The sequence below is a fragment of the Lissotriton vulgaris genome, chromosome 3_1 (assembly GCF_964263255.1).
Source record: "Lissotriton vulgaris chromosome 3_1, aLisVul1.2, whole genome shotgun sequence".
Lineage (NCBI taxonomy): Eukaryota > Metazoa > Chordata > Amphibia > Caudata > Salamandridae > Lissotriton > Lissotriton vulgaris.
Window position 1 is genome coordinate 92332393 of NC_141689.1, and position 144179 is coordinate 92476571.

Genomic DNA, 144179 nt, shown 5'->3' on the forward strand with positions numbered 1-144179 from the left:
GCCAACTCCCTGGGGCTTATACATTGAGTTGCAGGGGGCCATGTGACTCCCCTGCAGCCTCGGGGACCACCACCTCCCCAGCGCTATATAGTTAAAAAATGTGGGGGGCTCATGGCCCCCCTCCTGGAGCCGTAAATGGCCCTGGGGACCGTCACCACCCCAGGGCTGGCTCCAGCAATGTCCATGCCATTTGAGATGTCATCAGTGATGTCACTGACCATGTCATGAGTGATGTAATATTTGACATCATCAGCAGTGCATTGCGGGGGCGCGAGCTATAGGTAGCTTAGCTAACTATTATGGCTGAATTTGTCAGGTTTTGTATGAGTGAAATGTCAGCCTAACTATAACGCCTGTGTAACCTTAGTTTTTTCTGTGAATTTCTAAGGTTTTTTAAATGCAAATTTCTAACTATAATGTCCCTAAAACCTGTGTTTATTTCAGTGATTTTTTAAGATTTTTTAAATGTTAATTACTAACTGTGACGTCCCTGAAACCTGTGTTTTTTCAATAAATTTCTAAGGTTTTTTAAATGATAATTTCTAACTATAACGTCCCTGAAACCTGTAGTTTTTTCAGTGAATTTCTAAGGTTTTTAAATGCTAATTTCTAACTACAACCTCCCTGAAACCTGTGTTTTTTTCAGTATATACATATAAATATCTTCAGTAAAATGAAGAGTGCTTGGTTAACATCTAATGAAGAGAGGACAAATGTTCAAGTGCTGTCTCTTCTCTGGTACTTTTGGTTTGTACTTGGACAGAGGTGAAACTAGAGTCTGTTGGCCATTCAAATGAAGTGTGGACAGGAAGTGTCGATTTGAGTAAACATAGCATTGTCATTCCTTCCTCACAAGTCTACTGTCTCACCTCACTGATCTTTTTGAACTTATTTGAAAGGCTCAGAGTACCTGTTTGTGGGGAAGTTGAATACTGTCCTTCCCTGGTTTTAAAGAAGAGGTGGACAGGGCGAGCATGTGCACTGCCCCACAAGTTGGTTTACTCATGTCTTACAAAAAATAAGGAAGGGAGTGTCCTGGGTGATGAAGGGTTGACATCGGTGGGAATGTTTTCTTCTGCATGTGCTTGTGGTCCGACAGGTTTCAGTTGAGTCTTGCTGCTCCTTCCTCAAAGCTTAGTGCCCCGCTGTTAGAGACTTCTGACACTCCAATGGAGATCTGCCAGAGATGGGGATTTCACTTCCAGATTGCTGAAAAGTTGTTCTTTGTTTCCTACATACCCAAAGCACCAAATGTGGAACCTGCCTCTAGCATTGTCCAAACATTAGGAACAACCATTTGACCTACTAGAGACTCAGGGGCAGCCCCTTGCGTCATTTTTGCGCCGCCGCTGAGTCAATTTTTGTGACGCAGCGGCTGCGTAAAAATGCGGCCCATTTACAACGTGACGCATCTAGGGAGATGCGTCACATTGTAAAGCCCTGCGTCAGATCATACCTGTATCAGGTATAATGTATGCAGGGTGGGCGTTCCAACACAAAAAAAACTTGTAGAAGTGACACAGTGAGATCAACAAGATTTCACTGCGCCACCTCTAGGACGCCACTGCCTCAAATTGACGCAGCACAATGAGAATAGGCTCCATCATGCATTGCTGGAGTTGCATCGCGCTTGCGACACAACTCCAGCAATGCGTGACATTTGTGTCTGAATTTCTGACGCATCTGTTAATCCTTGCGCCATGGTGCGCCGTATCGTAAATACGGCGCATCAAAAGTGGCGCAAGTGTTTCTCAGGGTGGAGCAGGGAAAGTGACGCATCTTTACAGATGCGTCACTTTCTTGTAAATCTGCCCCTCAGTGTTTGATAAACTTTCTGATAACTGGAAAGAGGTAAGTGGTAAGGATGTAATGTGTTTATTCCATTACGTATCAATGACTGGATGAATGAGGCAGATTACAGGGGCACCCTCAAGGACAGATGGTGGACCACTGCCTGTGTAGATATTGGCCAATACACATCTCCTATTGGGGAAACATCCTTTACGGCGCAACTTTTACCACGCAGTACCTTTACAATGCAGGTTTTTCAACGCAAGTCATTACAACGACTTGCGCTGGGGGGCGCTCTAGGATAGGTAATAGTTTAATTTAATATCCAACACCTTTCCTACTCTCCACGGGGACTGGAGTTGGAATTCGAAATTAAACTATTCACTATCCAGCACCCCCCAACGCAAGACGTTGTAACGACTTGCGTTGGTTGAAAAACCTGCGTTGTAAAGGCATGCGTCGTAAAAGCATGCGTTGTAACAACGTACATCCCTCCTGTTGTGACTGAAAGAAGCATCCACCATGTTGAGGGTTTTCCATTCTACGGACGGAACCAGGGGGTGCCATTTTCCCTTACAGTTTAGAATCAACTATCGCTATAAAGTTCCAGTTTAGCCTACCAAGTGGTAGTCTGGCAGGCTAATGCCCCCTTACTAGTTATTTTGGCAAAGCTGAAGATAAGCAGTTACAAAATCTTCACAATATTTAAGAATTGCATGGAGGCCTCAAGGCAACAAGCCTAGATGCAAAATTGGTGTAATGAGACTAGGGGTACCTTTGTGAGGTTAGGGCTGAGTACCTCATGATGCCATCTGCCTCCAATCAAGGTGGGTAGTAAGATCCAGAGCATAACAAAGATTAACAACATTTTACCCCTCATTTTAACTGTGAAAAACTAGAAGGGACACAGCTGAGATTAGGCCTGGTCACACATTGTTTACCTCTGGGGTGTCCAATATTGGCTTATGATTCCTGGGGCCATATGAGATATTAAAGATACCCCAAACAAATAAAATAATGCACATCCAATTTAAACAACAAACTGTGTGTTTCTATCTGTAAAATCTGTCAGGGCTCTGGCCCTCAAGCCAATAGTGGACACCCCTCTCTGGTCTTCAAACAGACTGCAGCTAAAATCCTTTCGGTTGCAGTTGTTAGCCCATCTCACAACCTCCCTAAGAACTTGTGCTTGTCTCAATTTGGAGATTCTTGAAGACTGGGAATCTCTGTGACCCTAGCAGCCTCTGATGTTATCCACACAGTAGTGCTTAATATTTAAATAGCACTGACAGAGACCATACCAGTAGAAGGGTGGACCTCAAAGTAGGCTGCTGCAGCCCTTTTAGAGGTGTACCTGCACTAAATTACATAAAGAGCATCCTATCTTCTGTAAAAATGTGCCTACCGGACTTTAAACTATGGCTATGTCCTTCTCACCAGGAGTCCAAATAAAACAAGGGCTTAGACAAGGTGATTTGGGAAAGGGGCAACAGGACCAGGAAAGTAAATTACAGATACTGTTCATATTAAAAAAAACTACAACCACAGAACAAATGCCCTAGTTACCTCCACATGTTGATTACCTTTTGGACAGCATTATATTGTGCGCTTCCACTGAAAAAAAGTGCTTGTATTGCTCTTTTTTGCCTTTTGGGATTTTGTACGCTCAATACAGCAGGGCTGAGTTGGTTATGGTGACAACTCAATGACCAGGGCTGTAGGCCTAATCTGCTCATTGAGAAAGGTTAGAGCCAATAGGCATTCTATTCCATTCTATTCTGTTTAGGCATTTGTACATTGCAAGACTAACCATAAGGCTTCCAAGCGCTGAGACGACAGAGGCGCTCTATCACCTCAGTTTTATACAAACAACCAGGATTTCAACATCTAATTGAACGAACGTACATTCATTTTTGATCTTATGAATCTTTTTAGGTTAGGAATTCCAGAGATTTAGGGCCTGGTAAACAAAGGATCGATCCCTACTTCTGGACTTTTGGGATTACCACACTGATTGAAGTTGCGGATCTCAGCGCAGTCATGGAAACGTCAGACTGCACGAGAGGCTGCGGGGAATGAGATTTTGATACCTTTTCTGATCACTTAGATACTTATCTCATTCATCTATTTTGGATCGATTATTTTCTGTCATTGAGTAAAAGACAAACCCCACATAGGTTAAATCAACCCCATAGACTGACGCAACTCTGAAGAACCACTTACGACTGATGAAGTTTAAAAATTTAATATAAAATCAGAATAAGTTGCATATACAATCCTCTCAGGATAAGATTCAACAAGTATACAGGAACTAGAAGGAACATAAATTCCCTAAAGAACCTCAGTCTACAAAAGAATACAATCAAAATCAATTCCAATATCAGCAGATTAAAAAGCATAGACACAAAGTGGTTCCGTTGCGTCATCTACAAATAGAATAAACAAGTTAATTCTGTCCCTACTCTATACTAGGTGACATTCCTACTTCGTAAGTTCCTTACCTAAAAAAGGTGTCAGCAGTTTGACTTCTAAAGAAGTTCAAACTCTCTTAGCCTCTAATGGTAACTTATGTTGAGAAGCAGTACCCTCTCTGCCTACCCATCCGCTCTCTAAGGGTCCTCGGCCTACTGCTCTCTTGCGCTCTGTTCTTCTGCGCTCGCTCCTAACTTCGCTTGATCTTCTGTTCTGCGCTAACTTCTCCTCCCCAGGGTGCTGTCCCTAAATACACAATCACAGTATGGGTGGAACGCCCCTTGACGCCCACCACGTACACATTCACACATGAGGTCATTTCTAGCTCTTTCCATAGCTTCATCTCTTCGCGTCGTCCGTTAAGTTGACCTTTCTGCTTAGGCACCATCTTCGTCTTCTTGCTGGTGACTTCATTGACATTCCATTTGACACTTGCGGAGTAAAGTCTATCACCTCAACAGAATTTCATTCTTTACGACTGTATTCGTAACCTCGTTTGGTCCTGTGAACGATCATTTCAAAACAAGACCCAAATTCCAAGCGTCTCTTATCTCACTTAGGCCATAAACTTCGTCCAGCATTGTCACCTTAAATCTAGCAAGACCTTTGACTCTTGTCTCGCACGTACAGATCAAGGCTATCCACGACTCCTGTGAGCCCACTAAATTACATACAGCGGACTACACTCCTGCGAACTCTTGGTCAGTTAAGGTTAAAATCACACATGACCAAACCTTTCTAACATCCCTACAAACTCTTCTACACAGTATAACCTTTAACACGCATTTATATATAATTGAATCAGCAAATCTGTTGATTATAAGTGAATACATTTTACATAGAATACAACGTTTATATTCTCGTGCTTACATCGTTATATACATGCTCTGCACATTTCTTCGCTTTACGTTTCCGCCTTTTCTCCGTTTAATAATTACACACGTATTTTCAGTTTTGCACGTTCTGCTATTCTTAAGCATTACTACACATTTCTATATTAGCCCACTATGTATACGGGCCTTTCTAAAGCATATTCTAAAGTGAATACAAATACATTTTCTAGAGTAGATACAGATACATTTCCTATTACATTGGTTACATCGGCTAACTTTACACTACAAGTGTTAACTTCACGTTATAGATTCTACGTTTTCGTTATGTGCTTGTGAATATGGTACAGATATATTTTTTATTCAAATTGCGCTCTCTCAGTTCCCCCCTTTGATGACCTTTAGGGGTCATCACCAAATGCAATTTGAATGACACCTTACACAGAACTAGTTACAAGATTCCCTCTTTTTATCGTTTCGAGAGCTCTTAAACTTTTATACTGTTGATCTTGTAAAGCAGCTAATCTCCTTCCTTGCTCTCTCATGGATCTTTGTAACCGGTTCGACCTATACCATCTGTACAGTTTCACTAATCCCAACAATGTAATTATGCAAATCAATATTATTAAAACAGGTTTTAATATGTACCACACAACGCTTTTACCAAGATTGGCAAACCAACTTCCAACCTTTCCCACTCCATGACCTACTTTTTCCCAAACATTGATTTTTGATAAATCTTCGATTTCTTGGTGTATCTCTGTAATGTTTTGTATGACTTTCTCAAGTGGTTTTGAATTGTCTGGAATGTAAGTACAGCATTCCTGAACCTTCAAAGTCTTGCAAACTCCGCCCTCTTTTGCTAGCAGTACATCTAAAGCAAGACGGTTCTGAAGAACCATTGCCCTAATCGACTGCATCTCTCCTTCTACTAGCATCAATGACCTTGCAGTACTTGCAGATAATCTATCTACAACTGTAGCTAGTCTCCTGATCTTAACATCGTTAAGTATTAAACCTAACATAGGAAACATTGCTCCAAATATGTCTCCAACTACTTCAGCATCTCCTATTTCCCTTTTCGTTCTTGTCGAAGCCTTTCCTTCTATGATCGCTAAATCCTTTGCATGATATATTTTGGGGAAGACAATTGCCAAGTAACACGAACCATACCAATTGTCAGGCAGTTTTACATAGGCATTTCTTCCACATACAAAATATACATTAGAAATCGCTTGCATCCCTTTCATAAAATCTTTCGTATAGTACTCTAACCTAAAAGCATGTTCGCAATTTACTTCACCTACAAATACACTCTCATAATACGTCTTGCTTCGAGTTAAACATAACTTTCCTTTCTGCGTTCTATCCAAAGCTATTGGACCATTGCTACCCTTCTTCTTGTGTGCTTTTTCTTCTTCGGTCCAATCTGTTTTCCACTGTCCTGACATTTTTAGAATCTTCTGCCTTCTGTACCGGTCATCTACCTGTCCTATGAACTTTTTCTCTACCTCTGACACTTTGCAAGTCAGATTATTTCTGCGTGCATATGAAGTATCTAATGTATCCCAAGGAAGAAAGAACTTTGTTAATCTATCTTCCTTTTTATAATAGTCCCACTTATTCATTTGTTTATAATTCGGGACTTCAGGCAGTACCGAATCATAATTTGAAAAGTAGTACTCAAACCCTTCTCTACCATAAAATATACTGAGCAATAAACTACATGTTATCCCATAAGTCAGTGGGAGATGATGATATCTGATGCCTTCATCTACGGAAGCCGGCAATTGCATACAAACGTAACAATATTTGGCCTCCATGGCATCAATATACTCATACAATAGCTTGGCATATGCGTTTGACCTAAAATTTCCCTGTGACTCGTCTACGTGTAACCTACGAGCTTCATTTGCCAGTAACGCCTTTTCACGCATTACATTGCTCTCCTCCTTCTTCCCAACAAGAGCAGGTTTCAAAGTCGTTACAGGCTCTACATCTGTTGTGTCTTTTTCACTTGCATGTCCTACCATGTAAGATGTGGTAACTACTGTAATAATAAGAAAAATTACTACCGCTATTAGTGTACCTACTATGCATTTGGCTCTTCGGTTTGGGTTGCCATTCTCCATGTTATCAAACAGCGTAGCTCTTTCTTTTTCGAGGAAAAGTTTGTTTGATTTATTTGCTTTTTTCAGTCTGTAAAGTGCTCTTTATCAACAAAAGTCTCTTTTTCACAACAATGTCTTTTTCTCTTCAGCAATAGACAACCCTAACCCTTCTCCGTCCTCTAAATGTAATCCCTAATTTTATTCTTCTTTCCACTCGGCGCTAGGTTATCTTCTCCTTTATAGCTTAAACACAAAAGTCTTTAGGCATCTACAATGATTCTCGTACCTGCAGCTTTAATAACATGTTCCAATAATTCTAAACAAATGACTTTTTCTTCTTGTTCTGGTATTTGATGACCAAAAGTCGGAAACTCTAATCGATTTAGTACTAGATCTTTGATCCGACTCAGGTAAGGGGGTATGGGAAGTGTGAAAGTCAGTAACCCCTCAGTCTCGATTCCAGGCGTCAACATCCATATCTCCACTGCCACAAATGGATCGAGATTGATCACTTTCACGTCTTTCACTCTCCCAGATTTCTGTCCCCAAGACATCTGCTAAATAAGTCCACTCTGGGGTGGCGTACCTTCTGCAGGGCACACGTACCCTTCTTGATCTTCTTGGACTCTCAGAGCCTGAATCTGTAGTTTCTTCTTCTAGCTCTGAATCTTCAGAAATCGGGACAAGGGTTCTCTCTTGATTTGCTTTCAAGCTTGGCCTTCTCCTTCTCTCCGGCCAACTAGCTTCGTCACTCCTTGTCCTCCTGCTCCTTGTTCTTGGACTTGTCTCTTGATCACTCACAGCTTGTTCGTTATCTGATTCGAACTCCCAGGTACTCTCTTCTTCTGAGACGACTTCGGTCTCACTGGTGTCCTGATCGTCAGTAGCCTGCTCCGACACAGGCTCAGCCTCTTCGATCACCTCTACAGCTTGTCTTTCCCCCTCTGTGGCTTCTCCGCTTTCCGCTGGATTCTCATCCGAGAGAGGAGCTGTTTCTTCCAGAGGTGTTGGCACTCTTCGGGTGTGTGAGGCGTGTATCCAGTTGGGCAAGCCTCCACACTTTACTGCAGTGTTCGTAACTAGTATGACTTGGAATGGTCCTCGCCAGCGCACGTCTAGACAGTTCTTCCTGACATGCTTCTTCACCAGGACCCAGTCCCCCGGACACAGGTCATGGCACAAGTCTTGTGCTGATGGAACCTCTGCAGCCTGGACCTGGAGGGACACAGAATGAATGGCATCAGATAGTCCCTTGCAGTAGTCCAAGATCAAATCGTCTGTGATGTTCAATAACGCTGCAGTCGGAACCGATGGCAATCTCATAGCTCTTCCCATTAGCACCTCGTGTGGAGAGAGACCTGTTCTTCTATCTGGTGTGCTACGTATGCTCATAAGAACCAATGGAAGTGCATCAGGCCAACTCAGGGATGTCGATGAACAAACTTTGGCAAGTCTGGATTTAATTGTACTGTTGATTTGCTCTACGATCCCCGAAGCTTCTGGTCGATAACTACAGTGGAGCTTCTGGTCAATACTCAAGGCTGAACATAGCATCTTCACTATTTCGCTGTTGAAATGAGTTCCTCTGTCCGATTCCAAAGAGGATGGCACCCCGAACCTCGGTATCAACTCTCTAAGCAACAATTTTGCTACTGTAAGTGTGTCGCACCTACGTGTCGGGTAAGCTTCAACCCATCTAGAAAATATACAGACAATCACTAAAACGTATCTGAGTCGATTTCACTTGGGCATTTCAATAAAATCCAGCTGCATTCTATTGAAAGGCCCCCCAGACGTCCCTATGTGACTCAAAGTAACTGGTGTTCTCTTTCCTACGTTTAGTTGCTGACAGATCGCACAACGCTGACATACTGCTTCTGCCGCTACTCTAAACTTCGGATTAAACCACGTTTGTCTGAATACTCTCACCATAGCATCTCTACCTATAGGTGCTGATCCATGCAATTTCCTTGCCATTGGACTAATAAGTTCATTTGGTAAAACTGCTCTACCATCTGCAGAAATCCAAAAATTCATTTCACTTTTAGTACATCCAGCTGTTTGCCAGCCCTTTTTCTCATCATCTGGTGCATTTTCCTGAACACATTTCAGTTCGTCCCACGTATCTACAGTGTCTAACAACATTGTCAACTCAGTTCTTTCTTGTATTCCCCCCACTTCTACATTGGTGTGAGAATAACCTTGTTCTGCACAATAACGTGCTACTTCATCGGCATATCTGTTGCCTTGCGACACAAAGTCTACATTCTTCGTGTGCGCGGCACATTTGACAACCGCTATGGCTGTCGGACCTTGTAATGCCTCTAACAATAATCTCACGAATTCTCCATTCCTAATAGGAGAACCCGAGGAGGTCATGTAACCTCTTTGAGACCATAACTGCCCGTAATCGTGAACTACCCCGAAACCATACTGGCTATCGGTGTATATGGTGACTCGAATTTTGTTACCTGCTAAACAGGCACGGGTCAAAGCAATAATTTCAGCTACCTGAGCGGAATGTACTCCTTCCAGGCAGGCGGCTTCCACAACTCTGGTAATTGTACAAACTGCATATGCTGCTCTCAGCTGACCGATATCGTCTCTTACGCATGAACCATCAACAAAGAATATTTCATCGGGGTCAGTCAATGGCTCATCTACGATATCTGGTCTCGGTTTGGTGCATAGTTCAGTCACATCAAGGCAGTCATGATCTGTACAAATTTCATCATCAATATCATTTGGAAGTGGCATCAAAGTAGCAGGATTCAAGACAGAGCATCTCTTTAGGGTCACATTCTCAGCAGCCAATATGACTTGCTCGTAGCGTGTGAGCCTACTATTCGTCAAATGCTGAGTCTTAGTCCTGGTCATTAACAATTCCACAGAATGCGGGACGTACACCACTAACTGATGTCCCATCACCACATTTTCACATCTTTCAATGCTGACACCCGTTGCAGCTACGGATTTGAGACATCCGGGCAACGCTGCGGCTACTGGGTCTAATGTAGCCGAAAAATAAGCAACTGGCCTACGCGCGTTCCCGTGTATCTGGGCCAAAACTGCTAAAGCGCAACCTTCTCTTTCGCAGCAGTAAAGCAAGAATGGTTTTTTGTAATCAGGCATTCCCAAAGCCGGGGCACGACACAAGTCCTCCCTCAGCTGCAAAAATGCCATCAAACAATCTTTGTCCCATGGTACCGGATCACTTACTCCTTTGTGCGTCAGTTGTAGTAAAGGTTTTGCCTTCAGTGAAAAGTTGCTATCCACTGCCGACAATAACCGACCATGCCTAGAAACATCCTGACTTCTCTTTGTGTTTTAGGCGCGTTCATTTTCATGATCGCCTCTATTCTGTCTGGAGACACCTTCCGTTTTCCCTTTTCAATCCGGTGGCCCAAGTATTGCACTTCGGTGAGACAATACTGCAATTTACTTGGTGACACCTTGTGTCCGTTCTCGGCCAAGTGATTTAGTAAGGTAATGGTGTCTACCTTGCAAGCTTCCTCAGTTTCTGACGCCACTAGGAGGTCGTCTATGTACTGGACTAGAACCGAGTTCTTGGGCAGTACTAGACTTTCAAGATTTTTCTTCAGCAGCTGGTTAAAAATCGATGGGCTTTCTGTATACCCCTGGGGAATACGACACCATGTTAAAACGCGATTTTCCAGCTTAAAAGCGAACAAATACTGGCTCTCCTCATCTAAAGGAATCGAAAAGAACGCCTGGCACAAGTCTATCACTGTGAACCATTCAGCTTGGAACGGTATCTGAAACAATATCACTGATGGATTCGGTACCACTGGACAACATGAAACAACGATATTATTAATCTTTCGAAGATCCTGCACTATTCTGTATTTCCCACTAGGCTTCTGCAAACCCATAATCGGGGAGTTACATGGACTTCCCACTATCTCCTTCAGTATTCCCTGTTTAGTCATGGATTCGATCACAGGCTTTATTCCTGCAATTGTCTCCGGTGTCAACTTATATTGTGGTGTTCTTGGATACTCAGCATTGGGTTTTACCATGATCTTTACCGGTTCTACCCCTTTGATCAGTCCTATTTCTTCTCCAGTAAAATCCCACACCTCAGCTGACACGGTCTCCTTCAAGTCCTGTGGAAGCTCCTCCACCGTTAGGGTAGGATATAGTTCCACACATTCCTGCGAGTTTACAACTTTAAAATCGGCATCATCATCGTTAGTCTGCACTTCTACTCCTTCAGGTGTGCAATATATTGTGCAATTTAGTTTACACAACAGATCTCTTCCTAACAGACACACAGGGCTAGAATCACAGATCACAAACTGATGTTCATCACTGTAATTTCCTATCTTCACTGACACTGGTTCAGTCAGAGGATTCGTCATTCTCCTGTTTGCGACTCCTACCACCTGAATCGTCTCTCCCGACATTGGCAAACCTGGGACTACCGCCGATCTCAAAGTGGATCGAGTGGCCCCCGTGTCTACCAAAAAGGTCGTAGGACATCCAGCCACCTCAGCCTCTACGTATGGTCCTCTCTGGTCTACCTCCAGGGCTGCTCCTAGAGTACAGTCTTCTTCCCTATTTACTCGTTGCCCTGTAAGAGGATCAACGTAGTAGCATTCTTCTCCTCCTACGAACAGTGGCATCTGTCTATAGGTTTTCCCTCCATTTGCAATGCGAGGCGGTTGAGGGAACGGTGCTCGAGGAGTCTGAGTCCCCCCTTTGATAAACTTTCCCTCCGGGACTGCTGTTCCCTTTACCATGCTGGTTTGAACCTCATCCTCCTCCTGTTCTAATTCCCCCGTCTCGACATTATAAGGACACTCGCGTCTCCAATGTCCCACCTCGTTACACTGATGGCACCTCGTTGTCTTTTTCAGTGTCGCGATATCTACCCTCGGTCTCGGTCTTTCTTCCTCATCTCTGCTTTGATTATTCTGTTTCTTTCCTAGGGTTCCTGTTCCCTGTTGCCGCTGTCCACCCTTTCCAGCTGATTGCATCTGCACCAACATCAGCTTTTCCTTAAGTTTCTTTGCCTTCGAGTCTATTTCATCGCTACAGTACCTTGCATACCTCAGAATCTCATCTAAAGGTTTGTTCTGCCAACAAATCAAATGCTGTTGAATCATCAGGCTTATGTCTGACCTCAATCCTAGGACAAATTTCGACACAAACTGTCCTATGTCTTTGGGGTCCATTACATCCAATCCACTGTACTGTTTGAATGCTTTCAGCAATCTCTCATAGAACTCGTGAACGGTCTCTTTAGGCTCCTGAGTTGTTCGATCTATCTTAACCCAGTCTATGTCGTGCACCGGCACTTTCTCTTTTAACCATGCAATTACTCTTTCGTACTTTTCCATGACTCTCTGATGGACCATTCGTCCGAACATCCCTATCGGGTTCACAAGTGGGCCATTCGATACTAAGTTTGCATGCCGTCCACAAATCTCCGGGTACTACGATATCGAACAAAGTGTTCAAATCGATCCACAGTACCTTAGAGATCTTCACAAACCTCTCTACCTGCTTATACCACTCAACGGGGTTCTCTCTGAGCTTTGGAAAGGAATTGGTAAATGCCGCTAAATCCCCCCTACTCCAGGGCACATGCACGTAGCTTCCGTTCGCGATTTCTCGCAAAGGAAAAGCTTCCATTCGCATTAGCTCTCCATCCGGGGACCTCGTAAGTGTACTCCTTCTGACAGATCCCCTCTTAGACCATCTTTCCTCCCATTTATCCAAATCCCTCCATACTCTGATACTCAGGATCAGTTCCTTTATGTGTACTTTCAGCCCAATCGTCCTACGCTCATCTAGATCTTGATCCGTGCAGTGTAGCCTATGGTTACTCTGTAACGCTTTAGTTCGTGATAGGTCTATCATATACCTGTTTGCCAAATTAGACAAATTTTCATGAACTGACCTCGCTTTCCGAGTAACATCCTTAGACATATACAGTATTTCATCCGGTTCATACAGCTCTATCCTTTCCATTGGCAATGTGCCGTCTATTATGTCCTCCAAGTCTGATTTTAAACTCATTACATCGAGCCGTTTTGTTTTTATCTCAGCTCTCAGTACCTCACTCCTAGGTTGTTCGTTTACATCCCTCTCACCCCCACTACGAGCCCTACGTCTCGGTGCAGGTGAGTTATGAGGCGTCCTTCTTGTTTCTCTTTGTTCCCACCTCTCTAGATCCCAAGCTTTTCCATCCTCCCTTGGGGTATGGTGGAACAATGTTCTATTCCCCATCACTACGTTCTGTCTTTTCGGCTCGGTCTCTCTAGATGCGAGATAGGATCCTCCGTTCTGTTCTACATCACTGCTACTCCCTTGCTGTCTGGTGTCGCTCAATAAATGGAAGGGTCCCTCTCGATCCTCCATGTTCCCGCGATCCCGTCCGTGATCACTGGATGTATGGCGAGACCTTTCGCGACTCTCTATATTCCCGTGACTCCAATGTCGCACATTTTCGCCCGGGGCATGGTGAGTGCACCTGAAACTATCTCGGTACTCCTGCGTCTTTCGTTCTCCCTCACTAAGGATGACGCGAGGCACTCCCCCACACCCTGCACTCCTGTCTTCACACATTGGTCTACTGCCACTGGTGGTATGGCAAGTATCTCCCTTGCTTCCTTGACTCCCTCTCTCCCACTCTGGGCTGCTTTCGCCAGCTCCGCAGTGAGAGAGGATCCTGTTATCCTGATCTCTCCATTCTGCTTCTGTTTCTAACTTTTTATTCTGAGTCTCTTCGGCAGCATCCCATTCTTTCAAGTACTCCCTTAATTCCTTAAAGGATTTCGGTTTCGGTCCCCTCAGATCCATCTGTCCTCTCTGACCCCCCTGTTCTATCCAGGGACCCGTTGCTGAATCCAATGGGGTACTCCGACTCCTTGGTCCTAGCAACTGCCTTTGGGAATTGATCGTATTATTCCTACTTTCCATCTCTGCCCTTTCCCTGTCCCATCGTGCCTGTTCCTCCTGCTGGACTCCCTCTGGGTTGTAGATTGACACTATAGGACCTATGGTAACGGGTACTTGTAGAGCATCTGGCAATTGATACGACCTTGCATGCTCCGTTTCTGGCACCTTCTGGACCACGAATCTTCCTACTACTCTCTGTACGGGACTAGATTGAGGTACTTCCTCACCTTTCTTGGGATCCCACTCTGTTTTTGGGAGCGGTTTATATTCCCCCCATCTAGCTCCGTCCCCTTGCTGTAGTTCGGGACTTTCGGCTTCTCTGTTGTACGGAGGTGGTCTATCTAATAATAGCCTCTCTATCAGATCCTCATCTGGCTCGCTATCCTCATCTTCTTCTAGAGGTTTCTTCTCTCCCGTAGTCTCTAGCATTGTGAACAGTTTGTCTGCTTCTATTTTTTGCACCCTCCACTTTTTAGCTTCATCGTCCCATTTAGCATCCTGCACTGCTTTTACCGATCGTCTCACTCTTTCTTGGCGTCTATTCAAGCTCTTTTCGTGTGCCGTTCTAAACCATGCACTAAGGGCTTCAAATTGTGTTGGCCTCGGTAGAGGTCTTGTTGCAAGCATTACCGCTTTCAGTTGGTTCAATACTTCTAATTTAAACGTCCCGTATCTCGGGAACGTCAGTTCCTTATTTCCTTCTGTTAGCTTATTCCACTCAGAGATCCATAGTATTGAGTGTAAGCTTACATTCACAGCCATATAATAAGCTGGTGTGCCTTCTGGTGGAGCTTCTTCTCCTGCATACAAGTTTCCTCTATCTCTCTTAAAGATCGCCCTTAAACGCTTAAAACACTTCATTTTCGATAATCTACAATTTTCCTTAATTCTCTTCCTTGTTTACGTCCCGATGACAAACCAACCAATCCCTACACGACTCTCGCTGAGCAGCCTATCCCAGCGCGACTCTACGCTGACCGACCAATCTCAGCGCGGCTCTACGCTGACGTCACTCGTCCCCTCTGCAGCAGTTCCTCTCCTTTCTCAACTCGTCTCACGGTCTTGCATGCGTTTTCATTCATACGCCGAAAAATGACTACTTCCGTCCAAGCGCTCACTTTTCTTGACTGTACGTCCACAGTCTAACTGTAATTGTCACCTCAACTGACGAGACGTCTTCCTCTCACGGTCAGACGCTCGCCTTAACTGATAGGTTACTTACACACAGTAAATGTACGACCAGCGTCCGTTACTCATACACTCACTCTTACGCTCCCCCTATCATCGGTCCTTCGGGCGATCAATGGTACCTCATGACCCCCTTTCAATGGTAGACAATTACTCTGGGTGTTCGATACACCTGAACCACTTAAGCTCTCCTTGAACTTAAGATTTTATCCGGTTGCGCGCGCTCACAACCTTCCCTCAATCACACTACAGGCATTCAACTCCGCTTGACATTACAACACAGGTACAACACAAAACACCGCAATCTGGCAACGCATGACCCTTATACTCACTCTCGACCGACTCTGCTGCTTTTCTCTCGACGCACCGTCAGCACCTTCTTCGGCAGGGATTCTTCTTCTGGTCGTCGATGACTAGGGACCTTGGGGTAATCTAGACCTGACCTAGGTTGTCTTCCTCAAGAAGAAAACCATCCTCTGCTACCAACTGCGGGGAATGAGATTTTGATACCTTTTCTGATCACTTAGATACTTATCTCATTCATCTATTTTGGATCGATTATTTTCTGTCATTGAGTAAAAGACAAACCCCACATAGGTTAAATCAACCCCATAGACTGACGCAACTCTGAAGAACCACTTACGACTGATGAAGTTTAAAAATTTAATATAAAATCAGAATAAGTTGCATATACAATCCTCTCAGGATAAGATTCAACAAGTATACAGGAACTAGAAGGAACATAAATTCCCTAAAGAACCTCAGTCTACAAAAGAATACAATCAAAATCAATTCCAATATCAGCAGATTAAAAAGCATAGACACAAAGTGGTTCCGTTGCGTCATCTACAAATAGAATAAACAAGTTAATTCTGTCCCTACTCTATACTAGGTGACATTCCTACTTCGTAAGTTCCTTACCTAAAAAAGGTGTCAGCAGTTTGACTTCTAAAGAAGTTCAAACTCTCTTAGCCTCTAATGGTAACTTATGTCGAGAAGCAGTACCCTCTCTGCCTACCCATCCGCTCTCTAAGGGTCCTCGGCCTACTGCTCTCTTGCGCTCTGTTCTTCTGCGCTCGCTCCTAACTTCGCTTGATCTTCTGTTCTGCGCTAACTTCTCCTCCCCAGGGTGCTGTCCCTAAATACACAATCACAGTATGGGTGGAACGCCCCTTGACGCCCACCACGTACACATTCACACATGAGGTCATTTCTAGCTCTTTCCATAGCTTCATCTCTTCGCGTCGTCCGTTAAGTTGACCTTTCTGCTTAGGCACCATCTTCGTCTTCTTGCTGGTGACTTCATTGACATTCCATTTGACACTTGCGGAGTAAAGTCTATCACCTCAACAGAATTTCATTCTTTACGACTGTATTCGTAACCTCGTTTGGTCCTGTGAACGATCATTTCAAAACAAGACCCAAATTCCAAGCGTCTCTTATCTCACTTAGGCCATAAACTTCGTCCAGCATTGTCACCTTAAATCTAGCAAGACCTTTGACTCTTGTCTCGCACGTACAGATCAAGGCTATCCACGACTCCTGTGAGCCCACTAAATTACATACAGCGGACTACACTCCTGCGAACTCTTGGTCAGTTAAGGTTAAAATCACACATGACCAAACCTTTCTAACATCCCTACAAACTCTTCTACACAGTATAACCTTTAACACGCATTTATATATAATTGAATCAGCAAATCTGTTGATTATAAGTGAATACATTTTACATAGAATACAACGTTTATATTCTCGTGCTTACATCGTTATATACATGCTCTGCACATTTCTTCGCTTTACGTTTCCGCCTTTTCTCCGTTTAATAATTACACACGTATTTTCAGTTTTGCACGTTCTGCTATTCTTAAGCATTACTACACATTTCTATATTAGCCCACTATGTATACGGGCCTTTCTAAAGCATATTCTAAAGTGAATACAAATACATTTTCTAGAGTAGATACAGATACATTTCCTATTACATTGGTTACATCGGCTAACTTTACACTACAAGTGTTAACTTCACGTTATAGATTCTACGTTTTCGTTATGTGCTTGTGAATATGGTACAGATATATTTTTTATTCAAATTGCGCTCTCTCAGTTCCCCCCTTTGATGACCTTTAGGGGTCATCACCAAATGCAATTTGAATGACACCTTACACAGAACTAGTTACAAGATTCCCTCTTTTTATCGTTTCGAGAGCTCTTAAACTTTTATACTGTTGATCTTGTAAAGCAGCTAATCTCCTTCCTTGCTCTCTCATGGATCTTTGTAACCGGTTCGACCTATACCATCTGTACAGTTTCACTAATCCCAACAATGTAATTATGCAAATCAATATTATTAAAACAGGTTTTAATATGTACCACACAACGCTTTTACCAAGATTGGCAAACCAACTTCCAACCTTTCCCACTCCATGACCTACTTTTTCCCAAACATTGATTTTTGATAAATCTTCGATTTCTTGGTGTATCTCTGTAATGTTTTGTATGACTTTCTCAAGTGGTTTTGAATTGTCTGGAATGTAAGTACAGCATTCCTGAACCTTCAAAGTCTTGCAAACTCCGCCCTCTTTTGCTAGCAGTACATCTAAAGCAAGACGGTTCTGAAGAACCATTGCCCTAATCGACTGCATCTCTCCTTCTACTAGCATCAATGACCTTGCAGTACTTGCAGATAATCTATCTACAACTGTAGCTAGTCTCCTGATCTTAACATCGTTAAGTATTAAACCTAACATAGGAAACATTGCTCCAAATATGTCTCCAACTACTTCAGCATCTCCTATTTCCCTTTTCGTTCTTGTCGAAGCCTTTCCTTCTATGATCGCTAAATCCTTTGCATGATATATTTTGGGGAAGACAATTGCCAAGTAACACGAACCATACCAATTGTCAGGCAGTTTTACATAGGCATTTCTTCCACATACAAAATATACATTAGAAATCGCTTGCATCCCTTTCATAAAATCTTTCGTATAGTACTCTAACCTAAAAGCATGTTCGCAATTTACTTCACCTACAAATACACTCTCATAATACGTCTTGCTTCGAGTTAAACATAACTTTCCTTTCTGCGTTCTATCCAAAGCTATTGGACCATTGCTACCCTTCTTCTTGTGTGCTTTTTCTTCTTCGGTCCAATCTGTTTTCCACTGTCCTGACATTTTTAGAATCTTCTGCCTTCTGTACCGGTCATCTACCTGTCCTATGAACTTTTTCTCTACCTCTGACACTTTGCAAGTCAGATTATTTCTGCGTGCATATGAAGTATCTAATGTATCCCAAGGAAGAAAGAACTTTGTTAATCTATCTTCCTTTTTATAATAGTCCCACTTATTCATTTGTTTATAATTCGGGACTTCAGGCAGTACCGAATCATAATTTGAAAAGTAGTACTCAAACCCTTCTCTACCATAAAATATACTGAGCAATAAACTACATGTTATCCCATAAGTCAGTGGGAGATGATGATATCTGATGCCTTCATCTACGGAAGCCGGCAATTGCATACAAACGTAACAATATTTGGCCTCCATGGCATCAATATACTCATACAATAGCTTGGCATATGCGTTTGACCTAAAATTTCCCTGTGACTCGTCTACGTGTAACCTACGAGCTTCATTTGCCAGTAACGCCTTTTCACGCATTACATTGCTCTCCTCCTTCTTCCCAACAAGAGCAGGTTTCAAAGTCGTTACAGGCTCTACATCTGTTGTGTCTTTTTCACTTGCATGTCCTACCATGTAAGATGTGGTAACTACTGTAATAATAAGAAAAATTACTACCGCTATTAGTGTACCTACTATGCATTTGGCTCTTCGGTTTGGGTTGCCATTCTCCATGTTATCAAACAGCGTAGCTCTTTCTTTTTCGAGGAAAAGTTTGTTTGATTTATTTGCTTTTTTCAGTCTGTAAAGTGCTCTTTATCAACAAAAGTCTCTTTTTCACAACAATGTCTTTTTCTCTTCAGCAATAGACAACCCTAACCCTTCTCCGTCCTCTAAATGTAATCCCTAATTTTATTCTTCTTTCCACTCGGCGCTAGGTTATCTTCTCCTTTATAGCTTAAACACAAAAGTCTTTAGGCATCTACAATGATTCTCGTACCTGCAGCTTTAATAACATGTTCCAATAATTCTAAACAAATGACTTTTTCTTCTTGTTCTGGTATTTGATGACCAAAAGTCGGAAACTCTAATCGATTTAGTACTAGATCTTTGATCCGACTCAGGTAAGGGGGTATGGGAAGTGTGAAAGTCAGTAACCCCTCAGTCTCGATTCCAGGCGTCAACATCCATATCTCCACTGCCACAAATGGATCGAGATTGATCACTTTCACGTCTTTCACTCTCCCAGATTTCTGTCCCCAAGACATCTGCTAAATAAGTCCACTCTGGGGTGGCGTACCTTCTGCAGGGCACACGTACCCTTCTTGATCTTCTTGGACTCTCAGAGCCTGAATCTGTAGTTTCTTCTTCTAGCTCTGAATCTTCAGAAATCGGGACAAGGGTTCTCTCTTGATTTGCTTTCAAGCTTGGCCTTCTCCTTCTCTCCGGCCAACTAGCTTCGTCACTCCTTGTCCTCCTGCTCCTTGTTCTTGGACTTGTCTCTTGATCACTCACAGCTTGTTCGTTATCTGATTCGAACTCCCAGGTACTCTCTTCTTCTGAGACGACTTCGGTCTCACTGGTGTCCTGATCGTCAGTAGCCTGCTCCGACACAGGCTCAGCCTCTTCGATCACCTCTACAGCTTGTCTTTCCCCCTCTGTGGCTTCTCCGCTTTCCGCTGGATTCTCATCCGAGAGAGGAGCTGTTTCTTCCAGAGGTGTTGGCACTCTTCGGGTGTGTGAGGCGTGTATCCAGTTGGGCAAGCCTCCACACTTTACTGCAGTGTTCGTAACTAGTATGACTTGGAATGGTCCTCGCCAGCGCACGTCTAGACAGTTCTTCCTGACATGCTTCTTCACCAGGACCCAGTCCCCCGGACACAGGTCATGGCACAAGTCTTGTGCTGATGGAACCTCTGCAGCCTGGACCTGGAGGGACACAGAATGAATGGCATCAGATAGTCCCTTGCAGTAGTCCAAGATCAAATCGTCTGTGATGTTCAATAACGCTGCAGTCGGAACCGATGGCAATCTCATAGCTCTTCCCATTAGCACCTCGTGTGGAGAGAGACCTGTTCTTCTATCTGGTGTGCTACGTATGCTCATAAGAACCAATGGAAGTGCATCAGGCCAACTCAGGGATGTCGATGAACAAACTTTGGCAAGTCTGGATTTAATTGTACTGTTGATTTGCTCTACGATCCCCGAAGCTTCTGGTCGATAACTACAGTGGAGCTTCTGGTCAATACTCAAGGCTGAACATAGCATCTTCACTATTTCGCTGTTGAAATGAGTTCCTCTGTCCGATTCCAAAGAGGATGGCACCCCGAACCTCGGTATCAACTCTCTAAGCAACAATTTTGCTACTGTAAGTGTGTCGCACCTACGTGTCGGGTAAGCTTCAACCCATCTAGAAAATATACAGACAATCACTAAAACGTATCTGAGTCGATTTCACTTGGGCATTTCAATAAAATCCAGCTGCATTCTATTGAAAGGCCCCCCAGACGTCCCTATGTGACTCAAAGTAACTGGTGTTCTCTTTCCTACGTTTAGTTGCTGACAGATCGCACAACGCTGACATACTGCTTCTGCCGCTACTCTAAACTTCGGATTAAACCACGTTTGTCTGAATACTCTCACCATAGCATCTCTACCTATAGGTGCTGATCCATGCAATTTCCTTGCCATTGGACTAATAAGTTCATTTGGTAAAACTGCTCTACCATCTGCAGAAATCCAAAAATTCATTTCACTTTTAGTACATCCAGCTGTTTGCCAGCCCTTTTTCTCATCATCTGGTGCATTTTCCTGAACACATTTCAGTTCGTCCCACGTATCTACAGTGTCTAACAACATTGTCAACTCAGTTCTTTCTTGTATTCCCCCCACTTCTACATTGGTGTGAGAATAACCTTGTTCTGCACAATAACGTGCTACTTCATCGGCATATCTGTTGCCTTGCGACACAAAGTCTACATTCTTCGTGTGCGCGGCACATTTGACAACCGCTATGGCTGTCGGACCTTGTAATGCCTCTAACAATAATCTCACGAATTCTCCATTCCTAATAGGAGAACCCGAGGAGGTCATGTAACCTCTTTGAGACCATAACTGCCCGTAATCGTGAACTACCCCGAAACCATACTGGCTATCGGTGTATATGGTGACTCGAATTTTGTTACCTGCTAAACAGGCACGGGTCAAAGCAATAATTTCAGCTACCTGAGCGGAATGTACTCCTTCCAGGCAGGCGGCTTCCACAACTCTGGTAATTGTACAAACTGCATATGCTGCTCTCAGCTGACCGATATCGTCTCTTACGCATGAACCATCAACAAAGAATATTTCATCGGGGTCAGTCAATGGCTCATCTACGATATCTGGTCTCGGTTTGGTGCATAGTTCAGTCACATCAAGGCAGTCATGATCTGTACAAATTTCATCATCAATATCATTTGGAAGTGGCATCAAAGTAGCAGGATTCAAGACAGAGCATCTCTTTAGGGTCACATTCTCAGCAGCCAATATGACTTGCTCGTAGCGTGTGAGCCTACTATTCGTCAAATGCTGAGTCTTAGTCCTGGTCATTAACAATTCCACAGAATGCGGGACGTACACCACTAACTGATGTCCCATCACCACATTTTCACATCTTTCAATGCTGACACCCGTTGCAGCTACGGATTTGAGACATCCGGGCAACGCTGCGGCTACTGGGTCTAATGTAGCCGAAAAATAAGCAACTGGCCTACGCGCGTTCCCGTGTATCTGGGCCAAAACTGCTAAAGCGCAACCTTCTCTTTCGCAGCAGTAAAGCAAGAATGGTTTTTTGTAATCAGGCATTCCCAAAGCCGGGGCACGACACAAGTCCTCCCTCAGCTGCAAAAATGCCATCAAACAATCTTTGTCCCATGGTACCGGATCACTTACTCCTTTGTGCGTCAGTTGTAGTAAAGGTTTTGCCTTCAGTGAAAAGTTGCTATCCACTGCCGACAATAACCGACCATGCCTAGAAACATCCTGACTTCTCTTTGTGTTTTAGGCGCGTTCATTTTCATGATCGCCTCTATTCTGTCTGGAGACACCTTCCGTTTTCCCTTTTCAATCCGGTGGCCCAAGTATTGCACTTCGGTGAGACAATACTGCAATTTACTTGGTGACACCTTGTGTCCGTTCTCGGCCAAGTGATTTAGTAAGGTAATGGTGTCTACCTTGCAAGCTTCCTCAGTTTCTGACGCCACTAGGAGGTCGTCTATGTACTGGACTAGAACCGAGTTCTTGGGCAGTACTAGACTTTCAAGATTTTTCTTCAGCAGCTGGTTAAAAATCGATGGGCTTTCTGTATACCCCTGGGGAATACGACACCATGTTAAAACGCGATTTTCCAGCTTAAAAGCGAACAAATACTGGCTCTCCTCATCTAAAGGAATCGAAAAGAACGCCTGGCACAAGTCTATCACTGTGAACCATTCAGCTTGGAACGGTATCTGAAACAATATCACTGATGGATTCGGTACCACTGGACAACATGAAACAACGATATTATTAATCTTTCGAAGATCCTGCACTATTCTGTATTTCCCACTAGGCTTCTGCAAACCCATAATCGGGGAGTTACATGGACTTCCCACGATCTCCTTCAGTATTCCCTGTTTATTCATGGATTCGATCACAGGCTTTATTCCTGCAATTGTCTCCGGTGTCAACTTATATTGTGGTGTTCTTGGATACTCAGCATTGGGTTTTACCATGATCTTTACCGGTTCTACCCCTTTGATCAGTCCTATTTCTTCTCCAGTAAAATCCCACACCTCAGCTGACACTGTCTCCTTCAAGTCCTGTGGAAGCTCCTCCACCGTTAGGGTAGGATATAGTTCCACACATTCCTGCGAGTTTACAACTTTAAAATCGGCATCATCATCGTTAGTCTGCACTTCTACTCCTTCAGGTGTGCAATATATTGTGCAATTTAGTTTACACAACAGATCTCTTCCTAACAGACACACAGGGCTAGAATCACAGATCACAAACTGATGTTCATCACTGTAATTTCCTATCTTCACTGACACTGGTTCAGTCAGAGGATTCGTCATTCTCCTGTTTGCGACTCCTACCACCTGAATCGTCTCTCCCGACATTGGCAAACCTGGGACTACCGCCGATCTCAAAGTGGATCGAGTGGCCCCCGTGTCTACCAAAAAGGTCGTAGGACATCCAGCCACCTCAGCCTCTACGTATGGTCCTCTCTGGTCTACCTCCAGGGCTGCTCCTAGAGTACAGTCTTCTTCCCTATTTACTCGTTGCCCTGTAAGAGGATCAACGTAGTAGCATTCTTCTCCTCCTACGAACAGTGGCATCTGTCTATAGGTTTTCCCTCCATTTGCAATGCGAGGCGGTTGAGGGAACGGTGCTCGAGGAGTCTGAGTCCCCCCTTTGATAAACTTTCCCTCCGGGACTGCTGTTCCCTTTACCATGCTGGTTTGAACCTCATCCTCCTCCTGTTCTAATTCCCCCGTCTCGACATTATAAGGACACTCGCGTCTCCAATGTCCCACCTCGTTACACTGATGGCACCTCGTTGTCTTTTTCAGTGTCGCGATATCTACCCTCGGTCTCGGTCTTTCTTCCTCATCTCTGCTTTGATTATTCTGTTTCTTTCCTAGGGTTCCTGTTCCCTGTTGCCGCTGTCCACCCTTTCCAGCTGATTGCATCTGCACCAACATCAGCTTTTCCTTAAGTTTCTTTGCCTTCGAGTCTATTTCATCGCTACAGTACCTTGCATACCTCAGAATCTCATCTAAAGGTTTGTTCTGCCAACAAATCAAATGCTGTTGAATCATCAGGCTTATGTCTGACCTCAATCCTAGGACAAATTTCGACACAAACTGTCCTATGTCTTTGGGGTCCATTACATCCAATCCACTGTACTGTTTGAATGCTTTCAGCAATCTCTCATAGAACTCGTGAACGGTCTCTTTAGGCTCCTGAGTTGTTCGATCTATCTTAACCCAGTCTATGTCGTGCACCGGCACTTTCTCTTTTAACCATGCAATTACTCTTTCGTACTTTTCCATGACTCTCTGATGGACCATTCGTCCGAACATCCCTATCGGGTTCACAAGTGGGCCATTCGATACTAAGTTTGCATGCCGTCCACAAATCTCCGGGTACTACGATATCGAACAAAGTGTTCAAATCGATCCACAGTACCTTAGAGATCTTCACAAACCTCTCTACCTGCTTATACCACTCAACGGGGTTCTCTCTGAGCTTTGGAAAGGAATTGGTAAATGCCGCTAAATCCCCCCTACTCCAGGGCACATGCACGTAGCTTCCGTTCGCGATTTCTCGCAAAGGAAAAGCTTCCATTCGCATTAGCTCTCCATCCGGGGACCTCGTAAGTGTACTCCTTCTGACAGATCCCCTCTTAGACCATCTTTCCTCCCATTTATCCAAATCCCTCCATACTCTGATACTCAGGATCAGTTCCTTTATGTGTACTTTCAGCCCAATCGTCCTACGCTCATCTAGATCTTGATCCGTGCAGTGTAGCCTATGGTTACTCTGTAACGCTTTAGTTCGTGATAGGTCTATCATATACCTGTTTGCCAAATTAGACAAATTTTCATGAACTGACCTCGCTTTCCGAGTAACATCCTTAGACATATACAGTATTTCATCCGGTTCATACAGCTCTATCCTTTCCATTGGCAATGTGCCGTCTATTATGTCCTCCAAGTCTGATTTTAAACTCATTACATCGAGCCGTTTTGTTTTTATCTCAGCTCTCAGTACCTCACTCCTAGGTTGTTCGTTTACATCCCTCTCACCCCCACTACGAGCCCTACGTCTCGGTGCAGGTGAGTTATGAGGCGTCCTTCTTGTTTCTCTTTGTTCCCACCTCTCTAGATCCCAAGCTTTTCCATCCTCCCTTGGGGTATGGTGGAACAATGTTCTATTCCCCATCACTACGTTCTGTCTTTTCGGCTCGGTCTCTCTAGATGCGAGATAGGATCCTCCGTTCTGTTCTACATCACTGCTACTCCCTTGCTGTCTGGTGTCGCTCAATAAATGGAAGGGTCCCTCTCGATCCTCCATGTTCCCGCGATCCCGTCCGTGATCACTGGATGTATGGCGAGACCTTTCGCGACTCTCTATATTCCCGTGACTCCAATGTCGCACATTTTCGCCCGGGGCATGGTGAGTGCACCTGAAACTATCTCGGTACTCCTGCGTCTTTCGTTCTCCCTCACTAAGGATGACGCGAGGCACTCCCCCACACCCTGCACTCCTGTCTTCACACATTGGTCTACTGCCACTGGTGGTATGGCAAGTATCTCCCTTGCTTCCTTGACTCCCTCTCTCCCACTCTGGGCTGCTTTCGCCAGCTCCGCAGTGAGAGAGGATCCTGTTATCCTGATCTCTCCATTCTGCTTCTGTTTCTAACTTTTTATTCTGAGTCTCTTCGGCAGCATCCCATTCTTTCAAGTACTCCCTTAATTCCTTAAAGGATTTCGGTTTCGGTCCCCTCAGATCCATCTGTCCTCTCTGACCCCCCTGTTCTATCCAGGGACCCGTTGCTGAATCCAATGGGGTACTCCGACTCCTTGGTCCTAGCAACTGCCTTTGGGAATTGATCGTATTATTCCTACTTTCCATCTCTGCCCTTTCCCTGTCCCATCGTGCCTGTTCCTCCTGCTGGACTCCCTCTGGGTTGTAGATTGACACTATAGGACCTATGGTAACGGGTACTTGTAGAGCATCTGGCAATTGATACGACCTTGCATGCTCCGTTTCTGGCACCTTCTGGACCACGAATCTTCCTACTACTCTCTGTACGGGACTAGATTGAGGTACTTCCTCACCTTTCTTGGGATCCCACTCTGTTTTTGGGAGCGGTTTATATTCCCCCCATCTAGCTCCGTCCCCTTGCTGTAGTTCGGGACTTTCGGCTTCTCTGTTGTACGGAGGTGGTCTATCTAATAATAGCCTCTCTATCAGATCCTCATCTGGCTCGCTATCCTCATCTTCTTCTAGAGGTTTCTTCTCTCCCGTAGTCTCTAGCATTGTGAACAGTTTGTCTGCTTCTATTTTTTGCACCCTCCACTTTTTAGCTTCATCGTCCCATTTAGCATCCTGCACTGCTTTTACCGATCGTCTCACTCTTTCTTGGCGTCTATTCAAGCTCTTTTCGTGTGCCGTTCTAAACCATGCACTAAGGGCTTCGAATTGTGTTGGCCTCGGTAGAGGTCTTGTTGCAAGCATTACCGCTTTCAGTTGGTTCAATACTTCTAATTTAAACGTCCCGTATCTCGGGAACGTCAGTTCCTTATTTCCTTCTGTTAGCTTATTCCACTCAGAGATCCATAGTATTGAGTGTAAGCTTACATTCACAGCCATATAATAAGCTGGTGTGCCTTCTGGTGGAGCTTCTTCTCCTGCATACAAGTTTCCTCTATCTCTCTTAAAGATCGCCCTTAAACGCTTAAAACACTTCATTTTCGATAATCTACAATTTTCCTTAATTCTCTTCCTTGTTTACGTCCCGATGACAAACCAACCAATCCCTACACGACTCTCGCTGAGCAGCCTATCCCAGCGCGACTCTACGCTGACCGACCAATCTCAGCGCGGCTCTACGCTGACGTCACTCGTCCCCTCTGCAGCAGTTCCTCTCCTTTCTCAACTCGTCTCACGGTCTTGCATGCGTTTTCATTCATACGCCGAAAAATGACTACTTCCGTCCAAGCGCTCACTTTTCTTGACTGTACGTCCACAGTCTAACTGTAATTGTCACCTCAACTGACGAGACGTCTTCCTCTCACGGTCAGACGCTCGCCTTAACTGATAGGTTACTTACACACAGTAAATGTACGACCAGCGTCCGTTACTCATACACTCACTCTTACGCTCCCCCTATCATCGGTCCTTCGGGCGATCAATGGTACCTCATGACCCCCTTTCAATGGTAGACAATTACTCTGGGTGTTCGATACACCTGAACCACTTAAGCTCTCCTTGAACTTAAGATTTTATCCGGTTGCGCGCGCTCACAACCTTCCCTCAATCACACTACAGGCATTCAACTCCGCTTGACATTACAACACAGGTACAACACAAAACACCGCAATCTGGCAACGCATGACCCTTATACTCACTCTCGACCGACTCTGCTGCTTTTCTCTCGACGCACCGTCAGCACCTTCTTCGGCAGGGATTCTTCTTCTGGTCGTCGATGACTAGGGACCTTGGGGTAATCTAGACCTGACCTAGGTTGTCTTCCTCAAGAAGAAAACCATCCTCTGCTACCAACTGCGGGGAATGAGATTTTGATACCTTTTCTGATCACTTAGATACTTATCTCATTCATCTATTTTGGATCGATTATTTTCTGTCATTGAGTAAAAGACAAACCCCACATAGGTTAAATCAACCCCATAGACTGACGCAACTCTGAAGAACCACTTACGACTGATGAAGTTTAAAAATTTAATATAAAATCAGAATAAGTTGCATATACAATCCTCTCAGGATAAGATTCAACAAGTATACAGGAACTAGAAGGAACATAAATTCCCTAAAGAACCTCAGTCTACAAAAGAATACAATCAAAATCAATTCCAATATCAGCAGATTAAAAAGCATAGACACAAAGTGGTTCCGTTGCGTCATCTACAAAAAGAATAAACAAGTTAATTCTGTCCCTACTCTATACTAGGTGACATTCCTACTTCGTAAGTTCCTTACCTAAAAAAGGTGTCAGCAGTTTGACTTCTAAAGAAGTTCAAACTCTCTTAGCCTCTAATGGTAACTTATGTCGAGAAGCAGTACCCTCTCTGCCTACCCATCCGCTCTCTAAGGGTCCTCGGCCTACTGCTCTCTTGCGCTCTGTTCTTCTGCGCTCGCTCCTAACTTCGCTTGATCTTCTGTTCTGCGCTAACTTCTCCTCCCCAGGGTGCTGTCCCTAAATACACAATCACAGTATGGGTGGAACGCCCCTTGACGCCCACCACGTACACATTCACACATGAGGTCATTTCTAGCTCTTTCCATAGCTTCATCTCTTCGCGTCGTCCGTTAAGTTGACCTTTCTTCTTAGGCACCATCTTCGTCTTCTTGCTGGTGACTTCATTGACATTCCATTTGACACTTGCGGAGTAAAGTCTATCACCTCAACAGAATTTCATTCTTTACGACTGTATTCGTAACCTCGTTTGGTCCTGTGAACGATCATTTCAAAACAAGACCCAAATTCCAAGCGTCTCTTATCTCACTTAGGCCATAAACTTCGTCCAGCATTGTCACCTTAAATCTAGCAAGACATTTGACTCTTGTCTCGCACGTACAGATCAAGGCTATCCACGACTCCTGTGAGCCCACTAAATTACATACAGCGGACTACACTCCTGCGAACTCTTGGTCAGTTAAGGTTAAAATCACACATGACCAAACCTTTCTAACATCCCTACAAACTCTTCTACACAGTATAACCTTTAACACACATTTATATATAATTGAATCAGCAAATCTGTTGATTATAAGTGAATACATTTTACATAGAATACAACGTTTATATTCTCGTGCTTACATCGTTATATACATGCTCTGCACATTTCTTCGTTTTACGTTTCCGCCTTTTCTCCGTTTAATAATTACACACGTATTTTCAGTTTTGCACGTTCTGCTATTCTTAAGCATTACTACACATTTCTATATTAGCCCACTATGTATACGGGCCTTTCTAAAGCATATTCTAAAGTGAATACAAATACATTTTCTAGAGTAGATACAGATACATTTCCTATTACATTGGTTACATCGGCTAACTTTACACTACAAGTGTTAACTTCACGTTATAGATTCTACGTTTTCGTTATGTGCTTGTGAATATGGTACAGATATATTTTTTATTCAAATTGCGCTCTCTCAAGGCCATGTCAAGCATTGGGCCTGGTGGCTTAGTGGACTAATGCATCCATTGCAGCAGTCTGTGTTTGACCTCATGGTCACAGGTTCAAATCCACTCGGGTCCATTCAGCCTCTCATCCTTTCTGAGGTCGATAAAATAAGTACCATTGAGTTGGGCAACAATAAACACATGTTATTTAGTGCCAAGATGCCCCTTTGGGGGTGAATATGCGCTTTAAAAATACACATGTTATTTCAATTGGGGGCCTTTTTTATAGTTCACTCAATGGGTTATGCAAAGAGCCTTACATTGGGTCTTTTGTTTGACGGATAGCCAGTGCAGTGAGGGTAGTAGGCTAGAGCCTGAGTGAGGTTTAAGGTTGAATTGTTTTTGCACTGGATTTATAGTAGGAAGACAGGTGTTTGGTTTGTGAAATCTCACAGATTGCTATAGTAGGCAAGGGTTTGGTATAGGTTGACTCCAATGACAAATCCTGGGAGTAGAAGAGCTTCCCTCTTACATTCTTCTTTAGGCCCACTTAAGAGTGGTTTCATATTATGTTACCATCTGTAATTGTGGCCTTCTTTGCAGTTTTATAGCTGTGCGCTTGGTGGTTGCTTTGTGGAAAAGCTTCTGATGAACAGAGTAGGCCTGAGTTGGTGATGGCAACAAGACAAGGATACATTATAAAGGCTTGATTGGGTAACTGCGAAATATGTGAGATATCATAGATCTGATCTGTTTATTATGAAATGTTACAACAAAGGCAGTAAGCATGAATTGCTTATTATGAACCACATATGATAAAGACAATAGCCTTTAACAGTGGATTTGTATTACACTGTGTTAAAGCCTGTAGATGCAAACACTGGGGGTAGAAAGGTTTCACTTTTATAACCTGTATTAATGTTCTTATAAGTTGTATATTAGATTTCAACAGTCGTTTTTCCATGTATCTAATTTCATGACTCCATGCCTGATGGGTGCAATGTGGGAAAGCTTAGGTGTAAAACAACAGCCTGATTCATCAAGCTGAATTGCGCTCGCAAAGGGCCAGATTCTGAAAATCTGGCCCTTTGCGAGTGCGATTTATGCATTTGGGATTCATCATCCCAAATGCAAAAATCGGTAATAGTGATTTTGCTATTTTGTGAGGAATTACATTTAAGGAATCTCTATTTGAGATTCCTTAAATGCAATTCATCATCCATTTTTAAATAACGAATTCGCAATTTTGGCCTGCTATTTACAGCGAGGTCAAACCTTGTGGTAAATAGCGACATGTGTGTGCACAACACCTTTTTAAATTTGCAGTTAAGGGGTGCTACAGGGTGTCCTTTGGACACCCCTGGCACCCTTTAAATCGCTATCTTATTTGCGATTAGCAAATTGCTAATTGCAAATATGTAGGAATCGCATTTTATTTTGCGATTCCTACATGAATCCCGTTTTGCGAGTCTGTGATAGCGATTCCTTATGAATCGCTATTATAGACTCGCAAAACAGGTCTTTGATGAATCAGGATGTTAGTTTGCTCTTGCTGACAAGCCAAAAATAACGTTTTTGGGCTTGATTGGTTCATTGGGAAAAGTTATGTCAGATGACATAGGCTCAACCAGTTGCTTATGAAACGTTAGGTCAAAGACAGTAGGCCTTTGACCACCCCTAAAGGCCAACATGCCTTTAGGGTGGCTTGCTATTAATTACACTGTGTTAAAGCCTATAGGCAGCTATTTTGGCGCATGGAAACTCATTGAGGGTGTTGGTGCAGAGTTGGTCCATGTGACAAACCCTGGGATACAACATTTTAAATATGATAATCATGGCTGCTGGAGTTTACATGGCATTGGAGGCCAAGTTATGTGACAGTCTGCCAAAAGCAACAATAAAGGGAAAATGATGCAGCATAATGCAGTACACTCAGTGTCAGTATTATTTTGTTATACTGTCTTTTCAACACCTCCTAATACTGAGTGTATAAAAATACACCTCATTAACACCAGTTTAACACGTGAAATCAGTCAGTAGCAACTGAATACCTTTGCAACGAGCATGCCATTGTACAAATATTATTCTTTTATTGTAACTTTTGATCCGTTTGAGCTGGAAACATTTTATTGACAAAATATGAACATTAAGCAGCAGAGGGTGAAACGTGGCAAATGTGGCAAATCCAAAATTATGGAAAAAAGCAGTGGCCACAGAATTGTATAATTTCCGGCGTCCTGCTGATAATTCCTTATGCGCTCTTAGGAGGGATTTATATTGTTTTGTAAAGTGAACTTTTGCACACATTTCTCATGTTATAACTATATGCCTGATGCTTATACTACATGCAGTAGACCCTTGACAACAATGATGACAACAGTATCTGCTATACGTCTGACTGGTACTTGGGGAAGTGTTATGCCAGATGCCATAGGTCAGATATGGTCAATCTGAATCGTTAAGACAAAGGAAGTAGACCGAACTTATTTATTGTGAAAAGCTTATGTTAAAGCCAATAGGCATGTAAGGATGGATTGTTATTAACGAATGTAGACACCATAGAAGGCAAGAGGTTTGGGGGTGCTCATTCCTCAGCCAAACACTGGCTGTAGATTAGTACTCTGACAATACGTAACCTCTTAGCAGCTATGCAATGTCCAGCTCCAGTGCTGAACGTTCCATTGCGCAGGTGAGGTTCGAACGTCCAAAGGCCGACGGCAGCACTCCTGAGGTAGTGGTGCCGTCGGCCGTTGGAATAGGCGCAGCACCTAACAGGCTAATAGGCTCACCTAGGAGGGGCTGTTTAATGTAAGACTTGTTTACCTTCATTGTGCGGATTATAAAAGCAACATATTCAATTACAAATAATACATATATATATTAACATGATGGCCGGATATAACAGTATATTATAGCTTGCGCTACACACGCTTGCTGGATGCTGACACAATTAGAGACTGAACTACAGAATAAATAGGGTACATTCAGCAATGAGTTACCAAAATGAAAGCTTTCATAGCAAAGCATCCTGTAAATAAAATATGCGTGAAATACATAAAACTGACACAGTATTATTTTTAAAAAAATCTAGAAGCAAATATTCATCAATAATTTAAGAGCAAAATACTGTGTAAATGTATGGATCAAGTCAATAATACGGGCAAGTAAGTGTAGCGAAGTTATCCCATTTTTCCCATTCACAGTAGTTACGGTTTAGGATTATAGTTTTTAATTCCCAAGAATGCTGAGCAGCAGAGATCCATTCAGCGCCTTCATCCCAGAGAGCGCAATCTTCAAGAGATCCTTTGTTATGGTGGGGATCTTGACGTCAGTGGCGACCCGGAAGAGCCTTATTTCGATTTCTCTTCTGCTTCCTGGAGCCGCCTGGTCAGATCATCTATCCGGACGTTCTTCAAGTGGAGAAGCTGTTCCAGCCTGCGCACCTTCGCCTGCAAAATCTGCAATGGGAGCAGAAATCAGTATCATACAATTATATGTCACATGTTAAACAGTCTCTCTACTAATAAAATATAGACCCCCCCCTAAAAAACCTAAAACAAAATTCTTGCACATTATGTTAATCCATGAATTTTACACAAAAAGAGATGTAATTAATTGTAGTGACAGTCTAGTTGTTATACGGCGCTCGCCGTGAACCGGAAACGGAAGTGCGGCCATTTTGTGGGGCCGCGGTTCCGAGCGGAGCAAACGCGTCTCCCCGGCGCTCTGTAATAAATAAAGGGCTAAACTACACACAGCACTTCAAAGTGTAATCTGTGGGGGCCAAGGGCACTTCTACAATTGGCGACGAGGCCTGGATGACCTCACATCGGAGGACAACCCACGTGTGAGAAATTATCCCTATACAGGGCGTGCAGGGGGAGCCGGGGAGACAATTGATGAATATGTGGCAGCATTACAAAAATTGGCGTTGACGTGCAAGTTCGGAACATTACACGACGAACTGGTGAGAGACCAAATAATTATGCACACATCTAACACAGCCATACAAGAGAAACTGTGGGTAAATGGGGATGCGCCACTTAAAGAAGTTTGGGCGCTGGTGAAAAAGGCCAAGTTATCAAAAAAGTGCGCGGAAGCCGCCAGGAAAGACACCATCAGCAAGACCACAGTGTGCAAGGTCATGGAAGGGAACAGACCGGACAAGAGTAAACAAGCAGGACCTCCAAGGATCCAGTCCCAGAAGACGTACCCGCAGAAGGCAGGAGGAGCACAAAGGACCAAGTTGGAAAGAAAGGAAAATTGCTACAGATGCGGAAGCTTCTCACATGCCGGAAACAACAAGGTCTGCCCAGCCTTCAGGGCTAAATGCTCGTATTGCGGGATCTTGGGTCACTATGAAAAGGTATACCGGCGCAGACCCAGAAGAACTGAAGTCAAGTATGTAGACCAGGGAAGTGATGTGGAAGAGGAGGCACCGGCAGAAGAGGATGAAGGAGAGGAAGTATTATGCATAAATGACCAGGTCCTGGGGGTAGATTGCACCAGTTCTAAGAAACCGGTGCTGAAGATGAATATAGGCGGAATAGAGATCGACATTGTTGCAGACTCAAGGTCTCCCTACACAATAGTTCAAAGGAAGGTATGGGAGAAGGAGTTCAGAAATGAGTTAAAAGTGGACTTCATATTATAGTATCAAATGTGCTCTCCCTGTAGAGTTCTTGAGGAGTAGTTGTTCCTACTCTCACTAGAATGGATGACCTGGGGGTCTCTTCACTTCATAGTGGCAGAAGCATTAACGCCCTCTGAGTCAACTATGCTAGCTTCCCAATTGTTATAGGTTTTGGGACCTGTTTACTTGTAAAAGGAAGTCCAGATACTAAACATCCTATCTTCTAAGGATCCGTACATTTGCAAAGTACTGGAGGCAGAAGCTGTCTTTGCCTTCATGTACCTGCTGTGTATGGTTCAGGTGAAGAGTAGTGGTTACATGAATAGTTTTCTTGGCCATCAGGCCCTTTTTATAGTTAAAGACCCAGATTTCAGTTTTAACCATAAATACGTAAGAACTTTAATAAATAAAAATCTGGGCTTATTGTGGTAACTTAAAAAAAAATCCGATCTTTTTTGTGCTTTATTCCTCTCTTGAACAAAGGTGGTGCAACCAATCTTGCCTCTCACACCAACCAAGACAAAGAAGGAGTTATATCAGTGAAGGAACCCTGACAGAGGTAGAGCTGACACACTGTACAGGAAAATGCACAGTTTTTAGGTCGAGCCTAGAGCAGCGCATGCGCTGCTTGCTCGAATTTAGTAAGGGGCTTTTCAAACTGCTACCCGCCGGCCACCAGCTTGCAGTTACGTGCACAAGCAAGCGCACCTCGCTCCGCCTCTCCAATCGTTGCTGCGCGCGCATCCCTATGTGCTTAGCACATCATCGCGATCACTTTCGTTTTCACTGCGATCGCGATGGTGTGCTAAGCACGCGGGGGATGCGCACCCAGCAATGTCCCCTGAAAAGTACCGTCCCTCATAGCTTATTTCCAGTGTCATTGTTCTGTGACTGAGCCACATCCTACCCGTTGCTGCTGCTTTGGTCTTCTGCTCTGTTTGTGTCGTGTTTATGGTGTAAACAAATGAGCCTCAGCCTATCGTGACTGGTGGCTGCTTTCTCCACTGGCTTGGTGACATAATCTGTAATAGTCTGCCTCCGCTCGCACACGCCGCAGGCTCCTGTTAAGTCCAGGCACAGGGAGCATCATCATCGCAGAGAGAAAGGAGAGCAGATGGTAGCCTCAGAAAATAAATGCACCAGTGAGCCTCAGCAGTGCACGTGCACCCACCCTGTGTGCACCTTAATACGCAGACAGCTCTCGGTGTTTTGTACCCATCCGTTAAAGTGGGTTCAGATCCACTTCACAGAACCACCTACAATAGTACCTTTAAGGAAACAGCCTTTTAAATGTTGTCTCACCCTCGGCGGCTGACACCTTTCATTGACTGCGTCTGCATAGGCCACTTCCAATTGTTTGCCTCTGGCTGCTCTAACTCCCTTCCTGCCATCTTTCTGCCGCTCCATAGCCCTTTCCAGGTAGCACAGCCGGAAGTTCTCCCACTCTAACTGCTGATGCATGGTCAGGGCCCCTCGGCAGCTCTCCAGCTCGTGCTCCAAGTTTGGGCCAAGTGCAGATCCATTCATGGAGCAGAACATCTGAGGAACGGCTCCTCCCAGCAGCTACTTTTTCCTATCTTGTGTGGCCCTGCTGCCTCCTGACTGTCCGCTCTCTGTGCTATCTTGTTACAAGATGTCCCTGACCCCTCATGGGCCTAGCCTAACAATCTGTTGGGAACTTAAATGGCGTGTGCTGTTGTCATGGCATCTCTGTAAAGCGCTTTCTCGTCTTTCTAGACAACGTTTATAAAAAACAAAAATAAAAAATATAAAAATCTACCTTCAGAGGCTGATGTGCTTTCAGTAGCTCTCTTACCTGAGGTCAAGGAGGCGCTATACAAGCACACAAATCAGACAAGAGCAACAGGTTGTTTTACAGACAATCTCCTCACGGAAGGGGCAGTGAATCTTGGCGCTTTGCCTAGTACTGGAAGCAGAGCACATTGATATTAAATATAAGCAGATCGATATTGACTCCATATGATTGGCGGCTATAGAAATGTTAATTTAGTCGCCATCTTGAAATGGGGGCTTTCCCTAATATATAGTGCAAGAACAGCCAATACAAGTGAAGTGGAACATTCTTCTAATGAATTGTCAGTATATTTTCTAATTATTCATTATTATGGCCATATCCTAAGTTCTGTTTGCCATAACATGTATGTAAACAGCATAGTGTTACTGAGCTGAATATTGCAAACGTGTACACCTCTTGCACTATGCTGTGGCAGTTGTTGAGATGAAAATTTGAAGTATGCCTTTGTCTTGTAATTCCAGAGAGCAGGGCCAGCTCTTATTGGACACACGTCTCACACTCAGTCAGTTAAGTGAAACCATTAACCAGCCTGCCAACTTGTGAAACATTTTCACCATGTGAGGAGGGAGTGGGGCTCGAAGGGGGCGGGGCTTAGTGCCAAGAACAATCCGAGACACTTTTAATTACCTCTACGTCCCTCGTCTTCGACCCGGTCATAACTAATGAGGTATATTCCACTGACAAGAAACAAAACAGAAAATGCTTTTAGGCTCCACCCACCCTCCTGCCAGGTGCTATAACCACATAGCCAGCAGAAAGCACTTCCTATTTTGTTTCCTGTCGGTGGACATGATAGGGGACGCTGTGGTAATTGCTGGGCACTTACTTTGTTTCTGGATGTCTTTTAGTTGCCTCCCTTGCTGAGCTCTTGGGGTGCTGGAGTCAGGATGCGTGGCCTCCTGGACTCCGTAAGTGATGCCTGAGTTGCTGGGCCTGTCAGGCCTCTGTTGTCTTCTGGCTTCTTCTTCTCCCTTCTACGGTGCATGATCCTTGGCGGTTTTGCCTCTCCACAAATTCCTGGTGGTGTTGTCACTGCACCCGGAAGTGTGTCATACCGACCACACTTTTGCCACAGTACGCTTTTTCTTTTCTGCCGCTGTTTGCAGTGCGGGGAGTGGTTTTCCTGGCTGTTCCCCTTCCACTCCGCTATAGGTGGGAGTGGTGGGGATCGGGACCTGCTGCAATTGCCTCCGGTCACTTGACAGTTTTGGCTTCCGCTGCTCTGTGCTTCAGCAAGAGGCGCATTCAGTTCAGGGGAGGCGCGGAGTCAACGGCTTCCCTAGGAGCTGCGTGTGCTGTCCTGCGTCCCGCTCTGTTGGACCTGACTATGGGTAGGAGGCAGGGTGGCGCTACGGGGTAGCAGGCAGGTACTGAGCCGCCCGAGGGCCAGTGAGTCGGGTCAGTCAGCCTCACTGGATGCCGGCTGTTAGGAGGACCGCTACTCCTCTACAGAGTAAAGCAGGAACTCCTCTCCTTGCATTTTGGCCTACGGTGGACAGAAAATTCTGTTATTTCAGCCTATTGTAGGCCATGCCCCCTCTTCATACCTTTAGTTCCTCAGAGTCAGCTGACCTCTGGCTGATTTGCCTGTCAAAACGCTTGCTGTAGTTGGTGCAGGCTGCTTCTACATTTTCATTTGCATAACATGGGGGAAAACATTCATACTGTTGTTACTACTGACTCAGTTACTGTTTGTCGTTATGGGGAATCTTCACCAGAAGGTCAGGCATGTTTCTCCTGTGTCTTCTCTGTTTTCTCCAGGGAAAAGTGTGGATTCCGGCCCTCCTGTGAAGCAGGCCAGGTGTGATGATGACGTTCGTTTGAAAAGGCTGATTTTGGAGACCTTGTCTGATTTGAACTCCTCCAAGAAGTCTGCTGGTGTACGTTCTGGTGGGGGTCGTGACCTCTAATCCTATATTTCCAGCTCTGAGTCTTCCAATGGTTCCTCCTTTGGTGCAGTGGACAATAAGGGGAAATATATTTCCAAGGATATGTTGCCGGACATTCTTTCCCATATCAGTGAAAACATGGGTTTCCCTGATGCGGAGGTTGCCAGAAAATCCAGGGATGCGGTGTTGCTGCAGTTTCAGAAGCAGGCAACTAAGACTCTACCAAGTCATCGTTTTGTGATGGGAGTCCTCTTGGAGGAGTGGAAAGAACCGGATCACATTATGATGTCTAGCTTCATGTCAAAACTCTAACCCTTGCAGGAATTGGAGGATACCATTCCTGAGACTGGGGTGTATGGGGCTTATGTCGCTCAGTCCTTGTTGTTCGACTTTAAGACCTTATTTACCACCAAGCAGGAATGTGGCAGTTGTCGTGACTTGCTAGAATCCATGGAACGTCATGCTGAGTTCCTCTCAGATATTGCCTTTGTCTTTGTACATTCTTCAGCCATGCTGTGTGGTGCATCCATTTCTGCCAGGCGGAACTTATTGCTGAAGGTGTGGAACACTGATGCGGCTCAACTCTCCATGGCTCTGCGTTTGCCATTCTCTGGCCCTCGGCTTTTTGGGAAAGTCCTTGAAGAGAAACTACACTAGGTGTTCAAAGAACGGAAGCATTCATTGTCCTTCATACATCAGACATGTTGTAAGGAGTTGTTATATATTTTTTTTTTCCACAGTGTGGAGAGCGTTCACTGAAGTCACTCCACGCCTCTAATTATACAGTCACATAACTTAGCTATGATTTGACTCACTCTTTATTAACCAGTCAGTCAGTCAAAACCACTTTATTCGATTAGTTAAAATCATAATAGTATTCTAGACATTTATAAAACTGTTAAAAACATGTTTAAAAGTCAATTAATACAATTTTAGTCATAATAACAATTAAAAACCCATTATAAAAAGATAATTACACAATTTCATTTCCACTTGAGCCCAACAATCCATTAATCAAATACATGATGCAGAAATAGTTAGCTTCCAGCGTTAAAAATCCAATCTTAATCTCCTAAATCTTACAGATGCAGCCAAGAAACTGGCGATACAGTACATAATTACAGGAGCTTCCATCATTTGCAAAAATAGCAATGCGGGCTTATACTGCGTAAATCTCATCTCCTTCAGTATTGGTTTTAAAAATCGATTCCGGGGTTCACAATACAAGGGGCAGAAAAACAAAAAGTGCGCAGTGTCCTGGGCGGAATGGTCATCACATTTACATGGGGTCGAATCCTCAGGCCTACACCAACCTTTCTCATCCCAAAGAACCATATGGATTTAGTTGAAACGGAATTTAGTCAACTCAAGGGATGTAGTTATCATTACATGCGCCCTCACAGAGGGTTTACATAGCTCATCCGCTTCACGCTCGGCAACACAGAGCCTAGTGAAATTAGTCTTCACCCACACTAGATCTGCTTTACACAGGGATTCTGGACTAGCAAAAATCTCAGGGCGTCCTAGCTTCACAGCCAGAGCCTCTACATAGGACAGCCACTGGATATCCCTCATGTGATCTAGTTTAAGACAATCTTATATGATCTTATGATTAAGGCTAAGGTTCGAATTTAGCCAGAGCTTAATCCACATCAGGATCGGGGCTAGTTTTATCATGTCTATGATGTATCCAAGACCTAGCTCAAGGTGTAGGGAGTAAGTTGCTGTTGACTGAGGTAGGCCCAGCAATGACTCGCTCTTTATTAACCCTTTTCCCCTACCACTAGGTCGCCTAATTAGAGCAGGACCCTGTGGCCCTCTATGCACCCGACCCGAGAGGTTGTATTTGCTTTTTACTTTGTGCATGAGCACTGCATTGTTCAATTTGTTGTGTAGTACCTTGCTTTAGGTCCTGACGAATCGCCGGTTGGCGAGAAACATGTTGACCACACCAGGGGGTTGAGTTAGATGTCTGCACACCCCATCAGCCTCTAACTCCCCTCCAACCCCTTTTAATTAGGGAATCAGCCACGTCAATAAAATTTTATTGTGGACTGACTACCCTTTTTAACATTCACTCACATTGCACTGACTACACACTACTCCAGCCTCACTCACACTCACCATCGTCAAGGAACAAAAGAACCTCGCCAAAAGAGTACCCTCGGGTACTCCGTCGGACATTGCAGTGCCGGTCTGACGAGGGGCAGCGAGCCGATGATGATACTGGACATCCTTCAGTCAGGGTGTGTTTCACACCTAACGCTCTGGGTGTGTGAGGCTCTCTAGTTCCGACAAGGGAACCTTTCTAGTTCCTTGATTCTTCGGATCTGCTCTCTTCTCCACACTGTATCACGATCCCTGGGGAAGTTTGTACTCCTCTTTGTGCTAAGGAGTTGTTCTATGCCAATAATAAATCTTTCCGTCTGCCTTTTGCGTCTGCAAAAGACTACGTTCCTGAACCAAAAGAGCGCTGGGAAGGGGTTCCAACAGCAGTTTCAGAAGAAACACCCTCCTGATGCAAGACCTGGTAATCAGCACTCATTACTATGCCGACTCCTGGATCGTTCCATCTGGAGTACTGCCAAAGGTTGGTGGGAGGTTGCTACTTTTCCTGGGTGGCTTGGCGTCTCTCGACGTCTGAACACTGGGTTCTGGTTGTCCTGGAACGGCGTTATCAGATCAAGTTTACATCCCCCTCCACCTGAGTGGGGCAGAGTGCGGACATGGCAGGGCAGCTTCTTCGCCATGTCGTGCTGTAAAAAAGTTGGGGCTTAAACTGGACCAGGAACTGTCCATGAAGAACCACATTGTTATTACTTGGTGCACCTGCTTTGTTACTATGAGACTTGAGGAAGGTCCTTCCTTGGCTACCGTCCTCTGACAGGAAAACACATCGGAGTCACCTAGATTATAGTAATGGGCTGTCCATGGCAGTCAATGACACCTTACTGCCTAAGCCAGGCCTGGGCATAGTTTGCAGAGTTTTGCTACCCGGAACTCCGTGAAGTTACAAAAAACTCTGTGAAGTTCCGCCCAGGCTATGATACATGAGAGAAGGGGGAGGGGCTGTAGCCCTTTCAGCCCAATGGGTGTTGCATGCCTGAGTATCTGTAACATGAACTGAGTTTAATGAACTGTACATTTGCCATAAAGAAAGAACATTATGAAAACCGAAAATGAACTTTTTCTAATCAATGTTTGTTTGCACGTATATGTATTATACGTATAATGTATGCTGAACCTAACAATGTACAATTGTCAGAGCGATACTGGCTTGCCTGCCACTCTGTTATTTCCCCAGTAGGCTGCAGGATAGGGGCCTGCTTTCAGAGTGGAGTGGGGTGCCACGACTCAATCATGCCCTCATTGTCTAACTGTAGTTCTGTTGGGGGCTGGTTTGAACATTTTTTTAATTTCTTTATTGCATTTTCATTAAGTGCATCAGTATCTAACAACAGTCCCACTCAAAGACCCCCCCCTCACCCCGATCTGACCTTGCTGACTTTTTGACAAATACAGTTATATTGCATCCTCTTAAAAAGGGGTATACACAGCCATTTAGCCAACAACCCGTACCAGGGCAGGCGGCGCTTCACCACATCTGTAAATCGTACATTCACTGAGAGACGTTTGTTTCCAACTGGCTCTGACAAGCTGTTTCGTGTTTTCTCTATGTTGGCGGCAACGGGCCTGAACTTTAAAGTAGCCAGAGTGAGCCCCTCGCAGGTGGGTACAATGAGTGTCTGCACCCACCTGAAGTGGGATTTCTGTACCTTCCATCAGAATGGCTTTGCCTCCTTCAGCCGGCTGCTCTCATGGGGCGCACTAAGAGTATGCCACCTTTGAGTGCCTTCTAAGGGCACGGTTGCCTCTGCACCATGTCCGTAATATGGCATGGACACAGGGGCACAGCAAAGTGAAGCATAGTGAGGCAGTGCCTGTTGCCCCTTGTGGTGTACCAAAGTGCCCCGGCAGAGCACAAAGTTGGCGCACACACCCTTCGCCTCCGTAGGGCACTTTGTATAATACAAGCCCAGGAAAGAACCCATGCTCATTTAGAAAAACATAGTACAGCGTGCACATGTACTTTAGCAGACAAACATTGTAGAGATACATATTCGGACAGGACAACAATGTATTGTGCGCTACATAATTTCACTAAGTAATTTTTTTGCAGGTTTTTATAGTGTGAACCAGACCAAGGGATGTATCAGAGCGCTTTACAATAGTCACTGTCATTCAGGTAATACAACCTTTTTCAAAACATTCAAAACATGTAAAGAGAGTGATTGGTATAGAACGAAACACAAAATATGTTTAAAAGGTAATGAAATACATCAGTTGAAGTGATTTTTCATAAAACATGCAATACTGCACTGCACAAAACTAATATCTAATTCTGACTGACCACCAGCACACCACCACACAAGCCCTTTGAAAGGACGTTGTGCACCTGGACAGGACAGTGTTCTCAATACAGAACCAGGCAGACAGAGACAACTGAGATGACTGGGGGAGCCCAAACTATTGGCTCTGAGTCTGTTTAGGGCCTAAGGGTGGGACAAAGGGGTCAATACTGCTTGATTTATCCTCCGCCTTCGACACTGTTAATCATGACAAGCTACTATCACTAGTCGAAAGAAGGATGGGCCTCTCAGGCCCAGTGTTACATTGGTTCTCCTCCTTCCTCAATAACCGGTCTCAAAGAATCAAGATGAACAATGCTCTCTCTCAGCCATCTGGGGTCGACATAGGCGTTCCCCAGAGATCAGCCCTCTGACCTATTCTTTTCAACCTACTAATTTAACCACTGGCTAATGCATTGAAATCAGCTAATATCCTTTATCACTTGTAATCGGACGACACCCAACTGTATTTGAAAATCTCCACTCCCGAAGACTTCATCTCCCTCAACGCTATTCTTCTGAACACGCAAAGCTGGCTCAGAACAACCACCTCATGCTTAATACAAAAAAACTGAATTCATTCTCATCTCCCCCCCCCCCCCAATCACACACCAAAGATAGAGAAATGGTTGAAACACCTAACCGCCATGGACTATGCAGCAGTCATCATTGACTCAGTGAAATCCCTAGGAGTCACGATAGACAAACACCTGAATATGCAGTCGCACATCTCTAAGGCCACCAAGGGAGCCAATCACCAGATGAGCTTACTAAGAAAACTTAAACCCTTCCTCCCTCAGACCGACTTAAAAATGGCAGTGCAAGCAGTCTTAGTGCTACCAAGATTAGACTATGGAAGCAGCACTCTCTGTGGCCTCCCAAGATACAAGCTGGCTCCGCTGAGGGCTTCACTTAACGCTGCAGCAAGACTGGTATCAGGATCTAAAAGAAAAAGCCACCTTTCCCTGACTTTGAAAACACTGAATTGGCTGCCCTATGAGGCTAGAATACAACTAAAGGTTGCTTGCATGACCCATACGGCACTTTATAACAACACACCCAGTTATCTAGCCCTGAAGCTTGAACAATCCAGAGGTTGCAGACAACTGAGCAGCGCTAGTTCTTTACTTCTGAAACCACAAAAAGAGAACTGGTTGCAGAGCCTTCTTAGGCTCCTAAGATTTGGAACGCCTTACCCCCAGTGGTCCGGGGAATCTCCTCCTTTACCGCCTTCAAAAAGGAGGTAAAAACACTGCTAATGAACAAATGTACATCCTAAGATGTCATAATCCTCTTATATCTGGGTACTGCGTGTTATTATATGCTCGTTTATTTCCACAATATTGACCTAAGGCGTAATGACCGATTAAATTGTCATGTACCGTTGCCCTCTATGATCATCATGTGCTGTCCATCGGTCACCTATGCTATCTCATATCTCTTACCTCTTTTGTGAGTAATGTTGTTTATCAAATGCATGTAGACTACCTTATTTCCTATTTCTTTAACTAAATACTGTAAAGCGCTCTGATACCCTCGTGGGTCATGTTCGCGCTATATAAAACTTTGTAAATAAATAAATAAAGAAATAAATAAATGATTGGGGGTGTCAGAATGTGGGTGATGTCACTTCTGCTGCCCCTGGCATTTTCGTGAATTTGTGATCATGGAATCGACTAGGTAGGACATCCTATGTTATGTTACGTTGGTTTGTATTGTGCACTAATCACCCTGAAGGTTATCCAGGCGCTTCGGCAAGGTGTGTAGGTCGATGGTCCCAGAGGTGCTTATACGAAGAGCCGGGTCTTCAGGTTCTTGCGGAACTCAAGAAGTGTGGAGGAGGCTCGGATGTGTTGAGGGAGATCGTTCCAAGTCTTGGGTGTGATGTAGGAGAAGGAGTGACCTCCCATTTTGTTTTTGCAGGTGCAGGAGTGTGTGCGAGTGACAGTACGGCAGAGCGTAGGTGTCTGGTGGGTTGGTGAAAGAGTATAAGGCTGTTCAGGTATTCTGGTACAGTGCTGTGTGGGGTTTGTATGTGTGCGTGAGAAGTTTGAATTGGCTGCACTTATGAATGGGGAGACACTGAGGCTTCTGAGGTGCGGTGTAATGCGGGTGCAGCGTGGGAGGTGGATTCCGAGTCTTGCGCTTCACTGCCAACATGTTTAAACCAATGTAGTATCTGCGTTAGCATGAGGCGCCAGTGCAGTGGGTTCCTTTGCGTGCCTTTGCATTTTGGCAAAGTATCTGGGTGCATTTTAAGCACTGCATCTGCTGCAGACTGTTTATGTACAAGAGCATCCTGTATCAGCTCGGTGCTGGTCCCATGACACACAATAGCCTCCGTCCCACCAGTCCATCCCACAGCACTGGTTACCACCTGCAGGTCCCTGTGAGCGCCGACACAAATAGCTCTTTTATCCTCTCTAGACCAGTAAGAGCGCTGCACATAAATATGTTTTCACAAGGAGGAGCAAACTCCCTACAGAGGTGGTGGAGAGCAGGAGTAAAGGACATCAGAGTCGGGCGGCGTAAACAAGGATCCGTAGGACGGAGTAACAAAGGGTTAAATTGGGACCATGGAACAAAGTGGTATCCGGCCAACTTGTAACGAAGAACTATTGTGTGTAAACACTGCGAGCATTTTCCTGTTCCTCGTCGTCTCTTGATTATGTTACATTTATTTCAATTTCCTCATGCAACTAATACTCTTTATGTAGGAGTGCTCCATAAAAAGAGTTCAACTCAAAACAAGAATAACTGCAAAGCAATTACACGAAATTCAAGTATTAACATCGAATTTTCATAGTTTTGTAGCGCTTAAAGCGGCGCAGTTGGGCAGGTGAAACGAAGCACTAGACATCAGACATAATACGGGCCTGGGGAGAGGTTCCCTCCCTTTCCAAACCTCTTAACGTTCAGTGTGTTGCTTTATTTACTTTCCTCCTAGGCCTGTGATGTAAAGTGCAGTTCCTGACCCGTGTCTTCTGCGTGAGTAGGTAAGTGGAATGTAAACACACTTAAGCCAGGCTTGAAAACTTTCACAACTTTGTAGGATACTTGTTCACTTTCCACATTCTTAAGGAAAATATTTTCTTTTATGTCGAAATGACATACTTTGTTTGCACATTACCTCACTCAACTGCAAGGTTCACCTGCCTCAGGTGTAATTTGTACAGTAGATTCCAGAAACAAATCGTGTATTTTTTTGGTGATGTGAAAAGGAAGCAAGAGTAGTGCTGACCTGCACGGATTCCTGGGACGCCAGCAGCGCCTGCTCTTTCTCAGCGAGCTGAATGCGGAAGCTGGTCTCGCCGTTCATCGCCTGCGCGTACCCGTGCTGCGCTTTGGTCGTACTGTGGAGGCGGGAAAAAACAACCGTTTAGGACTCGGCTAAAGATGGCGTCCAAGCATGCGTGTTCTTCTAGAAGCAGATTCACAAAGAGTACGGTGGACGGCACACATCAAAATGTACACATACAGCTTTGGCTGGCATGCCTGTATTGCTCAAGAGATATGGGGCCTCGTTATGAGTTTGGGGGTGCGGGGCAGGACCGCCTCGTGCCCGCACCCCCACCCCCAAACCCATGTTTGAATCGTCCACCAGATTAGGAGTTTTCTTCTGTTTGGCGGGCTGTTCTTTGGCGTTCCCAGGGCGGTGCCTATGAAATAGGCACTGGAATGGGAACGTCATAAGACGTACCTGCAAGGCATAGATTGCTGCAGTCCATGCCATACAGGTATTGCTCTGCAGGCACACAGGGGGGGCACATGTTGTGCCTCCCTGTGTGCATCCACATGGTATGAGGCACAAGGCGCCCCTGTATGGCCCCCTTAGTTTCGTCACTGCCTCACTTGAAAAGAGTGGCGGTGAGGAAACTTGTAATATACTTGGTGAGGCTGCGGTGGCCCTGCCAAGCATATTGTGGCCTCAGGACCACAGTGCAACCACCAGGAAACGGCGGTTCTCTGGTGGTTGTGCCAGATGCGGTGGTCCAAGGGCTGCCCTAGTCGTAATTGGGTGTCAGGAGGTTGCCACCCTGCAGACCGCCAGATTCATAATAAGGCACATAGAATTCTAGATGGGCAAATGAATTACATATTTTTTAACTAAGGACTCCAGTGTGTTATCAAATAGACAAGAGTGAAGTGATGTCACTAAGAACCCCAAGTTGAAAAACACCCCCATAATTCACTTTTTACCCATCTATAATTTTATGTTAGGTATGGTCCTGCCCAATAATCTCTCCCCCTCCCCCCCCCCCCCACCCCGACATCAACTGTGCAGGAGTGGTGGAGTCCTGAATACATTCAGTGCATGGCTAACCTGCATCTGGCGCCTGCCCGTTATTAAATCTGGTGTTTTGCAACACCCCTCCAACCGATGACCTCCTTCTGGTCATTCGTTCTCTCTATGACACACATTTTAAAACAAGATACCTGGCGTCCCCCACAACCCTCAGAATTTGCATTATTCCCACTCATCTTAATACATCTTTAAATAAAATAATACTGCGCCTCTGGCAACTCACCTCACCAACCTCTACATTTATCTGCCCTGTTTTTGCCCAAATTGAATAAAAACATTTTATCCTGGCACCTAACCACACCACCCTCTCTTCAATTCTTCACAGACCGCCCCAAAAAAAACCATGGCTGGCTGCCACTCATCCCTACACCCTCCACGCCTTCCCTCCGTATGGGGGAAGGCATGGACCTAGGTCCTAAGCCATGCTCTCAGCACTCCCTGGAGCAGAGAGTAACGTGCTGCAGTGATTCCCCTGAACTCTCTCCCATTACCAATACCAAATACTGGCCAAGTACAGGCACCTCGATTAACTGGACACTAAGACTTTGTGAACTGGTCGACTAACACCCTAAGTGCTTACTCTGGGCATGTCTTAAGCCCCCTTTTCATGCTGGGTGGTCGGATTTTGGTAAATTTGGATTTGTGAATAATTTTACTATATTGTCAGCAAACTTGGCTCACACTTGCTGAACTGTCCAGCCTTGTGCCAGGGTCGCTGAAAAACCACGTCAGACGGTAAGCGAGGGCTGAGAGTTAATTGGTTCTGGCGTTCTGCCCCATCGACTGGCAGTAGTAAAGCAGAGCCCGCAGTGGATCCAAATGTCTTAGGTTCTGAACATTTCCATATAGGACAATCCCAGTCATTGGGCTCTGTTCTATTTGAGTAGTATGTCAGCGTGGCACTTGCTTTGGGTTTGTTTTGCAGCCACACAAAGGGTTAGGATCTTTCTCGTTCTTTTGTGTTCAAAACCAACTGTCCTACATTCCTATCTAGGAATAATGTACATATTATTTGCAACAAAAAAACAAGCATTTGCAATGCAAAGGTCTCGCATTAGGAAAGTTTGAGCTATTGGTATTGTAAATGACACATCTTTTATTTATGTTTTGTTTTTTGAAAATAGCGAAATTAATAGCTTTATCATTCACAATGCCAATAGTTATAACTTTCGCAAATGTGACGCTATAGGTGTCACTGACACTGTAATTTATGTAACTTGTATTGATATTACAAATAACAATGGCTTTTAATTTTTTTCCAATAATTAATACTTAAATAAAAGTTATTGTAATTTACAATGGCATTAGCTTAAAGTTTTGTAAATAACTTTTGTGAAGATTATGTTCAGTGTATTTTATTGTGACGAAAATCCAAGAACAGAAGTGAAATATTAACATCTTTTTGTTACATTTGTAATAAAGCTTGAAACATTGAGAGAACATATTTGAACCAGGTGTTGTTGAATGGCTGCACAGATTGATGCTGTGGTGGCGCGGAGTGATGTTGTGATAGCGAACGAGTGATGCTGTGGCGTTCAGTGATTCTGTGGTAGCATATAGTGATATTGTGGTGCCCCTGAGTGATGCTGTGGTGGTGCGGAGTGATGCTGTATTCTATGTTATGTTTTGTTTTGCTATCCTATGTTTTGTTTTGTTATGCTATGCTATGTTTTGCTATCCTATGCTTTGATTTGTTATGTTATGCTATGCTGTGTTTTGTTATGTTAATGCTATGTTTTGGTATGCTATGCTATGCTTTGTTATGCTATGTTTTGTTATGCTATGCTATGTTTTGTTGTGTTTTATTATGCTATGCTTTGTTTTACTATGCTATGTTTTGTTATGCTATTGCATGCTATGTTTTGTTGTGTTTGGTATGCTATGTTTTGCTATGCTATGTTTTGGTGTGTTTTGTTAAGCTATGCTATGTTTTGTTGTGTTTTGCTATGTTTTGTTATGCTATGTGTTATTCTGTTTTGTTATGCTACGTTTTGTTATGTTATGCTACGTTTTGTTATGCTATGCTATGTTTTGCTATCCTATGCTTTGTTTTTTTATGCTATGCTATGCTTAGTTTTGCTATCCTATTCTTTGTTTTGTTATGCTATGCTATGTTTTGTTGTGTTTTGCTATGCTATGCTTTGTTATGCTATGCTATGTTTTGTTATGCTTTGCTATGTTTTGTTGTGTTTTATTATGCTATGCTTTGTTTTGCTATGCTTTGCTATGCTATGTTTTGTTATGCTATGTTTTGTTATGCTATGCTTTGTTATGCTATATTTTGTTATGCTAAGCTTTGTTTTGCTATGCTATGCTATGTTGTGTTTTGTTATGCTATGCTATGTTATGCTATGCTTTGCAATACTATGTTTTGTTATGTATGCTATGTTTTGTTGTGTTTTGTTATGCTATGCTATGTTTTGTTGTGTTTTGTTATGTTTTGTTATGCTATGTTTTGTTATGCTATACTTTGTTTTATGTTATGTTATGCTAGGTTTTGCTCTGCTATGTTTTGTTGTGTTTTGTTACGCTATGCTATGTTTTGTTCTACTATGCAATGTTTTGTTTTGCTATGCTTTGTTATGTTATGCTATGCTTTGTTTTGTTATGCTATGTTTTGTTATGCTATGCTAGGTTTTGCTGTGTTTTGTTATGCTATACTTTGTTGTGTTTTGCTATGCTATGTTTTGTTTTGTTATGCTATGTTTTGTTTTACTATCCTATGCTTTGTTTTGTTATGGTATGCTATGCTATGTTTTGTTATGCTATGCTGGTGAGGGTGTATGAGTGTGTGTGAGGGCGAGTGAGGGTGAGTGCGTGTGAGGGTTAGGGTGTGTGAGGGTGAGGGGGTGTGAGTGAGGGTGTGTGAGGGTGAGGGGGTGTGAGGGTGCGGGTATGAGGGTGAGGGGGTGTGAGGGTGTGTGAGGGGGAGAGGGGGTGAGGGTGTATGAGAGTGAGGGGGTGAGGGTGTGTGAGGGTGAGAGGGGGTGAGGGTGAGGGGGTGTGAGAGTGAGTGAGGGTGTGTGAGGGTGAGAGGGTGAGAAGGTAAGGGTGTGTGAGGGTGAGTGAGGGTGTGTGATGGTGAGTGAGGGTGTGTGAAGGTGTGTGAGGGTGAGGGGGTGTGAGAGTGAGGGTCTGTGTGGGTGAGGGGGTGTGAGGATGAGAAGTGTGAAGGGGTATGAGGGTGTGTGAGGGTGAGGGGGGGTGAGGGTGTGGGGGACTGAGGGTGAGGGCGTGTAAGGGTGAGGGTGGGTGAGGGGGGTGTGAGGGTGTTTGGGGGTGAGAAGGTGAGAGGGTGAGGGGGTGTGAGGGTGAGTGAGGGTGTGTGAGTGAGGGTGTGTGAGGGTGTGCGAGGGTGAGGGTGAGTGAGGGTGAGGGGGTGTGAGGGTGAGGGGATGTGAGGGTGAGGGGGTGAAGGAGGGTGAGGGGATGTGAGGGGATGTGAGGGTGAGGGGATGTGAGGGTGAGGGGATGTGAGGGTGAGGGGATGTGAAGGGGTGTGAGGGGGTGAGAGGGTGTGTGAGGGTGTGCGAGGGTGAGAGTGTGTGAGGGTGAGCGGGTGTGAGGGTGTGAGGGTGTGTGAGGGTGAGGGGGTGTGAGTGTGAGGGGGAGTGAGGGGGAGGGGGTATGAGGGGGAGGGTGCATGAGGGTGAGGACGTGGGTGAGGGGTGTGAGGGTGTGGGGGTGTGAGAGTGAGGGGGTGTGAGGGTGAGGGGTGTGAGGGGATGTGAGGGGGAGGAGGTGGGGTTGTGAGGGTGTGAGGTTGTGAGGGTGTGGGGTTGCGAGGGTGTGTGGTTGCAAGAGTGTGAGGGTGAGGGTATGAGGGTGAGAGGGTGTGAGGGTGAGGGTGACAGGTGTGAGGATGAGGGGGTATGAGGGTGAGGGGGTGTGAGGGTGAGGGGGTGTGAGGGTGAGGGGGTGTGAGGGTGAGAGGGTGTGAGGGTGAGAGGGTGTGTGAGGGTGAGAGGGTGAGGGTGAGAGGGTGTGGGAGGGTGAGAGGGTGCGATAGTGAGAGGGTGTGTGAGGGTGAGGGTGTGGGGTGTGAGGGTGAGGGCGTGTGAGGGTGAGAGGGGGTGTGAGGGTGAGAGGGGGTGTGAGGGTGAGAGGGGGTGTGAGGGTGAGAGGGTGTGTTAGGGTGAGAGGGTGTGTGAGGGTGAGAGGGTGTGTGAGGGTGAGAGGGTGAGTGAGGGTGAGGGTGAGGGGGTGTGAGGGTCAGGATGAGGGGGTGTGAGGGTGAGTGGGTGTGAGAGTGAGGAGGTGTGAGGGGCGTGTGAGGGTCAGGGTGTTTGGGGTTGTGAGGGTGTGTGTGAGGGTGAAGGTGAGGGTGGGTGAGGGTGGGTGTGAGGGAGGGGAAAGGTGAGAGGGTGTGTGAGGGTGAAAGGGTGTGTGAGGGTGAGAGGGTGGGTGAGGGTGGGTGAGGGTGAGTGAGGGTGAGGGGGTGTGAGGGTGAGGGGATGTGAGGGTGAGGGGGTGAAGGAGGGTGAGGGGATGTGAGGGTGAGGGGATGTGAGGGTGAGGGGATGTGAGGGTGAGGGGATTTGAAGGGGTGTGAGGGGGTGAGAGGGTGTGTGAGGGGGTGTGAGGGTGAGAGGGTGTGTGAGGGTGAGAGGGTGAGTGAGGGTGTGTGAGGGTGTGAATGAGGGGGTGTGAGGGTGATGGGGTGTGAGAGTGAGGGGGTGTGAGGGTGATGGGGTGTGAGAGTGAGGGGTGTGAAGGTAAGGAGGTGTGTGAGGGTGAGGAGGTCTGTGAGGGTGAGGGTGTGTGAGGGTGTGTGGGGGTGAGGGTGAGTGAGGGTGAGAGGGTTGTGAGGGTGAGGGGGGTGAGAGTGAGGGTGTGAGGGTGAGTGAGGGTGGGTGAGGGTGTGAGGATGAGAGGGTGTGAGGGTGGGTGAGGGTGAGGAGGTGTGAGCGTCAGTTTCAGAATCAGGAGAGGCAGAGTCAGCACAGTCGGCGAGGGATCAACGTGTCTAGAGGCAAAGCACAGCGGATGTAGCATTGCAGCTAGCAAGTCGAGTGTTGTCAAACTGAGTCACTAGAGAGATGGCAACACAGCAACAGCATTTGAGGAGCAAGGCTACTGTAAACAAGCACAGTAGACTTTCATTTTCGTCCAGAAAAAAAAACAGGAAAGGTGCAGAGAACACCGAACAAAACACGGCTTTACCGGGAAATGGATGGAGAAAAAACAAGCTCTCGGCATTGCTGTGGTAGGGGGCGGGGGAGCGGGAGCGCATTCCTTTGAAGTCTGATGCCAAGGCTCAGACAAATCGTGGTGTGGGATGTGCACGCGGGGGCGGGGGAGTGGCAGCCTTTGAAGTCTGATGCCTGAGGCACAGACAAGTGGCTGGCTCTGTGCACGCGCATAGCTCACATGAACTGTGCGCGATCCGAGGCTAGGTACACTTTTCTTTTCCGCTTACTATAATCTCACCTATTTATCCCTGCAGGATATAATAGGCGAGACCTAAAACTTGGCGTTGAGTTTCTGGAGTTTGTTGGGACTGATGGAACATTGAGATTCTTATGTGGAGTTTAATAACTTACCTCTGTTGTCAATATTTCTTCTTAGGGGGACAATTTTTCCTGCTTCCCCACCACTCCAAACTAAATTTGAACTTCTTCATACCGTGGGGCACGGCCCTCTAACTTGTAAAAATAAGTTCCCCACCTGACACTATTTGGCGTACCTCTTTTCAGTTACACAGCTTGTATCTTAATGCACGCTCTATTCCGAAGCATGCTTCTTAGCTCTGGGATCCTCTAGACGCTTCCAAAAGAGATTTATGTTTTTATTACTGGCTCATGGCTTCACTCTACTGCCTCCCCATCTATTGCAGTAGTATTCCCTGATGACTATATTTTAACCAGACTTGACAGGCAGTTGAGAACTGGTGGGAGGGGACTGGGCGAGCGGGGGGAAAGGGGCTAATGCTGCATGAAGCCCATTAAAGATCACATGTCTTGTTCCACGGCCTGATAGGAGATGATTATTTTTTAACTGGAAACTACCTCAAATCTAACCCGGAAGGGGACTCTGGTCTATCGCCCTACTGGTGAAAAGAAAGATTCTAGTTCTAAGCTCATGGAATGGCTAGCTCCACATATCCTAGCAGCAGATAGTTTTTAGCTTTTAGGATATTTTAATTATCATGTGGACAAAAGTTCTGATCCTGATTCAATCCGTCTATTTGCAGATTTGAAATCCCTTAGCCTCCATCAAAAGGTGGTAGGTCCTGCCATATTGCCGGATACACTAGTGGGTTGCCCTCCCCCTCCCACGCCCCCCGCCGCCCGTTGCTCTATGTGGACTGACCACTTTTCTATAAATCTCCATCTGGTCATAAAGAAATCTAGAGCTGTTAATCCTGATATTTTAAAATATACTAGACCCTGGAGGAAGGTAGTTCCTGCTGTCTTCTCCCCTGTCTTTACCCCCCTCCTTTGAGATATGAATCTTCATCTAAATATATTCGAGGGCACGTTTATGCAGGAGTGAGATGTTATTGCACCTCTGGAATCGAGTAATATTAAAACAAAAATCCAAATGGTACAGTGAAACCCTAAAGAAGGAAAAAAACATATGTAAGAAATGTGAGTGTAAATGGAGAAAGTTCAAATCAGATGAGGATAAACTACTTTTTATATCTGTAGTAAGAAAATATTTAAAATACACCAATCCTGCAATAAGGACCTACATAGTGATAGAATAAACTCTGCAAGGAATTCTTCAAAAGAGCTTTATACAATTTTACATGAATTCACCGATCCGACGATGTGTTTCTCCATTATCCCAGGTGTTCTGAGATGATCTTGCAGTACACTTTGAACAAAAGATCAATAACATCTACCAATCTCTCTCAAATAATGTGGCGTTGACAAAACCTTTCTGGACATCTTAGCAAGTACTCAGCCTACCACCTTGAAGATTTTTAATTCTTCTACCCCTGAACAAGTATTGAATCTGCTTAATAGGATCACATTCAAATCTGCTGTGGATCCCTCCCTCTGACATTATAGTCACCTTGGCTGCAATACCTCTTGCTCCTATCACAGACCTATGCAACCTTTCATTTAATCTGGCAACCCTTTGTATTAAATGGAAAGCCGCTCGAGTCAGACCCTTTCTCAAAAAACCTATGGCTGACCCTACAGACTTGCAAAAGGACAGACCATATCATTGCTCGCTTTGCTCACCAAAGTTACGAAGTCCTTGGTAAATCAACAATTGGAATAATTTTTTGAATCAAACTCCCTGTTAGACTCCTCCCAGTCAGGCTTCCGTGCCTCTTATAGAACAGAGTCAGCGTTAGTGGAGGCCACTGACACAATCAGACTTGCCTTCGATCAGAGGAATTTGCCTATGCTGATTCTCCTTGATCTATCAACTGTGTTTGATATAATTTTCCACTCAGTCCTAATCCAGAGATTGGGTGGGATTGGTGTCAGCAGTAAAGCTCTCAAATGAGTGGAAAACCTATTATCGGAGCGCACCCATACAGTACACCTGGATCCTTACAACTCTAAAAGTATAGTCTTGGATAAAGGGGTGCCACAGGGATCGATTCTGAGCCCCACTCTCTTTAACATACATGTGGCTCTCCTGGCCAAGCTTATCAGGCCATGCGGCTTCAATACAATTTCATACGCTGATGATACAGGCCACTAAGGGACCCTACATAAGGTGGCATGTTGTTGGTTGTCTGGTGTTTGTTGACAAGTTTTTGGTATTGTTGACGCTCAACTATGGAATTCACTACCATTATTGTAGGGCACTTTGCTGCACCTCAGGAAGGATTGCAAGACCTGGCTCTTCTCCAATAACTTCTCATCACCTGTCTCCTCGCCCATTCTCTTGCCTCAAAACATCAAGAGGATACAGAAGGACACCTTTGTTATCGAGATCGCTCTATGACGTACCACAATACACGATCATGATGCAACACAGCATAACCACAATGCTCACTCCTTCATGTTTGTCCCAAAACAGGAGCCTTCTTAGGTTGTACCAAAAATGCATTTAACATATGTGCATCTATTTCTGTTGGTGTGAGAGCTTACCCGGCAGGTTCACTTTTCGCAGGAGGCTGTGCATTGCTGACTGGGGCATTGTTTTTTTGTTTTGGTGAATAACCTACATAAAATAAAAAACAAAAGAGCTGTATAAATATTTACAGATGCAGCAATGAAGATGACCCTACATTGAAGAGCTGCACTGGATAAGGTCCATAACAGACAACAGAGAGTGACTCATTTAGACTCCACGAAAACCCCATTGTCACCAACATGAGACCTCAAGGTGGAAATCCATCTGATGAAACCCACACAGGAAGCTACTGAGAGAAGGAAATCACAAACACTCAGATCTACAGAGCTAATTCACACCCACCAGCCCACCACAAGGATGAACCAGGGGGTCTTTCTCTCACATTGTCATCATCCATCTCAACACTAAGGCCCTAATTATGAGTCCAACGGTCCATGGACTACAAGACTTGCGGGGGCGCGGCAGTGTTTGATCAGCCTATTAGGACTTCAAAAGTCAGACGGCCATTGCACAGCCGCAGCCGCCAGGGAATCTCCGTTCTCTGGTGGTCCCGCAGCACCTTGAGGCCCGCAATATGCTTGGGGGTGCCCTGAGGCACCGCCATGCATATTACAATTTTCCTCATCGCCAGCGCTGTTATGAGGTTCTTCCTCCATGAAAAGGTTGGCGGTGAGGAAAGTAGTCCCTGTGCACAGGGGTGCATGCAGGGGGGCACATGTTGTGCCCCCCCTATATTTCTGCACCCCCACTTCCTGCACATGAAGAAATGCACAACTTGGTGCATTTCTTCCTGAGCAGAAACGTTCACTGGTGGTCCCACGGCGGCGCTGTTTCAGGCTCACCATGATTGGCGGTGCGGGGCAGTGGCGGTGGCGTGCCTCCTGCCCTCGCACCGCCAAAAGTCATAATCAGGCCCTACGTGCCTCGCTCCAAGACAAGGACAAGAGCACTTCTCAGGTCACTCGTGCGCGACACTAATATGCTTCTCAGTGACAATACTTTTAAAACCACACAGCCCCATACCGGATGTAATGAATGACCAGAGGCGTCATCTTGCCTTATGTTTGGGAGTGGAGCTTAGGGTGTGATGGGAAAACATGCAGGTTTGTCGCTTTAGTAGACTGGTGGCTCTGAATTAATTCTTCCAAATGCCATTCTTTGCTACCCTCCTCCACTCACCTATCACTCCCTCCCACCCCCTTCCCGCACAGGAGTAATTGCAGACATTTAGTAGCTGGTATGTATCTTATACCACCCGAAATTGGGAATACCATGTGGAATTCTGGTCACAGAGAATTCCTGACATCCAGTGCTGGACTTGGAAAATAATTTCGTACTTGAGGCGGGGGGGGGGGGGCAGGGGTGGGTGAGAAGATGTGACAGAGGAAACATGGGGGGACATCAGGAGTGACGCTTGAAAAGCAGATCTGACAGTCAGCTCATGCACTCATTATAAAAAAATCTGCTGCAAAGAAATTGTCAATAAGGACATATGTGACAGTAAATCTTTTTAGCTTGATTTATTTGCCACAAACAGGTGGCCTTTTAAAATATCTTACAGGGTTCTGACACCTGCTGCAGAGATCTCTGTGTGTCCAGCAATTTTAAGGGAGTTATAATAGCAGTAAAATAACTGTGGTGGTTAAGGCAGCTCTGGGAGAGTTATGTGTATTGTCCAGGCACAGTTTTGATGCATGAAGTAACAAAGGGTTAATGTGCCTGCTGCACAGCACATTGTAGAACATGCAGATCACAGATTGGAATTTTATATAGATGGTAAGTGGCAGTGCTTATATAGAAAGGCAGTGCTTTTGAGACCGAGAGTCTTTTGCTACTTCTGGTAAGTCACAATCCTTGTAATGTAGCACAGTGAACTATTTATCGGCATCAAGGAGCTACATGCGAAGTGTAAATCATGGGGTTACATGCTTATTGTTTCCGATGTTATTGTAAGTTTGCAAAAAAGGGTTCCTTTGGGTTGTAATGAAGTCTTGTTAGTACAGACAACCTCAATCACTGCATTACGTTTTATGTTCTGACTATGTGTTTTTTCTGACCATTCACATTTAACATATAAAAATCTACAAATATGGACACAATGTAATTCCTACACCTTATAATGCCCATTGTCGTATGTAACATTTCCTGTGCTTCGATTTTGACACTTTTTATTTGGTGTATTGTGCCTCTGAGTCTGATGTAAAGCGCTCTGACACCCTATGCTGGGACAAATTCGCTATAAAATAATAAAATATTAGTAGGTGCCCATGAAAACATAGTGCAATTGCTCTCACACACAGAAACATCCTGCATTTTACAGTGAATGCAAATCTCTTCCACAGGAGGTTGAGCAAAGTCAAAAACCTGCCTCCAAGTCATAGTTTCTTTGTGGAGTGATAAACTATGTCCCTTTGATTCCTTCCATTACATTGGCATATAGGTTAGACTCTAGGAGCCAGATGTACAGAGGTAATCGCAAACATGCATGTTCAAATGTGTGTATTACACATTTTGTGATTCCCAATGAGCTGCAAATAGTCCTGCCTCATGAATATTCGTGAGGTAGGTATCGGTTTGCGACCCATAGGGAATTGCAAAAAATACCAGACATGGTGGCCTGCAGGGGTCAGCAGAGCACCACGTCTATGATTACTTTTCGATAAAGCAATCTTTTTTTTTTTTAAAGGCAGCCCATTTTCCTTAAAGAAAAACAGGATGTGTTTCAAAAAGAAAAATGAAATTTCTTATCATTTTTGAAGAGTAGGCAGTGGTCCGTGGGACCACTGCCTGCTCTTAAAAAATGTTTTTACAAACATTCACAAAGCGGAAGGGGGTCCCTTGGGGACCTCTTCCCATTTGTGAATGGGTTATGACGTACTTGAAGTAGGTGGTAAAATGCAAATGTTTTGCGACCACATTTTGGTTACAAAACATTCTTACATACCACTGTGATTCGGTGGTAGGAAGGAACGACATAAACACACCCCTTCTTAATACCAAAACCCAAACCCAATTTGTGATTTGGCAATAGGTTACCAAATCATAAATAGGGATTTGTACATTTCAAAAAGCCCATTTGTGTTCGAAAACTGGCCTGTTTGCAAGCACAAAATTTCTTAGTACATCTGGACCTAGAAGGCTCCCAGCTAAGATCATAGTTGAATAAAAGAAGGGATGATGTCCCTTTAAATCAGGCCTTTGTTTTGGGCTTGGTTAGAAGTAAAAAAAAGGAAAGTCCCCTTGCTGCCTGCATGTTGCCGCTCCACTCGGAATGCAGGCAATGGGCAGGTTCTGCTCAATTATGTCCTGGTATCTGATAATGGCACCAGGACATCAAAGACAGCATGTTTTCCTGTATTGACAGGTCTCGGATCCGGCCAAGAAATAGCCATTAGATCCATGATCCGGCGGGATCCCCCTACTTTCCAGCACTACTGACAACTCATTAACAGGTGCCGGGTGGTTACAATTGCTTGGCCATCGACATACTACGGTGGAGATAATTCTGTCTCACCTGAATCTTCATGATTGTTCTCTTCTGCATTTTGGCCTGGCTCCTGCAAAAAATAAAACACATACAGTATTTAGTTGACCAAATTCTTTGACATTTTTGTTGCTGTGCTTCCTAGCACAGAGGATGTATGCAGTGACATATGATGCTGTGTTGGCCATCAGACTTTCTTTCTAAACACGGATTCAAGACCTACGCGGGTAGTTAACGGAGAAGTCTGGCCAGTGACTTTGCAGAGGAGGATCCAGGCCTTAAAATGGATCCCAAATACAGATGCAATGGATGCTAAGGCTACCTGTTTGTGAGAAGCCTTATTTAAAAATCCTGTACAGTAGAGATGGCGATGCCTCTGGATCTGGGTGGCCTGGGTGGTGGTACAGCTCAACGAACAATATGGTGGAATTCACTTTATCCCCCCAACGCTAGAACCTGTGTTTCTAGGCTCACTTAAGAGTATCAGGCTGGTACTCCTTATATCTGAGGGTTGTCAAAGACTGCTGGCTAAAATGTAGGTGGTACAGAATGCAGGGGTGTGACTGGTAATGGAGCTAAGCAAATTCAACCATTGGTCTGAACTCAGGAGAAAACTGGAAATGAGTATTCGATTTAAGACACAATGCTTCTTACACCGCTATATCCATCTAGATCAATTTATACTTCCCCAAAATTATAATATTCTTTTAAAAGAGATAATAAATATTATCCCAACACATTTTAAGCTGTATATAGACCTGGCAAAAGAATAATGTTGATCTGACATTCAAAAACACATGAATTGACCAGATGTAAAATATAAATCAAAACTAATTTGTTTATCATAAAATAGTCCTTAATTGAATAAATACCCAGTCATCACAATCACTAGTGAAAACAACATTGTAATTCAAACCGAAAATATAAATTCTTAAAACTTTTTGGGGAAACTAAATTCAAAATTCAATAGAATCACCTTCTCGCCTGATTGGTGTAAATAGGGCCAAGCGTGGCACAATGTCGATGCCGCCGCAGCGTCACAAAAAAGTAATGGAAATGCTTCGTAAGCCCTTCATAAATAAGGGCCCAAATCTTTTACATTAACAGCAAGACTCTAGCAAGTCAGAAACCTGTAAATATCTCTAAGCTCCACACAACATAGGTGCGCCCTATGTAAGCAGAGGTTTTACTCACCCGAGGAGTGTCTCCCGCCTCTTTGCTTTGCTTCTGTTTCTCATCAATTTTCTGTCTCAGGGTCTTCAGCACAAGCTCCACCACCCCAGGCGAGCCCTGGGCAACCTTCTGGAGCACGTCATATGGGATGGAGAAGTTCAGTCGGCTCAAAACTTTCCTGCAAATGGTCAACGTTACCACAGTGGCATTGGGTCGCAAAGCTTTGTTTTACCACTTAAAAAAGAATCACCAGGTAGCAACTGATTGTAAATATCACGTTTTAAGGTGGTTGTACCAGTTGTATCCCAGTACTGGCCACAACTGGTATCCAGCTATACATAGGACATTATCCTAAATGGATTGCGTTATTATCAGTGAGAGAGAGAGAAACTCTGTTAATTGAGACCGTGGTCATTAACCGCATGCGCACTAGCGGGTTTTCCCGCTGCGTGCTGAAAATTCAAAAAACCCGCGTTACGTGACAAAGCCAGCTCGTCATTTGCGCAGCGCAGGTAACGCCCATGACGAGCTGGCTTTGTCACCAGCATCGAAGGGGTTAAACAATGAGATCGAAATGCATCACATCAATATCAAAACCATACAAAATTTATAAAATCAGGCTGTTACTCTCCATGCCGCTTACTATATGTTATACAAAATTTAAAAAGAAAAGGCATTCTATGGGTAGCACAGACATAAAAACGTTAAGAAGAATTTTAAAATACATGCTATACATAATAAAACTGGAAGATATTACATTAAAAATAGGCAATTTCGATATGTTTCTCATTACAGTACTATCCGATATCTTATAGGCTTGCAATCCCTCGTAACTTAGCTTTTACTTGTATCTATCAATATAGGTTCCTCAATTTGATTTATTTTGTTGTTCCTGTGCTAAGCGATTCACCTTTTTCAGAAAGTTCCCAAGTGCAATTGCTATTTCCAGATTTCTATTCCTATCAATAAGTTCGTTGCTTGTACACGTTGTCTTATGCCATATTTTATAAATAAAGGTCGTAAGAACCGTTTTCTCACTTCTAGACATCTCAAGCAGTCAAGTAGTATGTGCAGCATTTCACACTTGGCCCCCAGGCCACATTTACATATACCATCTGGATATAACATTTCTGCCTTAACTCTCCCTTCCATTAGCCAAGGGATGGTGCCAATTCGGATTTTCCGTATCTCCCACCTAAATGCATAATTTGGCAGGGTTTCTAAGTATGGGTACCCAGTCTCATTTTCCCATGATTCTATCATATTTACCACAGATTTTTTGTTTCTTAGATATCCTATATCCTGGCTTCTGGAGCACTCCCTTCCTTGTACTCTAAGTGCACTCTTCGTGAACTCTACATCTAGAGAGTTTTGGTTTACTCCCACTTTTAGATTCCCGATTATTTCCTTTATTTTTCTTTTTGCGTCTAGTGCCCATCTTAGGTTACTGTGGCGGATTTCTTCACTACACCAATGTGAGACCTTTTTCCCTACCCCCTGGGATTGGCCTTTCCAGAATCTTACCATCGCCATTTTGGCCTGAGTATTCCTTCCAATCATATCTGTTTCCAGTCTAATTGCCTGTATCATAGATGACTTAGGTAGTGACAATAATGTTTTCAGGGCCTTGCCTTCCTCCCGATCCCAGCCTCCCTTTCCGCTTAGAAGGAGCACTTCTGTACCATACAGTACTTGGGGTGGTATCATGGCCTCATATGCTTTTAATATCGGTTTGTGTGACATATCCCCATAGTTTTTATTGAATTTTTTCAGGCCACAAATAGAGGAAGATGCTTTTGCGTTTTGGTGTGCCAAATGTATGTCCCATTTTAAGGAGGATTCAAACCAAAGACCAAGATATTTATATTCTTTTACCGTTTCTAATTTTATTTTATCTAGGTACCAGCTAAAATTCTTGGTCCCTTTACCAAAGCACATGATCTTTGTTTTTTCCATGTTCACTGTCAGCAATTTATCCTTACAGTAATCATGGAATACATTTAGTTTTCTTTGTAGCCGGAGCTCTGTCTGGTCAGTAATCACAAGATCGTCTGCATACAGCAAGCAAGAGACCTTTCTACTATCCATTCTCGGGCTCGCGCTTCTTTCCACCTCTAGTGCTGCTGGGAGATCCACTAGAAATATTGAAAAAAGGAGTGGAGCTAGGACACAGCCCTGTCTCAGTCCATTCCCTATTTCAATTTTCTTTGTCAGCGCCCCTTGTGTATCGTTAATGACTTGGGCCCAGTTCCCTCTGTGTAATTCTTTCAAGATTTCAAGTAAGCACACCGGGATTTCATATATAAACAGGCACTCCCATAGTTTCCCCCGGTCCACTGAATCAAAGGCTGCCCGGAAGTCGACGAAACAGCAAAAGTTTTATAAGCTTTATTATCAGTGGCGGCCCGTGCAGGTAAGCGCGGTGGGCGGCGCTGTGGGGAGGTGAAAGTGACAAACGACTGGATAGGGAATGGAATATAAATAAATAAATAAAAACACTTCTCTTGAGCTAGTAAGTGTTTTTATTTATTTATTTTATATTAGCTATCCCGTTGTTTGTCACTTTCAATTGTATTACATTTTTCATACACTTTTTACTAAATACTTAATTCTAGTCTTATTTATTTACAAAAATAGCTTTATTATAGATTAATATAATCCATATAAAATGATTCAGTTTTACAACATCAATTCCGTATATACACATTTAAAATTGATTAAGAATGATATAAATGTTCTACAAATTTCCAGATGTATTGGGTTTGTGAAGAAACATATTCTTGACTTGTGGAGAGTGGAGCAAGATGCCAAGCCAAGGGAAGTCTGAATGTGAGAATGCGCCAAGAAGCCACATGTGCCTTTACCGGGGAGCTTTAGGCCTGTTTTCTTTCAACCAGAAACCCTCTGACAATACTCAACAACATTAGGTGATGGTCAGAGATGGGTAAGAGCTGAAGGAGGTTAAAAAACCCAAGTGAAGCCACCTTAGGACAAAGGGAGGGTCTGATTAGGATATTGGCGGTCTGACCGCCAGCCCGCCGTTGTAGTGATCAGGAGAACGCTGCCTTGCCGGCAGCATCCTGACTGCCATATTAGGAGTACACCGCCGGGCTGGCGGGGTTGCGTTGGCGGTGCCACGGTGGCGGCATGCTGCAGCTCATAGAAAGAGCCCAAAGCATAGGCTGTTGCCATGGCAGCACTATGTCATGCATGGCACACAGTGAACGCACAACAGTGCAAGCTGAGGGGAGCACAACATGTGCCCCCATGCACAACCCCCATGGTCAAATTCGCCCTGGGGCCCTCTTTGGGACCCCTTCCCTGCCTTTCCACCGACTTTTTCATGGGAGGTCCCGCCATGAAATGGTCGGCGTGAAAAGGTTGTCGGAAAGGCAGGTCGTGATCAGTGCGGCGGTTCCGTCATCGGCACCACCGCCATTGATCACTGCTTTCCCCACCTTCTCCCTGTCGGGATCCAGGATCCTGGCGGTGGCAGCGGTCTTACGTCTGGCTTGTAATGGTCCGACCACCAACCTTGTAATCAGGAGGTCAGACCACCAAGGAGGCGGCGGCTCGGACTGCCACTGTGGGTACGGTGGTCTTGGGACCGCCGTACTCCTAATCAGATCTAAATGAAAAACAAGAGACGTTATGCAGGATGGGGGATGTCTCAATGTGTAGCCTGGACAAGCTGGAAGTGGGCTTGGTGATGAGCAGGTTGGGGTATGTCTAATGTCCCTATTTACATAGAAAGGCAAAATGTGTGGGGTCTGGGGGCAGATCTAGGGACAGCAATCACTCAAGCAGAATATTTGCTCAACACACCCTCAAGAAAATAAAGGCTTTTCAGTGATCAATATTGAGTCTTAGGTGCCCCAAATGTTACTTTCAAATAATCTTCAATATGTCCGCTGTGGTGCCTTCAACCAATCAACAATAACGTGTGCATTTTTAGAGGACATGTTGACCCGAAGGGTTACCTTGGTGCTGTTGACATATAACAGAAATACACAGTTAACACTAGTATTAATTTTGATCACAATCTGAATGGTTAAAGTGCGGGCAAGGTCAAGTGGAATTTGCACCAGTGACTACTGGGTCAAGCAAAGATCCCTTAAGTGGTTGCATTGATCCAGAGTTTTCCAAAGTTGGTCCTGGCGGGCGGATCCATGCCAGATTTTTAAGATAACTACATTTATCTAAATATGGATATGCTAAAAATCTGTCATGGATCTGGCCCTCCAGGACAGACTTTGGGGAACCCTGCATCAATCCATTGAGCCTCCAGTCGCAGCTGGTTCACTGGGCTAATAGTACTTGGCATGATGTTTGTAGCCCTATTCCTAATATAATAAAAGAAGATTTACACATCTCAGAATGCACAGAGCTGTTGCCTAAAAACCCAGAAAGCGCTGGCCTGGGGCCAAATGGCAGCAGCGAGAACTTTTAAACAGCAAGCCGTCTGTATTTCACAGGCCCAGCTTCTTACCACCATAGGGTCGTTTGAAGTATCAGACTTTACAAATGCCTGCAATCTCTTTTCTGATTAAAGTGACAAAATAAGCCTCTTCCTTGCCTTTACCTGTTGAGAATGGTCCAGTTGCTGAGCTTCTGTTGCATGGAGTTGGCTGGAACGTAATTGTGCATTTCCACAAGTTTTGGAAAGAAATGTTTTACAACCTCTGCAGCCAGCACTGGAATGAAAACAAAACGTTTTAGGATTATGGACAACTGGGGCTACATGCTGAACGGTCCCAGGGCCGGCGTTAGGCATTTGCAAGCTGTGCACCTGCACAGGGCCACCAAACCCCAGGGGCCACCGCACCAATATATATCCTTAATATAACAATCCTCTGAGGATGGATACATATTTGCGTGGCGACCCCAGTGGCAGGGATTTGCCGGCCTCCGGCTCTGTTCCACTTCCAAACACCCTGACCCTAAGCATGGGCGGAAAATCCGTTTCGCTCGCGGATTTTCGGGAAATTCGCAATCCGCGAGATTCGCGAATCTCCCGCAAAATCCGCAAATACGCGAGCAGCGGATTTTGCTCGCACTGCTCGCACTGTTCGCGTGAGTTCGCGGCTTCCCAGTACAACTTCGCGCCCCGCGAATAAGTGCTAAATTGCAGAAATACGATCTTAGCAAAACTGAAACTACTTACCAGGTTCAAAAGTTCAGGCTCATCATTAGTAGCCATTTCCTGTAGTGCTTCCTGAGGGGCCCCTCCAGAGTTCAGTTGCCAGTTGCAACTATTATGTGACCCTGCTCTGAACCTCAGAATAGTTACACATATGCCACAAAGGTCCTGAATTACAGCTAAGGGAGACAAGCAGGAGCCAGGCTGGAAGTTAAAATCCATTAATCAGCCCCTAATTCATTATTGTCAGTTGGGGCAGGGCAGGTATTGTAACTAATTTTGCAACAATGAAAGCACTTAGCAAGTGCAAAAGATCACTAATCAGGGCGCACTAAGGAAGCAGGTGCCAGCTAAAAAAATATTCTGTGACACATTAATCAGCCCCAAATTAATTCAGGTCACTTGAGGCAGGGAAGGTGTGCTTTGCTTTGCCGAAAATAATGTACACTGGACAACCAGAGGGTGTGGTGATGAAACAGAGGGTGGCATGGGTGGGCCAGAGGGTGGCATGAGTAGTCAGAGAGTGGCAGTGGTGACAGAGAGTGGCAGTGATGAAGAAGAGTGTCCCAAACAGGCTGGACACGTAGAAACAACAAGTTCGCAAAACTTGCGACCCGACAGGTAAGTTCGCAAATTGCGAAATTGTAAAAACCCTCGCGAACTGGCAGAAACACGGGCGAACACAAAAAAAAAAAAATCCGCAAATTCGCGGGAATTCGCGGATTTTGCGGATTGCGAGTTCGCAAATCCGCAAAATTCGCGAACGCGAGATTCGCAACATTCGCCCATGCTTACCTGACCCCCCTCTTCACTGGCCTCCGCGCCTCTTCATGGGCCTCCTCTTCCGGGAGCCCCTACCTACGCTCCCTGCCCAGGCCCTGCCATGAGCCTAGAGCCGCCCCTGATGGTCCTTTTGCTCTTTCTGTATGGATGACGGAACTAGAATCAAAGAACAGTGAGAAAAACATAAACGCAGGGGTTTATTTACTCGCAGTCTGTCTTCGTCATCGGTGGGATCACAAACGCATCTCTAACTTGAAATGTGTTTATTGTACGTCACATACATTCTCGGGCTAATTCACCGCATAGACATTACCAACCAAATGTTTAGTTGCTAGTTCATTTAAGAACAAGAGCTAAAATATTTTCAATTAACCCCTTCAGTGCTGATGACGAGCCCAGGCTCGTCATGCAGCACGGTGCCCGTGTGCTCATGACGAGCCTGGGCTCGTCATGAGCCGTGGAACGCTCACACGCGGGGCTAATTCCCCCGCTGTGCTGAGTGTTCCATTGCGCGGGCGGGTTCATGACGAGCCCAGGCTCGTCATGAGCACAGGAGCACCGTGCTGCATGACGAGCCTGGGCTCGTCATCAGCACAGCGGCGCTGTGCGCGGCCCCCCTCCCCCCATGCACTGCGGGGAAATTAGCCCCGCAGCGAAGGGGTTAATGAAAATGTATTATTAACAAAATTAGTGCAAGTAGGCATAAATAAGAGAAGTATGTTGAGTAGGAGACTAAGTAGAGATAGACATTTAAAAATTCTACAAAATAACTTGGTAACAGCATCAGTATAGTGAATGCCTCATACCAATAAAATAAACATGTTAGCAAGTGGGTGACTAGGCAGAGCTGGTCTGGGAATGGTCTCAGGGAATCCAGTATACGAAGAAGGGGATATTTTAGGGGTAAGCACAGTTTTTAAGATTTTATAGTCCGGCCCAGCGCTATCGATAGCACGTACCCTGTCCCTGGATTGATTCCACAGCTCGAACCAACTGCCTCCATTAGGGAATTCAAATTTTGGAACACAACCAACTCACAGCGGATCGGGGCTCCGACCCAGTTTCTTCGCCTAAGCCAGTTCCAATTTGTTTGGCCACACGGAACATCTAGGAATTCTGATTCTTACATTCACGAAGACGCTCCTCTCCGCTGCGCCTCATCCTTGGTTCACGTCATCCCCTCTGGAACATTATCCTGTCTCCGGGCAAGCCTGACTGCCCCCTAATACATGCTCCCATCCCCCTAATCAAGATACATCAAAGGGCCTTGACTCTACTCAGTAAGGCTGAGTCAATATAACAATAAATCAAAACAGATGCCAATACTGAGTGCTACTCCTTAGATTATTCAATATCTAGACCTAGGAAGCTAAACATACAGGTCCACACTCTTTAAAGTGCCATTAATCATTTTGTTTGGCAAGAAGCTTTTAAATTGCTTATTAACAACATAAGATAGCTATACAAAATTTATATTTACAAAAAGACAAACTTCATCCAAATCAAGACACATCACAGAGACACCAACAAACACTCAATGCATCCCTTCATTCATTCCTTCAAGCATACTCAACCAATCAGCACAACATCCATCCGCCACACCCGGTCGGGCTTAATGCAACCACACAAAACATTTTTGTGGCCACAGACCAGGAATGCAAATCTATCAACCGGGGTCAAACAACCATAGATTTCTACTCCAATCTCACTGCGGTGCACAACTAAATCAAGACTACCACAATCTACAAAATACAATAATTATTTACAGTGCACCAAAAATATAGATTTGATTGATCAAACAACACACAAAAAGGTCGACTAGTTTCGAACCCAGCAGTTTATAGGGTTCTCATCAGGACCACAGATTTCTTGTTCAATAGACAGACACAATCTGCTAAGTCTGAGCTGGAACAACAGAGTAAATCATAGTAAATGTCTTAACTATGATCAATCACTGTAAGTAATAATTTCTGTTGAACCATATTTTTCTGTAGATATCTTTTCATCACCTTGTCACATTGCGCCCATCACTGTTCTCTCACGTGTCACTTGCGCCGTCACCCGTTTCATGAGCACAATAGTGCACCAATTCCTCCTTGGGTTACCCTTGCAATTTATACCCACAGTGCCGATATAACTTTCCTTATATAAATTGTTATTCTAAATATCTGATGCTAACAGCACTTTTTAAAAACTTACTATGAGTCTGCCTCTTTTCTTCCTGCAATGCTTTGTACATACGTTTATTTGCCTTTTTCATTGATACCGGTTGAAACGTTGTTGTTTAATTTCTACTTTAAATTAAAGGCACTGCGACTTTTTAGTAAAAATTGATGGCAAGCTTTAAAAATATTTGAAGCTAAGATATAGCATTTTGATGAAGATTTGACCTGAATTTGAATTATATGTAAAGAAAACTCTGAAACTGACCAGATTGTTATATTTCCGTGCCATGTGGCGAAGCAGCTAATTTCTTACATTGTTCTCACAATAACATTTCAGCGGTGAACTTTTGCACATATTTGCATGCACGACAATATTGTTTTAGTTTCCCCGAAACTAAACTGGTTTACACATCTAGCTCCGCTCAACTTTATCACAATGTCCTGAACATCATGTACAAAGTCTCTTTTCGCACTATGTACAAATGTAATCTCTATCTTCATCCCCGGAGTTCCAAGGCTACCTATATATCCATAACAGGGGAAAGGATGAGGTCCGTTGGCTAGACTGCCGACTTTGGTGCTGGAAACCAGGGTTCGAGCCTCGGGGCCGCGTCCACATCCTGTGATTCTGGGTAAATCACTTAATCTCCCCCTGCCTGAATGTGTAATGTAAATACGGTGCTCATGTAAAGCACTCCAATACCTTCGGGTCAAGTTCGCGCTATATAAATATGCAAAAAAATACAAATAAATAACATCACTAATCTCATACGCACACCACAAGGCTGCTTTCCATTATAAAAGATGAGCATCCCGATAGATTAGGAGAGGAGGCAATTCAGCTAACACCGAGGGTCCAAGCATGTTTAGACTTCACCACACTGCGGTCTGACATCTTATGAGGAGTGTCCAGTTTGTGGCCATTCATTCTCTCCCATCAGGTAATGGGGTTTGGGATCGTCCCTTGGGGGCATTCTAGGCTTTACGCCACACACACTCTAGGTGCACTTAGTGTTGGGTTCGTAGGAGTTCGCTCAATTACTTCCTTGTTTTATATGCTGATATATATACACTGATGTAGCACCATGGTAGAACTATATCTACTATTTACTCTTTTGGTGCTTGTTATCATATTTATCTGCTTCTGTCTATCACTCATTGCAGCACATGCATTTTAAACAAGAATAACGTAGGTTCAATAAACTTATTGAAAACGTTTCACTGTGTATTCTCTGTATACTTCTCTGAGAGTAAGTAAGCATAAGTGGTTGGGCGAAAAAGGTTCTGAACTGTTTCTACGATCCCTGAGGGGTCAGGGTTGTCATGTTCAGTGGTTGCCAGAAACCGTTCGCTCACGGGTAAGGTTAGGGGAGCTTACGGTGGGACTTTGAGCTAGCTGGTTTAAAGGTCAACATATCCTGTGGAGGTGTCCGGAATCAGTCTAGACACCAAGCCCTTAGTTTATGTTGTCCAACAAAGCACAGATCTTGTTGATTAGTAGGAACTACACAACAAGACAATGTTATTTGGACTAAGAGCAACCTATGCCACCATTATTCAGCCCTGCCCAGGATAAATGTACGTGGCATGCTGGCATGCCTGTTCATATATGGGTAAATTATTTATTCAGATCAATAGAAATGGCAAACGTTCCGTGCCTGCCAGCACCAACAATGCCTCTAAGCCAGGGCTCTACAACCTTTTCACTAAAAAGAGCTAATTATGTTAAATAAAAATCATCTCAATCTATTTATATTATTAATGTTGTACACATCAGACAATATTACATTAGTGGCCACCCTCAGTAAGATCACAGCCGTGGTCACCTCAGTTGCCAGCAGGAATACAAAAAAGGCTTTGTCAGTTTGGAATGCCTTTGCCAGGGTAATACATAATGGCCACAGCTCTAATGCCCCCTGGCATGAGGGAAATAATATTAGTAATACATCTCCCAGGGCTGCATGATTTATCATTCAAATACCAACTTTCAATATATTTTGGAAATTATGTGCTCTGAACATGCACAGCATTCTATATCAAATGCACACTTTTCAATTTTGAGATACATATATTAATTCAACCCAACTAAAGCTTCTAATTTAGTAGCTACTCACAGGTAGTTGGAGAGCTACTCACAGCTCATGAGTTACTCACCGGAGAAGCCTGGTGTAAGCTATGCTGCGGCTGCTGTGGTGCCATTAGAAACTAGGAGGTGCTGAGTACAGAAGAATACCAGATTTAGAAGGGAAGCAATTTAAATAATTCCTTGTTATCATAAGGCCAAGTTGAACTTGTGATTTCAGTTCATTGAGGGCAGACGCGATATTGGGAAGTAGTTTAGCTAATATAACTATTGTGATAGAGTATCTCAAAGATAGTATATTACATCAAGATCTTTATCAATAAAGCAATGCCACTGTCCTGGTGCAGTCAATGTTCATGATAAATGGAATCATACTAAGGACAGCGTAGCACCAACGAAGAACTGGGATTCCGATAAATGAGGGCAGAAGATAAAGTTCTGAGCCATGAGGACTTTGGAAAACCATGAGGGAGAACTAAGAAGGTAACAGATATTGGCTAAACAGGAAGAGGAAGTTCTCTGAAGTGGAGGGGATGATCTAATAGGCCTACTCTGGGGGCTCAGTGACTAATGCATCCACTGTAGGAATCTTTGGTGACAGGTTCGAATCCCAGCGTTTCTACTTAGCCTGTGTTCCTCACCTCATCAAGTGTCTAAAATAAGACCCACAAAACTGGGTAATAGTATGCATGTTCACCACCACATCTGTGTTTTTCGTGTGTTACATTGAGGGGTCACGTGTTCATCCAAGAGAGCTGTTCTTCATACTGCCCTCTTGGTCTGGATCGCCTCTTTTTTGTTCAAATTTGTATTTTGTTTAAAAATATATATTATGTTAAAAAAAATCCAAATGCACTTTATATTTTTATTTTATGCATGGAATATATCCACATAAACCACACACATAGAACCACATCAATAGGGCCGGGTTTGCATGACTACACAAATATTTTGTTATGTTTACACTTTCAAACAAGAATTGTCAAAGCTAACAGGTCTGGCATTGGCTGCCAAGCAATTGACTTTACCAATGTTTGTTTCTTATCAATGGGTTTTGGTAAACCATTCAAAGATAGGTGCCTTTGCAGGCACATGTATGTGCAGCAGCACACACGGGCAGCAATCTCTAAAGGCCCGATGTAGGTCACCAAATACCGGTCGATAACGGCCGATTTCGGCCGTTACCGACCGGTATTTGAAGATGGAGATGTAGGGGCATGTTAAAATACAGATTCGGTAATTTTACCGAATCGGTAATTTTACCGATTCTGTAAAATACCGAATCGGTAAAATTACCGATTCTGTATTTTGACATGTAGGTAGCCCTGCAAACAGTGGTACAGGGGTTTAAGAATTCGTTATTTACCACCAACTAGAAGTTGGTGGTAAATAATGAAAACCCTTTAAAAAGATTTTTTTTTGCTTTTTAAACAGTGCCATGTTGCAGACATACATGCCCTAAGGGCATGTATGTCTGCAACATGTGCACCCATGCACAATTGAGGGGTGCAACAGGGTGTCAAAGTGACACCCTCCCACCCTTCTATGTTTTCCCCAATTACCGAATCGGTATTTACTGATTCGGTAATTAATATTCATTCCTATGGGCCTCCAGGCCCATAGGAATGAATGGTAATTACCAAATCGGTAAATACCGATTCGGTAATTACCGAATCAGACCGATTCGGTAATTAAATCGGTAAAATTACCTACATCCCGAGTGCCAGTTCTTAAATACCGAATCGGTATGATTCGGTATTTAAGAATCAGTAATCTGGGATTACCTGCATCGGGCCCTAAATGAGTATGAAGCTCATATGAAGATGGCTGCCACCTGCAGAGCACTGCGGGTGCGGCATATAACCAACAGTTGCGAGGGCCTAAGAGGAGTATCTGGGGAGCTCCTGGACTCCCAAAATTAAAAATAAATATGTTTAAAGAAAGGCAATGAACACTTGTTTGAAAGATAGAACACATTGGTCTACCAGACCCTGGCCCGGAACAGAGCTCTTTTGTATGTGGGTGGCGACACTCACGCAAAGGGGAGGTGATGGCTGAAGTGGGCTGACCCTTTGTTCCCCACTGTATGTGCCAGCTGAATTTGAATGACACTACAACAGACCAATGAATGAAGAGGGCTTATATATATATATATATATATATTTCTTATATAGCGCAGGAATTCGATCTCCAAGGAGATATCTCCGCGCTGTGTTGTTCCGATGATAAATAAAGACAGAAAGTTTGTGTGACATATCTAGGATTGCTGGATAGGAAACAAATACGTCTTCAGGCATTTCCTGAAAGTAGCAAGATTGGAATTTTGTCTTAGGAAAGGGGGTAATGAATTCCATAAAGTAGGACCTCTAAATGCAAGGGCCCGGCCTCCTTGTCTTTCTCTTTTGATCCTAGGGATCTGTAGCAGAGCTTGATTTTGAGATCTTAGGGTTCTTCCTGGTTGATATGGTTGGAAGATTTCCTTCAGATACCCAGGGCCAGTTCCGTACAAGCATTTATGAATGGTACAGCATATCTTAAATTGTACTCTCTGGCGTATAGGAAGCCAGTGTAGCTTGCTCAAAAGGGGTTGTGAGGGGGATCTCGCAGGGACATTAAGGATCAATCTGGCAGCAGTATTTTGAACAATCTGCAGTCTCTTCAGCTGTTCTGCGTTAGCGGATATAAACAATCCGTTACAGTAGTCCAGCCTACTCATAACTAAAGTTTGTACTAGTGTTTTCCGATGATAGTCAGCTAAGTATGGAAAAACCCTTCTGAGTAGGCCAATGACTCTCATGCAGGTTCCTGTGACCTGTGTAGCATGGTCTTTTAGCACCAGGGATTGATCTAGCTTGACACCCAGATTTTTCACATTTTCCTTGGGACAAGGAGCTGTACCTAATTCTGGAGGCCACCACTCAGGTGACCAAAGGAGTGGGGCATTTCCAAAGAGCATGACCTCCGTCTTGCCCACATCACACTGTAGGCAATTGGAGGTCATCCATCCAGCTATGGCTCTCATTCCGGCAGCAAAGGAGTTCCTTACTGCAGAAGTCATATTTTGGAATGGGAACAGCAACTGGGTGTCGTCTGCATAGGATATTGGGGTGAACCCAAATTTCCTTGCGACCTTCGCCAGGGGGGCCACATACACATTAAATAATGTGGGGCTTAGACATGAGCCCTGTGGAACCCCCTTAGTGAGCTCCCTAGAGGTGGAATAATGGGAGCCCAGGCGAACATTTTGAGATCGGTTGGAGATGAAACTTTTCAACCGTGATAGAGCAGTTCCCTGCACTCCTACTCCCTCCAGACGACTGATCAAGGTGTCATGAGACACCGTATCGAAGGCAGCGGACAAATCTAATAGCACCAGAATCATAGAGCCTCCTCTATCCTGTGCCATTCGGATGGTATTGGTCACGGAGAGGAGAGCTGATTCTGTGCTATGATTTGGCCTGAACCCAGATTGAGAAGGGTCCTGACCGTCCGCTGCCTCGATGAATTTAGAGAGATGAGTGTTAACATGTCTCTCCGTCATCTTGCTGATGTAGGGTAGGAGGGATATGGGACGCAGGTTATTGAGGTCTGACCATGGTAGCGTGGTGTTTTTACGAATGGGGTTCACTACCGCCATTTTCCAGTCATTAGGAATCCTTCCTTCCTTGAGGGAAATATTGATCAATGCTCTAAGACTTGGAGCCAGAATGTTGCCCATTGGGGCAACCATCGCGGCTGGTAGTAGATCAGTCGGTGATCCAGATTTAATTAGATTGAGAAGCATGTGTACTTCAGTGTGACTGATCTCTGGAATCGAAGTCAGGGTGAGTTTACATGTTCCATTATTGGTAGGATCATCTCTAGGACTATCTATGATATCTCTGTTATTGTATGGAGTTTTAGTGATTTTGTCATAGATTAAGTCTATCTTTTTCTCAAAAAACATCGAGATCTCATTACATAAGTTTTGGTTAAAGTCATCTGGACTCTCACAAGCTGTAGGTTTAACAAAGGATTGTAGGACCTTGAACAATTCCCTAGTGGAATTTCCTGCCTCTGTAATTTGTGAGTCTAGTTTATGCCTCCGAGCTTTTTTAAAATATTTTTGAGGTAGTTGAAGTGAGCTCCTAAATAGAGGGTTTTGCTCATAGGGGTGTGAGTTTTTCTCCATTTTTTCTCCAAACTCCTGCATTTTTGTTTTTCGACTCTTAGTTCCTCTGTGTACCATACTTCTGTCTTTGGCCTAATGCGTTGTTTATGTAATTCTAGTGGAGCAATTTGATCAATGGCCTCTAATAGTGATTTATTAAATTTGGCCAATCCTATTTCAATGTTATCCTCTTCAAGAAAGGTGGGTTCTTTCCATATTTGCTGTAGTGCTACTGGTGTTATTTTGTGCCATTTTCTTTTCCATGTAGGTGGAAGAGGTTTTTAAGACCGTAAGTATGAGCCAAGTAATTGGAAAGATAATAAATAATGATCTGACCAATGAATAGGGATGGATGGACAACATATTATTTTAGGGCAATTAGTTAGAATTAAGTCTAGTGTGTGACCTCCTATGTGTGTTGAACCATTTTTTTGAATTTCCAGTCCTAAGCTGGATAGATCATCAAGTAAAGATCTGGTATCAGGATTGTTTGATATATCAATATGAATATTAAAATCTCCAAGGAGAACAAAGTTTTCATTGGCTCTAAAATATGGGGCTAATAGTTCCATAAGATTTAAGGAAAAATCCAGACAAGAACCAGGGGGGCGATATAATAATGCCCCTTTCCACTGTGATTTGGGGGAGGAAGAGAATCTAAAGATCATTATTTCCATCTGGTCGTTGCTACACTGATCAAGAGTTGAGACCTTTAAGTTATCTTTATAGACTACAGCCATCCCACCTCCGGTTTTGATTTGACGATCTAGGTGTAAGATCTTATATCCGGCAGGTATCGCTAACATAATTGTAGGGATGGTATGAGGTTTAAGCCATGTTTCCGACAGAGAAAACAAATATCTGGCAATTCGGAATTAATAAGATCCCACAGTTGTTGGTGGTGTTTGGGTAGCGAACGTATATTAAGTAGAAAACATTTAAGCCCTGGAGGTCCTTTCATGGTAGCATGATTAATATTGTCTGTATTATCAGCTCCGGTTAGGGGAGGGATCCGATCAGACTGTTTTGTCACAGTTATAGAGCCCACGTCAGTGGCGATATCTGTAGTTGGGCATATAATTGTAGCCTGAAAGTGGCAGTTAGCACAGGAAAAAGGACCTTCAAAGTTAAGCCACGTATCGCATATGCATATCTCAGTAGAGTTTTTGTTTAAAGTGAGAAGCGTTTCTCTAGAGTAACGTAGAGCGGGGCTAACCTGAGTATTGAGTGGTCCAGAGAATGGCGCCTTGTCCCTTGTCCCGGCCTGTCGCGGACGAGCGCAGACGGGCTTTTCTTCGGCGCTTCTTAGGCGCGCTCGAAGGCGCCCTCTGCGCGCAACCGCTGCGCGCTTGTAGGGGGGGCGTTGCTAAATAGCCCTGAGGGCGGTGACAGCTAGAGCGCTGACCTCCGCTCTAGCGGAAGTGTGAATTGTAATGCCTGGTTCTTACCTGGCCGCCCTCCACTCTACGGCAATAATTGCTGAGTCGGACCGGGGCGGACAGGCTTCAGTATCGAACCAGACAATGTGGACTATGCGGGGGAGAGTATTTAGGAATTTAGGCAATTGCAAGTAACATTTATGGATTTTTAAAATCAATTCTAACAAGTATTTAAAATCAGCGTTAATTCACGAAATACACTATAAAAATGCCTCGCGTGTCGTTCTCCTTCCTAACTCCTCGCAGCCCTCGCAGTCAGGACAAGCAAGCAGTCAGTAACTTTACCTCCGTTTGCAACAGTGGATCGGGGGACGCTGCCACCACCTCCCTAGCGCAGCGCCTCCGTGGTCTGACCAATCTAAATAGCCCTGAGGGCGGTGACAGCTAGAGCGCTGACCTTCCCTCTAGCGGAAGTGTGAATTGTAATGCCTGGTTCTTACCTGGGCGCCCTCCGCTCTACAGCAATAATTGCCGAGTCGGACCGGGGCGGACAGGCTTCAGTATCGAACCAGACAATGTGGACAATGCGGGGGAGAGTATTTAGGAATTTAGGCAATTGCAAGTAACATTTATGGATTTTTAAAATCAATTCCAACAAGTATTTAAAATCAGCGTTAATTCACGAAATACACTATAAAAATGCCTCGCGTGTCGTTCTCCTTCCTAACTCCTCGCAGCCCTTGCAGTCAGGACAAGCAAGCAGTCAGTAACTTTACCTCCGTTTGCAACAGCGGATCGGGGGACGCTGCCACCACCTCCCTACCGCAGCGCCTCCGTGGTCTGACCAATCTAAATAGCCCTGAGGGCGGTGACAGCTAGAGCGCTGACCTCCGCTCTAGCGGAAGTGTGAATTGTAATGCCTGGTTCTTACCTGGCCGCCCTCCGCTCTACGGCAATAATTGCCGAGTCGGACCTGGGCGGACAGGCTTCAGTATCGAACCAGACAATGTGGACAATGCGGGGGAGAGTATTTAGGAATTTAGGCAATTGCAAGTAACATTTATGGATTTTTAAAATCAATTCCAACAAGTATTTAAAATCAGCGTTAATTCACGAAATACACTATAAAAATGCCTCGCGTGTCGTTCTCCTTCCTAACTTCTCGCAGCCCTCGCAGTCAAGACAAGCAAGCAGTCAGTAACTTTACCTCCGTTTGCAACAGCGGATCGGGGGACGCTGCCACCACCTCCCTACCGCTTACTGCAGGTCCCTGTACATAACTGTGTATGATCAATCTATTTCACCTCAGGTCCTATAACTATGCAGATGACAGGCAAATACTCCTTCAACTGGAATGCCCCAAAGAGATTTGAAAATTCCCAATTTTCAGTTTTCTCAGAGCCGCGGATCTGTGGATGACTTGGAGCCATCTCAAATTGAATGCTTCAAAAACTGAAATACTCACGTGTGGCGATTGGAAACATTATGACCCACTTGCCGCCTGGCCGGATGAACTGGTATCACCGCCTAAAGTATTTAAGGAAGTAAGAAACCTCGGAATGACCATGGACTCCAAGATGTCGATGAATGTCCAAGTGGACAAACTAACAAGATCAAGCATTGTCACTATAAAAACGCTGCGACAAATTTTCCCTCATTTGGGATTTCGACACAAAGCTCAAGCTACCATCTCCCTTGTTCAGTCCAAGCTCGATTACACCAATAGCCTCTACCACGGATCACCTTTAACAATCATGAAAAGACATCAGCGGATTCAGAACTCGGATGCCAGACTACTCTTGCATATCAAACCGCGAGAACACATCTCCCCTGCCTTGAAAGCCCTGCATTAGTTACCGGTTTCCAGAAGATCCACATTCAAGCTACTTTGTATCACCCACAAAGCAATACATGAAATGGGATAACTCTTCATCAGGAATAAAATCACCAAACACATTCAACAAAGGAAACTCTGCTCTAAAGGAGCATCTCGCCTCAAAATCCCAAAATACAAGGAAAAAAACATCGGTGGCACATCCTTCTCTGTTCAAGCAGCCAAACTGTGGAACTATTTACCCCCAACATAAGATCCACCGACAACCACCTTATCTTCAGAAAACTACTCAAGAATTGGCTCTTCCCCATATAAGCACCATATGTAAATAGAAATCTACAGCATATCCCTCTGTATATAAGCAGTTATTTTCACTACAGATATGTACTTATCTTTGTGTATTGCTTTGCTTTGTATAAACATGTAGAATATTTATGTTGTTAAAAAAATATTTCAAAAATGTTTTTTTTTAAATCATCCAAATCATCTTTGGTCTACATGTACTTGCTTCCATTGTGCATCTATGTACCTCCATGTACTTGGATATTTTACTTTTCTCCTGAAAGAGCATTTCCAATGCACTACCCTATTTCTCATCCTGTACCTCTATCAATATCTTTAATCTACATAAACTTACCTCCTTTAAGCATCTCTATACTTTCAATGTACTTATGGATCTATATATTTATCACTTTCTTCTAATTTAGCATTTCCAATGCACTACCCTATTTCTCAGCCTATACTTCTCTCAATATATCTTCTAACCCAACTTTCTGACTCATCTCAAACTTCTTTCTATTACTCTTTTCAATGCACTACCCTATCTCTCACCCTATACATCTATCAATATATCCTCTCCATCCACTCTATCATTTATCCCAAACCCCATACCACTACTATGATCCCCAAAATAACCCTTTCTAGACTTTCTCCTACTCTACACCTCTATGCATCATTTGACAACTCTTTTACTATACTGATCCCTCAAAACAAACCTTTCTAAACTCTTCCCTGTGACTCTTCCCCTCCAAAAACCCTGTTTACTCACCCAAAAGCCTCTTCCTACTGCTATGACTGAAATAAATAAAATTTAAAAAAAATCCTTCACTCTTCTATCCCTCCAATATCCTTTCAGAATCAAAATAACAGACTAACATGTTCACTTCTCAAATTCCATATTCCACAATACTAATTCACCACTAATCCCTTTTGGGTTCCAGAGTAGCATGCTACTTGCCAATTAAGTATTTCAGCATCCTATCAGGGTTACAAGCGCTATATAAATGCAAACCTTTTTCTCTTTTCTACCTCTCCCCAACCCTTTTCAATCCAAATAACTGACTAACATATCTACTACTCAAATTAATTTAATGTTTCACCATACTAATTCAACACTAACCTTTATGGGTTTCAGGGTAGCGTGCTACTCGGCAAAAAATCCCTTCAAAACCCCAGCTGGGGTAGCAAGCTCTATATAAATAGAAACCTATTTCCCTCTTCTATCCTACCCTTCTCTATCCAAATAACTGAATAACATATCCACCACTCAAATTACTTCATATTTCACTATACTAATTTTCAACACTAATCCTTTATAGGTTCCGAAGTAGCGTGCTACTCGCCAGAAACACGCTTCAACACCCATCAGGAGTAACAGGTGCTACATGAATGCAAACCTTTCTTCCCCTTCTATCCCCCCGCTATCCTTCTCACTCCAAATAACTGACTAATATCCACCACTCAAATAACTTTCATATTTCACCATTATAATTCACCACTAATCCTTTATGGGTTTCCTGAGTAGCGTGCTTCAACACCCCATCAGGGGTAACAAGCGCTATATAAATACAAACCTTTTTTCCTCTTCTATCCTTCTGCTATCCTTCCGAACCAAAATAACTGACTAACCTATCCACCACTTAAAATTTACTTGCATGTTTCACCATGGGTCCTGGAGTAGCATGCTACTTGCCAAAAAAGCGCTTTGATGCCTCATCAGGGGTAGTAAGCGCTATGCAAATGCAATTACAATACAATACAATGTATGGTTTTCTAAAATGTTTTAGAAAACAACGTCTTGGCTAACACCAGACATAAAAAGAACTAGAAATGTTTCTAAATTTATCAAGAAAACCATTGTTTTTAAAGATAGGTTTCCTAACTCAACCGGATTCTGAAATCCACCCTCCGATTCTAAATTGAGAGCTTAGCGGATGGCTTCCAAAGCCAGTAGATCCGGCACTGGCAGCCAGCTTTTTGTATTTGTGAGTGATTGTTCTTTTTTAAAACTGTATTGGTGGCCAAGCTGCTGAGTCCTCGTCAATGTGAAACAAAAAAATACTGACTTAAAGCAAGAATATTTTCTGTCTCAAAAATCCCACTTTCCCTTAGTAGTCACTGGTACTTAAGGGAACTCCAGCAATGCTGGCATGTAGGACATTGGAATAGGAAGGTTGTCTTTCTAAGGTTGTATGATGTTACAACGCATTCCGTTGCAACGCATGCCTTTACCATGCATGTGTCACAACGTGAATGCAATTACTACGCATAACCTTTACCACGAAAATGCCTTTACCACGCATATTTTTACAACGATTTTCGTTGTAAATCCATGCATGTTAATGGCATTTTTTTGGTTTATCACCGATCCCTGCCCCAATCCTATAATTCAAATACCCCTCCCCTTAACCCTAATATTTTACCCCATCTCTTTACAACACCCTCATCCCTTAAATTTTTATTTTTAAAAACTAAAATCCCCCTTACCTTTCCTCGACCTCTCCTCTTCAATCTCTTCCGTTGTGCTGTTGCACATCGTAAAGAGGAAGCATCTTTCAGTTTCCTCTAACGACGCCGATGGCCTCCACATTGCGACGGAAACAGGTGAGTGTTTTGGGGGGAGACCACCCCAAGCCCCCTTCTTTTTCGTATGTGTTTTTTTGGGGAGGAGGGGCAATGCGTGGTGTAGGCTATTCGTGGTAACCACAAATGCGTTTTAATGCATGTGTGCTTAATGTTATGCTTGGAAACGGCCGCGTTGTAGTGCCCGTTCCCCCTTTCTAATATAATCAAGAAAGGCTTTTGTGTTCATTAACTTTACTTTGTAAACGTTTTGTAGTTAGGTTTTTGTATATTCATAAGTTAGTTTGTAGACAACACATCCCAAAAGAATTACATGCAGTTGGCAACTCTTAAGGCTTCTGAAAACTTAGTGAGTGTAAGAAAAAATTGAAGAATACATTTTCCTAATCACCTTTTTCCTTATTTCAGAGGAAAAACTGCAAATCTGTCTAATCTTAAGACTGCACCCACTGCTTAATAAGTAAAAATATGACTGCCAGGACCCTGGTCAGGATGTCACTGCAGCCTGCACCACCTATTGCCCTGCCAGTGCTGCAAATGACAATGTCTAAAAGTACCAACACAACTACTAACCATCACACGCCTACAAGTGTGACATTTCGGACTATTTCAGGCCTCCAAAGCTACAAGAATGGCTTGGGTGTCAGATATATGTAATTTTTTATGTTTATTGGATAATAAACAATTGTGCTCATCTCTAAGTTGGACTGACAGCGCCACTATGTGGCAGACTGTCATAAGTGCTGGTGTTGACAATTTAGTGCCTGTGCCGAGTACCGGAAACCACCGGCTCAAATTAAGCACTGATTGCGCCAGATGCACCCCGAAGGTACATCCCATAACTTATAACTGCTCACTGCTGAAGAGTCTGTTTTCAGCCATCGGGAGATATTGGTACTGTATAATTTTCCAGGTTTTAATAACCATATGATGCATGACTTGCTGATTTAAAACAGCAGATTGGAGGCAGGGTGACACTCATGTGGTACTGCTATATAATAAACAAGCACTGGCAATGCCAGCAGATATGTCTTTTGTAGAAGAATTATGAAGTGTGAATGTGTAAAACAGATTTAAGTATTTTATTTTGTTTCTTTTGTTTTATGAATACAGAGTTGAAGATAAATATGGAGTACTTGTTGCGTAAATGCTAATAGTTGTCTCCTTAAGGATAATTATATATGGATAGGATGCATAGCATTAAGAACTAGAAGAAACAGATAATTAATGTTTTCCTTTAGTAACGAATGAAATATGAAACACTGATAGTCATAAAATATGCTTGTAACAATTCATTTTGATTTACGTTTAATTTATACAATCCCTCTAGTGGATTTTATCAAGCACCTGCTGTGTAATAGTGTAGTATTACTGGGAAAATCATGAAAGGAGTCAAATGGTGGGAATGCATTTTGAGAACATTCTTTTTATATATGTTTATGTATTTGTTCTTGTTACATTGATTTGGTGTAGGATACAGCAGTGGTTTAAATTGGTGGTTACTCTTGTGTACTGAATGTTATTCTAATCTAGGTAAATATAAGTTATATCTATAATAATCATTTGATGCACATTATGTGAGTGTGCTCTATTTTGGTAAACTCAGAGTCCCTTAAGAAAGACTTCATACTAATATTTGGTGCCAAATAATTAGTAATCATGCATTTATTTATTCATTCATTCATTCATAGAGTAGTGTGTGGATTGAAAGCATCAACCATTGCATGGTGTGTCAAGCAAGGGATGGACATAAACCGGTCTGGCGAAATGCTGTCTCTTGCCGAATATTATTCCTCAATTATATACATTTTTCTAGAATTAGACCAGCATCTTTCACAGTTTCTTTCTGGCACATTGATTTTTTCCTTTATTTACATTTAATTTATAATTTGTATGTAATACATTCAGCGTCTCAGGGTTCTAGACGTGGGGGAGGTGGTTATAATTGAAAACTTTTAATCTTTTTGTTAATGAGAAGAAGTTTTAAATTTGAGTGTAAAAATATGTTGGTATCCTCAGATTGGGCAGTGCAAGTGCATCAAACAGAATATATTATGGACGACAGGAGACCGCAAAAGATTTTTAGAAAAGCTCCAGCCTTCCCATTAAGATTAAAATGTAGATTTTTCACGTGTGTTTGTGAATTAAATACAATATTTCATAATTTAAAGGTATTTGTTTGATGAATGCTTGTTTCTATATTTTTGTGTATTGCTTTGCGGATCAAATCATCTAAATTGCTTAGGCCGGGGTCCCCATATTCCTTAATGATTCACTGAGGGGGTCCCTCAACTCCAGTAATGATTCAGCGGGGGTCCACGGCTTCCAGTATGGATTAAGTGGCGATCCATAGAAGTCAACTGATTACCAACCACTGCCATAGGGTGCATCGCACTGTGGTGAGTTTGTGCCTCAGGATGCAGTGCAAAGTGATAGCTTAGACTCCCTTAAGCCCACTGTAATGTGGTCGATAGGTAGCCATTAGTGGCTGCTGAACGCAATGCCAAGTGGTGGTTTAGCGCTCATATGATACAGTGGACTATGGAGTGTTTGTGTCCATAGGACCTAATGCAGTATTGTATGTTGGTGTCCCTACAATACAGTTTACTGCAATTGGTATGTGCCCCTGGGATCCAGTGTAGTATGGGGGAGTAGGTCTAACATGCAGTGTGGTGTGGTGGGATGGTGTTCCTGAGACGTGTTGCATCATGGTGGGGGTAACATCCTTCAGATAGGGTAAGTCAGTGTTTCAGTACAGTGCTGTGCTACTCTCCCTTGGATGTAGTTCAGTGCCATGGATTATTGCTCCCAGAATGCACTACAATGTGGTAGGTTGGTGTTGGGAAGCAGTGAACTGGAGGTGCTAGGCCTAGATTGCAGTGCATTGTGTTTAGCCACTGTTCTGAGAGTTTGGTGGCATAGGGTGGCAGTGGCGGTGGCAGTTCATTAATGCCCGTAGGATATAGTGCTATGTGGTAACATAGGGCCATATTATCAAGGAACGGCAATAACATTATCGCTGCTTTAGTGGCAGGAAACTGCCGCTAAAGCGGCGATAATGGGCTTGATAATATGCCCTTGTGAATTCCCATAGAAACCCAGGTTCACACCAAAACATGCGCTTATATGGGAATTCACAAGGGCATATTATCAAGCCCATTATCGCCGTTTTAGCGGCAGTTTCCTGCCGCTAAAGCGGCGATAATGTTATTGCCGTTCCTTGATAATATGGCCTAGAGTGCCTCTGAGGAAGCATTCCAAAGACAGAGTTTGGTGGGTTAGCGTCCACTGAATACACGTTGTACAAGCCATAGGTTAGTGGACGATTTATGGAAAAGCCGAAAAAGTAAAATGAAAGAAGTACCATCATCGGTCGTGTCCTGATCTCACTATATTTCCCGCCTCTGTTGTCAATGGCACATGCACTGATTTGAGATTTTTTTTAGTCAAGATATGTGCTGTATGATGGTAAAATAAATGTGCGGACTCCTTCAGCCTCAGCAGAGAATGGGATCATGATACGGCCCCAGGCCCTTAATTGTGGCCCATTAAAAGAACCCGTGAGCGGGGTGTTTAATTAAGTTAACAGCACACTGGGGCCGTATAATACAAGTGACCTGGGGGCGCGATGGGCCTGCGCGCCCGCTTTGTGCTCCCCCAGGGCACTTTAGTATTACAAGGGTCTGTTGCCCCTTCTGCAATACTCATAGCGCTATCTTGAGAGGGCACTTCCTCTGTGTGGGGGCGTGGCCTCATGCAAATGAGGAAATCTTTTTCCCTCTGCGGCATAATATAAATCTGGGTGCAAAAGCAAAGAAGCAGTCATGAGGTGCACCACAGTGCTCCCTCTGAGGACAGCCCTCTGGAGGGGACAAAGGGGCTCCTGTGGACCCCCCCAAACATCCACTTCCAAGCTGGTGCAGTCACACACTGCACTCGCCTGCAGGGGATCTCTATCCCCTCTCTAAAGGACACGCATGCGGAAACCCTTTGTGAATCAGGTCCAGTTTGTTTGTTTTTCTATTCTTGATGTCCTGCTGGGTCTGGGGGGGTGTGACTGGTGGAACATCATCAAACTGTGTAGCCCCATGACCTCTCACTCCTAAGCCAAGACCATCTACCAACCCTGAAGAGAGCCAGCACATTGTTCTACTGACCATCCTTTAAGCAGAGCATTGCAGAGAGATAAAGGAAGTGAACTCTGTTTTTGCTGTTTGGTCGCTGCCTCAGTGAGAGCCATTTTCTATTTTCACCAGAAGAGGGCTACAGGGCGTCTTGGCTCATTTATTTATTTTTTTAATATATTTTTTATTGGTATTTACAGAAAAAACATTACATATATTGACAGAGTTAAACTTTCTTGGTTAAAATCTCGCTGCTGACTTAAAGTAACATAAAACAAAAAACATAGAACATAAAAGCGTCTAGTGGTGGCGGTTGGCTTAGACAGAAAACAACAGTTCCCTTTAATGAATGAGTTGAGATTTGACCCTGGTTGTTAAACGGAGATTGTGTGTTTGCGAATCCTTACCAGCACTCATGAACACAATAGAAACATACGCCAAACACTCAGCTACAACCTCAACAAGGGCAAATCGGACTGCATGCCACTCAATGTGCACACAAACAGGGAAGCAATAGGAAACATAGGTCTAGCGTGGCAGCCAAAGGCCATCAAATACCTGGGCATCCAGTTCAAAAGAACCCTAAGGGACACTCTGGAACTAAACGAGTCAATCATGCTGAGAAAAGTTAAAGAGCTACTAGATTCATGGTCACCCAAGTTCATCACTTGGTGGGGCCGCATAGACACCATCAAAATGATGATAACACCCATAGTCAATTACCTGGCTGACATGCTCCCCCTGCCCATGACAGAAGACTTCCACAAAAAACGAGACCTAATGATCAACAAATTCATATGGCAGGGTAAAAAAGCGAGGATAGGCCTCCGCAAGCTGAGACTGGGGAAAAAACTAGGCGGGCTCAACCTAGCGGATCTGAAAACGTTCCAACTAGCATTCATAGCCAGACAAGGAATACATTGGGTGATACACAGACAAAAGTACACGCCAACCTGGTTAGCCATAGAGAAAGCCATGCTAAACAACGCCGCCCCTCTCACACTAATCACGGCAAACAAACATGCAATCAATAACAACCTGATCCTAAAGTTCACGAAACAAGCACTACTGAAGATAGACCGCAACCTAGAGGTCAGCATCAAAAACTCACAGTGGGAGACACAATGGGAGAACAACAAGATTAAATACAGAGGGAAAACTTTAGACATGAGTACATGGAAAGAGAGAAGGTTTCACTTCCCAATGCAACTAGAATAGGCAGGAACACCACACACTTTCAACAACCTTAAAAAAGAACACGACCTACCAGACATAGAACTCTACAACTTCCTAGCCATAAAAACAGCCCTAACGAAATAAAATCTACACAGACAGACCCCTTCTATCTTCCAATTCATGCAGAACATAAACATGATAGGACACCAAGTCTCGCTTCTGTATAAACTACTCCGACCAACCATGTCCAAGCTCAATGATAAGAAAACAGCCTACTGGGAAAGCCAAATTGAGACTAAACTGTCTGAACAAGAAATATAAACTCTGTGGGCTTCCCCATCTAAGAACATGATATCTCCAGTACTCGCACAAACCAAATTCTGGTTACTACACCAAGCCTATTGGACGCCGGCACGCCTGGCATCTGTAGGTCTAAAAGACAACAGCATTTGCTGGAACTGCGGAGTAGAGAAAGGAGTCCTAGAACACATCATCTTCAACTGCACTAAAATCGAAAAATTCTGGAAACAGGTGCTAGATTTTACTAACAAAACACTAGGCTGCACACTTAAAGAGTCATTCACCACAATAGTTACAGCGCATACCTCACAAGGCGTCTTGGCTCATTTTAATCCCTCATATTGACCACAGATAAGAGGAAGCAAAATCAAGCTTTCCCAGCAGCCAATGGGGAGTAGAGAGGAGAGACGACAGTAGGAGGTCCCCCCATGTGAGTGGTATAGTCCAGGAAACAGGAGTACAGAGATTCGCATAAGGTCTGGAAATGTTTTAGGGCTTGAAACTGCTGGAAGGGAGGCTGGAAAGAGGTTTACTCGTGTAGGATGTTCAGGTGCCGCGAAATGGTGTAAGGTATGCAGAGTAGGACTGGGAACCCAAAGCAGCCCTGGCAATTTTGCCAGATCATCTCCCAGGTGGGTGTGGGGGCTGCAAGTGTGAAGCACTGCTGCTTTTGTTACTGGGGGGCTAATATTGCAGCACCGCTGGAAAACCAGCCCCAGTAACAAAACCAACCTCCACCACTGCAAAACCGGCCTGCACCCTTCCAGCCTCCCGGGGAAACGCTCGCTACCCGCTACAGCCAGTCTGGTACTGCCGGTATTGTTGATGAAGGGTAAGAGAGATCAGAGTGGTCTGGGTAGATAGATATGCATGGCAGGATATCCAATGGGGGATCATATGTCCTATCAGAAGATGGCAAGATTTTGTGGGGATGGGTGGACGTAAGGAAGTTTGGGGCATGAAACGAGGTTGCCGTTGACACGCTGTCAGATTCTGTATGTGTTGAGATTGGTTTTGAGGAAATTGGGCATGGCGGCGATGAATTTTGGGACCCATTCTTTGTATATAGCAGGTGCCACGAGGCCAGTGAAAGAGGTTGTTCAGAAGAGATGGTCAGAAATATGGGGAGATGAAGGCATGTTTTCAAATTGGGGGTGGGGTGGGGCTGAGTTACATTACTTTCTTTCTTGCTGTTTTCTCCTGGCTTGTGCTGCTGGCCCCTACGTCACCGGTTACGTCACTATGAATCTGTGGGCACTCATTTGTCCAATGATCAGCGACACAAGCTGAGTGGAGGCAGTTTGGCGAGCCGATAGGATCTGATAATACAATTATGCGCAGAAAATGGGTATATGCCACAGACCAGCTCTGCATCTGGGTCAATTGAAAGGGGTCGGATAATGGGTGTGTTTCCCTGACAATTATCTATTCAGATCCCTTTTAGTCACTGTGCTGTGTTGCCTTCACCTGGTACCCAGCTTCCTCTTTTTTTTTTTACGTGAAGGAAGCGGACAGGAATCCTCGTCTCCCTTTCATTGGCCTTTTTTACACCACAGAAACCATGTGAAAAAACACAGGTTCCACTTTTCCTTAGCGACGCTCCCTTACATGCCTTTCTTCTTGCCCTTACCATCAGGGCCGGTCTGGGACCACAGACCACCCCTGGCAATTCCCCCTGACTGGACCTCCCCCGAGGGGGTTGGGTGCTAGTGAGAAATACTGGACCCGGGGGGCAGCAGAGGGGGCTAGTGTGAAGTATTGCTGCTGATTTTGTTACAGGGGGCCAATAGTGCACCACAGCTGCAAGAGCAGCCCGAAACTGCTCCAAAACCGGCCCCCACCCTTCCAGCCCACCGGGAAATTGCCCGTTGCCTGCTACGACCCATCCAGGCCTGCTTACCATGCCGCCATGCCTGTCACTATTGTCTTCTTCATCCTCCAGCTTCTTTTACTCCCGCCCTTCTCAACACAGGTACATTTGCACCTCTGCAGGATTTCAATAGCGATTTTATGAGGTTTTTGCAGAAATTAGCCCATCTCCTCCTGTCTTATGTGTCTATTTGGCAGGTAACCAGGGCTTTAAGTGGGATACAACAAGTTTGGGGTCTTAAAAGGGGTGTGACCTACTCAACTAGGAATCTTTCCCAAGCGGTGTGGCCTATGTAATTATGGGTGTGCTTAAAACATGTAAACTAAAATCCTGTGCTTCTCATCGTGTGCCAGCCGACCAGTATGTTGGTACCCTCAGTTAGCTTTCCGTTATTGCATCCAGACATTTAAGACAGACCGTCACCTCAAACAAGCCAGTTCTATTGGCTTTGTCAATGCTTGTTAGCATTATAAGGTACATGAGTAACAATATTTTTCTTGTGAATAATCGGAATTGAAAATGTTTTGAATCTGAAAATATCAGACTGTGAGTTAAGCATTACTGAGGTCTGTGGAAGGGGTAGCGGTCTTCCGAGTCTTAAGTGTTCCTGCTCTTTCCTTCACACCACTTTCCTCTGCAGTCTTCTCGTTAAGATACTTAAACTGGTATTTCCCCGCATCCTCCTGAAATCTCCACCTGCATATCTCACACCTCATCTCTTTCCTCTTCAGCACCCTCTTTTCACTCTCTCGCGGATGTACTTCCTTGCGTCTCTTTTGCCATCGCCCCATTGACACGCCCACTCTCCTGTAAGTATTGCACTATGTTTTGCTCGCCATGAAACCACCGTTTGGACCCAGCCATATGCAAATCAGTCTTGACCCTGCTCCCCATGGGAACGGTCCAACCCGAACTGCCAGGCCAGGTCCTGCTGTCCTGGAAATAAGCATTCTGGGACCGGTTTCGGGGTATTTACCTCTCATCAGCCAGGCTAGCTTGAATACAGTGGCATAGCCAGCAAGAGACACAAGTCTGGACATAACCTTGGCCACTTAGGGCGGACATGCCATCTATGTCCTTGTAAAAACTTAAGAACATGTAGAGAGCACAGGAGTGGTTGTACTCACCTTTCGAAGCCAAATCAATGAAGCAAGTGCTGGGTAGAGCGGTCACTTGTGTATTGTCACCGTTGAAACTTGATGTTCTAGTACTAGGTTAAAAATGCAGGGCTGCACCTGGCACCTCACTCAATAATGCACACAGCAAAGACAGCAGTAAATGTCAATGCCCACAGGCCCAGCCTCCTCCCTGTGGCACTAGCCGTATCTGTGTAGCCATCTGCAGTGAGCTGAAATGTGTCCCCCATCTCTTATTAATGTGCTGTGTAGAACAACAGCTTCTGAACTTTCACTGCTGGAGCTACAGAAGCAGAGGATGTGGTGTAAGGGCAGAGCTGCTGACTTTGGAACTAGGGATTCAGGCAGGAGTCACAGCGTCGTCTCAACATCCTGAGATTCTGGGCAAATCACTGAATCTCTCTGTGCCTACCAAAAATGAACGTGTCCTTGTGTAATGTAACGAGTGCTCAAGTAAAGTGCTCCAACACCTTTGGGTCGAGTTTGCACTATATGAAACTGCAAAAAAATCGGTGGTGTGGCCCAGGGCAGATACTTACAGGGTACTCAACACAAAAATGTGGTCCTTGGACCAAGAGGTGTTTTTCAGTTCTTGACCTGTAGTGTGCCTGTGGTATCGTGAGAATTACCCAGTCGGTGAGCGGTAGAAACATTCAGAAGTATTTTGCACTAGAAGGGGGGGTCTTTGAATGGAAGTAGGCAGTGTCTGCAAGGCCACTCAGTTATAACCGGTAGCCAGATGAGTGAATCATAAATACGAGGGACACCGTCCTGCACAAAAACAATCCTCTGGCGCAGTTTCCTCTTTCTTTGTGTCCTGCAGAATGCAGCACACATAGAAAGAGATAGTAACGAGGAGAAATAAAGATAAATATCCTTGTTACACCTCCTCATGGGATGTGTAGCATTTCGACGCATTCTCAGGTGTACTAGCACTGGCAAATCAGTGAATGCTCCAAAATCCATTGGTGGATGCGTGGGAACACCCATGCTCCACCCATGTAACCCCACGCTGGGGCGGAGTAATGCAACGCAGCGATTTGCGCTGTGTTGCGTTACTCTAGCTTTATCAAGCCCCTCAGGGCCACACAAAGTAGCCTTGCGGGGCTTGATAAATCTAACTTAGTAGTTGCGTCGTCCTTTTGCCCCATTGCGTAGTGCAAGAGCCACATAAGTGACGCTGACTCTGGCCCTAAATTTGTGATTTAACAGGTGGATTTTATTGGCAATCCTGTAGTCTGTCTAGGCTCAAATATTCTGAGAGATCGAGTTTCTCAATTGAGGTGTGCTGGAGCGTGTTTAGGCCTCTTAGCAGGGAAATGCTTTGAACTCTACAGAACGGCGCTCAGGAGAGCGCCCTTGCAGCGAAGGATCCCTTTGGGATGGAACAGGCCACTGATGAAGCCACAGAGTTGGTTAGTTGAACATTAAATCCCGACTGAGTCACCGGCAATTGTTCCCCTTTTCAGTAATGGCTTCTCCAAGTGACAGATTGGACCAGAACCGATGAGGAGACTGCACCTAGATGGGATGGTATGCTGGGCCACAAAACCTCTTCCAACCCTGTGAGTGGGTCTGTGAACTAGTTAGTCTCCTTCCATCGTCCTAGGTTAGTAAGTGTTCCTACATAGGGGCTAATGCAAAAACAACAGTTGATGGACAGAATGCAGAACAATGTCATACATTCGCCCCAGTACAGAGATCTGGGCCTAAATCCATCGTTGTTTTGTTCACCATGCCAATCCAGTTTGAAACCAGCTATATGTAAATCAGTCTTGACCCTGCGCCCAATGGGAACAGTCCAGCCCGAACTGCCAAGCCAGGTCCTCCCTGGACTGGAAACAAGCGTCCTAGGACCGGTTTCGGGCTTTCAGCCCTCATCAGCCAGGATAGCTTGATTCCAGTGGCATGGAGAGCACAGGACTCATGCATTTCACACAGTATAAGTTTGCTACAAAATGTGCAAAAAAGTTTCAGATAAAAGGGTGCTTTTCAAAATATAGAATTTAGTAATACCCAGAATGCACATAGTGCTTTTTTTTATAGATCTTTAAAGCACACACTTCACAGCTCCACTGGAAACCCCCTCGCACTACCATTCAAAAAGGATAAATCTTTGTTATCACAAAGCTTCAAGTGATTCCATCAATTAAAGCCAGTACAGCTTCCAGGCACCCTTTACATTTGGAGATTGACGAGTTGTGTATATTTGCATTTTTTTCAGGCGAACAGGCACCCTGGCAAGAAGGCTTGTTTATTGTGTAGCTGTCGGCGCGCCTTTGGTTTCACACTGCCTGACACTTCCTCGGCTGAAGCATTTAAACTATCGGAATGAACGGTCCAGGGACTGTTGTCCTTTCACAAAAAGTGGGGTTACTGTTTTTCATAAATTAAAAAACATATGAGCACGTTATACCCCTCCACCCCGCCCAGTTCCACCTCTGTCTGGGAAGCCCAAAGCATCTCCATACAAAACAGCATGCATCTACCAAGGTAACTGACTTTACCCCAGCCACTCTGAACTCTGCTGATTTATCTTGGCGCGCAGTCGCCCTCTCGTGGACACTTTCAATAAAAGTCTGTGTGTAACGCAGACTGATATGCAAGCGGTTTGAGACTTGCGATTCCAAACAGGTTTTATTTGTATTTTTATTGCTGCTTTTTAACGTTTTGTCATAATGTTTAACCCAAACCACTTAAAAGATCATTAGCTTCCAGAACATTCTTCTCTGTTTTTCTACAGGAAGTACGTTTGCTCCTATTTATTAAAACTCGGCTTGAACTTTGATATTGTTTAGCTTCTACCTGTTTTGTTAAGTGAACTCTGCTACACCCTCACCGTATATCATCAAAGAGGTGCGGGTGGGGTTGGAAGGGAGTAGATCTGGCTATAAAGTCCCCACAGACTCAAATCTCACTGACCCTCCCCCTCTTTGTTTACCTTGGCAGGTGTGCCAAGTCAAGTGTATCACATTCCATCCTGCGTGAGTGCCTTGAGTTTCAGGCATTGGTCAAATGAGGGCCCGTGGGTATGTAAGTTTGGTAAGACTCCCATGCCAACGTGACATCCTGCCTGACGCTACTTCTACCTCCTAAAGTACATATTTATATATACCTTATATGTTTCCAAACGTTTCTAGCACCTTCTGTAGACAGCAATTGGAACATAACGCTCATACAATAACAGTGGATTCAATCAACATGTGTAAAGGGCACGTTCACCCGGAGGCATCTTGGTGTTGAAACAGATGATTATTGTTACCCAACGGTACTCATTTTATCGCCCTCAGATGGATGAAAGGCTAAATGGACCCGCCGGGATTTGAACCTGTGAACACAGGTCCCTGCAGTGGACGTATTAGTCCACTGAGCCATCAGAGACGCAAGTTGCAACAACACGGTGTTAAATTACTCTTCATTCAACAGTGATGTAACCGGATCTTTCTGGCAGTCATGTCTCTAAAACCTCACAATTCACAGGCATAAAAGGGGGGGGGGGAGGGTTGTGAGACAGGGACAGAAAATAACTGCGCAACAATTAAAACTGCAGTAATTGTTGCGCAGATATTTTGTCAGATGAACAGTGACTGTCTTTTAGCACTACCTAAAATATGTATAAATATTACATATTAATTATACATATTGACAGTCACTGTTCATCTAACACGCGAGGATCAGATCTACAGAGACAAAGTGTGAAGCATCAGTTATAGATGCGTATTTTAGATTCCCCCTCTCACTAAAAGCAGCGCGTTTTTCAGCTCCAGATAGTTTACAAAGAGTTGTACAGACCTCCGTCGCTGAAGTCCCTGGCGATGTTCTTCTTCGGTCGGGACAGAGGGATGTCGTCGACCCAGGCATACAGGTCGTGCAGAGTTTCCTCGTCGAACTGGGCTGACATTCTAGCGTTTTAGGCGCTACAATCCGCGGAAAGCGTCTTACGGCCCGAGTTTGAAAAGAATGTTGCTAATATAAACAAAACACCTTACGCGAGCCATGCACAATAAGCAGCAAAGTTAAATGAAAATAAGTTAAACGAAAATCCCCTGGTCCCCCGGCCCCGGTGACAGGCTCACTCGATAGGCGCAGCTATCTGCTGCATGCAGCATGAATCCATATTGTTTGATATCTCCATGGCAACTGTTCATGAGCCGCGTCAGTGTGCGGGAGGTGCGTGGGGCGCATGGGAAATGTAGTTCCGCTCACATTCTATTATTTTCAAATTACTTTTAAGACAGGTCACATGACAATCAATCTTTTATAGATGAGGCGTGTTTGCAGAAGAATAGATTGTTACCCTACCTGCATACCATCTTCATTTCCGTAAATTAGGGACTGACTGTCATTCAGGCTTGGCAGTATCTAAGGTTTTTGAAGTGGCAAATTATTTCCTGTTTTAAGTGCACTCCGTTTTAGAATTTGTGTGAAGTAAAATCCTAATTCACTTCCTTCGATCTTCTTTAGAAATGTACTGTTAAGGGCACGTAGCCCATTCAGCAAAATTTGTATTTATTTCAAATGTGCCAGTTTCGTGTTTTAAACCAGTGTTGTAACCAGTGTGTCATGGTCCCTAGTGCAAGCACGTTTTGGCCGTTCGCCCCTGGTGCCACTGCGCCCGCTGCACCATTGATAGCTACAATGCATACAATCAGTACAAAGTACAACTGAATCAGCTGCCATGCTATGCCACTGTTTAGTCCTACAACTATATTTACATTGTATACTTGGTTTCCACACGAATACACAAGCCAGATTTCTAATAAACTACAGTTACTTTTGTCTAGACCAGTGCTTCCCAAACTTTTTAGAACCACAACCCACGTTTTAGAACATTTGTGATCCACTTAGCTTTAATGGACGTGAGGTGGGGGGGCTCTCTACTGCCAAGAATGAAATCTGATTCCTGCAATTGTGACCCCTGCTGGCTGGTGCATGGGGGAACTCTGTGCATTCTGAAGGAGTTGTTTGTGGTACCACTAGCATGCACAGCCAGGTAAAACATGACCAGATTTTTGAGGCCAAGGGACTTTCTTCGATTTATGCAACAGACAATAATGTATAGGTGTAGCCAGGGCTATTGGAATTATGCGATTCAGCAGTGTTTTCCCCAGAATGATGGATCTGCGCATAATCCATCATCCGCGGAATTATCTGCTTTTTTAACAAACAAAATTGTTTCTACCCCAAACAGATCTAAATTTTGATAAAATTGTGGGGACCCGTGCTGCTGTGCAATGGTAGGCCGTATCCAAAGGTTGACCACCCTACTAGACAACCTCGCCAACCTTGGACTCAAGCAACTGGTCAACACCCCCACCCACTACGCCGGCCATACACTCAACCCCGTCTTCTCCTCCAGCAACCACATCTCCTTCAGCCACACCAACGAGCTCCACTGGACCGCCCACAGCTGCGTACATTTCAACTTCAGGAAAACAACGATCCACCACCGCCCTCAACATACCCCCCGAAGATGCTGGAGCAAGATCACCACCGACCAACTCACCCCCTCCTTGATCCAAAATCCTCCCACCAACACTACGGACCCCAACAAAGCAGCCCGCAACCTCACACAGTGGATCACCGACTGCGCAGACGACGTTGCTCCACTGAAGAACCCTCCATGCAATCCCGACAGCAAGAAAGTCGCATGGTTCACCAACGATCTCAAAGACTCCAAGAAATCCTGCCGTGCCCTCGAGAAAGCCTGGCGCCACAACCAGTCAACGGAAAACATGATTGCCCTCAAGAACACCACCCGCAAACACCACCAGTTGATCCACATCACCAAAAGGACAGCATTCAGAGAACGACTGGACAACAACACCCACAACAGAAAGGAACTCTTTAACATCGTGAAAGAGCTCTCCAACCCCAACGCCAGCAACAACAACATCACGCCATCGCAAGACCTCTGCAACTCTCTCGACACTTTTTTCCACCGCAAGATCATCGACATACACGACAGCTTCCGAGCCCAGAACTCATACCCTGCCACCGAACCTACGCCCCCCACCACCACCCTATGCGCCTGGACCCAGGTCGGCACGGAAGACACCACCCACACGATGAACACCATCCACTCTGGCTCCCCAGCCGACCCCTGCCCACACCACATCTTCAACAAAGCCGACTCAATCATCACACCCAAACTCCGGGACATCATCAACAACTCCTTTGTTTCCGCCACCTTCCCGGAGAGCTGGAAGCATGCAGAGATCAGCGCCCTCCTGAAGAAGCCCACCGCAAACCCATCAGACCTCAAGAACGTCCGACCCATCTCGCTCCTCCCCTTCCCCGCAAAAGTCATCGAGAAAACCATCAACAAACCGCTGACAGCCTTCCTCGAGACGAACGGCTCCCTTGACCCATCACAGTCCGGATTCCGAGCGAACCACAGCACCGAGACCGCCCTCATCGCAGCCACCGATGACATCAGGACCCTGCTTGACAACGGAGAAACCGCCGCCCTCATCCTCCTCGACCTTTCGGCTGCTTTCGACACGGTCTGCCACCGCACCCTGACAACCCGCCTCCACCTCGCCGGGATCCAAGGAAAGGCCCTGGAATGGATCACCTCCTTCCTCTCCAACAGAACCCAAAGAGTCTGTCTCCCGCCCTTCCGTGCAGAAGCCACCAAGAGCATCTGCGGCGTACCTCAAGGCTCCTCGCTCAGCCCCACCCTCTTCAATGTCTACATGAGCCTCCTCGCAGCCATCGCACGCAAGCACAACCTCAACATCATCTCCTACGCCGACGATACCCAACTGATCCTCTCCCTCACCAACGACCCCGCCTCCACCAGAGCCAGCTTCCAGGACGGCATGAAAGACATCGCGGACTGGATGAAGCTCAGTCGTCTGAAACTGAACTCAGACAAGACGGAAGTCCTCATCCTCGGCCCATCCATCTCCGCCTGGGACAACTCCTGGTGGCCCCCTGCCCTGGGCCCCCCACCCAAGCCCACGGACCACGCATGCAACATGGGCTTCATCCTTGACTCCTCCCTCACGATGGCGAGACAAGTCAACGCTGTTACTTCCTCCTGCTTCAACACCCTCCGCATGCTCTGTAAGATCTTCCGCTGGATCCTCACTGGAACCAGAAAAATGGTCACCCAGGCCCTCGTCATCAGCCGTCTGGACTACGGGAACGCCCTCTACGCTGGGACCACTGCCAAACTACAGAAAAGACTTCAGCGCACCCAGAACGCATCAGCATGCCCCGTCCTGGACATCCCCCGACACAGCCACATCTCCGCCCACCTGAGGGACCTGCACTGGCTCCCAGTCAGCAAGAGGATCACGTTCAGACTCCTCACCCACACACACAAGGCCCTCCATGACTCAGGCCCCGAATACCTCAACTACCGCCTCATGTTCCACACGCCGACCCGCCAGCTCCGCTCCGCCAGCCTCGCCCTCGCCACCGTCCCACGGATCCGCAGAACCGCCACCGGAGGAAGATCCTTCACTTACCTGGTGGCAAAGACTTGGAACACCCTCCCCACCCACCTGCGACTTACCAAGGACCATCTCTCCTTCAGGAAGCACCTCAAGACCTGGCTTTTCGAGCAGTAGCGCCCCCCCCAGCGCCTTGAGACTCTTGCGGGTGAGTAGGGCATTCTATAAATGTTTTTGATTGATTGATTGACTGGTCATCTTTCAGTTGCTTATTACTGTATTTGGTTGTTCAACTGGTACTGACCCATACATTGTTAACATGTGAAAAAATGACAACATTGTGGAATAATACTGTCACAAAATGTGCCACATTAGGTCACATAATTACCTCAGCCTGAGGTTGGGCTGCAGACTGCAGTGTCTTGGTCTTGTCAGCTGCACCCGACTCTCTTCAGGGCTAGAGGAGGAGTCAGCTACATAGACTATTTAATATAATTACCTGCAGGCCAGTCCTGCTGAAAGGCCAGTAGGGCTGAGTCAGTCACATACTCACCTTTGTAGTGTAGTTCCTAGTTTCCCACTAGGCCCTGCGCATTGGAATAACATAAACAGTAGTATCGACGTGGAACTGCGGATATTCCAGGCCTCCACTGACTATGCTAAACTTAATTGGGTTGTGTTACCAACTAGCTCAGAGGTCACTGGAAACTTTCTTCTCTGCATAGGAAGTGATCAGCTTCCTTGGCACAGACAAGAAGGGATTCAGCTTTCCAACAACCGTGCAACATGACAACTTTGCTCCTCAGATCAAGAGTCGATCTCTAGGGTCGTGTGAAACAATAGACATAGATTTCACTCAGTCAGTCTAGTGCAGTTTACTTTCACAGTATGTAGAGAATAGAGAGACGGGCGTTTATCAATAAAAGGTTAACATTTATTGAACAGTCTTTCTTCTCGTACAAGAGAAATGTATTGCCACAATTGCAATAATTGTTATTATGAAAAGTACGTACAGTAAGATAAGTATTGCGAAATAGAACTGTAAAAGCATTGATATGGTTTCTTAGCCACACAATGGTTTAAAAGTAATAAAACATATATACAGTCATATATACATTAGGCTAACATACTCAACTGGTGCGTCTAACTAAGCCTACCCCAGTGTGCCTGACCTAAGCCTAACACGTGAGAAGGGGGAGTAAGTAAGTAGCTTAAGTTAAGTTGGTTTTGCCAAGGTTTGTTTCAAGAATTCTCGTCTAAGGGTTTAGTCAACACCATACCTCTGAATAGAATGATGGAGGATTGGTATCTCCTTCAGGGGTCTCTCTCGATATCCCAGTCACCCGCGAGGGTAAACTGGAAGCGCCGGGACTGGATTTCTCTGCACGAGAAATGCAGCGGCTTCTCTCAGCGCGTCGAGGAAGGAGGGGTGACAGCGTCCGCAGGCAGCTGGGCTGGATGTCTTCGCAGAGGACGGCTGCACGGCTCCTCAAGCGTACTGAACCATAGTTCGCGCTGTAGCGGCGATAATGGTAATCAGTAGCTTCACCACCACAGGATAGCAGGCTGCAGCGACAGAGTGCTAGTTTTTACCAACACGGGGTCATGCAGGCAGCTGGCATCAGCAACAGGTTCGCTCATTGCTTAAGGCAACGTTGGTAATATTTATACCTGACAGGTGCCGGGTTTGACGCAAGTTTGCTGGACATAAGACGTCAATTAAAGATGTCACTAGGAAGTGACAGTTATCAGTTGCTCATTAGAGTTCCATTACTAATCAAAACATAGCAAGCGGGGATTTCCAGGTTTGCTAAGTTTTTATCTTGTTGAAGAACTCGGAGTGTTATCTAGGAATATCAGATAGTGACTGCTGCTCTGTCATTGCACTAATTGGTCGCAAAGGAAGTAGCAGAGAGTCATGCTGGAATGTGGCTCTGTTCGTGTGAGGCCAGAGATGACTTTTCAGAAAATCGCACTTGAACGGTTATGCCAATATAGGGAATAAATGGATTTATAGCCGAATAGGGGCATAAGGTCACAGTATCGATCAGGAACCTAGATAAGCACGCAACACCCACTCCACGTATACATGTCCATCAAGAATTACTAAAACTAAGCAATTAGATGTATGTGTAACATTGCCCACCCCAAAATACATAAATGCATTCGAAATAGGCGTACTTGTAATACATGGATTTTAGGTACTGTACGTTTTTTAAAGCATAGTAATCATTCAAAAGTTATTCGCATTTGAAATAAATGAACGATTATGCAAAAAGAATTACACATGAAGTATCTCTGACAGAAGAAATGCGAGATAAATCATCACATAAAAATGCATTGTAATAACATGTGTGCTAGAGGCTGGTGTTATGTTGTTATGTCTCTAGATGTGTTTTAGAAATAGAAGTGTGAAGCTTCTGTTCTCTAAGAATAGTTTTTACGTTAAGCAAAGAATTGTTCGTGCCAAAAAGAGAGGGTCAATATTTTAAAAAAATTGTCCAAATCAAAAAGTTATTGCTTGAAAGGGGAAAAATAGATTTCCAAAGCTCTTGGCAGTTTTTGTTGATCAAAACTGAAGGCCGAATTCAGAGTTCATGGGAACGCTGTGTGTCGGAAAGCTTTTCAAAAGTTATTGTTTCTCTATGGGTGAGAACATCGTATCAGACAGGCTCGCAAAGAATTGGTCTACAAAATCAGGTGATAGTTCAACCAAATTAGATAGCGCTGTAACTTGGCAGGTGTGAGAATGATTGCTGTCATCGAAGGCAGGACCAGCAATGCTCACAGAACGTTGTACCTGGATGATGTTGCTTTTGTCACTCGCTCCACTGTTACCACTTGGCTGTAGTACAGGAGTCTCCACGAATGCCGTCATCAGGATTGGTAGCCGCTGGGGACAACACAATGCGTGAGCCGTTATTGGACTTAGCAAAGTATCGACGTCCATTGGTACTGCTGATGGAAGTGAAAGACAGATGTCCAACACGCATTCCTCGCCGCAAAGCATACACCGTAGCACAGGTAAAATGCAATTTTGCCATATCGGTCTGAATGAAAGGAACCAGGTCATGTTTAGATCTCTCAGCCTGGCCAATCCGAGGACGTTAGTTATCCTGTCCCTGTAGCGCATTGCTAGGATTGTCTCTTCCATTCCCATGGGAGCTATGTCTGAGCCGAGGCTTGCCATAACGTAGCAGGATGGTCAAAAATAGAATCCCTGCGATGAGTCCCAAAAATAGTGGAATGCCGCCAAAGATGGAGTGCACAAAATTAGGAAAGATTCCCAAAATGGCCTGGAAGGGTGTCAGCAGTCCCGTAAAGACTGTCTTAAATATGCCTGGGATGCTTGTTGCACTAGACATGTTAAGGAGTTGGCTGAACATTTCTACGAAATGCACGGGGCAATTTGTTGATAAAAGGTCATGAACCTCAGTAGCCGTCCTTGCGACTAGAAGATCATACGTCTCTTTAGATGACGTTATAGGCACTGTTGTCTGTAAAAGCACAGATTTCATTTTGCTTAATGTATCAATTCGTATAGAATAGAGATTCAGACGAGGCCAGAGGGGAGTCACTATGTCTGGAGGCCCGCTCGGGAACAATGCTTGCATGCAACATTTGACCATGGACGTTACTTGTACTAGATAACTTTTCCCTGGCGCGAGGCCACAGCACCTGTGATCCGTTCTAAGAATGTAACTCCCGTTTGCGAGTTGCATAAAGAAGGGCTCTATCTGAGTTGCAGGTGTGACTAGCTGGTGGCATGAGAGGTTGTTTGAATTTCCATCACATGCTCCGTGTAAATTAATACCCTGACACAAAAGTATACCGCTTAGTGAGTGTTTACAGTTGTCACCACTAAGAAATACATTTTTGTCGCTGTCACTATAGCAAGAATGAGTGTATGGTAATTTCCATTCGGATTTAACATATCCCTTACCCAATTGTTCATATTGGCCAGCAGGTATGTACTCAAGGCATTTATGAAATCGGAAAGTTGTTATCGGAATTGTGATAATTCCGTGTATTATCCATTCAATGACAGGGCTCTCTGACATTGTCAATGGTAATCTCTCGAGTTTCTCGATGCTCAAGATTGTATAGTCTGCTCCTTTCTGTGCCAAACTGATCTGTTTATCAGTAAGGTTAAAAATGGAAAATAATGACGTTGTGTTGATTAAACGCCAAGGCACATAGCCTGAACGAAGATTTTGCAGCGTCCAGCCTAATTCTATAATAGAGCGTAATTGAGACTGGCCATGTTGTAACATTAGCAAATCTCTGTCTATCACATCAAAGGCAGAGGATACAATATTGTCCAAAGAATATATTCTGGAAGACAGAGTCATTAACCCATTGTCTACTACAGAAAGTGATTTCTCCAAATTAATACGATCAATTTCCCGTATTTTTTCAGCAGTTTCAATTTGCTTTACTTTCCAAGCCTCGTTGTAAGCAGCATAGATGCTGGTCGCTATGAAACGCTTTTGACGCTGTTTGCGTGGTCCAAGAATGAAATCGCGCAAATCAGCACCATCTTTTAATAAAGACAAGTGTTGCTTAATTTCAGCCAGTGTGGATGTAGTTAGCCATTCTAGGCAGAGTTTCCCTACACTGTATGTGGTTATAATCCCTGGATGTTGTCTCTGGGAGTATCTAGTGTCTAATCTGGTCATTTTTAAACCCTGTGTTTTATTCAGGAATCTATCTTGACAGCTATTTGTGTCTGTAGGCCAGATTAACCACTTTTTCCAATCAGGATGTGTTCTGTTGAAATTTAAAATTTGTGACACGTCTAATTCAATATCAGCTGTTGCATTTTCAGGTAATAGCTTTGGTATAGACGGTGTTTTAAGGTCTTTGTTCTTAGCTAGGCCAAGACAAGATGTTTGGTGTACAGTGTCATTTAAAAATAACATTTGTTCTGGTATCATGCAGGTTCTAAATAGTGCTTCTATGCCTTGCACCTGCCAATCTTTTGTACCCCAAATTGTTTTCGTTTCAATATTATTTTTCCAATAATCAAAACCAAATGTCATCATTTTGTCATAAAATGCTTCTGAATATATCAATTTAGAATTTGTCAGCATTGTTTTCATTCCTGTTTTATCTAACAGTTTATAATAAAACGTTTCTGCATCACTGGTGTTAAACCCTGAGAAGTATTTGAATTTCTCAAAAAATGCTTTAGAACTGCTTTTAGGTGGTGTAGCACAATGTTCCCATTGATTATACATAAAAACATTTCTAGGCTGTGCAGATTTATGCAAATAATGATCCCCATAGTGGATATAACAGAATAACTGCTCATAACTAGATGAACCTTGTAAATAATCATGATCTGTGAATCTAGCTGACATTACTAAATCAGACATCATGTCATTAATACTGTTAAAGTCCCAATCATCAGAGAATGTACTTGGTGTCACAAAGTCACTTAAGGAAACCTTTAGTTGATGAGGATACTTCAGGATTTCGACCGGACCATAGATCTCATAGTCTGTTTTCTCCCATACTACCCCACCAGGTATTGGAATTGCTGTGACATTTACTGTTGACAGTTCTCTTTTCTTCACGTGGGATGATCTGTGTGGTTTCAGGACTAGGTTGATGTTCTGACTTGCTGTGTCCATTGTAATATATTTTCCTTCAATGAATTTTCCCAAACATAGTACCATGATGAGCCAAAGCAGGAGGAAAAATACACCTAGACCGAACCAGAACTCTAGCCAAGGGGAAATTAGGTAGATTTCCTTCAGTTGATGAAAGAGTTCCGTTGCTTTTCCTTTAAAAGACTTTTTTGTTTCTGGCATCACTTCGGGGTCATTTAAATCTTCAGAGAAGTTGTCGAAGTTGATGAAATAACCAGAGGCAGTTCTGTCAATTGATGGGATTGTTCTTTCAATCTGTCTCTCGGTAGCACTTTCTGATGCCACATTAGTGTAAAATGGTGTTGTTTCTTGACGAACTGTTTCAATCTGTGTTTCAAGAGGCACGAGTTCCATGGCTGTATTGCATAGTCCTTCATTGTGCACTGCAGGCTGATCGAATGTGATGAGTCTTTCAGTTTGAACCTCTTGGATTGTTGCAAGTTTGGGTATTCTGTTGTTTCTTGGGAGTCCACTGGGCCTACTGTTGATTATAGGCCACATGCTTGTGGTTTTACCAGATCGATAGACACAACTCTGTTCTCCTTTTTACCAGCAAGGGGCGGTAGCACAACTGATCTTGTTCCGGTGACTGCCAAGACAGGTACTGCTTTTCTGTAAGAAGGCCCAAATTCCTTCTTCACCGCGATCTTTTCTCTGACTAGATCCCCAATCTTTGGAATCCAGACAGGCCTTGCTGGGGCTGTTGCGGGTGGTGCCTCGTCAGTGGTACTTGGCTGTTGCTTTAACTTTATGTTGCTTAATGATTTTCTTGTTTCATTCAGTTCCTGTAAAACAGCCAAACGTTCTTTTACTTCAAACTGCTTTGTTTCTTCTTGTACCACTGACATCTGACTATCGAGGTCCTGAACGTTCATTCTAATTCCGAACAATAGTTCGTATGGGCTGAAACCTTTTAGAGAATTTCTTGGCATGTTGTTAAGACTAGTCTGGACACTTATTAAATGTTTGACCCACCCAGCGCCTGAACCTAATACCTTCGCTGTTATAGATTGCTTTATATCCCGGCTTTTTCTTTCTACCACACTTGTGCGACGGACAAGAATACCGCAACCCAATTCCCATGCTGGCCATGGCCTCCTTATAGGCTCGAGAGCTGAAAGCAGGACCCTGGTCAGAATGGAACGTGGTAATTGCGTATATGCCGATATGGACTTGCAAATCTTTTATAACCGTTCTAGCGTCAGCCGAGCGCTGGGGACCTCATTTTTTAAGTGCTTTTCGTCTTAACTGTGTACACTGGGACGCGCTTCTCTTCTTTGATTGCGCAGATAGACCGCCTTATGCTGTCTAGAAGGGATCCTGAAACTACACTGGCCTGTTCATTACTGCAATCTCTATTGCAGTCTTCACAATTTTGAGCAAAACATTGAATATCTATACTCATTCCTGGCCACCAGTACTCTGATTGCAATTCTTTCAGAGAGGCTTTGATTGTTTGGTGTCTCAGACCCAACCCCATGTGTGCTTCCAGTAGGAGGAAGCCCCTCCTGCTCCTGTTTGGAATTACTCTATCCCCCACTCCAGGGATTCGAGCAAAAGGAACGGAGTTTGCATCGATTATGTATGCATAATTGAGTGGATAGTTTACGGGTAGTGCTGCACAGTTGCCTTTTACGGTCGTTTTTACTGCCAGCATGGTTTCCCCGTCTATGTACTTATCTGTACGCTTTTTTGTGGCTACGGAAGCCGGGTTAGTTGCTTCCGCGGTGGCTGTATTAGCCAATGAATTCCCTGCAACGTGAACGCCATCACGTTGAAGACTCTGTGCGTGAATCACGTGAGTCTTTTGTAGTTCTTTGTGTAAAAGAGCTACCTCGTTCCAGAGCAATTTATGCTTTATTGTGGCACCTGTATCATCTTTGTAGTCGTTTTCGATCCAACTCTGCAGCTTATTGTTGTAAGAGTTGACGCAAAAATGAGAATCGCACACGATAAGTGTGGGGAATTCGCGTTCTGCATTTTCGAGCGCCATCTTTAAAGATCTGATTTCAGTTCTTTGAACCGAACAGTACTTTACTGATTCAGTTTTTGTTACTTTCGGTCTGAATTTACCGCACAGCCAACGACCTTTAATGATCGCACATGCTGCATTGTAGGATTTACTCTCTACGTTGAAATGCTGTACAAAGCTATCTGTATAGATTATACAGGCGTATTGTGGGAGAGGCAGGATTTCGATTGGCAGAGGATATTCTTCTTCATACTCTAAATCATTCAGTTCTTCAAATTGCGGGGCAAAATAGTATTTTACGTCTTCCGCTCCTAGAGAATCTATGCACTGTATCCATTTCGGATCCAGTGACACTGTAGGCAGGTTTACTGGGCTGAATAGCGCCTCGAAGGCGGATTCCGCTGTAAGGATATTAATCCGTTTGCCGTGTGCTAGTTCTCGTTCATTTGCTAATGCGATTTGCACTGCGTTCACAGTTCTTTCTGTGTGACTGAATGTTTTTTCTGCTTGTGTGTACAAGTGAGATTTGATTGAAATGGGTACCTTTTCTCCCTCATTAGAGGTTAGGTATGTGAATCCGCATCTTCCTGGGATGACTCGGATTACAAGATCGATCGTGTTGTCACGTGTATCTAATTTTGTTTTTGCTAACATGTCTGTTTGCAGTGATCTCAAAATTTCTGTGTGTTTTTGAGTCCAATTGATTTGTTTTAAATCAGGTTTTATTAGTTCATAGAGAGGTTTAACCCTCTCTGCGTAATTTAGAATGTAAGTTCTTCCGAAATTCAGAAAACCTAGTATTGATTGTAAATTCTTCAGCGTTTTTGGAGCTTGGAGTACAGCGCACTTCTCTAAGAAGTTGTCCGCTAGGCTTTTCCCTTCACTTGATACTTCGTACCCTAAGAACAGTACTGTCAGATGGGCAATTCGGGACTTTTTAAAGTTGAATTTGTAACCCTCTGCTGCGAACCCAAGTATAATGGTGTTCACTCTTTTCAAGTGAGTATCCAAGTCGTCGTCTGTGAGATAAATATCATCTACGTAAGATAATGCTTCATCATCATAGATTTGTAGTAACTCTGTTACCCTAGCTGAGAATAGTCCTGGGCTGTTCTTGAACCCCTGTGGGAGTCGACAGAATTTTTTCTGTGACCCAAATGCGGAGAAAGCGGTCAAGTATCTGCTTTCTGGTGCAATGTTTTGACAAAAGAAACCATTAGAAATGTCTAATGTCGTTTTGTACTTTTTCCTAACTATGTTATTCATTAGGGCTGCACTATGCGAGTTTTGTACTGCAAAGGTTTTGCAACATGTATTAAGATGTCTGTAGTCCAAAACTAGACGATATGAATTGTCTGGCTTGGAGACAGGAAACAAAGGATTGTTCATTTGAGAGGTGCATGTTTCAATCACCCCCTGGTACTCAAGTTGATCTAAGATCTCCCTGACCTGTTTTTTAGCTTCTTGCTTTATGGGATACTGCCGTTGGGCAGTTGGTTCACTTTTTAGTTGGATTTTGTGAGGCGGTGAATCCTCATCCCATCCTACATGATTTTTATACAATGCAGGTGCCTGGGCTACTGCCCATTTCCTTGCATATGTGTATTTTTTGTGAATCGGAATATGATTCGAGAAGGCAGGCATAATTACCTCTTCGCCACGAGGGCACTCCCTGACAAACTCTGGGGGCCAATCTTTTTCAGCTAACAGAATATCATAGCCTTTTGAGAGCTTATCCCAAAACAGACCCTTAATTTTCCTAGTCTTATCACCCTCTATACGCAATGTTATTTCGTATATTTTATGGGGCTCGCTAAGTCTGGCGTCGGCAGTTTCAACCTGAATAAATTCATTCGTGTCCACTGTCTCCAGATGACTCATCAAGATCTTGCGCGCTATACTGATCTCTGCTGCACTGTCCAACATTGTCAATGCCCACTCCCCGTTTTTCAACTGTGTCCTCAGTATTCTCGGCATTGTTGATTACTCTAATACTGGCTACCTTCTTTTTCTGAAATTGAGATTTCTTATTTTGAGCAGGTTCCTTGTCTTTGGACTTGGTGTGCTCTCCTGGGTCTGACCGTCCTCTTCTTTCCGAATTCTGTGGAAAAGATCGAGAGGGACGTGTATCAATACTTTGATATCTATCAGGTTTTTTTAGATTATCCCTATTTCTAAGGTTATATCTTTTCTCAGAGGGCTCCCTCTGGGGAGACTGGCGTTCTCGAGTCGGAGTTCTTTCCCTCCGTCGAGGAGACCTTCCTCTGGACTGGAAAACTTTTTCCTTGGGAGTGGATTGTTTATTTCCATCCCAGCTCTTTTTAGGAGTGTTTGAATTATTTTTAATAAATAATTTTTCAGGATTTTCGAGCAGTTGGGGCTTAACTGGTTTTCCACCCAAGCTGTCTCTACCTAATTCTTCATAGCATGTTTCTATGATTTTTGCAAGCTCAACAGGATCTTTTATATCTGTTTCCCTCAACTTCTGGCGAATCGCCACAGATGCTGCTTCTCCCTTTACATTGGCTAATAATATAGCCGTGACCTGCTTGAAATCTTTCAGTAATTTCATACCTAGATTTAAAGCGGGCTCTGGACCGAATTCATTTTGAATCTGTTTTAGCACGTCTGGTATTACCGCCATAGACGGAACACCGTGTGTTTTTGTGTAAATGGAAGCAAAGACTGTACCCCAAGTGTCACAGTCCTCCACGTGTGGTGCGATTCCCATAGGAAGGCAGATGGTCAAGATTCTGTGTTTCTCAATAGGGGTAGTATCAGGAAATACTGCCTCTATTTGAGTGATTTTCTGGGCTAACCAGAAAGGAATTTGTTCCCGTTTTACGGGTGTTTTACCAAGACATGACTGTATGTTCTGTGGTGTAATTTTATTTGTGTTCCCCTGGTGAGGGGTCAGCTGGTGTGAATTAACAGCTGGCTGGACTGTTGCAGTCCGTATTACATATTGGACTAATTGCCTATGTATTTTTATTAATGTGTTTAGCTGTGCTAACAGCTCTTCTCTAGACATTCTTATAATGTCAGGATGTGGTGTGTAGCTGGCTAGAACCGGCCACGTGGCTCCTGGTCTACCTAGTGGACCGTGCCTGGTAATGTGATCATTGTGTTTTAGGGCGCCATTAAACCAGAGCAGGTGCTCTTGAAATTTAAGTGGAATTTCAACCTCCTCGAAAGGGGCGTACTCATCCGGAGGTTCCTCTATTTTGTAATAGTGAAACTCTTGTGTTATAGCGTTTACCGCTGGAAAGTTTATCCATGAATAGAATACCTCTGTCTGCCGATACTCGTGAGCCTCTATCACGAAAATTACTGTACCACCTTGAGGTGGCAGTCCGTTTTCTATAAGTTTTAAAGTTATAGATCTTCTTAACTGGACCGGGATGATAATAGCACCCGGGTCTGTGTATTCGGGACCTTGCTGAGTCGCATCTGCTGCGGCCCCAGGGGCTCCGTTTTCTGGCATTGTAAAAAATGCGAGTTTTGCAGAGTAGGTCTCCAAGGAGACAAAGATTAGATGCACAATATTTTGGAACACTGTATCCTTCAACGTTGAATAAACCAGAGCTTTACATAGGAATCTCTTCCTACTAAGGTCGGGCGGATTTTAACCTTTCACCCACTCCAGACGTCTATTGGAGTATTTTACGGGAGAAAGGGGTGTGAAATATGCACGACTGAGTTACTCTACAAGTCTTGCGTTAGTTTATCGCCTTACCAAACGTTAGGGCGCCATGTAGTGTAGTTCCTAGTTTCCCACTAGGCCCTGCGCATTGGAATAACATAAACAGTAGTATCGACGTGGAACTGCGGATATTCCAGGCCTCCACTGACTATGCTAAACTTAATTGGGTTGTGTTACCAACTAGCTCAGAGGTCACTGGAAACTTTCTTCTCTGCATAGGAAGTGATCAGCTTCCTTGGCACAGACAAGAAGGGATTCAGCTTTCCAACAACCGTGCAACATGACAACTTTGCTCCTCAGATCAAGAGTCGATCTCTAGGGTCGTGTGAAACAATAGACATAGATTTCACTCAGTCAGTCTAGTGCAGTTTACTTTCACAGTATGTAGAGAATAGAGAGACGGGCGTTTATCAATAAAAGGTTAACATTTATTGAACAGTCTTTCTTCTCGTACAAGAGAAATGTATTGCCACAATTGCAATAATTGTTATTATGAAAAGTACGTACAGTAAGATAAGTATTGCGAAATAGAACTGTAAAAGCATTGATATGGTTTCTTAGCCACACAATGGTTTAAAAGTAATAAAACATATATACAGTCATATATACATTAGGCTAACATACTCAACTGGTGCGTCTAACTAAGCCTACCCCAGTGTGCCTGACCTAAGCCTAACACGTGAGAAGGGGGAGTAAGTAAGTAGCTTAAGTTAAGTTGGTTTTGCCAAGGTTTGTTTCAAGAATTCTCGTCTAAGGGTTTAGTCAACACCATACCTCTGAATAGAATGATGGAGGATTGGTATCTCCTTCAGGGGTCTCTCTCGATATCCCAGTCACCCGCGAGGGTAAACTGGAAGCGCCGGGACTGGATTTCTCTGCACGAGAAATGCAGCGGCTTCTCTCAGCGCGTCGAGGAAGGAGGGGTGACAGCGTCCGCAGGCAGCTGGGCTGGATGTCTTCGCAGAGGACGGCTGCACGGCTCCTCAAGCGTACTGAACCATAGTTCGCGCTGTAGCGGCGATAATGGTAATCAGTAGCTTCACCACCACAGGATAGCAGGCTGCAGCGACAGAGTGCTAGTTTTTACCAACACGGGGTCATGCAGGCAGCTGGCATCAGCAACAGGTTCGCTCATTGCTTAAGGCAACGTTGGTAATATTTATACCTGACAGGTGCCGGGTTTGACGCAAGTTTGCTGGACATAAGACGTCAATTAAAGATGTCACTAGGAAGTGACAGTTATCAGTTGCTCATTAGAGTTCCATTACTAATCAAAACATAGCAAGCGGGGATTTCCAGGTTTGCTAAGTTTTTATCTTGTTGAAGAACTCGGAGTGTTATCTAGGAATATCAGATAGTGACTGCTGCTCTGTCATTGCACTAATTGGTCGCAAAGGAAGTAGCAGAGAGTCATGCTGGAATGTGGCTCTGTTCGTGTGAGGCCAGAGATGAATTTTCAGAAAATCGCACTTGAACGGTTATGCCAATATAGGGAATAAATGGATTTATAGCCGAATAGGGGCATAAGGTCACAGTATCGATCAGGAACCTAGATAAGCACGCAACACATTCAAATCTAGATTTGTGACTCATTTCTGCCCAGTTCAATGGTCAGATTACCTTGTTTACAAAGTAAATGCAACATGACTAGTGGAGAGCCGTGCTTGTGTTCTCCGCGATGAGTGTTTTCGTGGCATTGTCCTACTTAATTTAAACAAATGGCGTCCACTCAGAGGGTGGTAGTGATCCCTTAAGTGATGGGGAGCACATAGTGTTGTTTAAATGCCCCTCACACACCAACAGGCCCCTTGGTGTCATGCTTCATCATCGGGGCCTTCGCACCCCTCTACGGGATGCGGTGTGCTGCGACTCACGAATACGTAGGAGCACTGATAGTGAACTATGTGTTTGTGTGTGTGTGAGGGAGAAGTGTGAGTAGTGAGGTGAGGTGAAAAAAGTGAAGGTTAAAAAATTACCTGGCTCATAGGAAAAAATTATTTATTATGTCCTCGGCTGGTATTGTTAAAAAGGTGCAGTGTCAGGTTGACAAATATACGTATTAGGGTATATCAACTTCTGAAAAGCGTCGACATGTTTCGGAGTACAGCGACTCCTTCTTCAGGACGAGGATATGCACGTTATCCTCACCTTACTCACATGGATGTACAATGTAAAAGTGTATTTTACCAAAAAAACTAGGTGTAAATGTACCTATCAGTGTTTTTTTTTTTTTGTAGATAAGCTCTGTTGCGCCCAATTGGCGTGAGAAGAACCTGTGGGGTAAAAAACATAGTAAACATCACAGTCGGACGTCCAGGAACAAGGAAAAACAATGATTTCCAGGTGAATGAGGGTAAAAGTGAACCAGAAATAAGGTTCAAGGACCCTGTGAAATAAAACATTAAAAAGACACACAGTAGACACAGACATACATTTAGTGGTAAAACGCCAAGACCTCTATCCCAACAATGACTGTGGAGGAAGGGAGAGACTTTAATAGAGGCTTACTTAAAGTTCAGGATTGTCTGACCTCATGATCCTAAGCGTGGTATTGGGGGTTCCTTCCTCACTGCTCAGTATAGCAACCTAAAGGATGTTAAGGGTAGGTTTTAGGTTCATATAACAGTCATGGGAGAAACTAGATGGCCCTTGATTTCACAACCCAACTCACGGTTACTGCACGGTCTAGTAGACTGCCTTCCCCTCAACGCGGCTCCGACGATGTGAAGGATTAGGTTGACTAAGGCCTCTTATATACTGCCAAATGCGTAAATTAGTGAGTTGATTAGAAGCGGAACCATGCCCAAACAAGGGTACAGTATGCAGGGCAGGTCCGGTATTGCGCGCTGATCAAGGGCGGTTGGACCGCGCATGCGCTAGGGGTTAGTATACCTGAACGGCGCGCATGCGTATTGCATGCAATGCCGCCGTCCGGCAAATCTAAACGGCGCGCATGCGTGTGCTGCAGACGCTGTATCGTAGCGCATGCTACCCGGCAGGAGGGTGGAAACCAGGCGGGGATTCTTAGCGCTAAGGGTATAAGTACCAAGGACAGCGTTAGCTAAACCGAAACAGCTCACAACAGTATGGAGGTATTGATAGATTCATAATTAAAACAGCCTAAATGCATGGATGTTTCACCACAGTTTCGCTGTCATCATGGAAAGAAAACAAAAGATGTCTATTATGTCAGACCAGATCAACGAAACTGGCTCCATGGAATGGAGTAATTTAGCCCTGTGGTGTCAGTTCCAAGGCGGAACACCCACCTCTGTTCTTTTTCAAATAGCCCTACTTCTGTGGGCAGTTGCTCAATCACTGTCCAGTGCATTTCATTAACACAGTGTTGGTATTCTAGAAAGTGGGCTGCCATTTTCGTCGTTGTTTTCTTGCATCTTATGTTGCTTTTGTGCTCATTGATCCTTATTTTGACTTGCCTAGTTGTCATGCCCACATATTCTTTGTTACAGGGGCACGTGATTAGGTACACAACGTTCTTACTGTTACAGTTAGTGAATGTGCGTTGTTCCCAACTGGTACCATTCGTGAAGGTCAGGGTCTGGCTTTTCTTGGTTAAATGACAGCTGTTACAATTGCCACAAGGGTGGTGGCCATGTAATCCTTGTAACCTTGTTTGTTCCACTTTGTTTGTGGGAGGTCTAGTATGGACAAGCATGTCCTTTAGATTCCTACCACGTCTGTGGGCAAACAGTGGTTTCTCCAGATTCAGTGAGCCGCTTGTCAGAGTGCGTTAGTGTTTATTGACCAATTTTGAAACTTGGTTCGAGATTGAACTGTAAGTGGTGACACAGACTGTTCTGCTAGGTTGGTTGTCTCTCGGAGGTTTGTCTTCCAAAAGGGCTTCACGGTTATTGTTTCTAGCTCTTTTCATTGCCTTTTGAATAACCTGGTTTGGGTATTTTCTCTGTTTCAGTTTTTTACCCAGGTCCTTGGCCTGAGCTTTGTACTTGTCTATGTCGCTACAATTGCAACACATAGGTGTAGGAACTGCCCGTATGGTAAATTCTCCCTCAAGTGGCGTGGATGGAAGCTGTCAAACCTGAGGAGGCAGTTCCTCGCCGTCGGTTTGAAATGGGTCTCAGTTTTTAACAAACCTGCCTCATGATAGATGTTAAGATCTAGGATGACCATGGAACTGTTGGATGGTGGGTGAACTTGAGGAAAGAGTTCTAGTTGTTGAACCATTGCATGAACTCAGTGATCGATTGGCCATCCCCTTCCCAGATCACCAGGATGTCATCGATATATGGTCGCCACGTGCGGATTCTCTCCCTGAAAGGATTGTCTGGGTGGAGAATCTTGGAGGATTCTAGATGGTGAACGTACAATCCCGCCAGGCTCGGCGCAAATGTGCTCCCCATGCTAGTTCCGTGGCTTTGCCAGTACAGAGTGCCCTCGTATTCAAAAAAGTTTTTGGTAAGTGCTAGCGAGATTCACTCCATAACCACTCCACGGGGGGTTTGGTATCTCCATTCGTCAGAGTGAAGTACTTCCTCGATAATCAGAAGTGTCTCGTCATGTGGAAGGCTAGTGTAGAGACTCAACATCAAGGCTCAACATCATTTGGGATTCAGGATCAAAGGGATGGTTTTGTAGCAATTGCAGAACTGCTTTGGTGTCTCTGAGGTACGTGTCGGTTGCTTGCACCAAGGGTCTTAAAAAGGCATCAGCAAACTTAGACAGTGGCTCAAGGATGGATGAAATGCCGGACACAATAGGGCGGCCTGGTGGGTTTTCAAGGTTCTTGTGGACCTTGGGTATTGTATAGAAGTACGGAGTGCGGGGATTTTTTTGAACAAGGAATTCTGATTCTTTTTTGGTAAGCCAATTGTGCGCCAAGGCTTCCTCAATCATTGCCTCTATTTGTACTCGTAGAGACTCAGTAGGGTCTTCTGCCAAAACTTGATAGTTCCTTCTGTCAGAGAGGAGTCTCCTGCATTCTTTATCATATGCAGTTGTGGTCTGTATGACCACTGCCCCACCTTTGTCTGCAGGTTTTATGGTGAGGTTTTTGTTCTGTTTTAGTTCTCTGATTGCCTCATTCTCCAGTCTGCTCATGTTTTGGAACACCTTCTGCGTGGTGTCTATTTTGCTTAGTTCCAGCATGATGGCCTTCTCGAACGCCAAGACTTCCACATGGAGTTGGTTGTCTAGGGGTGTTGAACTAGATTTCTGTCTTAGACCTGTATCGGAAGTTTCTTGAGATGGTTCTTTGTCTTTAAAGAAGGCCCTCAGTTTGATTGTTCTGATGAAGTCCTGGATTTCTTTATGCAAAAGGAAAGTGTCAGGTTTATTAGTGGGGACGTACCCTAAGCCTTTGTTGAGTACCTCTTTTTGTAGGTTAGTTAAGGGCCATGGGGTTATGTTAATGACTAGGTCCCCCTCTTGCTCATTGATGCTTGGTTCGCAGTCATGCTCCTCGTGAGGACCCTGGGGTCTGCTTCGTCTGCGGGTTGCCAGTTGACATTGTTGCCCTTCTTGTTCCTTCCTCTGCGGGGTCCTTGGCCCCATGATAAAAAAGGCTGAGCATTGTGGGGTACGCTAGTTTGGTCTGGCACCCATTGGGGATACATTTGTCCCATTTGTGGCGGGCCGAATTGGTATTGAGGGAACTGGAAATGATTTTGGTACGGATTGTATTGGGGTGCCTGGAAACCTCTCCAGCCTCTCTGGCGGGGGAATTGAGATCTCTGTTGACGGAAACCTCTCCTCTGTTGTTTCTTTTGCTGGAAACCACCTGAGTTAGTGCTGGTAGAGCTACCATCCAAACTTATGCTGTCGGTGTCACTAACGTTACCTTTCATCAAATAATCAGCTCTTGTGTATGGATACGCTCTCTCTGGGGAAAGCGGTCCTTATCCTTTTTCAGTTTGTTAAATTTGCTTTGTTTTAAAGTAGCCTCAAAATCCTTCATTTGTTGATTCAGTTCTTCCAACCCTTTCTTTAAGTCTGCTGGTGAAATGAAAGCTTTCAGTTGTACTTCGAGTTTCTGGATTTCTACTTTTAATTCCAATGATTTTCTTGTGGCTGTTTGAACTATCAACACCAGCCAATCTCTGGTGCAATGCCAGCAGATAAGGGACCAAGCTTTTTTAAAAGTGAGGTCGTCCTGAAAGATGAAAGGTTCATTTCTGACCAATAAACCCTGCGGGGCTATTTTGTTCCTTAAGTATTCCCTCATTAGTAGGCCATGTAGGGCCGCCCTTATTTGGACTTTTCTTAAGTTCATCAATTCATCCCAGTCTGCTACTGCTGGGCTTGGGTCACTGTTACTTAGCCCTTCAAAAGGATTGACATCAGCAAGAATTCTATCGATGTCGTCCTCAGTGAAGGTTAGGCCGTGTTCGTCCTCCATGATGGTTAGGTGAATGGGAAGATTCAAGGTGTTGGATGTAGTGTATGTCGAATGTCTTAGTGTGGTCAAAAAAATCGGGAGGGGCTCCCACAGCTGCGCGCTGTCTAGAACGTAAATATAACAACAGGAGGGAGGGAGAGAGACAAGTGGATCCAGTCTCCCCTGGTAATTCGTTTAAACAAAATGGAATACACTCAGAGGGTGGTAGGGATCCCTAAAGTGATGGGGAGCACATAGTGTTATTTAAATGCCCCTCACACACCAACAGGCCCCTTGGTGTCATGCTTCATCATCGGGGCCTTCGCACCCCTCTACGGGATGCGGCGTGCTGCGACTCACGAATACGTAGGAGCACTGATAGTGAACTATGTGTTTGTGTGTGTGTGAGGGAAAAGTGTGAGTAGTGAGGTGAGGTGAAAAAAGTGAAGGTTAAAAAATACCTGGCTCGTAGGAAAAATTATTTATTATGTCCTCGGCTAGTATTGTTAAAAAGGTGCAGTGTGAGGTTGACAAATATGGGGGTATATCAACCTCTGAAAAGCGTCGACATGTTTCGGAGTGCAGCGGCTCCTTCTTCAGGACACCTTACTCACATGGATGTACAATGTAAAAGTGTATTTTACAAAAAAACTAGGTGTAAATGTACCTATCAGTGTTTTTTTTTTTTTTGTAGATAAGCTCTGTTGCGCCCAATTGGCGTGAGAAGAACCTGTGGGGTAAAAAAAATAGTAAACATCACAGTCGGACGTCCAGGAACAAGGATAAAACAATGATTTCCAGGTGAATGAGGGTAAAAGTGAACCAGAAATAAGGTTCAAGGACCCTGTGAAATAAAACATTAAAAAGACACACAGTAGACACAGACATACATTTAGTGGTAAAACGCCAAGGCCACTTTCCCAACAGTGACTGTGGAGGAAGGGAGAGACTTTAATAGAGGCTTACTTAAAGTTCAGGATTGTCTGACCTCATGAGCCTAAGCGTGGTATTGGGGGTTCCTTCCTCACTGCCCAGTATAGCATCCTAAAGGATGTTAAGGGTAGGTTTTAGGTTCATATAACAGTCATGGGAGAAACTAGATGGCCCTTGATTTCACAACCCAACTCACGGTTACTGCACGGTCTAGTAGACTGCCTTCCCCTCAACGCGGCTCCGACGATGTGAAGGATTAGGTTGACTAAGGCCTCTTATATACTGCCAAATGCGTCAATTAGTGAGTTGATTAGAAGCGGAACCATGCCCAAACAAGGGTACAGTATGCAGGGCAGGTCCGGTATTGCGCGCTGATCAAGGGCGGTTGGACCGCGCATGCGCTAGGGGTTAGTATACCTGAACGGCACGCATGCGTATTGCATGCAATGCCGCAGTCCGGCAAATCTAAACGGCGCGCATGCGTGTGCTGCAGACGCTGTATCGTAGCGCATGCTACCCGGCAGGAGGGTGGGAACCAGGCGATGGATTCTTCGCGCTAAGGGTATAAGTACCAAGGACAGCGTTAGCTAAACCGAAACAGCTCACAACAGTATGGAGGTATTGATAGATTCATAATTAAAACAGCCTAAATGCATGGATGTTTCACCACAGTTTCGCTGTCATCATGGAAAGAAAACAAAAGATGTCTATTATGTCAGACCAGATCAACGAAACTGGCTCCATGGAATGGAGTAATTTAGCCCTGTGGTGTCAGTTCCAAGGCGGAACACCCACCTCTGTTCTTTTTCAAATAGCCCTACTTCTGTGGGCAGTTGCTCAATCACTGTCCAGTGCATTTCATTAACACAGTGTTGGTATTCTAGAAAGTGGGCTGCCATTTTCGTCGTTGTTTTCTTGCATCTTATGTTGCTTTTGTGCTCATTGATCCTTATTTTGACTTGCCTAGTTGTCATGCCCACATATTCTTTGTTACAGGGGCACGTGATTAGGTACACAACGTTCTTACTGTTACAGTTAGTGAATGTGCGTTGTTCCCAACTGGTACCATTCGTGAAGGTCAGGGTCTGGCTTTTCTTGGTTAAATGACAGCTGTTACAATTGCCACAAGGGTGGTGGCCATGTAATCCTTGTAACCTTGTTTGTTCCACTTTGTTTGTGGGAGGTCTAGTATGGACAAGCATGTCCTTTAGATTCCTACCACGTCTGTGGGCAAACAGTTGTTTTTCCAGATTCAGTGAGCCGCTTGTCAGAGTGCGCCAGTGTTTATTGACCAATTTTGAAACTTGGTTCGAGATTGGACTGTAAGTGGTGACACAGACTGTTCTGCTAGGTTGGTTGTCTCTCGGAGGTTTGTCTTCCAATACCGGACCTGCCCTGCATACTGTACCCTTGTTTGGGCATGTTCCGCTTCTAATCAACTCACTAATTGACGCATTTGGCAGTATATAAGCGGCCTTAGTCAACCTAATCCTTCACATCGTCAGAGCCGAGTTGAACCTTATTTCTGGTTCACTTTTACCTCATTCACCTGGAAATCATTGTTTTTCCTTGTTCCTGGACGTCCGACTGTGATGTTTACTATGTTTTTTACCCCACAGGTTCTTCTCACGCCAATTGGGTGCAACAGAGCTTATCTACAAAAAAAAAACACTTATAGGTACATTTACACCTAGTTTTTTTGGTAAAATACACTTTTACATTGTACATCCATGTGAGTAAGGTGAGGATAACGTGCTTATCCTCGTCCTGAAGAAGGAGTCGCTGTACTCCGAAACATGTTGACGCTTTTCAGAGGTTGATATACCCTAATACGTATATTTGTCAACCTCACACTGCACCTTTTTAACAATAGCAGCCGAGGACATAATAACATTTTTTTTCCTACGAGCCAGGTATTTTTTAATCTTCACTTTTTTCACCTCACCTCATTACTCACACTTCTCCCTCACACACACACAAACACATAGTTCACTATCAGTGCTCCTACGTATTCGTGAGTCGCAGCACGCCGCATCCCGTAGAGGGGTGCGAAGGCCCGATGATGAAGCATGACACCAAGGGGCCTGTTGGTGTGTGAGGGGCATTTAAACAACACTATGTGCTCCCCATCACTTTAGGGATCACTACCACCCTCTGAGTGGATTCCAGGGGAGACTGAATCCACTTGTCTCTCTCCCTCCCTCCTGTTGTTATATTTACGTTCTAGACAGCGCGCAGCTGTGGGAGCCCCTCCCGATTTTTTTGACCACACTAAGACATTCGACATACACTACATCCAACACCTTGAATCTTCCCATTCACCTAACCATCATGGAGGACGAACACGGCCTAACCTTCACTGAGGACGACATCGATAGAATTCTTGCTGATGTCAATCCTTTTGAAGGGCTAAGTAACAGTGACCCAAGCCCAGCAGTAGCAGACTGGGATGAATTGATGAACTTAAGAAAAGTCCAAATAAGGGCGGCCCTACATGGCCTACTAATGAGGGAATACTTAAGGAACAAAATAGCCCCGCAGGGTTTATTGGTCAGAAATGAACCTTTCATCTTTCAGGACGACCTCACTTTTAAAAAAGCTTGGTCCCTTATCTGCTGGCATTGCACCAGAGATTGGCTGGTGTTGATAGTTCAAACAGCCACAAGAAAATCATTGGAATTAAAAGTAGAAATCCAGAAACTCGAAGTACAACTGAAAGCTTTCATTTCACCAGCAGACTTAAAGAAAGGGTTGGAAGAACTGAATCAACAAATGAAGGATTTTGAGGCTACTTTAAAACAAAGCAAATTTAACAAACTGAAAAAGGATAAGGACCGCTTTCCCCAGAGAGAGCGTATCCATACACAAGAGCTGATTATTTGATGAAAGGTAACGTTAGTGACACCGACAGCATAAGTTTGGATGGTAGTTCTACCAGCACTAACTCAGGTGGTTTTCAGCAAAAGAAACAACAGAGGAGAGGTTTCCGTCAACAGAGATCTCAATTCCCCCGCCAGAGAGGCTGGAGAGGTTTCCAGGCACCCCAATACAATCCGTACCAAAATCATTTCCAGTTCCCTCAATACCAATTCGGCCCGCCACAAATGGGACAAATGTATCCCCAATGGGTGCCAGACCAAACTAGCGTACCCCACAATGCTCAGCCTTTTTTATCATGGGGCCAAGGACCCCGCAGAGGAAGGAACAAGAAGGGCAACAATGTCAACTGGCAACCCGCAGACGAAGCAGACCCCAGGGTCCTCACGAGGAGCATGACTGCGAACCAAGCATCAATGAGCAAGAGGGGGACCTAGTCATTAACATAACCCCATGGCCCTTAACTAACCTACAAAAAGAGGTACTCAACAAAGGCTTAGGGTACGTCCCCACTAATAAACCTGACACTTTCCTTTTGCATAAAGAAATCCAGGACTTCATCAGAACAATCAAACTGAGGGCCTTCTTTAAAGACAAAGAACCATCTCAAGAAACTTCCGATACAGGTCTAAGACCGAAATCTAGTTTCACACCCCTAGACAACCAACTCCATGTGGAAGTCTTGGCGTTCGAGAAGGCCATCATGCTGGAACTAAGCAAAATAGACATCACGCAGAAGGTGTTCCAAAACATGAGCAGACTGGAGAATGAGGCAATCAGAGAACTAAAACAGAACAAAAACCTCACCATAAAACCTGCAGACAAAGGTGGGGCAGTGGTCATACAGACCACAACTGCATATGATAAAGAATGCAGGAGACTCCTCTCTGACAGAAGGAACTATCAAGTTTTGGCAGAAGACCCTACTGAGTCTCTACGAGTACAAATAGAGGCAATGATTGAGGAAGCCTTGGCGCACAATTGGCTTACCAAAAAAGAATCAGAATTCCTTGTTCAAAAAAATCCCCGCATTCCGTACTTCTATACAATACCCAAGGTCCACAAGAACCTTGAAAACCCACCAGGCCGCCCAATTGTGTCCGGCATTTCATCCATCCTTGAGCCACTGTCTAAGTTTGCAGATGCCTTTTTAAGACCCTTGGTGCCAGCAACCGACACGTACCTCAGAGACACCAAAGCGGTTCTGCAATTGCTACAAAACCATCCCTTTGATCCTGAATCCCAAATGATGTTGAGCCTTGATGTTGAGAGTCTCTACACTAGCCTTCCACATGACGAGACACTTCTGATTATCGAGGAAGTACTTCACTCTGACGGATGGAGATACCAAACCCCCCATGGAGTGGTTATGGAGTGTATCTAGCTAGCACTTACCAAAAACTTTTTTGAATACGAGGGCACTCTGTACTGGCAAAGCCACGGAACTAGCATGGGGAGCACATTTGCGCCGAGCCTGGCGGGATTGTACGTTCACCATCTAGAATCCTCCAAGATTCTCCACCCAGACAATCCTTTCAGGGAGAGAATCTGCACGTGGCGACGCTATATCGATGACATCCTGGTGATCTGGGAAGGGGATGGCCAATCGATCACTGAGTTCATGCAATGGCTCAACAACCAGAACTCTTTCCTCAAGTTCACCCACCAAATGTCCAACAGTTCCATGGTCTTCCTAGATCTTAACATCTATCATGAGGCAGGTTTGTTAAAAACGGAGGCCCATTTCAAACCGACGGCGAGGAACTGCCTCCTCAGGTTTGACAGCTTCCATCCACGCCACTTGAGGGAGAATTTACCATACGGGCAGTTCCTACGCCTATGTCGCAATTGTAGCGACATAGACAAGTACAAAGCTCAGGCCAAGGACCTGGGTAAAAAACTGAAACAGAGAAAATACCCAAACCAGGTTATTCAAAGGCAATGAAAAGAGCTAGAAACAATAACCGTGAAGCCCTTTTGGAAGACAAACCTCTGAGAGACAACCAACCTAGCAGAACAGTCTGTATCACCACTTACAGTCCAATCTCGAACTAAGTTTCTAAATTGGTCAATAAACACTGGCGCACTCTGACAAGCGGCTCACTGAATCTGGAAAAACCACTGTTTGCCCACAGACGTGGTAGGAATCTAAAGGACATGCTTGTCCATACTAGACCTCCCACAAACAAAGTGGAACAAACAAGGTTACAAGGATTACATGGCCACCACCCTTGTGGCAATTGTAACAGCTGTCATTTAACCAAGAAAAGCCAGACCCTGACCTTCACGAATGGTACTAGTTGGGAACAACGCACATTCACTAACTGTAACAGTAAGAACGTTGTAACAAAGAATATGTGGGCATGACAACTAGGCAAGTCAAAATAAGGATAAATGAGCACAAAAGCAACATAAGATGCAAGAAAACAACCACGAAAATGGCAGCCCACTTTCTAGAATACCAACACTGTGTTAATGAAATACACTGGACAGTGATTGAGCAACTGCCCACAGAAGTAGGGCTAATTGAAAAAGAACAGAGGTGGGTGTTCCGCCTTGGAACTGACACCACAGGGCTAAATGACTCCATTCCATGGAGCCAGTTACGTTGATCTGGTCTGACATAATAGACATCTTTTGTTTTCCTTCCATGATGACAGCGAAACTGTGCTGAAACATCCATGCATTTAGGCTGTTTTAATTATGAATCTATCAATACCTCCATACTGTTGTGAGCTGTTTCGGTTTAGCTAACGCTGTCCTTGGTACTTATACCCTTAGCGCTAAGAATCCCCGCCTGGTTCCCACCCTCCAGCCGGGTAGCATGCGCTACGATACAGCGCCTGCAGCACACGCATTCGCGCCGTTTAGATTTGCCGGACGGCGGCATTGCATGCAATACGCATGCGCGCCGTTCAGGTATACTAACCCCTAGCGCATGCGCGGTCCAACCGCCCTTGATCAGCGTGCAATACCGGACCTGCCCTCCATACTGTACCCTTGTTTGGGCATGGTTCCGCTTCTAATCAACTCACTAATTGACGCATTTGGCAGTATATAAGAGGCCTTAGTCAACCTAATCCTTCACATCGTCGGAGCCGCGTTGAGGGGAAGGCAGTCTACTAGACCGTGCAGTAACAGTGAGTTGGGTTGTGAAATCAAGGGCCATCTAGTTTCTCTCATGACTGTTTTATGAACCTAAAACCTACCCTTAACATCCTTTAGGGTGCTATACTGAGCAGTGAGGAAGGAACCCCCAATACCACGCTTAGGCTCATGAGGTCAGACAACCTGAACTTTAAGCAAGCCTCTATTAAAGTCTCTCCCTTCCTCCAAAGTCATTGTTGGGATAGAGGTCTTGGCGTTTTACCACTAAATGTATGTCTGTGTCTACTGTGTGTCTTTTTAATGTTTTGTTTCACAGGTTCCTTGAACCTTATTTCTGGTTCACTTTTACCCTTATTCACCTGGAAATCATTGTTTTTCCTTGTTCCTGGACGTCCGACTGTGATGTTTACAATGTTTTTTACCCCACAGGTTCTTCTCACGCCAATTTGGCGCAACAGAGCTTATCTACAAAAAAAAACAAAAAAAAAACACTGATAGGTACATTTACACCTAGTTTTTTTGGTAAAATACACTTTTACATTGTACATCCATGTGAGTAAGGTGAGGATAACGTGCATATCCTCGTCCTGAAGAAGGAGTCGCTGTACTCCGAAACATGTCGACGCTTTTCAGAGGTTGATATACCCTAATACGTATATTTGTCAACCTGACACTGCACCTTTTTAACAATACCAGCCGAGGACATAATAAATAATTTTTTCCTACGAGCCAGGTATTTTTTTAACCTTCACTTTTTTCACCTCACCTCACTACTCACACTTATCCCTCACACACACACAAACACATAGTTCACTATCAGTGCTCCTACGTATTCGTGAGTCGCAGCACGCCGCATCCCGTAGAGGGGTGCGAAGGCCCCGATGATGAAGCATGACACCAAGTGGCCTGTTTGTGTGAGGGGCATTTAAACAACACTATGTGCTCCCCATCACTTTAGGGATCACTACCACCCTCTGAGTGGATTCCATTTTGTTTAAACAAATTACCAGGGGAGACTGAATCCACTTGTCTCTCTCATTCCTGTTGTTATATTTACGTTCTAGACAGCGCGCTGGAGCACGAGTGGCCTATCCGTTGGTGTCATGTTGCATTTGCTTTGTAAACAAAGTATTTCACCACTAGGACGGTGGAGGAGTGAGTTACAAATCAAGCACAACCTTTAACCTCTTCGACGTGTCACCAGTTCCGCCATGGTGTGGCGGAATTTGACGTGTGCTTAGTTCGGACGGTCCCCGCTGTCCGACGCACACAAGCACTATGACGTCAGATGACCGGGGGCCGATCGATGCATGGAAGAGGTTAAATGAGACACATACTGAGCCTTTCGGGACATACCAAAAATGGGCACGCAACTCACCAGTGGGTTCGCACCCGCACTTTGGGAAACGCTGGTCAAGTGTTATGTCTAGAGTGCACGCGACGCTAAGAGGAAGCTCTACATCTTTGTCTCTCACACATGTTCCTAATACATCAGACATAGGCAGCAGCTGTGTGATGATTTTGTATAGTGGATTCTGATGCACACACATGTGGTTGTTACCTTAGAGCCATGATTTAAAGTGGAGGTTACCTTATTTATCTTTTTACCTAGATCTATGAAACCATATGAAGTGTTCCTTCACATTTAATTACCGGGGAGGTGGGACCACCCTGGATATATACAGTGTTTATGTTTTCTGCTTTCCACTGTAGAGAGTCCTTTATTCTTATGAGATTTGTGTTTGATGTCTAATGAGTGCATGTGATATGTTGGTAATTATATGTCTCTGGTCCTTTCTGTATCGTATGTTTTTTGTGTTTCATGTTTCAGTTGCCTGAATTCTACCTGAAGAAGGGCTTTGCTCGAAATGCTTTGGGGATGTGAGATTTTCCAATAAACTTTTCATGACTAAAATATGGGTAATCGTTGATTCAGCGCACATCACGGTGAGTCTAATGCAGCAAACATCCATGCGGGTCTGATGCAGCACACATTCACGGTGGGTCTGATGCAGTGAACAAACACGGTGGGTCTGATGCAGAACAAATTCACAATGGGTCTGATGCAGCATACATGCACGGTGGGTCTGATGCAGTGAACATCACCATTGGGTCTGAGGCAGCGAACATCACCATTGGGTCTGATGCAGCACACATTCACGGTGGGTCTGATGCAGCACACAACCACGGTGGGTCTGATGCAGCACACATCCACGGTGGGTCTGATGCAGCACACATTCACGGTGGGTCTGATGTAGCACACATTCACAATGGGTCTGGTGCAGCGAACATCACCATTGGGTCTGATACAGCACACATCCACGGTGGATCTTATGGAGCACACATCCACAGTGGGTCTGATGCAGCACACATCTATGGTGGGTCTGCTGCAGCACACATTCACGATGGGTCTGATGCAGAAAACAACCATGGTGAGTCTAATGCAGCACACATTCACGATGTGTCTGATGCAGAGAACAACCATGGTGGGCCTAATGCAGCACACATTCACGATGGGTCTTATGCAGCGAACAACCACGGTGGGTCTGATGCAGCACACATTCACGATGCGTCTGATGCAGCACACATCCACGGTGGGTCTGATGCAGCACAAATTCACGATGAGTCTGATGCAGCGAACATCACCATTGGATCTGATGCAGCACACTTTTACGATAGGTCTGATGCAGCGAACAACCGCGGTGGGTCTGATGCAGCGAACATCCACGGTGAGTCTGATGCAGCACACATTCACAATGGGTCTGATGCAGCACACGTTCACGAAGGGTCTGATGCAGCAAACATCACCATGGGGTCTGATGCAGCACACATTCACGATGGGTCTGATGCAGCGAACATCCACTGTGGGTATGATGCAGCACACATTCATAATGGGTCTGATGCAGCACACATTCACTGTGGGTCTGATGCAGCACACATTCACAATGGGTCTGATGTAGTGAACATCACCATTGGGTCTGATGCAGCACACATTCACAATGGGTCTGAAGCAGCGAACAACCACGGTGGGTCTGATGCAGCACACATCTACAGTGGGTCTGATGCAGCACACATTCACGATGGGTCTGATGCAGCACACATTCACGGTGGGTCTGATGCAGCGAACAACCACAGTGGATCTGATGCAGCACACGTTCATGATGGGTCTGATGCAGCAAACATCACCATGGGGTCTGATGCAGCACACATTCACGGTGAGTCTGATGCAGCGAACATCCACTGTGGGTATGATGCAGCACACATTCACGATGGGTCTGATGCAGCACACATTCACTGTGGGTCTGATGCAGCACACATTCACAATGGGTCTGATGTAGCGAACATCACCATTGGGTCTGATGCAGCACACATTCACTGTGGGTCTGATGCAGCACACATTCACAATGGGTCTGATGTAGCGAACATCACCATTGGGTCTGATGCAGCACACATTCACGATGGGTCTGAAGCAGCGAACAACCACGGTGGGTCTGATGCAGCACACATCTACGGTGGGTCTGATGCAGCACACATTCACTATGGGTCTAATGCAGAGAACAACCATGGTGAGTCTAAAGCAGCACACATTCAAGATGGGTCTGATGCAGCACACATTCACTATGGGTCTAATGCAGAGAACAACCATGGTGAGTCTAAAGCAGCACACATTCAAGATGAGTCTGATGCAGCACACGTTCACGATGGGTCTGATGCAGCAAACATCACCATGGGGTCTGATGCAGCACACATTCACGATGGGTCTGATGCAGCGAACATCCACTGTGGGTATGATGCAGCACACATTCACGATGGGTCTGATGCAGCACACATTCACTGTGGGTCTGATGCAGCACACATTCACAATGGGTCTGATGTAGCGAACATCACCATTGGTTCTGATGCAGCACACATTCACGATGGGTCTGAAGCAGCGAACAACCACGGTGATTCTGATGCAGCACACATCTACGGTGGGTCTGATGAAGCACACATTCACAATGGGTCTAATGCAGAGAACAACCATGGTGAGTCTAATGCAGCACACATTCACGATGGGTCTGATGCAGCAAACAACCACGGTGGGACTGATGCAGCACACATCCATGGTGGGTCTGATGCAGCACACATCCACGGTGGATCTGATGCAGCACAAATTCACGATGAGTCTAATGCAGCAAACATCACCATTGGATCTGATGCAGCACACATTCACGATGGGTCTGATGCAGCGAACAACCACGGTGGGTCTGATGCAGCGAACATCCACGGTGAGTCTGATGCAGCACACATTCACAATGGGTCTGATGCAGCACACGTTCACGATGGGGCTGATGCAGCAAACATCACCATTGGGTCTGATGCAGCACACATTCACGATGGGTCTGATGCAGCGAACATCCACTGTGGGTATGATGCAGAACACATTCACGATGGGTCTGATGCAGCACACATTCACCGTAGGTCTGATGCAGCACACATTCACAATGGGTCTGAAGTAGCGAACATCACCATTGGGTCTGATGCAGTACACATTCACGATGGGTCTAAAGCAGCGAACAACCACGGTGGGTCTGATGCAGCACACATTCACGGTGGGTCTGATGCAGCGAACAACCACGGTGGGTCTGATGCAGCACACATCTACGGTGGGTCTGATGCAGCACACATTCACAATGGGTCTAATGCAGAGAACAACCATGGTGAGTCTAAAGCAGCACACATTCACGATGGGTCTGATGCAGCACACATTCACGGTGGGTCTGATGCAGCGAACAACCACAGTGGGTCTGATGCAGCACCCATCTACGGTGGGTCTGATGCAGCACACATTCACAATGGGTCTAATGCAGAGAACAACCATGGTGAGTCTAAAGCAGCACACATTCATGATGGGTCTGATGCAGCAAACAACCACGGTGGGACTGATGCAGCACACATCCATGGTGGGTCTGATACAGCAAACAACCACAGTGGGTCTGATGCAGCACACATTCACGATGGGACTTATGCAGTGAACAACAACCACGGTGGGTCTGATGCAGCACACATCCACAGTGGGTCTAATGCAGCACAAATTTACGATGGGTGTGATGCAGCAAACATCACCATTGCGTCTGATGCAGCACTTATCCACAGTGGGTCTGATGCAGCACAAACTCACAATGGGTCTGATGCAGCGAACATCACCATTGGATTTGATGCAGCACATATTCACGATGGGTCTGATGCAGCGAACATCACCATTGGATCTGATGCAGCACACATTCACGATGGGTCTGATGCAGCGAACAACCACGATGGGTCTGATGCAGCACACATTCACGATGGGTCTGCTGCAGTGAACAACCACGGTGGGTCTGATGCAGCGAATATCAACGATGGGTCTGATGCAGCACACATTCACGATGGGTCTGCTGCAGCACACATTCAAGATGGGTCTGATGCAGCACATATTCACAATAGGTCTGCTGCAGCACACATTCACAATTGGTCTGATGCACCACACATTCACAATGGGTCTGATGCAGCACACATTCACGATGGTCTGATGCAGCGAACAACCGTGGTGGGTCTAATGCAGCACAAATTCACGATGGGTCTGATGCAGTGAGGTTCCGTGATTCTAAACCCGTTCAATAAAGGTTGTCGTATCGTGACGATTTTGGTATCAGCGGACCGCAAATAAAGAGTGCGGTATGTACGAGTGTTATCGTCATGATCGATTGATGGATACACTGCGTATTCAGGTATTTTGTTCCGAACCTTCGGGCTCCATTTTGTGTACGGCAGCCATTTTGTGGTTGCCCTCACATAGGCTGATGACTGTGGCCAAACGAGTCTTTGGGACACTGTAAGAACTGGGACCACCAGCTCTCCAGGGGGTAGCATGGCTCGAGCAGGAAGGCAGCCAGGGGCTTACGTGTAAAGCAGCTACTTAACACACTCATCCAATGTGACACACAGTGGGCGCAATAATGGAGACCACACCAGTAGTTGTAGTTGTAAATCAAGTTCTTTTATATAGACTTTGGATCAAGCAAGTAATGCATTTAGCTAATCATTAGTATTTCATTTAAGCATTTCATTAGGCAGTTTCAGTAAGACTTGTCATTAAAGTAATAACCAGCTCATCTGAGCAGTGAAACATTAAATAACACAGCCTGCCGCATCATACTCTTCAGCAGGCAAAGAGGGTACTTTCATAAACCTGGAGGATCCTACAAGAAGCGACCATAGCATTGCAGTAAAGTACCACATTAAACCTCTCATGGACGCCTTCTAAATTGCACTTCATAGAAAGTGATAAAACATTTCATCCAGTACTTTCAGTACAACAGATAACTTCAAAGAACACAGCCACAAGAATTTCTTCTTGTGAATACTGATCGTTTTGCGACCAAGAATCAGATCATCAGAATACCATTAGAATGAATCAATAAATATCGCAGTTTGATCCCTTCAGGATTCCTTGAAGCCCGCCCCTGCAAGGGAATTCAAGACACAGTGCAAATCCCCATTTCAATTAACAGGCTTGTAAATATGGTCTAAACAGAAGCCCTACAGGCCAGAAACTGGCAATGTGGCAATTCAACATAGGGGTAAGTGTTTGTCCCCCAAGCCTCCAAACTCTCGAGGCACACGCAGGGGGGGGGGGGGGGGGAGGGCCAACGGGGCCCAGTCACAGTTCACCCCGGGGGAGGGGTGACCTCGGGCCTTATCCGGCCTACCGCCTTCCTCCCCGGGGGTTACCTTGTATTTTCGGCCCACCGGGGCCCTTGCGCAGTCACCAGGTGAAGTAGAGGGGTTCCAACTCTCCCGGAGCCTCACTCGACCCGGCGCGGTGCAGGTACAGCTTCAGGGCACCAGCGCTGGGGTCGAGGCGGGTGGAGCATTCAGGGCTTGGGGCCCGCAGAGGGCAAGGCGTGTGGGGCCAAGCGGAGGGGGGCTCTTGTGGACTTCCACCCCCCTCCGTGGTGAGCCAGAGCTTCCCCCGGGTGCCGGCCTCACTGAGACAGGCCCGCGGCGGCCGACCAATGGGTGCGTGTCCTGGGCGGAGGCGCGGCCGATGACGCGGCGGCGCTCCCGTCACGTGGTGCGGGCCCAGGGAGGCTTCGGGCCCAGTGCGGCCTGGTGGCTAGGATGCGGTGGCCCTCTCCTGACACCGGGGGCCTCCGAGGGGGGATCAATGACGCGACCCTCCACTGGGGTGCCGGGGAAGTCGAAGGAGGATGATTTCCGGCCCAGCGCGGCATCTCAGGGTTGCCGGTGGCCCTCTCCTGGCATACGGTGGCCACTGAGGGGGAGTTCCCGCGACCTCTGAGGAGATTCCTCGACGCCTCAGGAGGAGGCAGACGACTCCGGGCCGTGGCGGTGAGTCAACCTGCGCTGTGCACTTCAGTCCCAGACCACCCCGGGGGCAAATACGCAGCCAATGAAGCGCGTGGGTCAGAACAGCGCCTGGAAGCGCTCGAGGCACTCGAGGTGGGGCGCTCCCTGTGGCACAGAAAAGCTCAGGGTGATAGCGCTTTACCCAGATGAAGCGCTGGACAGGGGGCATTAGATTACGCTCTTCACACAGTTTAGTAGGGACTGCCCACAGTTCAGTCAGGGGGAGACAGGTAGGGCCAGATGGGCCCAGATGAGGGCAGTGAGTGCGCAGGGCAGCACAGTCCAGTACCTGGTCGATCCCCCACGAGTCTCTGGTCACAGGAAAGCAGTTTTCTTGGCGCTTGGATGGTTCTGCGCCCTTAGATGTTGGTTACTTGAAGTTGCTGAGAGGGGTGGGGGGTTGAGTTGAAGGCTTGAAGAGTTTCTCCTCAGTCACTGCATATGTACTCTGGGGTTCCCTACCACTGGGCCAGATCAGGGGGCTCGCTTAGGACACCTCACCCAGCTTAAGAGGCAGCAAATAAATCCTGTCACTCCCAGTAGCATAGGTTCCTAACTAGGCCCTCCCGCCTAAAACTCCTGCGTGGGTTCCCTAGGTCAGTGATGCCCCAACTGACTCGAAAAAGTTCCCTCCCTTGCTTATATATGCCCAGGTCAGGTGACCACTCTCTAAGGCGGGAAAACCTAACTCCGCCTTTGTTCTGGAAGGTTCCAGGAGCTTCCCCACTCTACCTATTGACAGGGGCTGGGTGGCTGGTATTGCAACATTGTATGGGGGATCCAGCCTGCTCCTTACAACTAGGGTGCTACACTAAAAGACCACGCTGCAGTAGCAGGGGCTAGTGGCAGCCATGTTTGAAGTAGAGAGTACCTGCACCCTAACACAGATTAGCTATGAAAAGGTGCCCGAAGACCTATGGGCCAACAAAAAGAAGGTGGGAAAAATGAGGCAAGGGCAAAAAATCACAGGGAAAGACCACCCAAGGGCTGACAGGTCTAACATGCGTCCCACCCAGCTGAAAGTGGGGAGAGCTACCCAACCTCTAGGGAGGTCTCGTCACTAAGGCGGAAAAACCAGGAGAGACCGTCAGCATTGGCGTGGTCAGCTCCGGGCCGATGTTCCACCCTAAAGTCCATCCCCTGTAGGGAAATGGACCACCTTACAACTTAGGGTTTTCGCCTCTCATTTGCATGAGCCAGCGAAGGGGACGGTGGTCGGTTTGAACTAGAAAGTGAGAGCCAAAAAGGTATGACCTCAACTTTAAAGCCCAGACCACAGCGAAGGCTTCTCGCTCGATGGTACTCCATCCCCCTTCCCGAGGGAGGAGTCTTCGAGAGATGAAGGCCACAGGTTGGTCTTGGCCGTCATTGTTGAGTTGCAATAGCACGGCACCTACGCCATGCTCTGAGGCATCTGTCTGCACGATGAATTCTTTTTGGAAGTCCGGAGTGGCCAGCACCGGAGCGGTACACATCGCGCGCTTCAGTGTTTCGAATGCCTCCTGGCAAGCAGCCGTCCAGATGACCTTGCGTGCTGCTTCTTGGACGTCAACTCGGTCAAGGGGGCCACGATGGTGCCATAACCCTTGACGAACCTGCGGTAATAGCCAGTGAGGCCGAGAAAAGCTCGGACCTCAGTCTGAGTTTTGGGGGGCTCCCAGGCCATGATGGTTTCAATTTTGGCCTGGAGGAGTTGCACCTTACCTCCGCCCACCAAGTGCCCCAGGTACACGACAGAGCCCTGTCCAATCTGGCACTTGCTAACCTTGATGGTGAGGCCAGCGCGTTGCAACGCCTGCAGCACTTCCTGGAGATGCTGCAGATGGTCCTCCCAGGTGCTACTGAGGACAGCTATGTCATCTAGGTATGCCGCTCAGAAGGACTCCAGGCCAGATAGCACCTGGTTCACCAACCGCTGGATGGTGGCCGGAGCATTCTTGAGCCCGAAGGGCATCACTCGAAATTGGAAGTAGCCCTCGGGGGTGGAGAACGCTGTCTTCTCCTTCGCATCCATTGGCCATGGCAATCTGCCAGTACCCTGATGTCAAGTCGATGGTGCTGAGGTACTTGGCTGCTCCCAGCCGGTCAATCAGCTCGTCGGCCCGTGGTATCGGGTAAGCATTGCTCTTGGTGACAGAGTTCAACCCCCGATAGTCCACACAGAACCGAAGTTCTGGTGTGGTGCCCGGTGGAGTCGCTTTTGGCACCAGCACAACCGGACTAGCCCACAGGCTGCTGGAGGGTTCGATCACTCCCAGCTCCAGCATTTTGGTCACCTCACCCTGGATGCTGTTCTTTACTTTATCGGACAGCTGGTAAGACTTGGTTTTTACTGGCGGACTGTCCCCTGTGTCCACATCATGGGTACACAGATGGGTGATTCCAGGTGTGAGGGAGAACAACGAGGCGTGCTGCGCCAAGACCTGGTGTCAGTCCCTCTGTTGTTCTGGGGTCAAGGATGGGGAGAGGACAACTCCCTCTACTGAACCATCCTTCTCCTGAGCCGCTAGAAGGTCAGGAAGAGGCTCACTTTCCTCCCCCTCACTCCCATCCGTCACCATGAGGAGAGCAAGCTCTTATCGTTCATGGTGAGGCTTCAGGCGGTTGACGTGGAGCACCCGATGGGGTTGATGGGGGTCTTCAAGTCAACGAGGTAGGTGGTCTGGCCTCGACGCTCTACAATTTCATACGGACCAGTCCACCAGTCCTGGAGGGCACTAAGCTCCCCAGGTTCCATGACCCACACCTTCTGTCCAGCGTCCAACTCTACCGTCCGAGCGTTGCGGTCATACCACTCCTTCATGACGGCTTGGCTAGCCTCTAAGTTGTCTGAGGCTTCCTTCCACAGCTTGGCCATCTGGCTGCGGAATGCCAGCATGTAGCTGACAACATCACGGGGAAGCTTCTTCGAAGTCTTCTCCCACCCCTCTATGACCAGACTGAGGGGTCCCCTAACGGGATGGCCATAGAGCAATTCGAAGGGGCTGAACCCGACTCCCTTTTGTGGTACCTCGCGGTATGAAAACAGCAGGCAAGGGAGGAGGATGTCCCATTTCCACCTCAGGTCTTCTGGCAGACTCCGGATCATCCCCTTCAAGGTATTGTTGAAGCGCTCTACGAGCCCGTTAGTCAGGGGGTGGTATAGGAGTGGAGAACCAATAGGTCACTCCGCATTCCTTCCACATGGCCTGCATGTACGCCAACATGAAATTTGTGCCTCTGTCTGACACCACGACCTTGGGGAATTCCACTCGGGTAAATATCCCCATCAGGGCCCGCGCCACCACAGGTGCAGTAACGGTCCTCAGAGGGATGGCCTCCGTGTACCGAGTGGTGTGGTCCACTAACACCAGGATGAACCGATGTCCCGCAGAGGTCGGAGGGTCCAACGGCCCAACGATGTCTATTCCGACCCGCTCAAAAGGGGTCCCGACCACTGGGAGCGGTTCCAACGGGGCCTTTACTTTGGTCCCCGTCTTGCCACTGGCCTGGTAAGTCTTGCAGGTCTTGCAGTAGGTGTCAGAGGCAACCCTCATCCTAGTCCAATAGAAATGTGGGACAAGCCTTGCAAAGGTCTTGTCCTGGCCCAGGTGTCCAGCTAAGGGTATCTCATGCGCCAGTTCCATTAAAAAGGCCGGGTAACACTGGGGGACCACTAAGGCCCTCGATGATCCATGCACCGGAACCCTTGACTCACTGTACAGGAGGCCATCCTCCCAATACACGTGGTAACTGCCGGTCTCTGGGTTGACCGCTTGGGCTTTGGCCAGTCGCCACATGCCTTCAAGCGTGGGGCACTCTTTCTGCGCCCGACGGAATTCCTCCCGGGTAGGCCCTCCTTCCACCTGCCACTCGGCAGGGGTCGGCAGGTTCCCAACGGGAACAACATCCACCTCCACGGACTCCGGGGTTACTTCCGCGGGCTCCCCATCCATCACACGGGGTGTGTCCTCCACAACACTCTCCTCTGGACCGGCATTGGGTTGGGCCGTGATTTCAGGCTCCAACCCGGGTTGATCTTCTTGCCCGGCAGCCATGGACCGCTTGGCTACGCAAGTCCACCCTGGTAATCCAAGCATCTCAGTGTGGGCCTTAAACTCCACTTCCTTCCAGGCGGTATGTTCGAGGTCATTACCGAGCAGACAGTCCACAGGCAAGGCAGGGCTGATCGCAACTCTCAAGGGGCCTGACACTCCTCCCCACTCAAAGGGAACTTGAGCCACCGGATAGTAGCTCAGACTGCCATCAGCCAACACGGCCAGATGGTACACATCAGGAACAACCTGCTCAGGGGACACCAGCCGCCTCACTACGGTGGTCATGCTGGCTCCTGTGTCCCTCAGAGCGTCCACCTCCTCCCCATTGACCTTCACCCTCTGCTGGTACTTAGCAGTATTCAATGGTAAGGGCGTCACTGGGACCATCTTTCTATCTCCAAGTGAAACCAGGGTCAGGCCTGTCCACTCCCCTTCCCTATCTAGGGGCAGCTCCAACCCAAGCGCTACACTAGCCAGCCCGGGACTCTTGCCACCAGTGGGGGCTGGGGGTCATTTGCGACACTGGGCATCTCCCTTGTAGTGTCCGACCTCTCCGCATTCATAGCACCGGACCACTTTTGGCTGCTGACTCTTGTCAGGGTAAGTGGGTTTTGGGAACTCCTCTGAGGTGGGGTACCTACTCCTTTCCCAAACTGTCTAGTTTGTTGGCCTTGGGAGAACTCCGGTCTTTTATCTCCACCCTCTTTCTTCTGAGGGGCGCCCTGTCTGCCTTTCGGGCCATTTCCCCCGGGGCCCTTGTGTGACACCCGGGTGCTAACCCAAGTATCTGCCTCCTTCGCAAGCTCACGGGGATCAGTAAGCTTGCGGTCCACCAAATGTTGGCGTAATTCTGGAAAACACTTATCCAAGAGGTGCTCTCTCAAAAAAAGGTTATACAGACCCTCAAAATCACGCACCTCGCTGCCACGCACCCAACCATCCAGAGCCTTACGGGCATACTCAAAAAAATCCACCCAATTCTGTGTGGACAGCTTATGGCTGCCACAAAACCTCTGGCGATACCTTTCAGGGTTGAGGCCAAAATGTTTGATAAGCGCCTCCTTCATGGGGGTATACCTAAACTGATCTGCCTTTTCCAGATACAGGAGTGTGTCCCTGACGTCAGGAGGTATATACCGGTACAAACCACCTCCCCAATGTTTCTCGGGCACCTCAGGGGCAGTCAAGGCCACTTCATACGCCTCCAACCACCTGGCAATGTCATCCACCTTGGTGTAGCTCGCTATCACCTCCTTGGGTAACCAGAACCTGGGCTCCTGCTGAGCCTCTGGCACGCTGCCACGATTAGGACTCCCTGGCACACTCAACTGTAATGCTCTCAGCTCCATTTCTTTGAGCTGGAGCTCGTGCACCGGCTTTCTTTCCTCCATAGCAAACTGCTTATCTTCCCTTTCTCTCTCCCTCTGGTGCTCTAACTTGGCAAGCTCCCACCTCAATCGCCTCTCCTCCTTCCTGTCCTCGTACTCCTGCGACGATGCACTCCCCCTAGATACACTACTCCCACCCCGGAACGTCTTCCTGGCAGCACATTGTCTGACATGTTAATGTTGAGTAGGCCTGGGTCTTCCTGAGTGTCCGCCTCCCCGTGTGTGACCTGTTCCCCATCATCTTCCTCCTCTGGGTGGCCCCTTACCCATGCCCTCAAGGCGGCACGGAGCTCTTCTTTGACAGCTCTCGTCCCCACAGGCACCACTATCCCCTGACAAAACTCCCTTAACTGCACTACCGTCTACTTATCAAGGTCAGCCAGCTGGAACTCCATTTTGTCAGGTGGGGACCCAGATAACCTGAAAGAAAAATTCAAGGACGTAGGCAACAATGCTGGGTCAACACCGGTTCCTACACACTTTGCAGATTTAGACAGTGGTGGACAATTAGGGTTTGCTTGCAGCACCACAGGTGTCCAATTAATTGCAGCACACTCTGTCCCACTGGAGGGTGTTAGGTAGCTACAGGTCCTGGATCCCACCGCTTGCCACCAATGTAAGAACTGGGACCACCAGCTCTCCAGGGGGTAGCATGGCTCGAGCAGGAAGGCAGCCAGGGGCTTACGTGTAAAGCAGCTACTTAACACACTCATCCAATGTGACACACAGTGGGCGCAATAATGGAGACCACACCAGTAGTTGTATTTGTAAATCAAGTTCTTTTATATAGACTTTGGATCAAGCAAGTAATGCATTTAGCTAATCATTAATATTTCATTTAAGCATTTCATTAGGCAGTTTCAGTAAGACTTGTCATTAAAGTAATAACCAGCTCATCTGAGCAGTGAAACATTAAATAACACAGCCTGTCGCATCATACTTTTCAGCAGGCAAAGAGGGTACTTTCATAAACCTGGAGGATCCTACAAGAAGCGACCATAGCATTGCAGTAAAGTACCACATTAAACCTCTCATGGACGCCTTCTAAATTGCACTTCATAGAAAGTTATAAAACATTTCATCCAGATCTTTCAGTACAACAGATAACTTCAAAGAACACAGCCACAAGCATTTCTTCTTGTGAATACTGATCGTTTTGCGACCCAGAATCAGATCATCAGAATACCATTAGTATGTATCAATAAATATCGCAGTTTGATCCCTTCAGGATTCCTTGAAGCCCGCCCCTGCAAGGGAATTCAAGACACAGTGCAAATCCCCATTTCAATTAACAGGCTTGTAAATATGGTCTAAACAGAAGCCCTACAGGCCAGAAACTGGCAATGTGGCAATTCAACATAGGGGTGAGTGTCTGTCCTCCAAGCCTCCAAACTCTCGAGGCGCACGCAGGGGGGGGGGGGCAACGGGCCCAGTCACAGTTCACCCCGCGGGAGGGGCGACCTCGGGCCTTACCGCCCTCCTCCCCGGGGGTTACCTTGTATTTTCGGCCCTCCGGGGCCCTTGCGCAGTCACCAGGCGAAGGAGAGGGGTTTCAACTCTCCCGGAGCCTCACTTGACCCGGTGCGGTGCAGGTACAGCTTCAGGGCACCAGCGCCGGGGGCGAGGCGGGTCGAGCATTCGGGGCTTGGGGCCCGCAGAGGGCCAGGCACGGCGTGTGGGGCCAAGCAGAGGGGGGCTCTTGTGGACTTCCACCCCCCTCCGCGGTGAACCAGAGCTTCCCCCGGGTGCCGGCCTCGCTGAGACAGGCTCGCGGCGGCCGACCAGTTGGTGCGTGTCCTGAGCAGGGCCGCGGTCGATGACGTGGCGGCGCTCCCGTCACGTGGTGCGGGCCCAGGGAGGCTTCGGGCCCAGTGCGGCCTGGTGGCTACGATGCGGCGGCCCTCTCCTGACACCGGGGGCCGCCGAGGGGGGATCAATGACGCGACCCTCCACCGGGGCGCCGGGGCAGTCGAAGGAGGATGATTTCCGGCCCAGCGCGGCCTCTCAGGGTTGCCGGCGGCCCTCTCCTGGCATACGGGGGCCGCTGAGGGGGAGTTCCTGCGACCTCTGAGGAGATTCCTCGACGCCTCAGGAGGGCGCAGACGGCTCCGGGCCGTAGCGGTGAGTCAACCTGCGCTGTGCACTTCAGTCCCAGACCACCCCGGGGGCAAATACGCAGCCAATGAAGCGCGTGGGTCAGAACAGCGCCAGGAAGCGCTCGAGGCACTCGAGGTGGGGGCGCTCCCTGTGGCACAGCAGAGCTCAGGGTGATAGCGCTATACCGTACAGGCAATCCCAGTTGCAGCGCTGGACAGGGGGCATTAGATTACGCTCTTCACACAGTTTAGTAGGGACTGCCCACAGTTCAGTCAGGGGGAGACAGGTAGGGCCAGATGGGCCCAGATGAGGGCAGTGAGTGCGCAGGGCAGCACAGTCCAGTACCTGGTCGATCCCCCACGAGTCTCTGGTCACAGGAAAGCAGTTTTCTTGGCACTTGGATGGTTCTGCGCCCTTAGATGTTGGTTACTTGAAGTTGCTGAGAGGGGGGGGGGGGGGTTGAGTTGAAGGCTTGAAGAGTTTCTCCTCAGTCACTGCAGATGGACTCTGGGGTTCCCTACCACTGGGCCAGATCAGGGGGCTAGCTTAGGACACCTCACCCACCTTAAGAGGCAGCACCTAAATCCTGTCACTTCCAGTAGCATAGATTCCTAACTAGGCCCTCCCGCCTAAAACTCCTGCGTGGGTTCCCCAGGTCAGTGATGCCCCAACTGACTAGAAAAAGTTCCCTCCCTTGCTTATATATGCCCAGGTCAGGTGACCACTCTCTAAGGCGGGAAAACCTAACTCCGCCTTTGTTCTGGAAGGTTCCAGGAGCTTCCCCACTCTACCTATGGACAGGGGCTGGGTGGCTGGTATTGCAACATTGTATGGGGATCCAGCCTGCTCCTGACAACTAGGGTGCTACACTAAAAGACCACGCTGCAGTAGCAGGGGCTAGTGGCAGCCATGTTTGAAGTAGAGAGTACCTGCACCCTAACACAGATTAGCTATGAAAAGGTGCCCGAAGACCTATGGGCCAACAAAAAGAAGGTGGGAAAAATGAGGCAAGGGCAAAAAATCACAGGGAAAGACCAACCTAGGGCTGACAGGTCTAACAGACACGTACACCTTAGCTTGAGTTTGTGCTGATTTCTGTTTTACCTGAGTGAACTGACCCTGTTGCCCGAGGCTAAAGTTGCTGAGCCAGTTCCTTGTCAGGCAGCTGGTCAGATAGAGATCAAAGAGCGGGACATTGCTGAGTTTATGGTATATGCACGCACCCTTCTATCTTACTTCTCATCTGTTTCTGTTCCTTCTTTATGACGTATTTTATGACATGGGTTGAGGTCCTTTTATTATGGGTTTGTTTGGCCTGTCCGAGCAAGAATGTTGGTTTTTGCCTTGTCATTTCTGGTGGGCTGGACGACTGAAAGTGGGTTTGTCGTTATGTGATACCTTTGAAATGTCATTACGTGATTGGTCAGTTTGTAAGTAAATGATGCTAGCCAGGAATGTGATTTTTGGCATAAAAGACGATGTCTCGCTCTATGAATTTGAGCAGTCTCCTGAGAACATACACCGTGTTGTACTTCTAGGACCTCTGTTACTGGCTGCAGCCAATACATTTGACGCCACCAAGAAGTATCCTGTGTCTCTGTATTCTAAGACAGGAGAACCCGAAGACTTTGGGCGTGCCCCTGACGTCGCTGGGTTTAAATCCCGGTTCTTCGTTTGGCGCCACGCGTGGGGCGACTTCAGCGGTACCGGTCCAAGCCTGAAGATTGTGAGGAGCTTCGTGTGAAAATTCTGGAGGAAGGCCTACCACTTCATCGACCCCTGTATGTCGTTGTGGTCCGAAAGTCTTTGCTGCGAGGTTCCCCGCTTTCCAACGGCTACGAAGGACTGCTGCCCTGACTGTCGCCCTGTCTTGGAGCCCTTCGATGATTTGTAGAGCGAGACAATAGACGGGTCTTCTGGCGACGTCATCGATACTTCAGTTAAGTATGAGTGGAGCGTCTCCCAGTCCTTAGTTTTGTTTTGGGTATCCCCTTGGGATCTTTGATTTGGGACTTGCAAGCTCCAAAGCCGAGGGACTCGTGTATTCATGAGGCTATCGTGTTCGATATTCCCTTGAAGTTTGAAGCTAGACTAGTGAGCGAAGATGCCTGGTCTTAGCAGACTTGGAAAGATATTTTTTTGTGGTTGTAATAGGGATTCCCGATTGGAGGACTTGTGTCCGGTGCCTCCAATTGGATCTCCGACCTATGAGCTCTATTTGAAACATGGCGTGGGCCCCATCACGTATAATGAAGTATGGATTAGATATACTAGGAAGGACGGTGTCCTAAAGTGGCCCCAATATGGTAGTTATGACACAGAGATTTTAGATAATCTAGAAGTTAAACTGTTCAAGAAGAAAGCCCGGCCGGAGATGTTTGACTCTTTCCGCCTATGGCGAAAGGAAGCCAAACAGAAAGAAATTAAATTGGCAAAGAGAAATAAAAGAGAGGAGGGTATTTCGATAATGCAAGCTGCTATACAGTTTAGAGATAACGAAGAAGAACAAGCGAGTGAGCAGTTGCAAAGGCAACGTAAACTGGCGATTGATAAATGTTATCCAGCTTTGCCGCCTCCTCAGCAGGATGCAGCGAAGGACCTCGAGAAAGATTATTTGATGTCACATCTATTAAGTTCGCCACCCCCTTATGTACAGAGTGCTACAGCACCTCCGCAACCTTTAGTTGCACAACCTCTGGTTGCTTTGCCCCTGTTATTGTACCACCGCCAGCTCCTCTTCAGTTGGCTCCTATTCCTTTGGCGCAGCCTTCTCAAGGGCCGCCGACTTTGCTACCTACTTCACCTCCAATTCCTACGACTTTGTCTCCTGTACTTGCTACTTCTTCTGTTGCTGAGAATTAGGTGATACATGGGCCAATATTGGTGCCTCAGATGGCAGACAAGTTGGTGGTGCTAAACCTGAGCCTTTAGTTGCAGAACTCCCTGATAGGATTATTAATTATATGAAAACTTTGATGCCTGCTATGCGTGTCAACTGGGACAAATTGTCTGCATGTAAGCAGAAGAAAGACGAAAGTGTGTCTGATTTCTTCACTGGGTTTAAAGAAACGTTTATTGACCATAGTGGTCAGGACATGAGTACGGAAGGTGGTCAACGGTTGTTCGTTGATAAGTTTGTGCATAATCTGCTTCCAGAATTGTGCACTAAGTTGAAGGATTCTGAGAGTTCTTGGGCTGTTTCTTCGTCAGTGCAGAAATTGGCTACTGCCCAGTACTATGAGAATAGAGATAAGGACGAGAAAGATAGAGCCGACAAGAAGATTAGAGAGTTGAAGACGAAGGTTCTTTTGCAGCAAGCGTATCCGCCTCGTAGTAATCAGCGTGATTATCAGCAACCTCAACAGTTTCAGAGAAACTCGCAAAGGTACGAGTCTTCTCAACAGTGTTTTCCTGTAGGCCCTAATCAATGTGCGTATTGTAAAGAAGAGGGTCACTTCAAGAATAGTTGTCCGGTTCTGTTACAGCTCACGAATGGTGCTTCTGGTGTGCGAGGTCGAGGTGTTCAGCAAGCTCCGCGAGGTAGAGGACGTGGTGTGTCCAGGAATGCGCGTGCCTTGCCTCCACAGAATTCGATGAATAATTTTGATAAGCAGAATGGTGTGTTTGGTAGGACGGCTCAGTACTATGCGGACGATTATTACGTTGAAGGTGAGAATATGGATGGTAATGATTGCTAGGACAGCCATAGACAAAGAGAGGGAGTTGTTTCAGTTCCAGTAGATCACAGTGGACCTTATGTTGAAGTGATTGCATCAGGTGTGTCAGAGCCTTTTCTGTTGGATACTGGTGCTGCGAAGAGTTCTATAGTGCACTCTAAACTCCCTGGCGCACCTTTGTCTGGCTTAACGAATGTTTCAGTAGGTTTTTCTAGCGCCCCGGTTAGTAATCCGATTTCTAGTCCTTTGTCTCTTTCTGTTGGACCTTGTGATTTCGAAGCACCCCTTATTTTGACGACGGGTTGTGGTGATAACTTGTTGGGATTAGATTTGTTGAAAAGATTGTATGCGACGCTTTATTGTTCTCCTTCAGGAGTACAGCTTACATTGGGAGAGAGAGTAATCTCTCCAATGTATTTGTCTAAAGATCGACTTCCAGCTGAATTATCATCTCTCTCCCTGATTCTCTTTGTTAAGGAAAAACAGGGTTCAACCCACTAAAGTCAAAAGGACCTGGGTAAATTATCAGTATGAAAGGAAGGGGTCCAAGACCAAAACAAATGATTCAAACTTAATTACAATTAGTATTTAATTAACTCAGAAAGCAAAGCTATTGGATGCAAATGAGTTTAATTCGGATTTGCATGTACATCTTATTCAATGGTTGTAACTCATACTTCATTTTATTATAAACATCACAGGTTTAAATGTACATGCCCACATTCACAACAGGTGGGGGGGGGGGTTGAGTGAGGGAAGTGTCAAGGATAGGGTAGGGGTAATCTGTGTCATTCAGTGACAAGTCATCATTCTAAATTTACGAGACTGCGTACATGTGGTCCTTTAGACAGAAGGCCACATAGGAGGCTCAAATGAGTCCTAAAGTATTACTGATAAACAGAGGCCTGACTCCACTGGAGCTGTTAATGTCTTGCTTGGGATTGGAGTAGGTCATGGATTACGTAGTCTACGTTTCGACCCGGAATAGCTGTAGGACAGTGTTCCTTACAAGTCGGGTCTTCGTCAGGACGGAGAAGTTGTGGGTGGGCGCCTCCTATCTCAAGGGGCGAGAGAGGCTGGATTAGTGGAAATTGATTGATCGTCAGATCAATGTTGAGCCCTGTTCCCTGGAAGTTCTCAAACAGCCTTGATGGCCCAGTAATCAAATCCTAGGAGTGGTTGGATGGATCACCACTTATACTTTTTTAGAAATCAAGCAGACACAGATTGCCCCTACCCTATCCTTGACACTTCCCTCACTCAACCCCCCCCACCTGTTGTGAATGTGGGCACATACATTTAAACCTGTGATGTTTATAATAAAATGTAGTATGAGTTACAACCATTGAATAAGATGTACATGCAAATCCGAATTAAACTCATTTGCATCCAATAGCTTTGCTTTCTGAGTTAATTAAATACTAATTGTAATTAAGTTTGAATCATTTGCTTTGGTCTTGGACCCCTTCCTTTCATCCTGATTCTCTTTGGGCTACTGGTCCTAATGATGGGGGTCTTTTGGAGATCCCGCCATATGTTGTGACACTGAAAGCAAATGCTAGGTTGGCACGTATTCCCCAATATCGGATTTCCAGCAATGGTGAGAGAGCACTTTTGTCGATCATTTATGATCTGATTGAGAAAGATGTGATTGAAGAAACGAGAGGTAATGTGTGCAATAGTCCGGTTTTGCCTGTTTTGAAACGTACTGATTCTTCTCAGCCGCCTGTGTACAGGTTTGTGATCGATCTTCGCGAGGTGAATAAGATTGTAGTTCCGCAATTCCCTGTTGTGCCGGATATCACTGCTTTACTGACTTTGATTCCAGCTTCTGCTACTTGGTTTTCGGTGATTGACTTGAAGAATGCTTTCTTCAGCATCCCGATTGCCGAGGAGAGTAGGGATATTTTTGACTTCTCTTTAGGAGGCCGATGTTTCCGGTTTAAACACGCTCCTCAAGGCTATTGCGAGAGTCCATCGATCTATAGTCAGGCTTTGAAAAAACAGCTTGATACGATTGTCTTACCTGATGGTGCTGCCCATATTCAGTATGTCGACGATTTGTTAGTTGCTGCTGACAATGAAGAGATTTGTAAAGAGGCTACTTTGTCGTTGTTGCATCATTTGTCTGATTTCCATCATAAGGTGTCTCTTTCGAAGTTGCAATATTGTTGACAAGAAGTAACCTACTTAGGTCACCTCTTATCGAAGGAGGGAAGAAGATTGACCCCAGAAAGAATTCAAGCTATTGCGAAAATGAGTGTGCCTACGACACCGAGAGAAGTACGTGCCTTTCTGGGTATTACATCGTACTGTAGACAGTGGATCCCTAATTTTTCCTTGCTTGCGAAGCCTTTAATAGCTCTTACTGTTAAGGATACTCCAAATCCTATTCCTTGGACTGACGAATGTCAGAAGAGCTTTTCAGAATTGCGTGATGCGTTGTGTTCGGCTCCTCTGTTGGGTACTCCCGACTACAGTAAGCCTTTTTCACTCTATGTCCATGAGAGAGAGGGATGTGCATTGTCAGTTTTGACTCAACAGTTCGGCGATAAGCAACGTCCATGTGCGTATTTCTCGTCGACTTTGGATCCGGTAGCTAGAGCGTTGCCAAGTTGTTTGAGAGCTACAGCGGCAGCAGCTGTCTCTATTCAACAGTCTGCTGGTTTGGTAATGGACAATATGTTGATTGTAATGGTTCCACATGCAGTGGATACCTTATTGAATCGAACAAAGACACAGCACTTAACTAGTGCTCGGTTGTCAGGTTACGAATTGACACTTTTAGCGAGTCATGTGCATATAAAGAGATGAAACACATTGAATCCAGCTACGTTGTTGCCGATTTAAGTTGAGACAGATGTTTCTGAACAGCATGATTGCTTCCTTAGGACAGAGGAAGAAACGAAAGGTAGGATAGACCTTAGGGACACTCCTCTTGCAGAATGTGATGGTACTTTATGGGTGGATGGTTCATGCTTCAAGCTTCCAAATGGTGATACAACTGCGGCATATGCTGTTACGACTTTGCATACGATTGTTGAAGCTGCACGTATCCCACATAATTCAGCGCAAGCAGCAGAGTTGATTGCATTGACAAGAGCGTGTGTGTTGTCGAAAGGGAAACGAGTGACTCTGTATACCGATAGCCAGTATGCGTTTGGTGTGGCTCATAGTTTTGGACGATTGTGGAAAGAGCGTGGGTTCCTGACTTCGCATGGGACTAAGATTCAGCATGGTCAGTTAGTGAATGAGCTCCTTGAGTCACTTACTTTGCCGTTGCAAGTTGCGATTGTGAAATGCAGTGCGCATAAGAAAGTTACTGATGATGTTGGTCGTGGTAATGCTTTTGCAGACGAAGTCGCGAAAGAAACTGCGAGAGATGTGATGAGTCGAATGTATGTTGCGTGTCCGGCGAGATGGGTTCCAGATAGATGTATGTGTGAAGATACGATAGAAAGTGTGAAGTCTATTCAAGCTGAAGCTACAGAGAAAGAGTTGAGTGAATGGAGAGAAAGTAAGGGTAAATTGGATTTGAATGGTTGTTAGGTTGAGTTGTCAGAGCATCAACGATGGTTGTTACCCGATGCGTATGTGTTTCCAGTGGTTACGATGGCGCATGGAATGGCTCATATCAGTGTGAAAGGGATTTGTAAGTTGTTGGCTCCAGTATGGCAAAATGCTGGAATTCCTAAGTGTGCAGAGAATTTGGTCAAGAATTGTATGGTTTGTCTGATGTACAATCCTGGTAAGGGAACTCCAACTCCAGCTGGTCATTTTGCTCCTCCAACGTATCCGTTTGAGGCTTTGCAGCTAGATTTCATCCACATGGAGAGGTGCAACAATCTGAAGTATGTGTTAGTGGTTGTTTGCTCTTTTTCGAGATGGGTGGAAGCATACCCTTTGAAAGATAACACTGCCTTATCCACAGCTAAAGCCCTTATTAAGGAATTTTTCCCTAGGTTTGGTTTGCCGAGAATGGTGTGGAGTGACAATGGGAGTGAATTTGTGGGTCAAGTGATGAAGAGAGTGTGTGATGGGTTAGGAATAAGGCAGAAATTCCACGCTGCAAATCATCCCCAATCAGCTGGCTTGGTTGAGTGCTATAATGGCACCCTTAAGCTAAAACTAGCCAAGATCCAGGTGAGCTCTGGTCTACAATGGCCAGATGCTTTGCCACTAGCACTTCTGTCCACAAGAATGACTGTGCATTCGCGAATGGGATTTAGTCCGTATGAGGTTGTGTTTGGTCGCCCGGCAAATATTTTGGGAGTGCCGCGACCGACAAAATTTTGCGAGATAGAACACCCTGTGTTGCTTGATTACCTTTTGCACCAACAGGTTCATGATACACTGTCACAAGCTTCTGAAGATCCAGGACACGCCATCGAACCTGGCTCCTGGGTCCTGATCAAGAATTTCCAGCGGACCAAGAACGAGCAGCCCCACTGGAACGGTCCCTACTTGGTTCTTCTGCCCACACGTTCAGCAGTGCGAGTGTGCGGTAAAAAGAACTGGATGCCCGACGTACATTGTAAGAGAGCCCCTTTGCCTCTGCCGTACGACCGGTGGGTCCAGAATGGACTTCCTGACTCTGAGACTGAAACCGTGCCTCGTTTTCTGCCTTTTAGCAATGCACGTTTAATTGGGACAAGTTCTGAGCCTGAAAGCGATGATCTTCTGCAAGAAGCTGTGCCTCCTTCGAATCGTTTAGACACTTCTGAACCTGAACTTTTATTCTGTGATCAGACATTGCCTGGCAAAGGCCGTTATAATTTGCGACCAAGAGTCGTGAGACTAATAAAATAATATTCTTTCTTTGCTATTTTTTTTTTTCACAACCAATTTTTATTAAGCAAATGATCATCACAAATGTGGCATCTCCACACATCGAGAACACCACAACAAAATCAATATAGCAATTACACAGGCAGCAAATAATAGAGCAGATTCAGAATAGGCTTAGTATAGAGATTCCCCAAAACCCTACCCTAACCCCCAACGCTACCTCCCCCCCCCATTCTAAGAACCCCCCCCCCAACCCCCCCTACCACACGTGTATATATAGCAACAGGGAAGAGTAATATGTGGGTGTAATTCCACCAGGGCGTTACTGCTGCGGGCCAAGACTGTCACTGCGATCAGATGTCCTCCTCCTGCTCCGCCGGGGGGTCCAAGGACAGACCACGGTAGTCGGCCCAACGCTTCCAAATTTTGTAGTGTTTGCGCGGGCTTTCTTTGCTATTTTTAAGGTTAAGCTCTCCTCTGAGAAACTGTTTTGACCGATTTTTGTTTTCCGAACCACTATCCGGGTTCAGCTGTAGGGTCGCGGTGTCAAGTCTTTGGAGTGCAAGCCGAAGACGTTAGGTCGACGGTTCTGGTTGGTCTAAGGGCGTTCCCTGGACCGACAGATGCATTCCCTAGCACGGAACACCCTACCGCTGCGAGCAGCACGGTTAGAGGATGGAGTTTTTCGAGATGGAGAGACCTGTT

The 144179-nt window shown here is 45.5% G+C and overlaps 1 protein-coding gene across 1 annotated transcript; it reads right to left on the reverse strand.

The window, feature by feature from the left end:
* Window positions 1-31406: 31406 nt before the first annotated feature.
* Window positions 31407-92134, reverse strand: SPEF1 (sperm flagellar and cilia associated 1). Its single transcript, XM_086962851.1, has 7 exons — window positions 91886-92134; window positions 63674-63785; window positions 59113-59269; window positions 57949-57991; window positions 54449-54521; window positions 45327-45438; window positions 31407-32796 (listed from the first exon to the last, which is right to left on the reverse strand). The coding sequence occupies exons 1-7, from the start codon at window positions 91992-91994 to the stop codon at window positions 32689-32691; spliced, it is 714 nt and encodes a 237-aa protein (XP_086818977.1). The 5' UTR covers window positions 91995-92134; the 3' UTR covers window positions 31407-32688.
* Window positions 92135-144179: the final 52045 nt, after the last annotated feature.

What these genes read in the sequence shown, in the direction of transcription:
- SPEF1 (XM_086962851.1), bottom strand. Translation starts at nt 91,994, where the DNA reads ATGTCAGCCCAGTTCGACGAGGAAACTCTGCACGACCTGTATGCCTGG. An exon ending in AACTGGACCATTCTCAACAG is followed by an intron (nt 59,270 to 63,673) that starts GTAAAGGCAAGG and finishes GACCATTTGCAG; the next exon opens with GAAAGTTTTGAGCCGACTGA. An exon ending in GAACAATCATGAAGATTCAG is followed by an intron (nt 54,522 to 57,948) that starts GTGAGACAGAAT and finishes TATTTTATGTAG; the next exon opens with GTTATTCACCAAAACAAAAA.